We start from the raw sequence: 144,179 nt of genomic DNA, 5'->3' as shown, positions 1-144,179 counted from the left end.
ACAAGAGTTTTTAACATTTCCATTTGCGAGCGAAACCCCCCGCCCAGCAGGGTACATTGCATCCAGAGGCCTCCTCCCTCTCCCCAGCAAGCAGCCGGCCCGCCAGGCGATGGCAAACCTGTACCCGGACCCTCCGCGGCCACACGGAGCCAGGGTACCGCATCCCGGGGGCCGCTGCAAGCCGAGGGAGCCGCATCCCGGGGGCTGCAGCATGCCGGGGGCCGCTGCATGCCGCAGGGCCGCCTCCCGGCGGAGCAGCGCGCCGAGGAGCCCCGAGGAGCCCCGAGGAGCCCAGGCGGTCCCGCACGCACCTGCGGAGCTCGGCCGGGCCGCGGGCGGGGCGGCAGCGCCGGCTGTGACGTGCCCGCGCCACGGGAAGGAAGCGAGCGGCGCCGGCCCGGGAAGCGCTCCCGGGGCACGAAGGGAGCGGCCGAGGGAGGGTAAAAATGCGAGTAGGTAATAAGGATGGGAATAGCAGCGCGGAAAAGGGCAAATCGCTTGGGTTTGGAATTTGAAAGTTTAGTAGTGATAAAGCGGTTGTAAAAATAGTAATGTATTTAGAGTAATTAAAATTTGGATAATTAGGATTTAGGACAATAGGAGACAATGAAAACAAAGAGTTACGGATGGTCCGGGTACCTTTTTCTGGGTAGCATAAGCCCGGAAAAAGACACACATTAACAGAGAATTAACCATTGAAAACCATAATCTGCTGCATATTCATACAGCTCATACATGATGCACAAATTCCATTCAAACACAGGATTCTGTCTGGTCTGCGTCAACTTCTTCCTCTGAATCCTGACGGCGTCTTCAGGGCTGAGCGAGGCGAGAAGAGCTCGAAAAGAGAGCAATAAATTCTCTTTTTGTGAAAGATTTAGATGTCCTGTGGCTGCTATCTCAGTGCGAGTTCTCTCTTTAAAAAGGTATCTTACATAGCATAGTTTCTATTTCAACCTTATGTTATAACCTAAAACTATGTTTAACACACTACTTCAGAAAATTAACACAGCATAACTTTCTAACAAAACACATGTAATATTCATTTTAATATTTGCAAAAAAACAATCATAAAATATGCATTTTCCACAACAGTAATGCAATAGCAATAATAACAATGCAATAGAAGTAATGTTAATGTAATAGTAATAACAGAAATAGCAAGAGTAATAGTAGTAATGAAACAAATCAACCTTTGGCCATCACTTCACACCCACTTCCGTGCTGATGCTGCCTTTTATTTGTTGTGTCCTAGAACAAGGATTTTTGTCCCCAAAAATGCTGCCTTGCCTCCATGGCCCCTTTTCCATTCACATCTTGCTTCTTCTCAGTGTGTTGGCAACAACAAGCCTTGGTTGGCTCCACAGCCACCAGGCTGCCCGTGGCCAGCACTTGTTCCAGTCCTGCCCCCAGAGCACAATCCTGGCTGGTAGCTCCTGCATTCCCCTCACTCCAGTTTGTTATGTACCACAAGGTGGACAGCAGCCTCAAAATCTTCTCTTCCATCCCCCTGAAATTTGGGCACTCACTCAGGTAGGTATACTGTATAATGGGAAAAATCCACATTATTGGAGGGCATCACTGGAGCACAAAGGGTCACAACAACGAAAGCACTCAGGGAAAGAGCTGGGTCTGTTTAGTCTAGAGGTGACTGAGATGGGATCTCATTAGTGCATATAAATATCTCCAAGACAGGTGCTAGGAGGATGCCCTTGATGCTCCATTTGACTACTCTGAGGTGTTTCAGTCGTCAGGTGTGTTCGTTTTCCTTTCCCCAGAAAAGTTTTAAGTAAAAAATAGCAAATGTCCACTGCTGGGAAACTAAAGCTGCAGGTTCGTGTTTACATACTGTAAATGCATACTGTACTTCTGTCAGGATTTTGGTTTTGCCATAGTAGCTTGTTGGGAAGGATGAAAGTTTGACAAGAAAGTCTCACAGATGTGTGTGCTTGGCAGAAAGATTTTTAAATGTAGAGTCTGGTGAAGAAATAGCAATGGAAGCAAGTTTTGATATAGAAGAAAAGAATTGCTGAGCCAGTCTCACTGGATAACCAAGGAGGCAAAGGGTGTGTTAGTTAGAAGGGGTTTTATGGCTTAGAGCAAAGGATAAACCCACCCCAAACAAGAAGATGATTTCACCAAGCAGAAAGAGAGCACAGGCAAACAAGTCAACAAAGCTCAAGTAGAAAAAAGGTCCCAGAATTTCCCACTGCAAGAAAACTAAAAACACAGCTTTAGCTTAAACTGTAATGTACTAACTTTTAGTGATTGGAGAACAGTAACATGAATATGGTAATTATAGTAGTTATGATAGGCTATAGGTAATAGTTAAGGTATAGATTGGTTCTACTGTATTAAGATGCTCAGCAATGAAAAGTATATAATGCATTGTAACCAAAAGAAAAGTTTGGTTACAATATAATTGTCTGGTTACAAAATAATGCAGTGTATCCAAAAGAAAAGTATAGAATGCACTGTAACCAAACCCAAAGGGTGTCCAGGCTGCCTGCAGCTGGAGCTGACAGCTGTAGGCACAGCTCTGTCACCCATGGCCCTGGGCTGCTGTGACACCTTGGATGGAATAAACTGCATTTCGGAGAGCCCCTGGAGTCCTGCATCCCTCATTTAGACTCTTACAGTAGCTCGCAGTCCCTAGGCCTAGAGTAGGAGACAAATCTTTAGGGTAGAGGCTCAAGTCAGCTTCTCCTCTTCATCTGTGCTCTGAGAAGCACAACAGCACTCAGGGGAAAGGCCCTCCAGGGGTGTGATCCTACCCTGCTGGTGTGACACGTGTAATTAACCAGCATTTAAATTAACACAAGGGAGAGGGGAGAGTCAGCTTGGGATCTCAGTGACTCCTTTTCAGACACTCTCTTAATCCCTGCTGCTGAACAGAGATGTAATGCTGGCAAGCTCACACTGGCTGCTGGCTGCTCTTTCTTTTTTTTCTGTTTTTTTTTTTTTTTCGTTTTGTATTGGTTTTTTTTTTTGTTTTTTTTTTTTTTTTTTTTTTTGTTGTTGTTGTTGTTGTTGTTTTGGTTTGGTTTTTTGGGTTTTTTTGTGTGTTTTTTGTTTGTTTTCGTTTTGTATTTTGTTTTTGTTTGGTTTGGGTGTTTTTTTTTTTTTGTTGTTGTTGGTTTTTTTGTTTTGTTTTGTTTTGTTTCCCAGCATCAGAAAATCCAGTGTCGGGCTTTGGTGTTTGGCTGTGCTGCAGGACAGACCTGATGAGCCCCACACAAGGGAAATGCTGAGCTGGCTCTCACCTGGATCTTACTTTCTCAGAAAGAGTGGGAGGACATCCGGAGAGAAAGGGCAGAGGCAGGTTGGGAAGCAGGTTTAGATAAAGAGACCAGCATGCTCTTGACATCTCAGGTCTCAGTTTTATCCCTCTTGCTCCCAAAGCAACTCTGTCCTTCTCTGGGACATGTGTCTAAAATTCCAAGAGGAACTTGGAGGACGGAGCTCTCAAAACTGGTCAGTTTATTTAAATAAAATTGCTGCTGAAGGCAAGAAGTGATCTGGCTGTGTTCCTTTCCTGGTTTCAGCAGGATTGTCATTCTGTTGCCTAACAAAGTTCAATTAACCAAACCACTGACTGGTCCTGCCAAATCAGAATTTTCTTACACTGCCACATGTGTTTATTGTTGTGCACTCAGGTATAGACAGGTTTTACCCTCAAATCAGATTGTTTATAATACAGTATATAACTAAGGGGAAAAAAAAGGTTGAAAAAAGATGGAGAAAAGAATTGCTTTTTTAAAAAGTTTTCTTATGCTACAAACATCTCCTTTGCAATTAACCAGTTTTGCTTTGGCAGCTTTTTGATACACCACTGTAGATATCTCAGCACAAAATTAGCTTTGGTTTTAATCCAGTATTTATGAGATGAATCTTCTTAATCTTCATAGTGACAGATGCAGAAAGAATTATTACTTAGAGCATGTCTCACTATCACTTTGCTTAGGAATGAGATGGATTGCTGTAAAGTTTGGTATTTAAAAATGTGTTCTGACATCTGAAAGAAGTGCAACTCCATGCTATTTTTCATTATGGCACAAAGGACATCTTTAAATTTCAAGGGCAGTTAGGACTCAATGGTTAAATTTGCTGCATAGGTACCATGATATAATGTGCAAGTCTTCCTATTTTTTCTTTATAAATATATGTCTTAAATAAAGTGTGGACATGGTTTCACAATGTGAACTAGAAAGGACTCATGCTCTGATGGATTGCATTCAATTTGGTTCTACTCCAGATTTCTATTTTATTTCCCTATGTTATTTTGAGTTAGGATCACAGAAGGGAAGGGAACTTAAACCCCATCCAGTGCCACCTCTGCCATGGCAGGGACACCTCCCACTGTCCCAGTGTCCAGCCTGGCCTTGGGCACTGCCAGGGGTGCAGGGGCAGCCCCAGCTGCTCTGGGCACCCTGTGCCAGGGCCTGCCCACCCTGCCAGGGAAAGATTTGTTCTTAATAGCTGGGCTAAATCTACCTTTTTTCAGCTTAAAGCCATTCCACACCTCAAATCCTGGGGTCAGTTTCGAGCACCTCACTCCAAGTAGTCTCATGGCTGCTGCTTAGCTGCAATCACAGTCCCGCTGTCTCTGAGGCCTGCCTTTGCAGCTTTCCCCAAACCCTCTGGTTTTGTGGATTCCCACAGGAAAAGGCCCCGGGGGCGCTGTGCCAGCAGCCGGACACGGCCCAGGGGTGCCCGGGGGCCCAGAGGCCGATGGCCCCGGGGCTGTGCCGGCCTGGGGCGGCAGCGGGAGCGGGGCAGGGCCCGTCCCTGGGCCGGCCCTGCTGAGGCCGCCCCTCGAGGGCTGCGGCACCTCCGGGCCCTCACCCGGGCAATGGAGGGGCTGCGGCGTGGCCGGGGCGGGGAACGGAGCTGGGAAGGGAATGGAGCCCCAGGAGAGGCTGAGGGAGCCGGGAAGGGGCTCAGCCTGGAGCAAAGGAGGCTCAGGGGGCCCTTGTGGCTCTGCACAGCTCCTGCCAGGAGGGCACAGCCGGGGGTGTCACCGTGATATTCCCTGAAAAATCCCCTCACCAGGATCTTTTCTCCTGAGAAGCTGGGAAGCTTCAGCCTCTCTATGTTGTGCTTCTCTGGAATGTGATTTGGAGAGGTGTTTACCCAGCATGTGAATTGTTTTCAGTTAATGGCCAATCACAGCCAACTGTGTCGGACTCTGAATCTGTCACAGGTTTTTATTATTCATTCTTTTCTAGCTTTCTGATGTCTCCTTTCTCTTTCTTTAGTTTTAGCATACAATTTTCTTTTGACATAATATAACATCATTATATAATAAATCAGCCTTCTGAGAACGTGGAGTCAATTCTCATCCCTCACCTCGTCCTGGGGCCCTCACAACAGCACAAAAGGGGGGTCGGGCTGTGCTCCAGGGAACAGGGACAGCAGCAGAGTTTGGAACGGCATCAGGCTGGGGCAGGGCAGGTTTAGGATATTAAGTTTAAAAAAACTCTTCACTGAAAGGATTATCAAGCATTGGAACAGGCTGCCCAAGGGAAGGAATCTTTTTGTGAAAAGTGAAATTCTTAATGCTCAAATAACTTGAGTACGGAAAAGGTGACAAATCGAAAAAATAATCACAGCATCACATATTCAGTAACTTCAATAAGGAGCAGAGGAACACCAGAAAAAATGTATTAGAGAATTTGATTCTAATATAAGAGATTTTTTTTTTTTTTTTTTTTTTTTTTTTTTTTTTTTTTTTTTTGCTGTAAAAGAACAGCTTTTAGAGATCCTAGCCTAAGGAAAAGCAACTTGAGGAATACGCTTTAAAAAACCCCATAATGTGTTCCTTAAATCAGGAATGCCAGTGAAGGAACATTTTCATTTGCCTAAATGACCTGCAGAAGGGAGGCGACTGCCTGTCCATGAACTTTTCACTGTCTGCTAGGCCAAGGATCATCTGAGCACTGAACATGGTGACACATTAATTGACACACTGTGTAACAGCAATGTGAGCAGCATTTTGAATTTATTCTTGTATCTCATGTTTTCCATTGGACCATTGCCATGGTGACACACGGCATCCAAAAATTAATTTACTGAGCACCAAGACAGCACTGGGTTCCAGGCTATTAGAAATCAATGCTGTTCTTTTTCTTCCCTTTAAAAAGCCTTGGGTCAGGTCATTCTTCTGCATGCAGCACAGAAAATAATTTGTGGTATGTTTGCTCTGAGTGCTAAGACCAAGTTGTGTTTAGCAGCTTTTTTAATGGTGAAATTTACTTTACATAAATTCCACCTCAGTGGAGAGTATTTGAGGGAGAAGATGGAGGTTTTTATGGGATCTAGGATAAACACTTATTTTAAAATAAGTTAAGGCTGCTGTGGTGGATGGTATCAGCAATGCCCTACTCCCCTCATCTCTGAGATTATACAGTTGAAGAATAACAGGACAGTGAAATAATGTGTATAATTTTGGGCCATGTAAATTATGTGAGGGTTGCAGCAGCCCCTTTGCTGACCAAAATTCTCCCATCACATGCTCACTTTCCCTTTGACTGCTCCTAAGTGACACGTGAACAAACAGCATTTGTTTGGCATTACAAAGCCAACAGCAGAAATTTCATTTCACTCCTATATATTCATACCTTCCTCCTAGAAATATCTTCCTGTGCTTTATCTCTCAAGAGCTTCTCCTTGTAACATCCTGCAAGCTTCACCACTTGAAAAAACATTTACAAGCATTTCAAACATTTAGTTTGAAAGAAAATGAGGGAAAAAACTGAGTGTGAGGCTCTGCTATGGTCTTCAAATGAAGAACCTTTTCTTTTTCAGACTAACAATGCAATGAAGATTATGTAATGAAGTACTAACTTCATTAACTAACTAATATAAAATGTAGGGGTTTTTATTTTCCCTCACATAATATGAGTTTTCAAAGGAAATGGATCTTATTCTAATACCTTACACTCTTAACACTTCTTTCAAAATTAATGTGAAGTATGGTTACTACCATGCAAAAGTTGATTTTTGCTGTTATTCCTGATTACTCTACAGTGAAATATGAGTCATATTCTGCCCCTTTGCTAGAAAGCTAACAAAAGTGTTAGAGTGTTAAAACCCTGTATTTTGAAGTCCACCTGAATAAAAAAGCTGTGTCTTTACATTTGAAATTATAATTGTTTTAAACTTAGCTATCTGATTAAAGTCAGCACATGGCACAAAAATTCTATTCACATGAATTTTCTTTTTTTTTTCTTTTTTTTTTGGTGTGGGGGGGGGAATTTTGTTTCTTTCTGCTGTTTCCCCATTTGCTACCTAGTAAATAATTGACTGACTAACAGCGTAATCTGTTATAACCCATTCCCTTTAATGCCATGGACATTTTTTGCTAAGTGTTTTGTGTTTTGCTTTGATTTAAAATCAATTATAAAATTATTTCAAAGTCAAACCTGAGAGGTGCATTTGACTCTGATATTTAAAAAATGCTCACAGTGGTTCAGCTGCAGAGGATTTTCCAGGCCTAGGGATGTGGCAAGTGATTTGTATTTTAAATTTTTTTCTTTTATCAGTGAGATGGAAGATGAACAAAGGCAAATGGGTGCAGCTTCAAAATTCATACAGAGCCTGTTCCCTGAAGAGAACTTTTCCAAAGCATGGGAATGATCTCCTTGTGGATTTACTGTTCTTTTCTTAAACAAGAACCTAAAGTCATGAAAAAAGACCTTCATTTTCTGCCAGGCCTTTACCTGGGTTGTTTTTCTGCCCAGAATGAGATACAGCACAATGCGATGTTAACAGGATTTTTTTTTCCACAGATGAGCTCTGATTTTCCGTGTAAAACCTTTTATTCCAAAAAGAAAGTATTGAGTTTAGATTATCCTTGCCTAAACATCTCAAGAACTTAACTTGACAGCAGTAAAAATCAATTGTGGGCTGTTGTGTGGATCTCTGAGTGGGGCTGATCTCAAACCCTATTCAGAGCTAAGTTTCCAGCAATGTGGGGTTTTTTTACTGCAGAGGGACACATGATGGGCAAACTTCTGCCTGGGGTGCTGCTGTAATTACGGTCCCACAGCAGAAAAATTGTAACAGACAATGATATAAAGTGTCCCATCATACTTTATCGACTGCTCCGAGATCTACATGAAAAAAAACAGCCGGAAAGGATGGCAACTTTATTGCAGCACCATTTCCAATTAAAGCAATCCTGTTGTAACTTGTGCACAGGTGCTATAAAATAGGAACTCTTCATTTTATTCCTAATCGATGCAGCTACATCATCCTACTCACCCCCTCTGTTCCTTCTGTTTGATTTAATTTCAGGGTATTTCATCCAGTACTTCACTGGAGATTCAACACTTTCCTGGACAGGTTACACCGGAGTTCCCACAATTTAAATAAGCAACGTGCAGGCATTTTGTTCTTTCTACCCAAAAAGTCAATTTTTAATCCGGAAGTAACATTTAACAATACTGTGTAGCTTTCAGCAGGCATACATCAGAAAGAATTTATTGTTTTCTAATGACTCCTTTATTTCCTGATCAGCTCTCTGTTCGTGCAGGTGTGTGTGGGTTGAAAACAGCTAAAAGGAGGGAGGAGTCCAGAATATTCACCTCTTTTCTTTCTCAGCACTTCCTCTGTCAGTGAATGAATCCTCAAATGCAGGTTCAGCCGCTGGTATAACCTGAAAATTCCTGAATATTCTACACATTTCTTCTGCCCAAATGAAAATGTAGTTAAGCAAAATTTTCCTTCTTCTTTTCGTTTTCCCAACTGTTTGTTTAGTTTCCAGTTCTGCCTCCCTCTGGGTTCTCCATTGCCACCTTGTTTTATTCTGTCACCACAGAATAAATATAAGAATATCACCACAGTGTGTCTTGTCATGCTCACAACTGGGCAAACCCTTAAACTCATCCCCCTCTTTCACTGGTTTCTTCTTTGGTCCACTTAGATCTTGTCATACAACATTTTAAAACAATTTTAAATGGTTTTTTATCACTTAGTTATTTATAAATAAATTTATTACTATATACTTATGCACCTAAGATTCTTGTCTGAAATGCTTCAGCTCATTAGAAAGACTTTCTGTTACTTTCTGTTTGTGTTGGAGAGAGCTATTTTCATCATTTCAGAAACTCAAATGAGACACAAAAAGTAGACAGTTGGTACCTTTACTGTTTACTGTATATATTCACCTGATTTTCTGTGATTTTCTTCTATTCAAGAAAAGAAAAAAGGACCCTGCTGTCTGGCAGCCTTTAGCTTCAAGGAAAGCTCTCGTTCATGAAGCGTATGTGCAATGTGACTGCATGCTGCCCAGGCATTGAAATAATACAGTAGATACTCAACAAAATGGATTTTTGACAACACCTGCAGAGGCTTTTTTGCAGTTACATTTCAACATTTTGTGTCAGTGTTGTGTGATGGCACAAATTTATTTCTTTGATGTGATAAAGACACTGAGACAGCTGTTCTGAACTAGGCAAAAAGGTATCTAAGTGGGTAAGAATATTTACTGGACTCTGGGTTAGTATTGCTGTGCAAAGGATGAAGTAACTTTTATCTGAGAAGTACAAGAAGAAAGTTGTAGAAGAAAATGCAGAACTTGTATTTTGGGTTCTCTAGGGCTGTGCAGACAGGAGTTTGGTGAGTCAGCCTATGTGGAAAAGGAGCCCCATCATAGCTGCTTTGAAAAAATTATTTTCCTGATTTATCTGATTTATTAATACTTCAGTCATGCTGCAAAACTTATAACTTAGGGTGCAATCTTGGGCAAAAGCCGAAGAACAACAGTCCTATATTTTACTGCCTTTCTGTTTACTAGTAGAAAACTATTATTTTTGGGAAAACACTGTTGAGTTCATGCTGCTTTACAGATTTTTAATTCAGAGCTGGGTGCTAAGAAAAGTACATAAGCACTTCATCAATGCAGTATTACTGTGAACAAAATAACAGATAAGGTAATAAATCTGCATTGATGCTGCTGCTGATGATAAAGTGCAGTGTTAGCAGTAATTTATTTATTTTAACTGGAGAACAAAATTAAAGTGACATGACTGAGATACAGCATTTGGGGTCTCCTTTTACAAGTTTTTCCTTAGATTTCAGGGAAGTCCAGTTTTGATGCTGTGATGTCCCTTTGGTTTGAGCTAAGTGGGATCTTGTCAGGAGCCAAAATTGAGGCTCAAAAATTGTGTGTAATTATCTGTTCAAGGACTTAGGGTTTGTCAGAACAGAACAATAATCACAATTCAAAGTTTATATCCAGTACAGGTCTAATTCTTTAAAAATTGCCTAGCATTTTTAAGCCAAACAGTATAAATCCATCAAGGAATCACACTCTGTAGTTGTAATATGTAATTTTAATTGGCAGATCTTCAGTCTAATGAGCTTCCAAGTGTTCCTTGCATTTGCTGAGTTTTCATATAACTTTGTGAAGTTTTAAGCACCTTAAATCTTAGGTTTAATCCTAACCATGGTGCTCTAAGCAGGGGTACAGAATGACATCAGGCTTGCAGACATTTTCTTCGGTTGTAAATTAACATTGTCTGAAAAACTGGTCAATTAAATAATTGGAATAACATTTTCCTCGCTGTCTTTGTATCTCTGATTACTTTCAGTGGCTGAAATTGTGTGCGCAGAGAATCTACAATGGGTTGTTACCGCTACATTTGTTATTTTAAGTAGTGCTGCTCTAACATTTCCCTAATAGTTTTGGAGGGGTGGGGAATTTTGCAGAATATTATGGAATTATACTAGAAATACTGTATGTTACTGAATACAAACAAAATCTTTCTTAATGATATTTATGTTTAATTGTGCAGACAGGTGGGAAGATCATCAAGAAGATAATTATGTATTTAAAGAGGAATAAGTGCAAAATTAAAGTAACTTTATCTGTTTATACTTCAGTTCTTATTCTAGTGTTTGCCACCCCTCATGTTTTAACTCCCAAATACCACATAGGTGGTTCTGGTATATTTTCACCCAGCTAATCCCACTCTCTTGCACTCTATGACTTCTTCCTAGCAGCTGTTTTGGAAGTAAATGTGGCAGTGTTATACCCAGAGTAAAGTTACTTGAAATGTGATTTTTTTAAATTTAAAAATAAAAAAAATTGCCATGAGGAGGTGCTGAGGCCTGGTTTCCATTCCTATTTTAGAGCCTATTTAAATTTTAGATAAATTTACTTTTATCAGTAAAAGGTATGGGAGGCGGGTTCCAGTTCTTAGCTGAGAAGTGTAAACAACAGAAATTAATAAATCAAAAAAAATTTGGTGAACTGCAGTGACCTGAGGTAGGAGAATCTTCTATTTGTCATATTTTCTACAGCAGGTTATGGAGAAGTAATTAGACTCTCCTTGGCAAGGTAGCTATTAAAAAGCAGGAGAATCTGCTGTCCCTGAAAATTATCACTGCAAGGCATTACAGAATCAGTATAAAGATAAGGAACCACTTCATCCCTTCAGGGTTACTACAAGAAGCAACTGTAAGGCACCACAATTTCCCTAACAGGTACTTGCAACTTTGATTTTAAAGCAATAGAATAAATAATTTCTGTTGATCAAAGAGAGTCAATCTCTGCCAAGGCCATTTCAATACAGATTTACTCAGTCAGTGCAGACCAGTTTTTCTTGAAGCAACGCTGGGAAAAGCCATTTACTACTTAACTTCATCTCTGTCCCAGGTACAGAAGGACAAGGGTGCCAAAAAAGGCATTTGCAGCTCAGGAATTAGGCAGATTTTAAATTAGGAACTCTCTGCATAACACCACAACAGGAGGAGCTCCAAGATCTTGGGGGGAAATCAACTTGAAAATGTGAGGAGCCTGTCTAAATACAGCACACACTAATTAAACCTCAGAGTAAAGCATCTGATCAGAATTTTGTGTGGTGTTAAGAGTGGAAGGGAGGAGTCGTTTGGCGCTTGTCTGGCTCTGCCTCTGCGTTTGACTCCCTTCTGCCGTTCTGCTCGTGCCGAATTTCACTCCTCATTTTAATCGTGTCACTGATTGCAGCACTGAGGCAGCCGCACGACACCCTGTAATTACTCGAGGGGAGTCACGGGGATGCAAAAACCATTCCTCAGCTCTTCCGAGGTTATCGCCTTGACTTTTCCTGTTGTCCCAAATTCACCGGGCGAGTAAAATGCAGGAAATGTTCCTTATTTGGCAGAATAGCGGCACCCTGTGGCTCCTGCTCGACTTTACTTTGAAATACTTAAAATCCCTCCAACTTCTTCTCTTGCATGCTGGTTATGATTATAACACAAGCTAAGAGTTATTTTAGCCCACGAAAGGTACACAGATTTCTTTTTAGAGACCGTGATGCTCTGCATACGAAGTAAGAAAGAGTGCGCTGGGGGCAAGAATAGGATTCTATCTTCAAAATGCTATCAAAGCCAAATTTTGTGCATATTTATTTTCATTATTCACAGAACACCACAAAGCCATCTCTGAGGTATTTACAGGTAATTACACGTCCTACAGTATGGAGTAAAACTAGTCAAACTGACCTGGACCTCAAGCAGTGCCTTGGGTAGGGATTTGTGAGCTCGATATCTTAATGTTTAGAAACCTAATGTATTATTTCAATTTATTTCTCAAATAAGAAGCCTGCTGCTAATTTATGCTGAAATCTGTGTTCTGCTGGTGCAAAGGGCTCTCAAGAACGAGGCAGTGATCTGACCACCTTCGAGTATCACACCTCCTGTGCCCCCTGTGGCACCCCTGAGTGTCACTGCCACTCACAGCATCTTCAAAAAATCCTGCCACACCTGCCAAAAAAAGTGAGGCAGTCACACAAAATAAGCCACAAAAGAAGTCTGAACTCTCATTGCTCTATGGTATAATCAATTCTTTGTTAAGCAACCCTAATATCATTGCCATTTCTTCCACAGCCTCTGTGATGATATTATTTTAATAATAAATCTCTGCAGAGGTTAGTGCTCTGCTTGGAAAGAAGTGAAAATAATGTTGATGTGCTTCTGTTTTTTGCTGGCCACCTAATTTTCAGCACTCAGCAGGGCTCAGCAGAAGTCCCAGGTGATGGGTTTTGCTCCAGCAGCACAGACAGGTGCCTTGGCCATGCAATAAATGCAATAATCAGCATTTCTAGAAGAGTAAATTACAACTAAAACACACAGAGAAGTATAAAGCATTTCTACTCTTTTTGGGTGGAATTTCGTTTGTGTAGGTCAAAACAGGATTTTACTAAGGTCATGCTGCCCAGAACCAGACCAGCCTGTGAATCTCTTCTACCTGCAGGTTGTTACATAACTTATACATGCTTATTTCATGTGCCCCATCCTGATTTTGCACCCCAATTTCAGAGTTTTGTCTCAGACACTGAAGCAGCAGCTGAACAGCCCCTGCTAGCTGACATTTTTTATGAAATATATTGAAATGAGAATCACAATTACAGAACAGCAATTGCCCCTTCACTTGGTGGAGGCAACACTACTAAGGCAAGAAATCCCAGAGCAACCAGATAACAAATACAAGAAAACAAGGAGGAAGAGTGCAGGGAGAGTGGCTGGTGGGTGTACGACTGTGTAAGGGAGAAGACAGAAAATCCTTTTGTTTTGTTTTTGGGTTTTGACTGTTTTTTCTTTTTTTGAATCCGAAGTAATCAGATTATGCAGAAAAATGAGAGCAAACTGTGAAGATACCTGACTTGCTTTAAAATTACCGCACTGGATCTGTAGCAGGTGAGATACAACATTGCAGAGCTCAGGGGGTAATTTTCCCTAATGACAAGTTAATTGGCATGTTTAAATACTAACAGCTGCTGGTGTTGTTAGCAGTATTTACTCACGGGTTCATATTTTCAATAATCAATGATGCTTAATAAACACCTTTCAGGTTTGAGCTGTTGGATATTCCATCAGAGGCTTAGGAAACAACTCCATGGCAGGAAATCTACTGCAGAAATCCTGAGAAATTAATTTCATTCTCTTGAATTTTCAAGTGGGGTTGTGAAAGAAAGACGTCATTTTTAAATAAACATCACTTCCATACATCTGCAACCATTTATCCCCTTAAGGTTCTAATGCAGAACAGAAATAATGATTTTGACACATCAGAAGAAAGCACAGTGGAAGCTGAAAACTGAAATCTGTCAGTATGACATTTCAGTAACTGTACTCCATCCTGTCTGAAGATAATGTGGGATCATTAGCAGTTCAAAATTCTCTATATTTAGATCCTCTGAATGTATACCAAAAGTCTGAAAAGGGTGTAGAAGATTTTTTAGTCAAATCTGCTTGCATTTAATGTAAAATGTACAAAGGTCATAATGAAGTTGCAATCAAAAAGAACTCCAAATATTCAAAATACCGTACATAGTATATATATTTTTGGGGTTTTTTTCAAAATTAAAAGCTATATTTCATGTTAAAATACATTTTACCATTAGCAACCATGCAGAGTTTCCTGTGTTGTGCAACATGTAAGGGGTAACTGGAAGACAGGCTGGCTAGGTTATTACAAATTTGTTAGAAACCTAAATGTTACAAAATTTGTTAGAAACTTAAATGAAGATTCCTCCAGTGTCTAACACATAAACATTTTTTTTTGGGGGGGGGGGGGGGTGGAGAAAGAAAAAAAAAAAAAAAGAAAAAATTTAATTATAAACTGATTTATATATGTAGAGGAATTTGTACTGATCTCATAGACCTTATAACTTGATGCTTTGTAACCATCAAGTATTTAATAAAAGAAAAACCTAACTTTAAATTTACTCTGATTTACATGTTCTCTCTGAAAACTTCCTGATTAGTAAGACTGAAAAAGTGTTGCTTTTTCTTCCTTCATAATCTGTTTTATGGGGTTTTTTTTAACATGTTATTCCATGGAAAAATATTGAGCTGTGTAAAGTATCACAATTTCACCAGTTCAGTTGTAAAAATATGTACTGCTATTGGAGTTGTATGTATTATAATTGGAAGAAACCTAATTATAATCTGTGGGAAGTAGCTCACATTCAAGCCTGGACATTCAGTTTAATGAAAGCTAATAATGAGAGATTATCTTTCATCAGAAACTCAGGTCAGGTAAAGCACAAAAACATCTTAGGCAAAAGCACTTTTTATTTTTAGAAACTAAAAAATCCCCTTTTTTTCCCCCCCCTTTTCTGAAGAAGGGGAATAAAACTCCTTAAACTCTGGCAGCTTGGAAAATTCTTGTCCTAATTTGAAAAATGACTCCTCAAGAATTTCACTCAGTAGAAGTCTGCACTTCCTAAATAAATAAATGTAAATAGCTGCTTAACATAATTTTATCTACAGATATCTCTGCTTCACTGTAACAGTGGTTATTATATTTATGTAATAAAAAATTAGTATCTAATAATATCTAATTAATATATTTAACAATAGTAATATTCTGTTCATAGTCTTTTGCAGAGAACAAAGACTAAAGCTGTAAGAGAATCCTTTTGCTGTAGATGTAAAACCACTAAGAAATGTCTTTCAAAACAAGAACTCTTCCTCTTAAATATCTTTTTTTTTTTCCCTAGACTTCTCCATGAGACAGGAATGTCTGCTTTGGAGTGTATTTTGGAAGCCATCCTCTTGCTTTAATCCAGAGCCCTCTGAACTGTGCACTGCAAACACAGGGGAGAGCAGTTTCAGTCTAAATTCTGGCTGCCACTGCAGCACCTGGAGCTAAAAATCCACACAGAGGCATTCAGGTTGGTGTTATTTCCTCTGTTAGATTTGTTTACTGCAGCCGTGGGGAGGAACTGGTGTTTTCTAGATAACAGCCTCCACTCCCTTCACCTGGAGAAACCGCCCAAAGAGTCTCCCTTTCCTCTGAGTGGTTTCTATGGATTTTGGTTGTTGTGTGGACTTTGATGCATTACAGCACCTGGAGTGGCTGCAGTCCTTCCTGAGACAGCAGGGATACACAAAAAGGTACCATGCAGGCATTCCCATTCTGCTTTATCTTTTCTGGTTGTGGATCTGCAAGGCACCACACGAGCTTCTGCATTCTTCAAATGTTTAAGTGTAAAAATAATTAGTCATTTCTGCTTTATTATGTGGAAGAAAGCAAAGGTGATAGCCAAATTTCCAGAGTGATGTGAGCATAATACGTAACTGGAAAAAAAAAACAGGGTGAAATAAATAAACAAACAAACACACCCCTATGGGTAATTAGTAAAGGTATTAATTAATATTGACCTGTTGAGTCCAGACACACACTCTGTGCCTGATCTATTGCCCCCAAGAGCATGGTGATTTTGTTATCAAGAATGCATAGCCGTAAATATAATTGCCTTATTGATTTTTCTCCCCTTAGGTACCAATGTGAACAGCAGCAGAGGACAGCTGTGCTAAGCACAGGCACATCTGGCAAAACCTCAGAGTTCCAGCAGCATCTCCACGTTTTCCCTGCAATCCTATTTCCACAAGCTCTGAGATAAAGCAAAGCTGTGGCAGCCAATAACCTGTGGCACCTAACTGAACTTCAGGCTACTGAATTACGGTGGAAGCAGTGTGGCAGTATTTCCTACTTCTGCTTTTCCAGCATGGCAGGCATTTCTAGTCTTTCAGACTTTCAGCTCTGCCAGAAAACGTAGCTGCTAATACACACCAGTTGTGTTAAATTGGAAGAACATCCCCTTAAGTGCTTAAGCTGAATTCTGAATGCAAAAGAAGCAATCCCAAACCCCAATTATCTTTTGAAAAAGTAAATAAGAAAGCACTAAATCCTTGGGGGAGGGGGTGGTAGGGTGGTTGGTAAATCCTCCACTCTTTTAAATGCTTAAGGATGTTATATTTGAACTCTGAGCTAAACCCATGAGGGATCTCTGATGATTCCCAGCACAGCTGGCAGGGCAGCATTTGGTGCCAGGTCGGTGTAATAAGGAATGGAGTGCTTTTTTTGTCAAAGGCTGGAACACGCTTATATTTCTTGTAACTTGTTACAATTTTTAAGTTCCGTAAGGGTTCATGCATTTTTGCCACCGTGAGTTCGCCCTCCTCAGACATCTCTTCCAGGGAAGCTGATTGCTGAGGTCCAGATCTGGATTTTTAAGTCCAGAAGTTTAATTCCTGCTTTTGTGGCTTATTTATTTTCTAGATGCCTGAAATGACACAATTCAGGTTGAGGAAGAACCAGATATGGTGTGATACATGCAAACTGTCATAGAGTCATCAGAGGTAGAGACAGTTTCTGCCAGCACACAGAACACTGCCCAGGAGGCACAGGAGGGTTTTCCACATTAACTGAGGTGGTAGAGGTTGGTTTTAAGTCTTACCATGAGCCCTGTGTTTTATAACTTGGTAACAGTTTGATCTCTGGCACAAACTATTTGTCTCTCTTTAGTCTGTACAAAACTGCCAGTTATATGGGAACTGCAAAATTCCACAAATAGAGACCTTGGTTAGAAAATCAGACTGCAGTCTGCTCTCTTAGCTGCAGAGGTTTAGCAAAATTACGCTCCTAGGTAATAAGTGCAAGAACATTTCTCTCAATTCCAGAATTACTCTGCATTTTCTGCCAGCTGTGGAATTGAAGCTAGTGAAAAGCTGCTTTTCTGCAATGGTCAATACTCACTGTAATATTATACATGTAGTCTTTTAAGTAAGAACTGACATTACTTTTGTACTACTTTTGCATATTACAACTAAGTTTAACTTGATTTTAAAATAATGTTTTAGAAATGTGCTTTTAGCAGACTGGATGTTTTATGAATAAAAACACCCTGTACTGGGGTGTTTGTCATGAAGGAAGGAAGAAAGAAAGAAAAAGGAAAGAAAGAAAGAAGAAGAAGAAAAGGCTGTGGCTCCTGCTGCTGCTGCTCAGGACACTGGACTCTGTGCCAGGGAACAACTGCTGCTGCTGCTGCTGCTGTTCCTGCATAGAACCTGGGACTCCGTGCCAGAGCCTCTAAGCCAGAGAGCAGCTGTTGCAGCTGCAGCTTTTGCTCCATATCAGAAAATTTTTAGCATGGACTTGAATACTTAGAACTCTTTCCCTTCCAAACTGATGTATTCATGCAATAAACAACTTTATAGCAACCAACAACTGCTCTTGCCTCTTTGAAGACCCTAGACCCAATGACAGCCTTGACAGAAAAGTAATGAAGATGTAGCACTATAAAGACCTCTCATGCTTGTCCGTAGGAGTGGAGATCACTTTTAGTGTCAACTGCTAATATTTGAAAGTGCAGAGAAGCAAATCATATTCCATTCCCTTTTAGATGTCCACGCTAAGGCATCTATGGCTGCCTTGCTGTGCCCTTGAGGGCAGCTCTGTGCCAAGGGTGAGGCATAACTCCCTCTCACTGAGCTAAGGAGCTGCAGGCCTTTGCTGCACATGGTGGCCAGTGTGATTGTGGTGGGTGAGAGCCTGAACAGCTGTTAGGTGTGGGACAGCAAGCACACAATGCTGCAGGCAGCTAGGAAGGGTGGGAGGACGTTGCAAGAGCAGGAGTTCTGCTGCAGAATCGTGCTGCCACGACTCACACTACTGTTGCACACCACACTCACACTATGGCTGCACACTGGGACAGGGAGGATTGGGAGAACTGGGGAACAGGCTGTTGGAATATGGTTGTTTTCTCACTCCAAATTTGGATTTTAAGATTGTTCTAATTTGGAGACTCCAGAAAGTAAATTTAGAGAAGGAGGAGTGGCCTGGCATGCCCAATTCTGTTAATTTATTGCCAACTAAATCCCCAAAATGAATGTCATAAACTTGTTCAGAGGACACCTTGGGGAAGTGAGGAAACAACCATCGGACAAGCTGTTTCAATTCCCTTTTTGAATAATGAACTGTGTCCCGAAAGGATTCCCACAACTTGATTTAAAACTCCTTTTGGAGCTGCTGACAGCCTAGCACCCATGGCTGAGATAACAAATTGAGCAGCTCAAACCTACCCACCGCCCCTGAAAAACCAAAAATGAAGCAGAACACTACTGCCAGTTCCCCACAAGAAAGAGAAAAGTCTGCACAGCAAAAGGAGAGAGATCCTGGCTCCAAACCTAAAGGAGCGCAAGGACAGGGTCCCTTAGAAAAAGGGGACCTATACAAATGGCAGGGAGAGTAAGGAGGAAGGAACCTCACTCCACAAAAGGGGAGGAAAGAGGATTCCTTAACTGTCAGGCAAGTGGAAAAGAAAAATGTGGAAGTGATGGCTCCTACCAGGGAACGATTCCTGTGGTGCTTCAGGAGCTTCCATTCCTGTCCCCCAGGAGCGCCACCCATCAAAACAGTCTGCTCCCACTGGGGTAGCTTGCCAGCCGACAAACCTTTGGGGGCACTCCAAGGTACAAAGGCCAGGGAAGTGTCCGAGGTCTCATCTGCGGGGTCTGACACAGCTCTCAGGCCCCACGTTGGGCGCCATGCGGTCACCGTGTCCCTCTGAGCGAGCGCTCGGAGTCACCCACCTTGCTCTGGCACAGCGAGTGGTGGGGTGTAGGAGTGTTGGTGGGAAGGATGGCCAATGGTGTAGGAGCGTTGGGATGAAGGATGGTGAATAGTGTAGGAGCTTTGGGGGGAAGGATGGTCAGTGGTGTAGGAGCGTTGGGGGGTAGGATGGTCAATGGTGTAGGAGAGTTGGGGGGTAGGATGGTCAATGGTGTAGGAGCGTTGGGGGGTAGGATGGTCAATGGTGTAGGAGAGTTGGGGGGTAGGATGGTCAATGGTGTAGGAGTGTTGGGGGGTAGGACGGTCGGGATAGATGGAGATGAGAGATCTCTGCAGCCAGGTCAGGAACTTGTGGTTTATTGCAAATGGCCTGGGTGCAGGGCCCTGCTGGGAGCTGCCAGCCACAGCTCAGAGCAGAAAAGAGAGAAGAGAGGGGTAGAGAGGATGAGAGGGTAAGAGCACAAGAGAGTAAAAAGGGTGAGAGAGCGAGGTTCCCATTACAATACAATAAACCTTCTTCTGTGTTGAATATTCTGATTCTCACTAACCAATCTAGTACAAGATACAAATCCTATAGCATTTACATACAGCCTATAAGAATCACTACATTACCATACTGTGCTACATTTTTAACTCTAAAAACTCCTCTTTGGACCCCTTCTGCCAAACTGCTAGGGTCTGCTCTGACCCTTGGAGCTGTCTACAAGCAGAGGGATTGTCCCATCAATAGGGGATTACCTTCAGACCAGCCACACTGTTGTTTTCCAGTTGTTCAGTAACTAAAGGATCTCAAAGCTTGTTTTCATTTCAATCTCGCTTATAGTTTCTATATTCTCAAAATCTTTTGCCAGACAATCATATTTATAAGGCATTCCTGTTTCATCTTCCCCAGCAGTGGGGGACACTCTTCCATTCCTTGGGAGGCTGGGAGAGCGGCTAAGGCTTTCACCTTGCGGACGAGACACCAACGTGACGTAGGTAGGACAAGAGTGGGCTCCAGTTGCAGGCAAAGTCCAGGTTTATGAGGGAGCTCCAAGGAGATCTGCAACCCAAGGGGTCCAGCCTATTGAAGACCCAGAATGGGGGTGTGCAAGGTTCTATATAGGGGGGAGTGAACAGGGGAGGGGTTTGCCCACCTGCCAATGGGAATACAGAAGGGCATGGGGATCAGGGACATAGGCAGACAGGGGGACCACTAAGGGCAATTCAAAGGAGGGGTCCTGGCACCTGAACCTATCACTCGATGCCTTTGTAGAAGTTTCTAGAGGTGGGGGATGGGCCGCTGAGCGACAGAGAGGATAACGGGGAGGGGCTGAGGGAATGACACAGCAACTTTTAGGGAACAGGGGGAAGAGGCAGGGAAATTCACATCAAAAAGAAGGGAGGAGGCAACAGGGGCAGAACCATTGTAACAGGAGGAACTGGGATAAACCAAAGTACAGCTTAAGGCAAATAAAACATGTATGAACACAACACAAGAGCACACCACATTCACACTGTGGTTGCACCAAATCTTCACTCCTGTTCAGTCTCCCTTATGTACATCCTGTTTCCATCTCCAGCTGCATCTCCCTTGCTGCTACATCTGCACCTCAACTACCACTCTGCCCATCCAGGGCCTCAGCAAGGACACATCCCCTTCCACCTGCAGCTCACACATCACCTCTGCCACCAGCTGCTGCTCGTTCCTGGGGATACAGCACTCAACACTTCATCTCCAAATGGGGACTCACAGGCCAGGTCTCCATCTCAGGGCCATTGGGGTCACCAAGCTGTACTGTGTCCCACAGTCTCCACTGACCACCTGCCTTGAGAAGAGCTCTCAACCCTGTAAGAAATCTCGGGGACCCAGCCCCAGGGTAGCAGCAGCTGCTGCCCCACCTGCTCATCTTGCAGGTGAGGGCACCCCCATCATCTTGCAGCAAATGAAGCACCGCTGGAGACACCACAGCCGCCCCTCAGCAACACGCTCGCGGCTGCGTGGCCACCTCACTGCTCCGCACTGGGGCAGGGATGAGGCACTGCCACAGCACCACCCCAAACACGCCTGGCACCCCAAGGTTTGCCTGGGCCACAGCCTCTGTGCACCACAGTGTCGCTGTGCCTCTCCCAAGTGTCCATTTGGAGTGTCCAAGCTCGCTCCGGCACAGCAGATGGCAGGGAACACTCTTCTCCTGCTCCTCTGGAGGCCGGGAGGGCAGCTAAGGCTCTTGCCTTGCACGGATCAGACACTGAACAACGGTGGTAGAAGTAAAGGGGCAGATTCCTGCCGAGATTCATTCCAGGTTTATTGTAGGATGGTATGAGAGCTTGTCCATCCACCAATGAGGGTATATGGGAGTGAAAAATAGGGAAACAGACAGTTGGGAGAACCAATAAAGGTAACTCAGGAGAAGAACCCAGTGCCCAGACCTATCACTCAACGCCCCTGGTGGAAGTTTCTAGAGGGAAGGGATGGGGTGCCCAGTAACAGACAGGACACTGGGGACTGGCTGGGGGCACTTTCCAGGGTGCAGGGGTGGAGGCAAGGAGATTGACAGGGAGGAAGAAGAAGGAGGCAACAGGGACAGAACCATTCCAACAAGGGGAAACTGGAGTAAACCAGAATACAAAACGTTACAACAGGACATAAGTGAACAGAAAACAACATGCACTGGGGGCAGGGAAGGGGCACTGCCACAGCACAGTCAAAACCCACCTGGCACCCCAAGGTTTGTCTGTGCCACAGCCTCTGTGCACCGCAGTTTTTCACCCCATTTCCCTCTGGGTCCCACAGAACTCCTTTATTTTGGTAGGAGAAGAGCTCTCACTTAGGGTGCGCTCCCCTACGGTTGTAGGGAACTGGGGCGGCGAGAAGAAAGGCCACCTGGTTCCGGGATCCATGGCTTGTCACATCCAGTTCCGGTGACATAGGAACCGAAATGAGGGGCGTGGGAACTGGAAGTCAGAAGAGGATAGGCCAAACTGCAGGGCACAGGAAGGAGACATGGGTGGGATTACAACATGAAGAGACAGACAAAACACATTGGGGGAGGGGCTGAAGGAGAAGCCCACATGAAGGGGAGGCACCTGATGGCTGGGAGGAGTCAGCAGACAGGACGGGGTTGGATGAGTGGGAAAGGGTAGGGAGAAAGGGATTTTGGGAAGAAGAAGCACAAGTGGGGGGCCATGCCATGTAGCCACCACCATCTTTTGTCCTAAAGGGGCCATCTTTGGGATCAGAGAATAAACCACTTTGGGGAACAGTTTGGGAACGATTAACTGGGAAAAAGCAGGAAACAGACTGGAGGATCAGGCAAGGGTCCGCGACAGCTGGAGCCATGCTGCCAGGGCAAGGATGCTGAGGAGAGCCAGGGAATTGAAAGCTGCACTGTGCCTCTTTACAGTCTGCTCCCCACAGACCCCCCAGGGTAGAGGACAGGGTTCTAGGATCATGGGATGGGGAAAGAGGCACATGTGGATTAACTAGGGACAACTGTGCTGACCATTTCATCATTTTCCCTTGATCTTTCACTGCTGACCAAATTAATATGAACAACAGAAGAAACTCTGCGGGATTTGTCCTCCCCGTGAGGGAGTTCCTGGGCAGAGCAACCTCCTCGGAATTCAAGGGAGCAGCCCTCCCAGCCCACCTTGCACTCAGGCCCAGATGGATAGTCTTCTTTCCCATCAGATGAAGAAGGAGGCCTCAAGACACTGCTGAAGGTCCAGCTAGGTTTATTATAGGAGTCAGAGGGTCCAGGAAGGGAGAGGAGCAGGGACAGCACCCCAGCTGAAGGGGAGCTAGTGGCAGAGCCCAGAACAGGGGTGGGGCCGGGGTTTATAACAGGAAGAAGGTGGGCTGGGCCAGAATACAAAACAACCAACAGGGAGAGGGATCAGAGGAGGAGTCAAGGTGGGGTGATAAAGGATACACCATTGGGAGTGGGGGGAGAAGATGGTCTCACAGCACAACTCAATGAGGGAATGAGGGATAGAGAACCTTCTGGAAATGGGGGAGTGGGCCACAGCTGATTGACAATCAGACTGGAGAGTCCTCTGTGAGAGTCTGTCCGAAATATCCTTCATTTTTGCCTCACAATTGTGATGAAGAAAAGACCACCAAAAAGTTAGAAACTGTTGAGCCAGTGGGAAGGAAAAGTCATATGCTTCTTAGCTCACTGTTTTCACAGGTGTTGTTTGCAGAAAATGCCATGCTGAACTTGAAGGGGGCATTCTGCCCTTTCTGAGCAATGGATCTGGACTTTCTCCCTACCTCCCGGCCTGGCTGGTCTGAGCTCTGGGATGGTTCTCCCCTCCAAGAGAAGACCCCTCTTGCCTGCCTTCCACCACCGTGACAGACAAACAGAGATGTGAGCCTCTTCATCAAAGAACCAAGACAAGAAATCCCCATGCAAGAAAAGCCCCCTCGCACCTTCTTCCAGAGACTGGGACTGAACACCACCCCCAGGTCGGGGGAGGTGCACACGAAGGGGGGAAAGGCTGCCCAGAATAAATGCACCTGTGAGCACTGGGCCATGAAAAAAATGATTTTGCCTGTTGCTTAGCTAGGACTCTGTGTATCCCCCTTTTTCTGTTCTTTCCCCCTCCTTGGAGACCTTTGTTTCAGCTCCCCTTCCCCCCAACGAAAAAATCGTATAATTGGAGCCCTGGTTAGGTGTGCTTTTCGAGATCTCCCCGGACATGCCCCAGTGAGCTTCGACAGCTGGACCCCGAAGGACAAAAGCAGCACCACTTCTCGGTAGCTATACCCCACTGTCCTCCTTTCCTCTCTCTTTCCTTATCATCTCCTTTTTTTCCCCAGTCCCCCTCACCAATGCTTACCAGTTGTGGTTATTTTAATAAAACTGCATTTTGTTGATTTGTTACTGCAAATCCCCTGTGCCTTGTTGGTTATTTTTGCACCAAAAACTCATCCCGTCACCCGTTCACTGGGACAGACCGCGACATCCTCCCAGGGCATCTCCGCCCCATTCTTTCTGTGGTCCCCTGCCATATCTCCCCCTTTTTGGTTAACTAAAAAAGCCTCGCTTACCGTCTTTTGGACGACTTTCTTGAGGCAGGCAATGGTGACTACAACAATTGCAATGATAATAAAAATCCACAGAAGGCCTCTTAAAATGGAGGCGGCCCACTCAGGAATTCCCCAATGTCCAAAAAGTCTGTCCAGCCAGTCGGCCGCCTTTTTCTCAGATTCAATGTCCTTCACCTGATCTTGAAGTCTCTTGATCTTCACTTGTGTAGATTTGCTGTGAGAGAACAAGTTGAAACAGCAGAGTCCTTTGAAGTCCTCACACCCATGGCCATGGGTGAGCAACAAGAAGTCAACTGCAGCTCTGTTTTATAGCGTGGCATGTCTGGCGGTCTCTTCGTCTGCCAAGAGGTCCGACAGTGCAGCAGACGCTGTGTTGGCCTGCTTACTAAGCCAGCACCCCAGGTGAGAAAGCTCACCAAAGGCCTTCGCAGCGGCAACCCAAGGTAAGAAGATAAATATCACGACCCTTTTGGGAGTTCTCCAATTATAAATTTGGCTATTGCCATTTGGGTCTAATTCTTCAAAGGACCTCTTCTGGCAGGCTGATTTGGTGTTCTGTTTCCCATCTTGTAATAGAGTCTACTTGGGGTGAGGGTAGCCAGCTGGCCAAGGCTGCAGGGACCCCCTTTTATGTTGGAGGGCATTCCTGCCCACACCCTATCACCACAGGTAAGAAACATCCCCCATGGGAGCACTCTGGGGTATGGCACGGATTTGGATGGCGTGGTGTTGGTGTAGTTGCAGCATTTGGCCACACTGTACCGCCTTCATTCGGTGAGACATCTTTGGGGATGTTAGTTTGTGATTTTGTTGTATAGTGCCCATCAGATCTCGCCTTATACTCAAAATTGACACAGTATTTCACTCTAGTGGAACCCAGCAGGTCTAATTCTTGGGGTTCCTGTGAGGCATGTGGGAATGAGGCATGTCCATTCATCTGAGGGGTCCACAGGGTTGGGTTTCTTACCTAGGAAAGGGTAGTCGTTCTCTGATAGGGGGATTCTCACCAGACACGTAGAGAGTGGATCGTCCACGCTTCCCACGGCCATGCAAAAATTGTCTTGTTGCAGGGACTTTGCCAGGGTGACCCAGACATTCTGCTTTGGCTGGGAGATGTTCCAGCCTGAGGTCACCTGGACGGTCACGAGGGCACAGATGAAGGCAGTGGCACTGGCAGCATTGTTGGGGATTCTCGGGATTATTGCGAGGGGGGTGATGGTTCTCCATTCTCTCTCGCGGTGTACCTTGATTTTAGAAAAGACACACGTCAATCATACAGCTTGCCATCCTTTCCCCTATACATCTCTCTGACAGTTCTCCCTTCTTTTTCGAATGGGAAGGAGGACAGGCAGGGAAGAGGTAAAGCGGCTAGGGGAGGGAGGAACAGTGATGGGTGTTAATGACAACAATAACGTGGAAAAGGCAGAAGTACGTCTGTAACTGAGGTAGCTGTGCAGTCTGTGGAAGGGACGTATCTGCATGTTATGAACAGTCTTGTGATGATGTTTGGATATGTCCATTTCTTCCCCCTTCTTCTCCAAGGCAAGGCGGTCTCAGGGGTGTGGTGCATAATGAGATGGACTTGTTCATCAGCTGGTTGGTCCTCTGGTGTGCGGTCAAGGTGGGATTTGACAAACTTTCCTGGGATACATCTGGGTCCTGTGCCTGTGGAGACACAAGCAAATCCTCTCCCCCACGCAATGAGTGGGTAGGGCCCTTCAATTATTTTAGATTCTGGATCACAGACGAGCACTGGGGGTTTTTCTTTGAGATGTGCGTGCATGGTGTTGTGGAAATGCCTGAGAATAGGGGGGCTGAGCTCCTTTTGGGAGCAATTCATAAAATTCAGCACATATAATGCTTTGCACAATCTGTTGGAAGGGGAAAAGGTGATGGCTGCATCATGTTGCTGTTCCAGCAACCTTCTGATTTCACTGTGTGCTTGTTCTACGACAAATTGCCCCGTAGTATTGTGGGGAATGCCAGTAGTATGGGCAATTCCCTATTGCTGTGTGAAGTCTTTAAAACGTCTGGACGTGAAGGCAGGACCATTATCTGTTTTTACATTTTTGGGGACTCCTAGGGTTGCAAAGTTCATATAAAAATGTTTGATGACGTCTCTTGCCTTTTCTCGTGCGTGTACTGACGCAAACACCGCTCTCGAGAAAGTGTCTATTGACACGTGTACGTATTTTAATCTCCCGAATGCAGCATAATGTGTAATGTCTGTTTGCCAGGGGGGAGAGGCAAGTTTACATATAAGGGAGCAAAGGGAGGGGAAATTATATAACTAAGGGGATTGACATAACTTAGGGCAGAAAAAACCATGGTAACAACATGACAGACATAACAAAGGCAGGAAAACTCTCGGGGGCAGAACCATTACATAAAATAGGGGAGCAAATGAATAAACTAACCAAACACACAACAACATCTCCCCGTTTTTTGTTAAATAAAGTTAAAAAGAACGTAACTGTCCAAGCAGAAACTTAAAGTGCAGAGACCCGCGACTGGTCCGGCCATGTGCCTTCCTCTTCGTAGTCCTCCCAGTGGTAGTCCACTGGTGGTGTGGTGGGCCCCTCTTCATCCGTGGCTACTGCCTCCGAAGAGAGGTCATCCACTTCTACAGGTTCGTTGTAGTTGGCTACCACCTGGTTCATGCTGGGCGATGTGAATTTGGCTACGAGTCTCTGGACCAGCACGCGGATCAAAGACACAAAAACTAAAAGTAAAATCAAACCTATCCCAACCTTGCAAACAGATTCTAACACTGAACTGGCCCAGCCGCTCAGGCCCCAACCCTTGAAAATGTCCCCCAGCCAGTCTGATGTCTCCTGCTTGACCTGATGTAAAAGGTCTTGCAGGTGTTTGACGGAGTGTCTGGCATCCTCGGCTCGAGAGGAGAGGTTCATGCAGCAGAGGCCCTCAAACTCCTCACAATGATGGTGATGCAGCAGCAGCAAAAAGTCTGTCGCTGCTCTGTTTTGGAGTGTCACCTTCTTTGTTATTTCCTCGTCTGTTAGGAGGTCGTACAAGGCAGCTGATGTAAAGTTGGCTTGTTTAGCTACCCAACACTCTAGGCGGCCCAATTCGCCTAGAGATTTAGCCACCGATACCCAGGGCAAGAGTATGGTAAAGGCGACAGCTTTGGGTTCAGACCAATGAGTGATTTCGTCGTCACATTCCTCAGTGAGATCCTTAAGATCTCTTTTGGATCTGGCCAAATCAGAGGTGATGTTGGTTTTTCTCCAGTTTATAATTTGGGTCATTTTAGGTGTAAACAGCATCAGCCTCCTGAATGTGCATGGCCCTCCAATTAGGCGAGAGGGGATGCCTGCCCACGCTCGGTCGCCACAAATTAAAAACACTCCCCTAGGAAGGGTGAACAAGGTTTGACCGGTGGTGGTGGGTCTGCTGATCTTCAGCACAGCTGCACACCACCGGTGTGCTTGATACTCTTTCTTTAGCCGCTGAACCACCTCTACACCCTTCTTGATGGGAACAAATGAATAATCGAACTGAAAGCAAATGGTAGCATTCAGTGAACCGAGCAGCTGTAACTCTGCAGGCTCGGAGGCTAAGGGGTCCAGCCCCTTTACTCCCTCTCTCCAGGTGCCACTAGTGTCAAAACTGGAGGGAACGGTGAGGCTCCGGGCCAAAATCGGGGCAAGGGCTAACTGAAAGGCAGAGGGGAACTCGCCTGGAGAGAAAGGGATCCCCGCAAGACAAGATGACATAGGATCCTCTGCTGAGCTGGTATCTAGGCATACGTGATCCTGTCCAAGCGACTGAGCCAAGGCATGCCATACGTTGACCTTCGGCTGGGGGATGACCCACGCCTCCACAGGTGTTGCTAGGAGAATGCAGGTCAGCAGTAGCAAGACGGAGCTTGGGTTGGGGGCCATCAGTGCTGTTGGTAGCGGGCACTCAGAAAACGAGGAGATGTGCTAGAAAACAAAATTATAATTGTTAGCATATGAAATTTTTAAACAGAAGGTTCTGCCCCAAATAATAGGTTTAACTCCGAAGAAGACGAGGAGATGGGGGAGGAAGGTTGAGACTCGAGGATAACGTTGAGGTGCGAAAGGGATGGGGAGGAAAGAGGTCAGGACCCAGCTTCTGGAACAAGAGGGAGGCCAGAGAAGAAAGGAGATAACAAAGGAGATTTCCTCCTCCGCCGCCAACATGCCTCGTGCACCTGTGGTACAACCCTCTGTTTCGCCTGTTTAGGGAGGAAGGGCCTGACCCACTTAGATGGTATCCACTTTGGCCCTGAGGGAGTGGATACGCAAACATACCCCCTCCCCCAGGTAACTAGGTCAAAGGGCCCCTCCGTCGGCCAGGTCTCTGGATCCTTAATTAGGACCGGCAGCCTGGCTTTAGGCTGCAGCTGCTGGTGGCTGCCGAAATGCCGGACCACTGGAGGATTCAGGTTGTCGGATGAGTAGTTTAAGAAGTTGAGAGTGTACAAAGCTCTCAACAACCAAAGCGGGGGGTTTCCAGCTTCACTGCCGCTTGTTGACGTGCTAAAATTTTCTTTAGGCTCTGGTGGGCCCTCTCCACCAAGGCTTGGCCTGTCGGGGAATAGGGGATGCCTGTCTTGTGTTCTATTCCCCATTGCTGCAGGAAGCTCCGAAGCTCCTTGGAGGTGTACGCTGGGCCGTTAACGGTTTTGAGGGCCCTAGGGATGCCCAAGACAGAAAACGCCAGAAGCAGATGCTTCTGGACGTCTGCGGCCTTCTCACCTGTGTGGGCAGAGGCAAAGATTGTGCCTGAGAAAGTGTCCACTGAGACATGGACGTAACACAATCTACCAAAGGATGGGATATGTGTCACGTCCATCTGCCACACCTGACAGCTTGCCAAACCCCAGGGATTTGCCCCCACTGCTATGGTAGGCATCTGATGTTTTTGGCATTGGGGACATGTGGCCACAATCGCCTTAGCCTGGTCTTGGGTCAGGTGGAATTGCTGGACCAGGCCAGGCGCGTTCTGATGGAAAAGCTGGTGGCTGATCTTAGCCTGGCCGAACACATCTGGGAGCGGGCCCACCGTGACTGCAGCCGCAGCCAGAGAATCGGCTCTGCGGTTGCCTTCAGTGATGAACCCAGGCAAGTCAGTATGTGACCTTACATGCATAACATAAAAGGGATGCTCACGGTGGGAGACCAGATCTACGAGTCTTGTGAGCAAATTGAATAAATTTTGGTTAGAGACTTCCTGGAGGACTGCCGACTCTGCTCTGGAAACTACACCGGCAACGTACGCAGAATCTGTAACCAGATTGAAAGGTCCAGGGAACCTCTCGAATGCCCTAATGACTGCGTCCAACTCAGCGATTTGTGGAGAACCCTCCACAATAGCAACATCAGTCTCCCACTGCTGAGTGTGAGGATCCCTCCAAGTCATTACTGACTTGTGGGATGCTCCAGACACATCAGTAAAAATTGTCAGGGCATCCAGAGGGGCTCTGCTCTGAATATTTTTGATAGATAATTTGAATTCCGGATTAAATAATTTATGGGCCGGCCGATTAACTGCAATCTGGCCCGTGTAACTATCCAGAGCAAACTGAAGCATTTCGTTAGTTTGCAGCAGTTCATCCAGTGTCTTTTTGGTCAATTGGCCCGATTCTAATTCGATAGGGATATGTATGCATGCAAAGTCACACCCTGCCAGCTCCCTGATCCGAGATCTCGCTTTACAGATCAGTTCGGCTATCAGCTCTTGTGGCCTTGTCATTCTTTTGGATCTCTGATGGCTGAGAAACACCCACGCTATGATTAAGAGGGAGTCTCCTGAGCCCTGATCCTTTAAACTTTTGTCCCATTGGTGGATAATGCTGTGAAGGTGTGGCAGTTTTCCCAGTATGATGAATCTGAAGGGCAGGCCCGGATTGTAACGGTGGGCCTGCCTGACCAAAATGGCTTTCTGGATTTTCTCAAGCGTTACCTGAGCCTCTGGGGTGAGAGTCCTAGAACTGAGCTCCTCTCCCCCTTTCAGTAAATTGAAAAGGGGGGCCAGGTCTTCTGTTGGAATACCCAGCCAGGGTCTCACCCAATTTAAAGACCCACACAGCTGATGAACATCCGCTAGGGTCTGGACATTTGTCCAAATAGCCAATTTCTGCGGAACAATGGTCCACTTAGTGATTTCAAGGCCCAGGTATCTCCAAGGTGGCATCCTTTGAATTTCCTCTGCTTGGAGCTCGAAACCGGCAGCAACCAACGCATTGGTTGTCAGGTCAAGCGCATGGGCAAGCAGATCATTGTCGGCGGCGCACGCGAGGATGTAGTCTATATAATGATGGATGATGACGACATCCCCGAGGACTGTACACACTGGGGACAGCAGAGAAGCAACGTACCACTGACAGATCACTGGAGAGTTCTTCATTCCTTTCGGAAGGACCCGCCAGTGGTAGCGCTTGTCTGGGGACTCACGGTTGATGGAAGGAACTGTGAACGCAAAACACAGGGCATCATCCGGGTGTAAGGGAATTTGAAAGAAACAATCCTTGATATCAATCATAGCCAAATTCCAATTTTCTGGGAGCACTGCAGGGGATGGCATCCCTGGTTGGAGAGACCCCATATCAACAATATGTTCATTAATTTGGTGGAGGTCGGTCAGGAGCCGCCACTTATCTTTGTTAGGCTTCTTGATCACAAAGACAGGAGAATTCCATGGTGACATGGTCTCCCCTATATTGCCTTTAAGTAGTTGCTCCTGAACGAGCTCGTTGAGTGCCTTTAATTTTTGTTTATTGAGTGGCCACTGTAAGACCCGTACTGGTTTATCTGACCGCCATTCCAGCTTCCAGGTCCGGCCCTCCTCAGTGGCCACCGCCTGAAAAACCTGGGGAGCCTTGGAAAGGTCAATCTTGGCTCCCCATTGGGCTAAAAGGTCTCTCCCCCACAGGGGCTCGGTGTGGTCAAAAAGAATGGGTGCACAGACGCCAATTGCCCATCCAGCCCCGTAATTTGTACAATGCTCTTAGACTGTTTTGCCAATTTGAGATCCCCTACACCTTGGATGTGTCCAGCTGCGGTTTGCAAGTCCCAATGTGACGGCCATTCCCGAGAGGGAATGATCGTCACATCTGCCCCTGTGTCCAGTAGACCCCTCACTATTTTTCGATCATCTCCTAGGGTTAGCTGACATGTTAGCCTAGGTTTCTCCCTCCCCACAACTTGGGCCCAGGCTACCGTCGGAGGTGAGGATCCTTTAGATGACTTGGACTCCTTCACCTCCTCTGGCACCGGGATGGCCTGAGCAATGACCTGCCCTTTGGGGAGGAAGAGTGGGGGTCGGACACTGTACAGCCCTACCGCAAACCTGTCCCGGTCCGTGGTGACAAGGCCCGGGACAAAGTGTAGGTCTTGCGGTGTGTGCTTAGTATCCCCAACAATGGTCCACCTGCAACGTCCAAGTCTCCTCCAGCTGCCGGGATGTTGAAGGTCGGCAGACACCAGGTGGAAATTGCTGTTAGGAAGATGTATTGCCCTGGTCAGCTGCAGCCTGTAAGGAGAAACAGATGATAAGGTGGTTAAAACAGGCTGGGGCTGTAACCAACAGGTGCTGGGCGTCAAATCTGGTGTAAGAAAGTCAAGATTCGGTAAAGCATGTGGCGGTTTAATTCTCGTTCCTCCCTCCCCGCTGGAAGATGTTTTTCCCGCCTCATTTTTATCATTGCGCAGCGAGGGGCTGCGCTCACATCATCTTAGTTTTTTTGCTCAGAGTTACCCTGCTGAGCAGCAGGGCACTCCCCCTCCCTTTTCCTAAATTCCAAAAACCTTTGCCGCAGTGGGCACTGTGGCATCCAATGCCCCATCTTGCCACATAAGTGGCAAGGGTGCGATGTTGGCGTCCTTTGGGTCGATCCAGGCGTTAATGGACCGGCAGCAGCAGCGGCTTCGGCTTCCAGGTAGTCTGGAAAAGGCGTCTCAGCAAAAGCAACTGAAACTCTTCAGGGCTGAGCCTTCGGGTCTTGCTCCACCGATGTTACAGGAACCTTTCTTGCACAAACTTCTATCATTTCTTCTATAGTGGGCTTCGGGTACAGGGGAAGCGACTGGATGGCCTCCTTGCATGCATAATTTACATTTTGGAAAGCCATCTGCCACAATACCTCCTCCCTTGCCGCATCCCCCTGAACCTAAATGCCCACTAAACGATAAAGTCTTTCTACAAACAAAAGGAAAGGTTCGTGAGACCCTTGTTTTATTTTCCCAAAGTCAAGCTGAGAAGTGGTAGTGGGGAGTTTAAAAAACGCCCTTTCCGCTGCTTTACATGTTTCCATCAGATGGACTGGAAACAAAACCCTGGCCTGGGCTGCCCCACTTGCCCAAGTCCCTGTGCCCACCAGGTGGTCGGTGGACAACACCAAGCCATCCATGTCATGAGACGTGGACTGACTCCCCCACAGCGCTGCCCAAACCCTGAATTCCTTATGGTCCAAAAAGCTGGAGAAGAGGGCCTGCAGGTCTGCAGGGACCAGATCTCCCGGTGCAAGGACAGACTGAAGGAGCCCCCGGAAATACTCAGAGTCCCGGGAGAACTCCCTCTGCGCCTTGCACAGTTCCTTGATCTGTGCTTGTGATATCGGCACCCATTGGGCCTGCGAGCTCCCCTCCCGGCTGAGATGGTATGTGACTGGAGCGGCTTACAATATAGACACCTGCTCCGGCTTCCGGTCATCCACCCCGCAGAACACAAACCGTGGGAACCGGACGAAGGAGTTTGGGAACCAGAATGGGAGGAGTCTGAGGCGTGGCTTGGTGTCTGGGAGGGGCAAGGACATGGGCATGGCGGTTTAGTTTTCTCCACCTCCAAGGTGGAGTCAGGAGGCGGAGCAACATAGGGAGGCAGGCTTAGGGAAGAGTCAGTGGGGGGTGGAGCAGGGGGAGGAACAGAGGGTGAAGAAAGGGGGGAAGGGGATGGGTCAAGAGAGAGGAAGGGGTTGGCTTGGGAACGAAAGGGATTTCGGGAAAGAGAAAGGGCCGTGGCGGGAAAACCCACACGGTCACCACCATCTTGTGCTCCCTGAGAGCCATCTTGAGATTGTTCAGTAAATCTGACAAATTTGGGGGTCGCAACTGGGGACTTGGGGAGAGGGGCAGAGGAATAGGAAGAAGGGCTCTGAAGAGACTGGCCAGGACTCTTCGGAGAAGGAGGCCGAGCTGGTTGAGAGGAAGCAGGGGCAAGATTGACCCCCTGCTTGCTGCTGGCCTTAAGAATTCCTCTCGAGGGCTCTTGCCTAATGAAAGAGAGGGAGGAACGAGGGGTAGGAATATGAGAACAGGGACAACTGGGGTTCAAACTCGAATGAGATGAGCTCTTCCTCAGTGCCCCGGGCGGACGCAGAGAAACCAACACGTTGCCCGCCCAGTATGCCACGGATGACAACTCTGCCTCCCGAGAATTGACCGCAAGTTCTAATTTGGCCCCAATGGCTTCCCAAAACTGTGGCTCTCTTAACAGCTCTGGGGAAGCTTTGGGGAACTGAGAAAAAACCCATTTTACCAACCTTTTCAACTCTTTTTTGGGGATTTCGAACACTCCCCCAATCAAAAAACCTTTAACTTGATAGAAGACTCTTTTTTGAGCTGCGCTCAACCCTGCACCCATGGTTAAACTCTGAAGCGCACAAAACTGTGCAACCTCAGAGTGAGCAACAACTTGGATGTTAACTGCTACCCGCCCAGGGGAAAACTAAAACTAAAACAATTCGGCATGCGCCACCGGCCCCTGCTCTGCGAGCTGTCCCCAAGTCTGGGATCTTAGCCTCACAGAAAGATGAGGTTGGGGGGTAGGGACTGTCCCCAAATCTGAGGTTTCAGCCCCTACAGGAAGGGAAAACAAAAAACAGAGGGGTGAGGATTGTCCCCAAGTCTGGGGTTTCAATCCTCAAGGAAAAACGGTAGGGAATTGTCCCCAAAGCAGGGTATCAATCCCAAGGGGGAGGCTAAAAAGGCAGGGGGGCAAACCACCAAGTCTGGGGCTTACCTAAACCGGCGGCGGCACAAAAGAAATCCCAGGCGAGCAGGTCCCGTCAGCAGAGTCCTCCTCGGGTGCGAAGAGTTCTGACTCCGCGTCCCCCAGGAGTGCTACCCCTAAAACGGGGCCTGGTACCACTGGGTAGCAGGCTGCCAGGAGTGGCCCCTGTGTGACCAAGACTGCTCTGAGCAGCAGAAGAGCAAAGCTTGCCTTCTAGAGCACGCAAATATATTCAAGCGCCGAGGACAGAGACGATGATGAGAGAGGCATTTTTGGTGTGATTTTCTGCGCGAGGGCGTACTTGGCCCTAATGTCCGGCTAGCAATGCAGGAGGGAGGTGGCCAACACCCCCGGCGCATGTATTGCCAGGCCCCGTCGGCGTCTTGGCCTTGGGCTGGGCTGGATGCACGGTGTGGATGGAAAGCGCGGAAGGACGAAGAAAAGAGGCGTCCACTAGCTGGGGGCTAACTCCGATTTATTGAAGGGTCGGATGACACAGACCGGGAGGGAGAGTGCCAACCAGCAAATGGCCACGAACAAGGGGGAAAGCAAGTTTTTAAAGGGAAGGGGTGGAGAGAGGAGGGAAGCCCAACTAGCCAACCAGGGAGAGGTACAAGCATAACTGACATAAGGAACTAACCAATTAATACAACATAAAGGAGGGGCCCCGGGACCACAGCCAACCACAGCCCCCAGAGAGGCGAAGCTTCCAGAAAGCTGGGAGGAGTGGGGGGTGATTGACTGGGCCCAGGGAGGAGGAAAACCTTACATATAAGGTGTGCAGGGGTGGGGCAATTATATAACAAAGGGAGATTGGCAGTTGAGGGGGAAGGGGGTAACCAGGGAAACCAACTGTCAGGAGAGACAGTGGCGGGAGAATCAGGGAAGGGAGGAACCATTTGTACATAAGCAGGGGGGGAATATATAAAATGGGGGAATAACTGGGGAAATTAAATAACACACCACAACAATTTTCCAAGGGGTTTAGTCTCAGGAAAGGTCAGAGACGAAAGCTGAAGAACACAAGTGTGCAGGGGTTTATATACAAGGGAGGTCCCAGGGCTGGGTTCAATTCTTTAACCAATAGGGAAGAAATGGAGAAGGAACAATGCAGGGCTTTACACCACTTAAGCCACTGGGGAGACATAGGCAAGGGGAAAACTTTAGATGTACCACCAACATATACAAGCACGTGCCAGCATTGCCCCAGCCATGCCTACGATGTCCCAGTGCCCGGCCTCGGCCACTCTCCCACAATGGGGCTCTGCTGGACAATGAGGAAACACAGCCTCCAATGCCCCAGCAAGACCCAGAGCCGGGCACTGCCTGCTCCTCTGATCGTCCCTTTTCCACCTCCTCCACAGAACAGAGCACAAGAGCATCAACAAAGAAGGCACCAGGGCCTGGGCTGACACTGCCCTCGGCCCTGATGCCTGACCACTTGGAAGAAAAACAATCCAAGCTCTTGGAAAGTCGGATCCCCACGGTGAGCACTGCCCAAACCAACTGCTCATTCGGCTGCTGGCATGGCCAGGAGAAAATGCCACGCCAGCAGCGTGCCAGAATGCAGAGCTTGTCCCTGGCTGCAGCTCCAATGGAACCAGGCATCACATTGTGCTGGGCACACCATGGTTTACAAAGAGCCTGCACTGCTCACAAGCTCCAAGGAGATGACGCACATCCTCTCCTGCTCTGGCCAGGCCTGCACCCGCTGCTGAGAATGCAGAACCCGCCACAAGAACCTGCAGGCACACAGAAAGGAAGGACAAGTGCCAAGGTCTCTGGCACTTGCCCCTGCCACGCCCACCAGACCACAGATGCTGCCCAGGAGCCACAGCTTGGTCACAGGAGCTCATATTGCTTCTGATGGCATTGCTGATGTTTCCATGTTTTGTCTAGAAAAAATGATATTCTATTCCCCTTTAGACCTACATTCCCTCTATGGCTGCACCAAATCTACACTCCTGTCCAGTCTCCCTTACGTACATCCTGTCTCCATCTCCAGCTGCATCTCCCTTGCTGCTACATCTGCACCTCAACTACCACTCTGCCCATCCAGGGCCTCAGCAAGGACATATCCCTTCCACCTGCAGCTCACATATAACCTCTGCCACCAGCTGCTGCCCGTTCCTGGGGATACGGCACTCAACACTTCATCTCCAAATGGGGACTCACAGGCCAGGTCACCATCTCAGGGCCATTGGGGCCACCAAGCTGTACTGTGTCCCACAGTCCCCACTGACCATCTGCCTTGACATGAGCTCCCAACCCTGTAAGAAATCTCGGGGACCCCCAGCCCCCTGACACCAGCAGAGCACCCACAACCTGACAGCCCCAGGGCAGCAGCAGCTGCTGCCCCACCTGCTCATCTTGCAGGTGAGGGCACCCCCATCATCTTGCAACCAACGAAGCAGTGCTGGAGACACCACAGCAGCCCCTCAGCAGCACGCTCGCGGCTGCGTGGCCACCCCACTGCTCCGCACTGGGGCAGGGATGGGGCTGTGCCACAGCACAGCCCCAAACACGCCTGGTGCCCCTGGCCCCCTCTCCACCCAAAGCTTTAGGGAGTGCCATGACAATTCACCTGGCAGCAGGTGTGGCCACACAACTTGTTCCTCACAGCTCTGCAACCACAAATACCCACATCCTTCCCCTCAGCAATACATCACACAAATTGGAGACACACACAAAGTAACAGAGCCAAGGCCACTGGGCATACGCCCCTCTGTAGGGCCAGGAAATTTTCCATGCAGGATAACCCCAAGGCCCTCCTCTCTGCCTGCCAAGCTGGCTCAAGGGCACAACAAGGTAACCTTAGATGACCCAGTAGGTGCCCACAGCACAACCTGACCCCACTGCATCCACACAGGTGACTCACTGAGCCCAAGCCTGGCACCCAGAATGCCCACAGTGTCTGACGACAGCACTCCCACACTTCATGTGCATGGGGACAACTCACTTTTGGCATTTTATGGGGCCACATTTTGCTTGTCTGGAGAACTACAGAGGTCGTTCTTTCAGATGCTGCTACTGGAAGCTTCCACCACGTGCCCTACAGGTCCACAACACTTCTCAGCCAGGCCCCAAACTACAAACACACACAAGCCCAGAGACACATCTGCAACATCCAACAGGCAGGAGCATCCTCATTGGCTCCACTGGGCAGCTCAGCATCAGCACAGCAGCACTTCCCAGGACAAGCAAACCAGGGACTGGCTGTGAGCACTGAGTGACCCAAGCAAGATGTGCCTCAGCTGGGCCCTTCTGCTCAGACCTTCCTCCCCAAGCTAGCTGGAGCTGGCAAACAGCCCATGTTCACCCCAAAACTGCTCTTCTCTCAGCTCTCTCCCTCATATTCCTCCCTTCCTGCTTGGCCCAGGAACGTGCCAGCATTGCCTCGGCCATGCCTCTGACCTCCCAGTGCCTGGCCTCGGCCACTCTCCCACAATGGGGCTCTGCTGCATAATGAGGGGACACAGCCTCAAGTGCCCCAGCAAGACCCAGAGCCGGGCACTGCCTGCTCCTCTGACTGTCCCCTTTCCACCTCCTCCACAGAACAGAGCACAAGAGCCTCAACACAGAAGGCACCAGGGCCTGGGCTGACACTGCCTTCGGCCCTGATGCCTGACCACTTGGAAGAAAAACAATCCAAGCTCTTGGAGAGTCGGATCCCCACGGTGAGCACTGCCCAAACCAACTGCTCATTCTGCTGCTGGCATGGCCAGGAGAAAATGCCACGCCAGCAGCACGCCAGAATGCAGAGCTTGTCCCTGGCTGCAGCTCCAATGGAACCAGGCATCACATTGTGCTGGGCACACCATGGTTTACAAAGAGCCTGCACTGCTCACAAGCTCCAAGGAGATGATGCACATCCTCTCTTGCTCTGGCCAGGCCTGCACCCGCTGCTGAGAATGCAGCACCCGCCACAAGAACCTGCAGCCACACAGAAAGGAAGGACAAGTGCCAAGGTCTCTGGCACTTGCCCCTGCCATGCCCACCAGACCACAGATGCTGCCCAGGAGCCACAGCTTGGCCACAGGAGCTCATATTGCTTCTGGTGGCATTGCTGATGTTTCCATGTTTTGTCTAGAAAAAATGATACTCCATTCCCTTTTAGACTTACATTCCCACTATGGTTGCACCAAATCTTCACTCCTGTCCAGTCTCCATCTCCAGCTGCATCTCCCTTGCTGCTACATCTGCACCTCAACTACCACTCTGCCCATCCAGGGCCTCAGTAAAGACATATCCCCTTCCACCTGCAGCTCACACATCACCTCTGCCACCAGCTGCTGCCCGTTCCTGGGGATACAGCACTCAACACTTCATCTCCAAATGGGGACTCACAGGCCAGGTCTCCATCTCAGGGCCATTGGGGTCACCAAGCTGTACTGCGTCCCACAGTCCCCACTGACCATCTGCCTTGACATGAGCTCCCAACCCTGTAAGAAATCTCCAGTGCAGCGGTCTGCGGCCTTAGGATGGCGACGGTCCAGCTAGCGAAGCGGCCAGCGAGCTGCTGCAGCAGTGAGGAGTCGACCCCGGTGGCAGAGCCCCAGGGTCGCTCCTTCGAACACCCCTCAGCGTCAGGGGCTTTGGGCTGCGTTCGTGTGGACGAGATCGCTGCGCTGAAAGATGAGACACAAAGATGAACACTATCTGGGGACAGTCAGGTTTTTTGCCCAACAATGGTCTGCTAGACAGTGACCAAGACACACAGGTGAAAGTAACTTATATAGTGGGAGGAATCCAGGGGAGGGTATTACAATGGGACCAATCACAGTAGGAAAGGGAGTGGACTTTGGATGACTGACATACCAGGAGAGCCAAGAGTTACATATTTAGGGAGGGATCCCAGTACCACAGGCAGTCATATCTCCTGGAGTGTAGAACATTCCGGAAAGAAGGGTGGAACAGGGAGTGACTGACTGGGCCCAGGGAGGGAGGAGTATGCTCCCATATAGGGAAGCAAGGGGAGGAGAGCTTATACATAACCTGGGGACTGACACAACATAAGGCAGGAGCAACCATGGCAACAGAGTGACTGGCATAACTGAGGCGGGAAAACCAGTTGAGGGCAGAACCATTATGCAAAATGGGGGAGGAATCAAATAAACTAACAGAACACACTACAACACTCCGGGACCCCCAGCCCCTTGACACCAGCAACCTGACAGCCCCAGGGCAGCAGCAGCTGCTGCCCCACCTGCTCATCTTGCAGGTGAGGGCACCCCCATCATCTTGCAACCAACGAAGCAGTGCTGGAGACACCACAGCAGCCCCTCAGCAGCACGCTCGCGGCTGCGTGGCCACCCCACTGCTCCGCACTGGGGCAGGGACGGGGCACTGCCACAGCACAGCCCCAAACACGCCTGGTGCCCCTGGCTCCCTCTCCACCCAAAGCTTTAGGGAGGGCCATGACAATTCACCTGGCAGCAGGTGTGGCCACACAACTTGTTCCTCACAGCTCTGCAACCACAAATACCCACATCCTTCCCCTCAGCAATACATCACACAAACTAGAGACACACAGAAATTCACAGAGCCAAGGCCACTGGGCATACGCCCCTCTGTAGGGCCAGGAAATTTTCCATGCAGGATAACCCCAAGGCCCTCCTCTCTGCCTGCCAAGCTGGCTCAAGGGCACAACAAGGTAATCTTAGATGACCCAGTAGGTGCCCACAGCACAACCTGACCCCACTGCATCCACACAAGTGACTCACTGAGCCCAAGCCTGGCACCCAGAATGCCCACAGTGTCTGACAACAGCACTCCCACGCTTCATGTGCATGGGGACAACTCACTTTTGGCATTTTATGGGGCCACATTTTGCTTGTCTGGAGAACTACAGAGATTGTTCTTTCAGATGCTGCTGCTGGAAGCTTCCACCACGTGCCCTACAGGTCCACAACACCTCTCAGCCAGGCCCCAAACCACAAACACACACAAGCCCAGAGACACATCTGCAACATCCAACAGGCAGGAGCATCCTCAATGGCTCCCCTGGGCAGCTCAGCATCAGCACAGCAGCACTTCCCAGGACAAGCAAACCAGGGACCTGATATGAGCACTGAGTGCCCCAGCTGGGCCCTTCTGCTCAGACCTTCCTCCCCAAGCTAGCTGGAGCTGGCAAACAGCCCATGTTCATCCCAAAACTGCTCTTCTCTCAGCTCTCTCCCTCATATTCCTCCCTTCCTGCTTGGCACAGGCATGTGCCAGCATTGCCTCGGCCATGCCTCTGACCTCCCAGTGCCTGGCCTCGGCCACTCTCCCACAATGGGGCTCTGCTGGACAATGAGGGATCACAGCCTCAAGTGCCCCAGCAAGACCCAGAGCCGGGCACTGCCTGCTCCTCTGACTGTCCCCTTTCCACCTCCTCCACAGAACAGAGCACAAGAGCCTCAACACAGAAGGCACCAGGGCCTGGGCTGACACTGCCCTCGGCCCTGACGCCTGTCCACTTGGAAGAAAAACAATCCAAGCTCTTGGAGAGTTGGATCCCCACGCTGAGCACTGCCCAAACCAACCGCTCATTCTGCTGCTGGCATGGCCAGGAGAAAATGCCACGCCAGCAGCGTGCCAGAATGCAGAGCTTGTCCCTGGCTGCAGCTCCAATGGAACCAGGCATCACATTGTGCTGGGCACACCATGGTTTACAAAGAGCCTGCACTGCTCACAAGCTCCAGGGACATGATGCACATCCTCTCTTGCTCTGGCCAGGCCTGCACCCGCTGCTGAGAATGCAGCACCCGCCACAAGAACCTGCAGCCACACAGAAAGGAAGGACAAGTGCCAAGGTCTCTGGCACTTGCCCCTGCCATGCCCACCAGACCACAGATGCTGCCCAGGAGCCACAGCCTGGCCACAGGAGCTCATATTGCTTCTGGTGGCATTGCTGATGTTTCCATGTTTTGTCTAGAAAAAATGATACTCCATTCCCTTTTAGACCTACATTCCCTCTATGGCTGTACCAAATCTTCACTCCTGTCCAGTCTCCATCTCCAGCTGCATCTCCCTTGCTGCTACATCTGCACCTCAACTACCACTCTGCCCATCCAGGGCCTCAGCAAGGACATATCCCCTTCCACCTGCAGCTCACACATCACCTCTGCCACCAGCTGCTGCCCGTTCCTGGGGATACGGCACTCAACACTTCATCTCCAAATGGGGACTCACAGGCCAGGTCTCCATCTCAGGGCCATTGGGGTCACCAAGCTGTACTGCGTCCCACAGTCCCCACTGACCATCTGCCTTGAGAAGAGCTCCCAACCCTGTAAGAAATCTCCGGTGCAGCGGTCAGCGGCCTTAGGATGGCGACGGTCCAGCTAGCGAAGCGGCCAGTGAGCTGCTGCAGCAGTGAGGAGTTGACCCCAGTGGCAGGGCCCCAGGGTCACTCCTTCGAACACCCCTCAGCGTCAGTGGCTTTGGGCTGCGTTCGTGTGGACGAGATCGCTGCGCTGAAAGATGAGACACAAAGATGAACACTATCTGGGGACAGTCAGGTTTTTTGCCCAACAATGGTCTGCTAGACAGTGACCAAGACACACAGGTGAAAGTAACTTATATAGTGGGAGGAATCCAGGGGAGGGTATTACAATGGGACCAATCACAGTAGGAAAGGGAGTGGACTTTGGATGACTGACATACCAGGAGAGCCAAGAGTTACATATTTAGGGAGGGATCCCAGTACCACAGGCAGTCATATCTCCCGGAGTGTAGAACATTCCGGAAAGAAGGGTGGAACAGGGAGTGACTGACTGGGCCCAGGGAGGGAGGAGTATGCTCCCATATAGGGAAGCAAGGGGAGGAGAGCTTATACATAACCTGGGGACTGACACAACATAAGGCAGGAGTAACCATGGCAACAGAGTGACTGGCATAGCTAAGGCGGGAAAACCAGTTGAGGGCAGAACCATTATGCAAAATGGGGGAGGAATCAAATAAACTAACAGAACACACTACAACACTCCGGGACCCCCAGCCCCTTGACACCAGCAACCTGACAGCCCCAGGGCAGCAGCAGCTGCTGCCCCACCTGCTCATCTTGCAGGTGAGGGCACCCCCATCATCTTGCAGCAAACAAAGCAGCGCTGGAGACACCACAGCAGCCCCTCAGCAGCACGCTCGCGGCTGCGTGGCCACCCCACTGCTCCGCATTGGGGCAGGGACGGGGCACTGCCACAGCACAGCCCCAAACACGCCTGGTGCCCCTGGCTCCCTCTCCACCCAAAGCTTTAGGGAGGGCCATGACAATTCACCTGGCAGCAGGTGTGGCCACACAACTTGTTCCTCACAGCTCTGCAACCACAAATACCCACATCCTTCCCCTCAGCAATACATCACACAAACTAGAGACACACAGAAATTAACAGAGCCAAGGCCACTGGCACGAGTCCCTGTGCAGGGCTAGGCAAGTGTCCATGCAAGAACACCCCACAACCCTGCTCTGTCACTGCCATGCTGCCTCAGGGCACAGCAAGGCAGCCTCAAATGACCCAGCAAGTGCCCACAACCCAGCCTGTCCCCACTGATCCTACACAGGAGGCACACTCACAACACTTCCCTCACTTTAGATCTGAGACACGCAGAAACACCCAAAAACCCTGACATCTTTCCCAAATGTAGCAGCAGCAGCCTACAGACCTTTTAACTTCTCAGCCCCCAAACCCACAAAGACCCAGAAACACATCTCTGACATCCAACATTGCCCCATGGTCTGCAAGAACCACCACATAGATCCCCAAACCAGAAACAACAACCAAGCCAGCAAAAAAGGAGCAAAATGCTGCTTAGCGCTTTGCTCCAGGCTGGTCTGACACAGCACTCTGAAGCTGAACCCAAAATGGGTCTGGTGAGCACAAAGAAAACGTAACACCCAAACTTGCAAGAGCTGCCAGTTACAGTGGGGCCGTGAACACAGCAAATGGAGGTGGAGGCCCTCAAAGTGGAGAGAGGACCCTTCAAATGGGGGGGGGGGGGGGTGGGCCCTGTCGCCGTGTCCTCTTTGTGACCATCCTGTCACTCCCAATCAGCCCTGACACAATGGATGGCAGGGGACACTGTCCTGTGCCCCTAGCTACAGGAGGATGGCTACGGTTGTAAGCCACTAGTCAGAGGAGGCACTGGCAGATGATGGTGGAGGAGGAAGGAGTTGACTCTTCCCAGGGTTTTAGCCAAGGTTTATTGCCAAGGAACTCCGGGGCAGGGGGGAAGCCCTATGCCTCAGCATGACCAGGTACGGAAGCGCACCGACTGAGCTCTCGCAGCAAGTTTTAGACGGGGGTGGAAGCAAAGGACAGATTCATACAACAAATGGGAAGAACTGGGGGCGTGGAAAATGGGGAGATAGATAGGAGGAGGCACAAATTGGGAAGCACCCTGATCTCTGACCAATCACGCTATGCCCCTGATGGAAGGTTCTGGAAAGAGGAGATGGGGGTCCATGTGAGTGACAGAGGCCCAGGGAAGAGACTGGGAAATGAATTCAGCAGAAAATTAGGGGTGGTAGGTGGGGAGTGGAGAGCTTGACATAGGGGAGGAGGGAAGCAACTTGGGGGAGTACATAGATGAAACCATTACAAACTGAAATAAAATAACACAACACACACAAACAACTCTGACTGCCATACAAACTAATGCAATTTAATTAAAACCTTAAAGGCTGATCCAAAACCATGGTTATAGAAGGTGGAACAGTCATTTTCTGGACAAGCCTCCCAGCACTGCCCCTTATGCTTCGCTGACTTTTTGTGAGTTCTCAAGAAAACCTTTTTAGCTTATTCTCACTTGGGGTCCAAGTCATCTAAAACAGTAATGCTCTAGAAGTGTCAGAGCTTATCTCAGGATAAAAATCCATCAGAAATGGACACTGGGGATACAGCAGTGACCACTTGATCTGCAAACACAGACTTGGTGGTCAGGTCTCTATCTCACGGCCATTGGGCTTACCAGGCTGCACTAGGGAGTCACGGCCCCTAATGACACCTGGCCTCAAGAAAAGCTCCCCAACCTTTTAAGAAATCTGGAAAACCCATAACCCCTTTACACCCATATGGGACCTACAACCTACTTCAAAACACTCTGCTCAACATCCCTGTGGTCCCTGCAATCCCCCCAAAATGCAGGACACTTCAGTACCAACTGAACCCCACGGCCATCCCAAACCCATGCAGTCCCTCTGGCCACTTGGTGTCCCCACACCTCTATGGTGTAGCTGTCATCATCTCCCTCGACACCACACCAGCCCAGGTACCCACACAGCGGACACTCGCAGCCCCGAGGCAGCGCCCACAGCGCGGGCACTCTCGGCCTCCCCACAGCCCGGGCTGGGGCAAGCTCGGCTCCCAGGAACCCTTTCCACACCACCCTCAGCATCCCCACGCCTCATGGGCATGGGGAAAAGCTGTATGGGGCAGCATGGTCGGGTTTAACAGCGTGAGGTCTGGTTTAACTTCTCAGCTTCTCTGGGAAGGTGCTGGAATGTTCCTCCCTGTCCCGCAGAGCCAATGGCGCCGGCTCCAGGACGGGCCCGCCGCTGGCCAAGACTGAGCCAAGCAGCGTCCGTATTAACGCCTCTACAACACTACGCTCGAATACGGAAAAAATAAACCAAAAAAAGGAACAATGCTTCTTGCAGAGTAAAATACTTCAATATACTTGAATATACTTTAGTGCAAAAGTCATCATGCCCTTCCTCTGGAGGGCTCTGGAGAGGAGCACATGATGTTTCCTTTTCTGTAAAAATGCGTCTCCTGAGGGAGCCGAGGATCGGCCCCTCATTGCGGGGCTTAAGCTTTCAGCCGCTCGAAAAGACGATTTCCTTCCTCGATCATCTGCTGGGTAGGTACCTATCTTTCACTAGACCGAACAGAATGACCTGTGAGGTCCCTATGGAGCTCGCACTTGAGTGAAAGGCGGCGAGTCCGGTTCTGAGGGAACGCGCCACCCGCTCAGCCCCGCGCCCCGAGCGAGAGTGGCGCTGGTAACGCGGGTAAGTGGTTAAAAATGTCGGTGGGTCTGCCCGGGGGCGGTCCGGGGCAGGCGGAGGTGGGGCTGATCCCCGCCGGCCCCGCCGCTCACACCGCCCCTCGCTCAACTCCCGGCGGCGGCGGCGGCGGCTCCCGGCGGCGGCGGCTCCCGGCGGCCGGTCGGACGGGGAGGGCGCCCGCGGGACAGGTAGGCACTGATCGGTCCCGTCCCGTCCCGTTCCGTCCCGTGCAGCAGGTGCCGGGTGCGGCAGCCTCGGGGAGGCAGCGGGGCTGAGGCGGCGTCGCTCCCTCCCGGAGCGGGCTTTGCCCTCGGCAGAGGCATCCTCTGGGGAGCCGGTGGGGTGCGCGGCCGCCCGCGGTGCCTCCGCCTTTGCGGAGCATCCCGGCGTGTTTGTCTCCGCGTTCGTGCGGGGTGATCGGGGTGGTGGGGCGGGATGCGGGAGCGCTCCCGCGGTCCCGAGCCAGAGCGAGTCTGTTCAGCTTCTCCTCAGAGCACTTTTATTTATTTATTTATTTATTTATTTACTTTCCGCAAAGTGCCTGTTTTTAAAGGTTATCCTTTTTTCTTGGAAGGCTTTTGGCAGTCCTGGGCAGAGACAGGAGCAAATGTACGCCCTGGAATAGAGGGATGCTTGTGTATAGATGTAAATTAGCGTGACCTGCACGTCAAAATGCACATCTGTTTAATACCTTGATTTCGTTCCAGCATATGTCCCTCAGCAGAAGCTGCCTAGAGAAATTCTCAGTTGTGTGGTATCCTGCGCAGATTTTCTTTTGGCGACAGTAGTAGCAGCGTAAACATTTCCTACTTTGTCTTTCAGCCAAGGAGTAGGTTCAATCTGGAAATGTAGGCAGAGATCAATTAGGAAAAATACGCAGCTGCTTTTCCTAGAATGAGCTGAGAATGGACAATTTTCAGTAATCTTATTAATTACTTAAATGTTGCTGCCAGTCATTGAGTACTGAAGTGTAGTCAAATTGAGCATGCATCTCCTAGAATCATGCACTGCTCTGAAGTTTTTCCAAAGCACCAGCTTCTCGCTATAGAATGAGTTTAAAACCTCACTTGGAAAGTGTCTTTGGTATAGAAGATGCTTCATAGATTATTTTATCAAGTTGGTAACTGAGCTTTGGCAGCAGTGTTTTAGAAAGCTGATTAACATAATGACTCTGTATAGGAAAAATGTTTTTTTCCAGCATCTTGGAAGAACAAAGGAAAAAAATCTGAAAAGACAAGTCTGGAGAGTAACATTTGTTTCCCAGCAGATAAGCTGCAGACCTTTGCAGAAAAGTCTTAGATTCTTTGATTGAGCAGCATGTCTGATGTGAGACTGAAACTGAAAGCTGGCTTCAGTTGCCTTGTCAACCTCCCTAAATGGTATTTTTCCCCACAGCACAATACTTGGAGGAAAGCATATGTAATTAGGTATGTGTGTTCTTCTTGACATGGAGGGAGTGGGGGTGCAGCCATCTGAGCTGGAGACAGAATTTAGCCAAATAACTATTTAGGCCAAATAACTATTGCTTGCTGGTTACTGGCCTTGCAAATGAAGCAGTATTAGCATGTCTACTTTGATTTTCCATCTCAAATCAGAAAATCCAGCTGGGCAGGTGTGCTCCAGATTTTTAATAAGCTGGACAAACTCTAATTTAGGACCAGGTTTCTACTTGTTTGCCTATGTAACTCACGCACCTGTGCAGCATCAATATATGGCACCCTATGTAATAAACTTTATTTAAATTTTCTTACAGAGCCAACTATGTGGCCTTGTCATACAATCAAATTTAAGCATGTGTTGTTCCCACAGGGGGTGAATCAGTGGCATCGTATTAGTAGTGGTTGTTAATGTGCTGTGGAGATGCCCTGGCTTTGTGTGTGGTTCCTTAGCGTGTGGTTTGGAGTCTGGAGTGTTCAAGTCTCTAACAGAGCAGTTCACAGGACAGGCTATAAAATTTGCCTTCTTGCTCACTGATTACAGTCCATATCGGGCAAAAAAATGTTTCTGAACTGCAGGCAGCTCGGTGACCTGTGTGAAGTCAGGTGGCTGTGTCTCTCCCTGGAAACAGAGCTCCCCTTTTCTGGTGTATATCAGGTGGTAAAACGGTCCGGAGGTGGCACAGCTCTCCAAGGGCAGGGCTGTGCACGCCAGGTTTCAGTCCCCACAGATGGAAACGGTACTGCCCTTGCCTTAGGGGAAGATGCCTTAACCCTTGGTATCTGAATTTCAGCACTTAGATGTCTACTTGAAACTGGGGTAGCTAATGCCCTCATTTTGAATGTGCCTGGTTGGGTGGGAGTGGGCACCTGGAGGACCTGTCCAGGGGTTTCACTGTTAAATGAGCTGTTCTAGGGTGAGCAGAAGGGTTTAACCAAGTGAACAGTCCCCCGGTGACTTGCATAACCATGTTTTCCACAATCAGCTGTTCAGCTGTACGGGTACACTCACCCCCCCCAGGAAGCAAGTGCAGTTAACAAAAGCAATTAATTCATCTATGCAAAGAACACAGGAACTGTGCATTACCATACTTAAGTTTGATTAACATCTAGCACAGTTTGGAGTGGGCTTTTGACTGCAGCTGGTGAGGGTCCCTTGAATTTATATTCAGATTACTTGGCAGGAGTTTTGCATGGTTTCTGTATGCTGCTTTTTCTTGTCTAGGTATTTTCATTTCTTGTTAGGGAAAGCAAGTGGCTTTTGAGGGAGGTAAAAACCAGCTTCTTTGTCCACATGCCACAGTTTTAGTCTAACCAAAGATGTGTTGGTTTAAAAAACCCAAAGTTATGTAGACAGCACTGTAAAATGGATGTGATCCTATTTTTTATAAAAATTATTTTGATGGAGCACAGTGTAGATGAGTAGTGTTTCTTTAGGTACGGACAGGAATGGTGTAGTGAAATGACAAAGTTCTTACATCCTTACTCCTGTTAAGTGGTGTCTTCCTTGATGAATGATGCCAGTGGAATCAGATTTCAGTATGTAGTAGTTATGTTACTGACTCACTGCCAGGAATTTGATCCTGATTTTTAATACTAACAGATTAGTTTGTCAGTAATTAGTACTGACTTCATATGCTCCAGTCAGCATAGCATAAACGTAGATATAAGTGCAGTATTTTTTTCATCTGTGAGAAAAATCTGTGTCTTGATATTCCAAATGTTGGGGGTTTTTTGGTTTTTTTGGGGGTTTTTTTTTTGGGGTTTTTTTTTACTTGTGAAGAGAGTATGTGTCATCTAAAGCCATCTGTCAGAAAACTAGGAGAAATATTCTGGGGTGGGATTTGCTTTACTGGAATAGCTTTATTGATTGTGTCAGCATTCATGTTAATTAACCCATTCAAACTGTCTGGTCTATAATTGATGTTTTGCCTGTGTAAGGATTTGTGGTTCATGCCTTTGGTTGTACACATTAAGCTTACATTAAAATGTGGACAGCCATCTCTTCCAGTTTTATCAGTGTTTTGTATCTGATTGTCAGGGAAATTAGCCTATAGTCAGCAGTGAGATACCAATTCTGAGTTCTTTTGATATGCAAGACAATGAAAACATACAACAGAAAACATAGTTTTAACTTTGACATTGACTTGCTGTGTGATCTCAGGAAAGAAATGTAATAATTTTTCTGTTGCTGTAAAAGAACACCCTTCTCAGCGTACCAGATAATTTTGGTTGAACATGCAGAGGTGCAAGTGTGCGCAAAATTATTTTTTCAAAGAAACGTAAAGACTTCACATTGGTGTGTCATTTTAGACTTAGGATCACTGGCACAAAGAGCTGCAGCTTGTATGGCTCTAGTGTCCACCACTGCAGCCACAGGAGATGTACAATAGCAAAAAATTGTCTTTCCTTTTATAATCTACATCCAAGACAAAAGACAAGAGGAAGTAAGGAGAGACAACAAAATAATGAAGGCAGGTGTCAAGCTAAAGTCGTGTTATTTTTCATCAAAAGTCAACTGAAATTCATACAATTAAAGGAATTAATAATAGGTGTTTTTAGATGAGTCTTTAAATAGAAAAAAGTGAAGAACTATTTCTCTGTAATGCAAATATATTGCCAATGGTGGCTAGAACGAAGGCTTCACCAAAACAAAGGGCCAACATCTTGTGAAGTACCAGGAATGCTGGGCATGGGTGGAGACCGTGAAAGGCAAGGGGCATCTCAGAGAAGCCATGACCTTAAGGATGATGCAGAGGGTGAATTTGTCAGGCTGGACAAGAGGGGACCAGCAGGGGTTTGTGGTCTGGGTAGAATTGTCCAGGAACGAGCCAGGGTGGCCCTGACCCGTCGTGGTGTTGTCTCTGGGGCAGCGCTCATCTGGAAGGGTCTGCTCAAAGCGGCAGTGGAGGGTGTGGAGAAGGAAGAAGGCTGGCTCAGGCTGCCTAATAAAGAAAAAAATATCCAGAGGAGGGTAATATGTGTTTAGGGCCCGTTTATGAGCAGTACCAGGGTGGAACGCCACAGCGGGGCTCAGAAGTTGCGTTACTTTGATGGACTGCAAAGGAAAGAAAAATGAACCGGACAGGAGATGGTAGTTTGCTGTTCCGAGCACAACCCCATTTCTTTTGGGAAGAAGCCACTGCTTCCCAAAGTTTTCTGCACATCACAGGCGTTATGTCATGAATTCTTCCCACGCAGCGCCTGTTTCTTTGGGGGTAGGTCCTGTAAGTCCTCTTCAGAGTGAGTGGTGCTGTATTTCAAGAGCAGTACGAGACAAAAGTTTCCAGTGCAAAATTATTCAAGGGACAGTATGGGCAGGAGGATGTTTTTCTTAATATGGTTTGGTCTCAGCCCCGTGAGACTACTTTTCATTAATGAAAACAGAGACATCCGTACAGGGTTTCAATGAGTTCAGCATGTTTAAAGCAACTTTTGAAGTTTCTCCTGTACAGAAGTCTTCCCTATCTATTTTTCAGAATATTTTCTTGGCAGGGGAAGGGTTGGGTGTTCTTGGTGAATTTAGAAGATTTACAGAGCAAGTAGTAAAATAACATTGTCACCTGGCAAGTTACTTGTCTTTGTCCTGTGGAAATGTTTTGATTTTATCTTGCAGACGAATATTCAAGGTGGAGATAACTTGGACTTGTGATTTTCTTTTATCCCATCCCCCACTTTTATTTGGAGCACAATTCTCTGCTGTCAGAGGGTGTAGGAAAAGTGATTTAAAGTGACGTAAATAAATGATGACTATGTTACATTACTTGCCCCGCTCTTCATGTGGCCTATAGAGGAAGCTTCATAATCGTTTGATTTGGATGAGAGCTTTTGAATCCTGACTTTTAAAGTTTCAGCGTTGCCGGGCTGATGAACTAAAGAGCAGCACAAGAGTTTCGATCGCAGGGCTCTGCCAAAAGGAGCCCCCAAAGTGAGTGTTCTGTGTGAAAGCATGCCTTGCAGTTTGAGCCCAGAGTGACAATGATTGTAACACAATGCTGCTCATGTGACAGTGAGACAAAGAGGCCATTATGCACGGCTGACTGGCATCAGATCCTCCAAAAGCCAATAGTCAGACCAAGCTTGATCGCCCTGAGAATGTGAACACACTGGAAGCACTTGCATGTTAAAAAAAAAAGAAAAAAAGAGAAGGACATGTGTGTTTGTGTGTGTGCACGCCAAGGCCTGGTTGAGTTTTAAGTACAAAATGACATAATTGGTTTGTTTATGTTTATTTGGAAGCTGCTGTCAGGAATCAGCAAAAAACATGTAACATATATTTGAGAGCAGACATAGTGGGAATAAGATGGAGTATGCCAACAGGCCAAGTGGATCTTCCACTTCCTTTGCTTCTTTGCTCCATTGCTTCCTTCTGCGTGCTTTTGAGCATGTCTAGCTGAGTTTTCGTTTCCTCTGAAGTGTTTACAAAATTTTGGACCACACTGGTCTGTCAATACACACATCTCATGATCACTGGAACTTAAGCACAAATAATGACTATGTGTGTTTGTGGGAAGCATCTGTTTGGTGTCTTATAAACCCTCTTCAAAGGGTTCAAGAGCACTTGATACATGAAGAAATGACCCTGATGAGTTGTGAGCTGTGGCAGTCTTGGTCCCAAAGGCTGCAGGGCTGGAAATCTACTGAGTAAATAGGATACAGCAGCTGGAGTAGAGAGCTCTTCAATTAGAGAGGTATTTGTTTAAAAACCACTGGTTTGCCTCTGCAACCTTGAGGGATGGATTGACTTGTGCAGTACATCCATCACATGGGAGGTGGCACCTGATGATGGCCAGAGTTACTGGTGATCACACCCTGCAAAGAGGTTTGGCCGTATTCCCTGACTACTGCTGTATGTCACTTTTCCTTTTTACTGTTTTCCTACCGTAAGAAAAATTTCACAATCTGCACAGGCTGCCTGAATCCATCACTCTGTCACCACCAAAAATCCGAGGCTGCCTCTTTCATACCCTCTTCTTGCCTGTGAAAACCCCACGTAACTCTCTGGCCTCCTTCGCTCCCAGCTTCCTCCTGCTCAGACAGTGAAAGTGTGACGGCAGACCGATGATTTGGGGCCCTTTTTTGCAGAGCTGTGTGTGGGCCCCTCCGGATCGGGGGAGCCCCCTCGGGAGGGAGCCTGGGCAGGATATTCACCGGCAGCTCCCCCGTCCAGCTCGTGGCTCGGCCCGCCCTGTGGTGGAGCTTTCCTGCCTTTCTAATCCGCGCCACATGCGGCTGACCCGAGCAAACCCTGTGGGAAGACAGAAGCCCTGTTGTGTGTTCGTAGAGCAGTTGCTCGGAAGCTGATGTACAGCTGTGGCTGGGCTTGTTTGGAAGTCAAGAGTAACTTGATCTTTTAATCTTTTTTTTTTTTCCCTTCGTCTTCTTTTTTTTTTTTTTTTTCTCCCCCCCCTCCCCAGACTGATACTGCAGACAACAACTGTTTCTGAAGGATACCTGCCAGTGAGATTGAAATGTGTATTTTAAATTGAGGGGTGGAGTTCATGAAGATTCTATAAGTCTGCAAAGAATGTAATTTCTGTTTGTTTTTTTTTTTAATAAATTAATTTTAGCTAGTTTCATTTCTTTTAAAATAAAAGGTGTAACTGTAGAGAGGCTGAGAGTCCAGTTTTCTTACTTACATTGAGTAAACCAGGAGTGACTCAAGTGAGATCAGAGTAGCTGAAGTTCATGATGCCAGACCCATTGTTTGTGCACTTTAGGATCTGTGAAGACACACACATCTACTTGTTATCCAAGTATACCAAAGCTGCCTCTACGAAAGCCAGAACAACTGGCCTCTTTTAATAGATAATTAAATTAATAGATAATTAAATTTTCTTTTAGCAAAAAGCTGAGCTGCCAGCACTGTGATGGACTCTGCTGAGAGTGCATAGGATGCTCTCTGTGCTTTGGGGTTGGTTTGGATTAAAGGCACTACATATGGCAGGTTCTTTAAAAGAGAAGATAGTCCTGAAGAAAAAAATCACTACTTACAGGGAACTTGTTTACACTCTGAACCCACAAAAGACTGCATTTTTAATTATTGAGTAAGAAGATAGGGTGAGTAGTTGTTGAAAGAGTAAAACAAAAATGCAGCAAGAGAAAAGCTTCCTTGTTTTAAGTATCCCCACTGCTTGTCAGTAGATTTTTCAATCTCCATAAACCATTTCAGGGAGCTGTGAGACTTAATCTCATCTCTGGAACAATATTGTTGTTCTGCAACTTTAATGCACTTTTTAGAAATGCTCCATTCTTTCTTGCTGAACACTAGTTCATGCCAATTTGCATTATGTATGAATAATGACAGCCAGGATGTGCATTCATGGTAAGTGAACCTCAAAGGATGCAGTGGTTTGGGGTTCTGGTCTGCACCACTAATATGCAGGAGAAGGGGGTTATTTTTGTGCTTCTGCAGATTGCCAAACTTTCTGTGCGTATTTTGACAGTGTATCAACTTCAGAAAAGAGATTTTTGTTTGGCTTGTTTGCTGAAGTAGTGTGGGGATGCAGGGAGGAAATGCCCTCTCTCATCTAGCAATGAGACAAGTTGTGAAGAAACCCTGAGGTTGCTGCTGCTGCCTCTTGGTCTGCACAAGGGGTTTTTTTTTGGAATTAAGTAGAAATCCATTGCAGTCACTCCAAAAATGTCCAATGCCACTGAGTAATGTTTCTGGAGCCTGGCTTCTAGATACACTCTTTAAACTTTTATCTTCTCTTGTGGGAGTCTCTCCGTAGACTTTTGAAAATTACCCTGCTTTGTGTTTCATGGCCTATCTTCAGGGAAATAGCAAAGCTTTAGTACACTGATGTTTGTTTTCTCTTCATTGCTGCTTCCAACAAGAACACCAGTGGGAAAAACAAGCAAAAAACCAGACTGACGAGAGGGCATTATTGGCCTCTTCAGAGGTGACCCAAATCTGTAAAAAAAAAAATTCTCTCAGTCGTAACATTGGGTGTGGTGGTTCCTTTGTAAATGTTTAGGACCCAGAAGTGTGTATTTCATTATTTGCTATACCCAGTTAGTACCATAAGCACAATGCTCGTGTCATTGCCATCATGGCAGGATATCAAACTGGAGGCATGGGTCCTGGGCGTGGGCTGAAAATGGAGACTAAAAGATCTAAATTCTGTTTTCAGCCCTGCTGTGGACTTGTTTTGTGAAACAAGATTAAACACTTAGACAGACTGGAGCCGAATACTTTGCATGTACAGTGTGGTTAATAAGAGTAGCCTCAAGAATAAAATGCCTTGCAGTGTTAGACGAAGAGTTGTAGATCTTATAGGGAAGTATGTCAATTAAAATACTGTATGTGAGATTATTACATAATGTGTATCTTAAATGAATGTGCTTAAGTGAGTGCTATTTTTTGCTGTATTCACTAGGATTAGGGAAAACAGATATTTGCAAAAGAAAAGAGATCTCAGAGTAGAGTGCCATGTGGAAACTTTCTGGACCCCTGTGTGGCACGGAGCAGCCTTGAACTGCTGAGAGCACAACAAAAACCTTCAAACAGTGACAAAGAGCATGTGCCCTGGCTTGTCTCACCCATTGGGGCATACTCCTTCCAAAAAACAGTCACTTGCTGTCCTGGAGGGGGAGAATCAGTGTCGCAATCTGCCCTGCAGAGAGAAGACAGATACACACATGGGTTAGTGCAGTGGGCAGCTGACAGGTTGGGTCAGGCTGAGTGCCCATTGCTTGCCCAGCCCATGGAGGACAGCTTTGCTTCAGCTTCCAGCACAGAACCATCCTTCCACCTTTCAGAAGTGGGTATTGGTGTATTTTTTGTTGCTCTTCCACATATATTTTTACCTTTCTCTGCGCTCTCTGGAGCAGCAGAGAAAATTGGTAAGGAGGGTCAAATAATCCCTTGCTCCTTATTGGATGAAGTGGATGAAAAGTAGTTTTCAGAAATACTGCAGCTGGCCTGTCTGTCTTCATGCTCACAATAGCAACACACATTTCTGTGCTCTTGGTAGAAAGCCTGTGTGAAATTGGAAAAAAGAAGTTAGCTGAGGGAGAAAGTGTCATTTTGCTATGTCAGGACAGTAGATGCTAAGAGTTTGGGTTCTAGAGCCTAAAGAAAATCAGCTGGTCATAAAACCAGTTATTGGCAGCTCAAAGCAGGTGGGATTTTCACCAGGTGTCATGATCTGTGGATTTCAGAGAAAGGCAGTTCCTGAGCTCAGCTTTCATCCCAAATTTCCATGCAGATCAGAGGAGAGTGTCCATTCCATTTTTGCTCTTCCCTCACTGTGATTGTCCAGTCCCTTTGCAAATGCTGTGCTGTTTGTCACTGTCCCCTCAGCCCTTTGCTCATCTGCTGGCAAAGTGAGGCAGCAGATGCACCACTTAATGTGAAATTTCACGTGGTGCAATTTCCAAATTCTGGGTTGCTCTCAATCACTAATGAGAAATGACACATTCACACATTGAGGTAACCGCTGCTCTTCCTTCTGAATATAGGGACTGCTTTTAATTTATCTTCAAGAAAGGAGAAAAAAAAAAAAAGAAAAAAGGAGGAACAATTTGCAATACTTACTTTAGTTTTTAATGAATGACTGAACCAAGGCCAATGTTCCTGTAGTTTTAACTGAGAGGCAGCAGAAGCTGTAACAGAGATGCTGCTAGTGCCAGTTGGGCTATAAGTTATAAGTCTACTTTACAAAGTTTGCCTGTTTTCTGGCACAGTCTCTGACACATACACTCCAGTCAATCAAAGTAAAGTGCCTAATAACAGATGTGGCAATTAAGCTGAAGAATTCTGTCTCTCTCGTTTAATTTTTATTACAGAGAATAACAGAGTACCTCATTAAACCCAGCATCATAGAGTTGGGCTTTTTTTTTTTTAATTTGGCATACAAATGTCTGCAAAAATTAGATCTCTGAATAGGGTGCCTTGTTACGAAAGGTGCTTTGTCTGACAATGATATGGACAGACCATTTTTGTATGACAAATATGTGCTTGTGCTGCTGCTGTCCTTTTGCACACTGCAGAGGTGCAGGCTTAAAGAAGTCAACATGTGTCCTGAAGGATGGTATTTTTTGGGATTTAGGGCCTTGTGTTCAAGTTGATAAGAACATGGTCTTGATTTTTCTGGGTTCAAATTACACTGCCCTCAACTGAAATCAGCAGCAGGCATTTAAAAAGATTTCGGATAATCAGTAATGCAGGTAAATTAACATATTAAAGTAAGAGAAATTTTCTTGATGAACAGTATTAATTGCAACCTGAAACAGTTGTCTTCTGATTGTTGAAGCTTCTAAGGCATTTGCCATCATTAGCTTCTTCTACTGATGTATTGGGCACTCTTTTTGAAAAGGCCTCTGCTTCATCATTAGACAAAGTTAATTAAAGAATTTAATAATTTGAGGTTCTCTAAAATTTATGGTTAGAGAAGACTGATACTGATATAAATCAGAACAGGAAGCTTTGTTATGAAATTACTGTGTATGAAAGGCATAAAATTACAAAGTTGTTTACTTGGTCATTCTTAGAAAGAATCTGCTTTTTTACTGCCTGCCACAAGTGCTGGTAGCAGGTTTATTTCTTGGAGGTTTTATTTATCCACTGAAGCACAGCGTCTTGTCCTACAGCTGCAACTGATACTATAGCAGTGTATTGAACCAGTTTGTGCCTGTGTACATTCTTTGTCTTTTTTGCATTCTACATATAAAAAATGTTTATAGATTCTTAGTGTGCAGAAAACTTGCAGACACCACTGGCACCTGGCAAAGTTGAATTTCTCCCCAGGAATTATTTTTTCTTCTGCTGGCACATAGGGAGTACTAGTATTAGGTACTAGAATTACACAACTGCAAACATGGTTTTAAATTTGTATTAATGTTTACAGAGGATGTAATGTGTTTAAGCCAGTTTACCATGAAAACCACATATTTTGCATGTTGCTCACTCACCTGTTTAGGCTGTGTTGTAATCCCTGTGAAAGTCCTTCAAGGCAGAAGTTCATCAAGACTTAAAGACAGGATTTATCCCTTTAATTGTGGGTTTGTTAAAAAACTAGAATTAACCAGTCACTTTCAGTTTTGAATTATGTTCTTCCATTTTCCCCTTTGAGTGCAGGAGTACTACATCCATTCCAACCTCTGCAAATCCCCAAGATAAAAGATGGAACTGAGTGAATGAACTGTCAAAGGAAATGCTTTTGCCTTCCCTATTCTTCTGCTAAAATGTTTTGAATTTCCTTTGTAGGGTGGTGGTTGTGGTGGCATGTGAGGCTTTGTGCAGTGAATCACAGATGCTTTGATTGCTGGAGGTGGAAAAACTGATCCGTAATGCACTGAAAGGTTTCAGAAGCTGTTAAGGGGAAATGGCGTCAAAATGAATTAATTTTGGGGTTTTTTTGAACCGATCATTTGAAACATGAAGTTTTTAAGCTGTGATAAAGATTTACAGAAGTGTAATGCTTGGTGTAAATCATGAAAACAGGAGCTAGCTGGAAAGACAACTTTATTTTCATCTGGCTGTTACATGCAAAGTGGCATTTTACTGGATGATTTACAAGGACAAAGGTTCTGAAGCAGAGTTGCCAGCAAATTTTTTTTCACAAACTCTAGCATTTTGTTAGCAGATAGAAGTTATAAACAAATGCAGGAGTGCATATGTCTGATTCTCATAGCGAGAGGGTCTGTCACAAGTGCAGGGAACTGCAGATTGAAGAATTTTGCCAGTGATAACAGAGGCTGTGTCTAGGAAAGGGTAGAATGTAATGTATGGTGAAAATGTGTGTGGAAAAATAGAAAGTGCATGTCATGGGGGAGGGAAGGCAACAGAGGCTGTCTTTGAAGAGGGCTGGAAAGCAGAAGGCTTTCAAAGGAAGGTGGGAACATTTGAAATTGATCCTAAATTGCATAGGAAGCTCGAGTAATTATCTGAGTCCTTTGACTGTGCTCTTTTATATCCTGGCAATAAACTGGAAGTGACACGGTGTCTGGGAGGCTGGTAATAGGAAAAGAGGGGTCACAGAAACTTTGTTCAAGAGAGGGTAAAACCATGAATGATAATTTCCACAGCAGTGGAACCAGGGCATTGGTGTATTTAGGCAACCACAGGATTGTCCCAGGCAACTTGTCAGCAACCACAAAGTTTTCACAGTTACATCCACGAGTGCAATGTCCTTTTTTATTATTTGCATTAGGGAAAAAAACCCATCAGAAATGTACATGCTATATGGCTGAGGGACTATGACAGAAGTTTGATACAGATATCTTTGTTGGGTAACTCAGTAATAAAGCTTTCATGCATGGTAGTAATACCTTATTTCATAAATAATTCTCCTTTGAGACATGCATTTAGCCATTTTTACTTAATTCTATAGTCTTCTAGCCCTGTACTATTAAAATTGACTTGGGGTTAAAATAAAAAGATGTTTCAGTTAGGAATACATTTTTTGAAAAAACATTTTAAAATATATTAATTTAAAAAAAGAAGGAGGGGGAAGCAGAGGGGGATATGATTTTTGTCTCAAGCCTATAGACTCTATTAAATTATGTTATTTGCCTTTTCTGCTGAGAACTAACTATCAACTCCCAGCATCTTCCCTGGGAAAGATGCCTGGGGCTGAGAGGTGCCATCTGTGTATGGACCTGACACAGTTTTTCATGTTTCACCTGAAACGTCTTGTGTCAAACAGGCAAATCAGGATTTATGGTCAAGGTGCTGTTTCTTCTCCTCCAAGTGCGCTTTTCAGAAACTTTGGTTTGGATTCCTGACAGTTTTAAGTGTCTTTATTTGGTAAATTTTCATCTGGGTGGGGAAAAAAAAAAGCAGCATATTTAGTCAAAAGATTTTTGTTAACAGCTCATCCTGCTGGCTACCTGTGGAAATAATCTTTAAACATGCAATACTGTGGGCTGTAGGTAACCTTAATGATTCAACACCTGTACTTGTTATCTGCCTGAAAAAAAGGAAATACTTTGAAGTGAAAGGGCCCTAATTTATCAGACAATGACAGCTGCAGTGGAGTGACCCCATGTTTGTGATGTTTGGCAGCCTTCCTCTGAGGAACAATAATGTGTCCATCTGCAAAGTATCTGGCATGCTGGCATTTTTCTTTACTGTGCCTCCTTGCCTTGAGCAGACTTGACTTGCACTGAACTGTCTTTCCTGCCCTTTTAATGCTAATTTGAGGGAGAAGAGGACTGATAAGTGGATATATGGTCCCTGCCAGCTTAGCGGCTTCAGAAACTCGCTGAATGGCAGCGAGTGAAGTCAGCAGGCCAAAGACAATCTTGCTTTTCAAGAGGACAGTTCCTAGAGCAAACTCTCATGATCATTTGCAGAAAGAACAGGTCTTGTAAAAGATACTGCTGAGTGTTCTGCAGGGAAGGACAGGGTCCTTGAGGACCTTGTTGCAATATTCCTGTGCGTTTGGGTCTGTGCTGCAGCATGATCCATGCCATCCAGCCACCCATTGCATCTGGAACTGTGTGGCTTTACTAGTGCATATCTACATATTTGCTGGGTGGTAAAGTTTCCTGTTTCCTCCCATGTTTGCAGTTATCTTACTTCATTCTGTGCTTGTAATTACAACGCAAGAGGTTGGTTGATGCTTACAAAGCAATGTGCGGTGTGGCAGCTCCCAACCTCACCAGGTTTCCACCAGAAAATGTTTAAGGAAAAAAAAAAGTTTAACTCCAAAATTAACTCTAGTTTACATTTTTAATATAGTTTGAAGGCTGCTCTCTGTTATTTAAGATCAGGTCACATCTTGTTGCATTTATATTTAGTAGGAATGGTAGAGAGATTCATTCTGTGAAATTAGAGCACTACCATGAAATAAAGGACTGTGATGCTGTTGCTTTCAAAACTGGTAATTCCATCACTTAGGGGCAAATAAAGCCTGGTCTCCTCCAGACTTGTGCATTATCACTGGATTCTCTAGAATTCCACAATTCAAGACTTCTTCCCCACTCCTGCTTTGAGTGACTGATAAATTTACAGGTTATTGGGCACGAGGCCAGAACACACAGACAAACACTGTGATTACATAAACCTCATTTTCTTAGAAGCCTCTGATAATTAAAGAGAGACTGAAAAATAAAAATGACCTAATCTAATAAGCAAAGAAAAATGGTCATTGATTACTGATTTATTTTTCTTTGCAGTGTAACTTGAAAAAAGTAGCAGCATATCTGTCTCCATCAAGGAGACTTGTTCCAGCTCACTCAGCCTTTGATTTGTTTATTCTTCAGACATCAGTCTAAATGAATTGTTTTTCCCTCATCCGTGCTTAGCCCATCTTCAACACCTCTGCACTCTCCAGCTGTGTCAGTCTGCTTCACAGTGAGGTTTGAAAGCAGAGCAGCCCAGGTGAAGAGGGTCAGATCTGATTAGGCTGCATCAAGAAGGGCTCTTATCATCTCTGACCGTGGAGGGTGTGAATGTTTAGAGCCCTTCAGTGTAGGGCACTATTGGGTTATCCTTTAGCAAACTCTCATGCTGGCTGTGCAGATCCCATGCGTTTTCTGTCAGCCTTGCCAGCTTGGCCTGTCCTGAGCTCCCCGTGACAGTGACAATCAATGCTGCCTTTGGAGTGATATGTTCTGAGGATTTGGGAAAAAAAGAACAATCAGCTTGCATTTGCTGTGACTGTACATCTTCAGCCAGCCTAGGGTCTGTGTGATAATGCTCGTAATTCAGGTTATTTTGTATTTGCTTTATGAGTGAGATTTCATGTGACAAGGTGTCAAACTGATTTACTGATTTCCAAAGGGAAAACGCCTTCTGCTCTTCATCCATTAATTCCCTAACGTAATCGATAAAAGCAATCAGTTGTGGATTTATTTTTTTTCTCACGGAAGCTAACCCGGGATTAATCATCATTGACAAGATTAGGTCAGATTCAAATTTTGCTCTGCCTGACATCAGTTGTGAGAGAGATGTTTTTATTAGCAAATTGTGTCTCTGATAGAGGAGCTGAGCCTCCGGAGTGGAGAGTGTTAGGAAGAAGACTGTGGGAAGTGAAAGACCAAGCAATTCTTCACGCAGAAGTGCCTAGAAAAACTCTTTTATCTCACGCAAAGCTGTAATTTCCAGTTGCAGTCACCAAGTCTGTGTGGGGAGCTCTGGAGAGAGTGAGGGCACGGACACCTGCAAAGGCCTTTGCACAGATGACTGTGGGGTTCACAGTTCAGTCTGAAATTTGAAGAAATCTATGACAGACAGAGAGATGATTTTCTTTGAAGAAGCACTTGCTATACATGTAGGTTGATGCCATATCAGTGCAATTAAGAATAGGTTTGCAGCTCAGAAAACATTTTGATGCCCCTGTGCCCTACCACTGTGTGTAAAACCTTTGAGATGCTGCAACAGAGTACAGAAGGTTCTCACTGCTCTGGAGTTTGTCTTCTAACTGAATGGCCCATTCCTGCTGCATTTTTCATGTTTCAATGGTAAAAATGCTTCTGCAACAGTAATGGGAAAGCTGCATCAGCATTTCCCTTGGTCTTGGGTCCATTATGTCATGTTAGCAACTGTGTCGTACTATTCTCTGTTGCTCATGCAGGTCTAATCCTGGTTAATTCTCTGGAAGCACTTGATTTTGCTGACCAAAAAATATTTGTTTGCAGCCTTGAGCAACCTTTGCTTCTTTTACAGTGTCCATCATATCTTCTCCTGCTCCCCTCAGTTCCACCTGTATTTATTTGCCTTTTATTACAGGAAATCTGAGGGAGAGCTGTGCGCCCTCAGCTTTGCCTGTGGCTCTGCTCTGGGGGGGTGGAGAGATTAATTTGTAAGCATGTTGTAATTTTCACCTCATAAAGAAGAAGCATTTTTTTGCCTCTTTTTCTTCAGTTATCTGTTCTTTCTCTGGTTTTGATCCTGAACTCTCCATGGGGAAAAAAAACTCTCAAACCAAATAAAACTGTCAAGACAGTTACTAGTGGCAGAGAAAGTGCCTAATAATCTCATATATTGGGTATTAATGGTTAACTGTCTGTTTACACCTACATAGTGCACATACTCATACGATTTTGCATCAGCTTACTAGTGAGAAAAATGTAATTTATGTAGTTGCTCAAGTTTAAATGTATTTTAGGGGAGTAATTTATAGGAGTATATTTTGTACTCTTTTTATACCATTTTAAAATGAGCTTGTTAGTAGTTATAATAAACCTTGGGGTGATCAGGTTTATTTTTTAAAATGATGTTATTGATTATCTGGTTTTTTATAAAATAAATATTAAACTAGTTTAATTTCCTTAATTAGCTTACAGAGATTAAAAGAAGTACTCTACAGTTGTTTAATGCAGCTGCACTGCTTTCCTGTTAAAATTTTTACATCATGGGTATGGATTAAAGTTGAGAGAAACAGGGAAGTCTGACCTGAACAGACAGTGGCACTGCCTTAAAGTTCCTGCCTGAAATAGGAATAAAGATACAGCTTTGTCAACCAGAGCTTTTGCCTCAAGTGCTGCTGAAAAAACTAACAGGCAATATAGCCTGTTTAGTGTTCTGTTGTGGAAGGAAGTCCTGGTGGTGAAACACCAAGGAATGTCTTAAATTTGTTGGGGTTTTATTCCTATCTCATGTATGTACTAATTTGCACAGGGAAGGCATTCCTCAAAATGAGCATTTTCAGTACTTAAACTACAGGTTCTGTGTATGTGTAGATAATTAAAATACTCTTGTGTTATTGGATGAGATAATTTGAGCAATATATGGTATGAAAAGTGAATCTCTGAACAGTTGTTCTTGGTGCAAACCGTAGGCAGCAAGAGTTAAATGAGTCATCTACATCCTTTATTGCTAATATCAACACTTCAGCAATGCTAATCAGCTGTACTGATTTTCTGTTTTGATTTTCCTTAATAATTAAGCAAAAGATCTGGAATGCAATCAAGTTTTACTCTAGGGGGTTCATGCAATTTTTTTTTTTAATTTTAAATTTTGTTAAATGTATCCTGGAAAAGGAAAGTTGCTGAAGTTGAGAATAAAAGAAAGAAAAAAAAAGGGAAAATACCATTTACAGTGTGCTTAATCAGAGTGAATATTTTCAATGAAATCACAACTTCATTGCAATTATTAGGTGAAAATACAGCTGCCGTTGAAATAACTGCACGTTGACTGCTTTGCTGCATGCAGAGAAATAGTTACAGACCATGAAATACCTTTCAGCAGCCTGATTTTTCAAGAACAATTCAGCAAAATAGGATCATCTTTGTATCTTCAGATACCTTAAATATAATAGTTTCATGTTGTGAGCTTTTTTTCATGTTGAGTTCTGAAGTGAGAGTTAAGTAAAGTAAGACTACTTTGTCTCTTTTTTTTCCCATGGTCCCGTGGTCTTCTTTCTCATATAACAATGTGATTGATGTAACTTGCTTTATTCTGTTGCGTAATATTTAAAGTAAAAAATTACTATTTCTGGATTAATTTACTATGTTAAAAATATTTTTATTAAATCAAATGTATTTATTAGAAATTATTTTCTAATTATTTTCATTTATGACATTGCATTCTTTTAGAATTATTTTCGAATTATTTTCATTTATTACATTGAATTATTTTCATTTACTACAGATCAGACTCAAGAATCTCATTTTTTTGTTACCTCTGTAACCACATAGTGTTAGAATCAGTGTGAAAGTGAGGAAATAAGGTCAAATGTTCACTGAAACAGAAATGTAGCTTAAGTCATTACAAATAAATTACATGTTAATAGCATTCATTTTGGCATTTGTGGATTAATGACCACTTGGATTAAGAGTGTTTCAGCATGCAAATTAAAACAATTTGCTTAGTAAAAGTGTTAAGATAATCTTTTCAGACCTTGATGTTACTGCAGCAGCTTTCTTTAATGAATGTTTATTCTGTTCGGAAGCTGTACAGCCGGCTGAGGTGGGGGGATTAAGTTTTGGGGCATTCAGGTTCGAAGAGCAGTGGCAGTGCAGGGTGCTTTGTCCCAGCTGAGCCTCTTGGCTCCTGTGGTCCTGAGCAAGTGGCGGCCTTTACTGCAGAGCTCGGCTCTGGCTCTGGGAGTGGGCACAGCATGGCTGAGCACTCCCGGCCTTTACTGCAGCCTCGGCTCTGGCTCTGGGAGTGGGCACAGCATGGCTGAACACTCCCGGCCTTTACTGCAGCCTCGGCTCTGGCTCTGGGAGTGGGCACAGCATGGCTGAACACTCCCGGCCTTTACTGCAGCCTCGGCTCTGGCTCTGGGAGTGGGCACAGCATGGCTGAGCACTCCCGGCCTTTACTGCAGCCTCAGCTCTGGCTCTGGGAGTGGGCACAGCATGGCTAAACACTCCCGGCCTTTACTGCAGAGCTTGGCTCTGGCTCTGGGAGTGGGCACAGCATGGCTGAACACTCCCGGCCTTTACTGCAGCCTCGGCTCTGGCTCTGGGAGTGGGCACAGCATGGCTGAGCACTCCCGGCCTTCACTGCAGGCCTCGGCTCTGGCTCTGGGAGCGCTCCCAGCCTGGCTGAGCACTCCCAGCTTGGGTGTGGGATGAGGGACATGCAGGGTTCTGGTGCTGTGTCACAGCTGAGCCTGTCCGCTCCTGTGGTCCTGAGCACTCCCAGCCTTTACTGCAGGCCTCGACTCTGGCTCTGGGAGTGGGCACAGCATGGCTGATCACTCCCGGCCTTTACTGCAGCCTCGGCTCTGGCTCTGGGAGTGGGCACAGCATGGCTGAGCACTCCCGGCCTTTACTGCAGGCCTCGGCTCTGGCTCTGGGAGCGCTCCCAGCCTGGCTGAGCACTCCCAGCTTGGGTGTGGGATGAGGGACATGCAGGGCTCTGGTGCTGTGTCACAGCTGAGCCTGTCTGCTCCTGTGGCCCTGAGCGAGTGGCAGCCTTTACTGCAGAGCTCGGCTCTGGCTCTGGGAGTGGGCACAGCGCTCCCAGCCTGGCTGAGCACTCCCAGCTTTTACTGCAGAGCTCGGCTCTGGCTCTGGGAGTGGGCACAGTGCTCCCAGCCTGGGTGTGGGACACTGGAGGGGACAGCAGGGCCCCTGAGGTGCCATTTGCCACCAGCTCACCTCATGGGAAACGCCTCTGTTTGGGCTCTCCTTCCACAATGGGCATGGTGTTGCCGCTTCCTTGAAGTATCTATCCATTGCTTTACATTAATTATACGTGGGTCAACATTATTATCTTCTTTAAATTCTCTATGGTATTACTAATGTACTATTTCTTTTTCTCCTCACAGCCATCTCGTTGGAAAGATGGTTCTTCATTTCAACTCCCTTTTTGGCTTCCCTGTCATACTCCTGTACCACTGGATGGGTTCAGCTGTGTCTTTGAATCTGGAAGATCCCAATGTGTGTAGCCACTGGGAAAGGTAATGCTTTCCTTTTGGAAAAATAAGTGATGTAAATTCTGATTTTGCTTTGCTTTGCTTGGCATGCTTCAAATTATTGAAGGCTTTTAGCTGTGTTTAAAAACAAGGGAAAAGAATTCATTTTACTGCATGGGCAGGTGAGTTCTTGGATAAGTAAAAGACTGTTTGGCAGTGGGCTAAATGCATCTTTGCATTGGGGGTTAGGATGCAAAATACAGTGGTACTAGCAATGTTACACAACCATCTGGGTACTAGAAGTGAGTAAAAATAGCTCTTTCCAATTTAGGTGAAAAGAAGTTTTACATATGCAAAATATAATTAACCATACTGGAATTTGGCCAAATTTGATTATGCTGATTCCTTCCTATTCAGCACTCACAGGATCTGAATTAAGATTTGTTGTTTAATTATTTTGATGAGGTTCAGAAATTTATAACATGCAAAATGAAATTCATCATCAATGTAGTTGGTCTGTTTGTTCATCCAATTTCATGTGAATTGCAAAAAGCCACAGTGAGTTGGGAGAGGTTGAGCCTCAAGCATCTGCTGAACTTCTTTCCTTGTGTGAAGGTTATGATAGTGAAAACAAGACTTCTGGTCTCATTATAACTGTTGTGCCTGTAATTGATCAGATGGTCCATGAGAAAGTCTTAATTTTCACCGTTCACTTGAAGACATCAGTATTTCCTGCACTTAATGTAAACTCCGTTTTGTGCTTAGTCATGGGGAGTGCTGCTGAGCCACTGTACATTCATTTTTGATTATTGTGGCTGAATCTTTACAAAGAAAATTGAAACTTGTATTTACTTTTTTATAAAGTCTCTATATTAAAAGAAAAGAACAAACCCAACACGTAAGAACACTCTTTGGGAATTTACCTCAGCTTCATGTAAAGGATTTGGCGCCTCTGCCTCAGCTGCTGTGTACAGTTCATGCAAGAATGTGTATATGAAGTAGTCACCATATTAAATACCTGTTTGTAGTAGTCAGAAATTTGTCTACAGTGTTACTGTCCTGTATTGTGTGTGCTTTGTTTACAGTTTTTGTAGCTAGAAGTGGTTTTGGGGAAAGCTACAACATAGTGAAAACAAAATGGGAAAAATCCCCGAATATAATTATTTACACTACATAATGTAATTTAAAACTAGCCAATCAAAGTCTGCAGAAGGAAAAATATACCCAAAAATGCATTTAGCAAGCATGCCCACTTTGTTGCATGAACTTTTTTTTCCTTCTTGTGCTATCTCACAATCAGGGCAGAGCTCCAAATAAACTCAGTGCAACATTCATGCTGCTGCCCAAAGGAGGTGACAAAAGGACAGAAGTATGAAAGGGCAAAGCCCCAGACAGAAACTCCTAACTGCCTCTGTCACTGATGTGTGCTTTAAATAAAAACCAGACCTCAGTCAGTGGTAAAATGATCTTTACAAGTGGTGAGAAGGCGTAGAGAGTGCCCTGCTGCCTCAGGGTGAGAGCACGGAGCCTCAGGCAAGCGCCAGCATCCCGCTGGAATTTTGTTGGGCTGGGACAGCTGGGTGGATTAGGGCTGCTGATTCCTGCTTTGCCTTCTTGCAGGAAAACAGGGAGTAGGGTGTGTGCAGTTAGGGATGAGCGGCTCTGGAGGTGCTCCCCCTTGGCATGGATGATGACAGCAGGATGAGGAGACCTGGCTGTCACCCTGCACTGGGGGCTCAGGCTCAGAGAGGGGCTGAGTGGAGGAGAGGCAGAGCTGGGCGAGCTGTTCAGTGTTCTGGCTGCTCCTGGGAATCAGTCCTGCTGCAGGAGCTTGCCACGCATTCCTGAATTTTCAAGCTCCCTTGCGCAACCCAGGACTGGCTGCCAGCACAAACAGCTCTCAAAGAGTTTTCTAGGATGATTCAATATTTTCCCCTTTTGAGACAGGGTTCTGCTCCTCTTGTGTCCTACTGACAGCTTTGGAAGCTCTCAGCGTGGATTTGTTTCTAGGACGCTGTATAATTGTGTAATTTGGCAAAAAATAATAGTAGGTTTTTGTATAGTATTTCTGGGGGTGTGGTGTGGGTGGTTCTCTGTTAAAAATTATCCAGTAAGCAAAAGAAATTATGGTCTTCAGTATTCATTAATTTCTGACTGGTGGTGTGCCTGTAATGTAATTTTCCAGTACTTACTACTCAGGTGTATTTCTGTGTTAACATTCATTTAGTATTTAAGTGCACTGGATGTCTTCCTATAGGCCCAGTTTTTTTCTTGTAAAAACTTGATCCCTATAGGGGTCAAGTTTTTAAAAGAAATTTCTCAGAAAGTCCTTTTTTTCTATTTTGAGTGATAATAGAAGAAACCTCATTTTCTGTCTCTGTAACTAGTTGTTCAGTTATCTAGTTCATTAATAAAAGTTTCTACAGGAGAACACCTAAAATGCACTACTTCCATTTGCTGCCTGTTTGAGTTACAGCCATTCTCACTTTAAGAAAAGTTAGGCTGACATTACATTTCTTTAAATGTCGAGTAGTGGAATTTCATCAAATGTGTTACACAGTATGAACATGATGACTCTCTGCATGCTTATTTTTCTTTGCAAGCTTTCTGTGTCACTTTTTTAGGCATGAGTATTTTGTTATATTTTTTCCATTCTGTAACAGGATTCTGTAAAAGACCTAAGTAAATGAGACTGTACTAAAAGGACTTGCTTGATGATCTGCCTTTTTTCTCTCTGTCTCTCCCCAGTTACTCAGTTACAGTGCAAGAGTCATATCCACATCCTTTTGATCAGATTTACTACACCAGTTGTACTGACATCCTAAACTGGTTCAAGTGCACACGACACAGGTGATGTATAAATCCTAATATTGTCAATTTGCTTATATTGTTAAGAATCTTGACTCAAAATCAAGCATCATATGTAGGATTTTTTAGCAGTACTGTCCACCCTGTCTAACTGCTGTGATTTGTGTCAGCTGGAAAATGCCTGTCCTAGCAATGTCACCATGAATTTTAGTAGCAGGTTGGGGTGTACCATCCCATGGAGTGCCAACAGAAAGCAAACAGCTTGCGAAAAACTAAATTCTCCAGACCCTGCAAGGTGTATCTGTTCAGAAATATCACAGGGAACCCTTGTGTTCTGGGGGAAGTAAGTTTATGCTTCTTGAAAGAAAAGTGAAAGGATTTGTTAAAGGAAACTTCCTGTGCAAGCAGAAAGCAAGCAAGGGTTGAGTGATTAAAAACTGGTGACATCTGTAAAGAGCATTTTCCTCAGAGGAATATGCTGATAAGTATGAACCACCACAAGTGACAAATTCCCCATTCTTTTCCTGCTTTATGACCATCCCTGAACCTAAGGCATGTCAAGAAACCCCTTGGACCCTTAAAATTAGCAACAGATAAATCAAGGCAACTTGGAGCACTTTATTTCTTTTCTTGTGACGCCTGAATGTTTTTTTTAAGATGTGTAAGAGCACATCCTGTGGTGCTTCTGAGCCAAGGTATGTGACAAACACTCCTTCCTCTCTTTAGGATCAGTTACCGCACTGCCTACAGACATGGTGAGAAAACGATGTACAGGCGCAAATCCCAGTGCTGCCCTGGATTCTATGAGAGCAGGGAGATGTGTGTCCGTAAGTTCAGCTTCTTGTTACCATTGTTTTGGCTTTGAAACTGTGCTGGTATGACTCCCCTCCGATGGGCGGTTCTGTGGAGGCTGGCTTGCAGGAGCTCAGTTGCTCGCCAGCAATGTGTTTGCAGCTCTCGTTGGAGCCAGCTGAGGCTGAGCAGATGCAGGTGACAGGATGGTTGGATTTTAGGTGTCTGCATGGCCAGCCGGCTTTCATGTGGTTCTAGCTAATGACCGTGTGGAAAATGTGTTGTGCAAGCATCAGTGTTTTAAACACAAGGTTTAAAGCCATGAGGGGCGTGGAAGTCTTTTCTCCTTGGAGCAGACCCCAGCAGATCCTCGTGCTGAGCCACTCTTGGGGGTACAGAGGTCTGTAACAAATCTTTGGAGGTCTCAGCACCTTTTTTGGGTGGCACATACCTCTGTCTAACCCAAAATTGGGAAAATTTGTGTCTGGGGAGTCTGGAGGCACCCTTGGCTCCGTTCCTTGTCTCTCTCGTTTGGCCTTGTGCAGACCTAGGGAGGTCTTAAAATGGTGTTTGATAAGAACGTGTTTTATGTCCTGGAATTTGAAAAGAAGAAGCTTTGATTCAAAACATTTTCTGCTTGTGCAAAAGCAAGGTCAAAATATTTTTTAGAAAACTAATATATCTGATAATAATAAACTAATATATCAGACTGGCAATGCTTTTAGCTTTTTTTTGGTAATATGTATATATTAACTTACAAGAACCAATTTCGGACTACATTTGGTCATTATACAGCCTGTGTGAATAATGGTATTTAATTTTTTTATGAGGTAGAATACTTTTTGAAGTGTGTTACAGTTTGATTCGTGATGTGCTGACAGGTGTGATGGTGATTCTCTTATGTGACTGCAGCTTTTACACAGCTATAGCATATGTGGTAAATTCATTGTGTTAACACAATGACATTCAGAACCTGAAAAGTTCAAATACCATTGGACATACTAATTTTTCCTGTTATTACATGAAAATATGCCTGATTATGGTACTCAGGACATGCCTGCTCTGACTTCTGAAGTGATTGTGCAATGCCTTAGACTTTAAATCATGTGAAAATACAGATCCTTCAGTGTAGCTGAGTTTGCAGTTATTTGACCTTGGAAGAAACAGACCTTCAGTCTTCATCATCTCCAGCTGGAGCATTTTCATTGCTGCAATTTTATTTCCATGCTGTGTAGATTATTTTCTTTACCTAGTGGAAGGATGTAAGGTGCCTCTAAAAGGCTAAAATTCTTGTGTTGTTGTTGACATTTTGTTGTTTGTTTGTTCCTTTATTTGACTTCTCAATTTAGAAAGGTAAATTAGAAAAGTCTACTGTTTAGATAGTTTTTGTATGACTCGACATTGCATTAATTGAAATTTCATTGCTGCTTCTCAAAAATAATAGGAATCTGTGTCATTTTGTCTTTAGGTGGGTTGACATGAAAGTGTATTTTAATTTTAATTCCAACATTATATGCAGTCAGTACTTGGACTGTTCATAAGAGTGTAGTTATCTTGTTAGTGAGTACTAATTCACTTTCACTAAAAAAATGTGCTTTGTGCTGTCCTCATGAAACTCCTGTTCACAGAGGATATAAATAATGCACAAATTTCTCACCTGTGACTCCACTACTGCCAGCACCTCTGTGGAGCAGTAGGTGAAGTGGACCTCAAGCTGTTATTTTACTCTTACGTTTAGACCTGACGCACTTTCTGAGATAATCTAAATGCAGTTTATATGCGGATACAAAGGCAGAACAGTAATTCTGTGAAGTTGTGTTAAGGAGCTGAATCCTGGCAGAGTGTGGGTGACTGAATTTCTTAGTTACTCCAAAGAATTTCCTGCCACTTGTCTGCTACTATCAGTGGCAATCCCTAGGAGATTTGGCATATGAATACTAGGCTTAGCTACAGACTAGAAACTTCTTCAAAAAGTGCAATTTCTTTTTTTTTAGCGTGTTTCTGAAAAGGAAGATTTCAAAGTTTTTAAGACATTTTCTAGTGGCTTTCTTGAAGATGGACACACAAGCAAAGGCTGATTGTTCCTGGCAGCTTGAACATTTGCCTCACTTAGTTTCTAACATCGTAGTACATTTCTAAGCATCTTAATGGAGAAGTTTTTATCAATCTTAATACTGAATTTCCTCAAAACATGAAATAGGAAATGCACCATCCATCTTAAGGTATAACTGGATATCATTCACTTTACTAGCAGTTAGCCATCAAGCACAGGAAACAAGGATCAAACAAGGGATCAAACAAGAACACTGTATGTTCTAGCATACAGTGTAAAAGTGAAGGATATATTTGAAAAAAACATGCTTATAATGTTGTTTAATAGATAATTTATTTTTTCCCACGACAAATGCTTGTTTCAATTAATTTGGAGGAAGTTGGAGCTAACCCTTGCAGTCATTTAATTTATGTGCATAATTACATAGGAAGTGTTTCAATTTTATGTTAACTGGTTTATGGCTGGCTTTTCAAAGTGAAAAAGAAACAGATCCTAAAATGCATGCATAAACTTACATCAAAGATAAAAATACATTTTTTCAAGTTTTCTTTTTAACATCAGATAATGAAGGCAAGAGTGTAGAAAAGATCTTGAAAGAACAATAAGGCACAAAAAAAAGGGCAAATAAGATGTAAAAGCCAATGTGCAAGACTAAACCCAGATTGCTTTTCTTACAATAATTGAGGTTTTTCTTGCAAAAAAAGAAAACATGGCAATTGCTGCCAGGGAGTTTTTTCACACTCATCAGTAAAAAAAGAAGACCCTTCATGTTAAGTTTGTCACCTACACCTGCGTATAAGCATTTTTTTTAATACCATGCCAAACAATTCCATAGAAAACCAACAGAAAGTATTTCATCTGTTCCTGGTGTTATTCATATCTTTTCAGCTTCATCTGGGTCATTTTTCTGTTGTCCTCACCTCTTTGTAGCTCTGTGTAGTAAATTTGGACATGGTTCTCTCATCCCCATGTCCACTGCAATATTCTTTTTTAACATGTGCTGTCTCTTACAGATGTAGGATTCACTTGCCAAGAATCAGTTAGCCCAGAAGGTGTCTGGAGAATAATTTCTTTTGGTTAGAGAATAGGTTTTTGTGTTTATCCAGAGTGTGGATCCATGTTCTGAGCGTGGCATGAGGGGCAGCGCAAGGAGCTAGGTCTGGTTTCTTGCCACTTCTTTATTTTTCTGCTCTGCTCCAGCTGCCTCACAGAGGAGGTGGTGGAGCGTTGCCTCATTGCATGTAGGGCTCAGTGCTCAGAAATGCAGGCTGGGGATGTTTGCATTCCCTGGGTCGTTCCTACGAGTGCTCACACTGCATGTTTACAGTGACCTGCTCCTGCCTCACGGCTTGCTGGCACGGGTTTCACACATTTGGTTTGTGGAGAGCCTCAGGGCCCAAGGCAGCACTAACTAGGAAGCAATCTCCAAAGATGCAAGTGATTCAAGTCAAGTTACAAGACTAATGGAAAATTGTGATGTATTATTTAAACTCAGTCTTTCCATAACACATAAATAGGCAACAGCGCTCTGTGTTGATGCCTTGCTTCATCAAATGTTTAAAAATTATTATTGTCCCTGTTGATTTCTAATGAAGATCATTTTAATGCACGTCTGAAAAGCAGCTTGTTAGAAATAGTTGAGAATTAAAACTGAAGGCTGTAAAAATAAGCAGTTAGTGGCTGGGATCCCATATAATCAAAAATTTTTATTTTATTGATCTTTGTGTGGTTTTCCTTTTTCTTGGACACACTAAATGTAAAGATGACCAATGTGCTTCATCATCTTTAATTGAGAAAAGCCCAGAAGTTGCAAGTGTTTTACCTAAATACCTAATTACTCTAGAATGGTTTCAGTCATTCAGAACCCCAGTGATTCATACGTAGCCCCATGAAACTTCTTTTTAACATCCGCTTTGTCTTTTTCCCTTTAACTTTATATTCATTTATATAGCAGGCAGATTTCCAGTTTCTCTGGAAATGTTGGTACAAAGAAAAATCTCATCCTGCACACATTTTCTAAGTTTTATTGTTGTTTAAAGTGGAAGGAAATTATTACAGCACATGTATTTTGGAAAATTAGGGGTACTTTGTGATTAATATGATGACAGCAAATTGTTGCTGGTCAGAGGTTTTTCCTCTTGGGTATATTATGTTCTGGCATTGATAATGCTGGATATCAAAGTATATTCAGTTTTTTTCTTAGATGTTTCAAACAAAAGGTCTGTTTCAAAGGAGGACTTATCTTAGAAACGTGTTTGCAATTCATAAAAAAGAAAATAAATTTAAGTGCACCCTGTTTAGCACTTAGAATAAAGGCTGCAGTGATTCATAAGTTTTATATGTCATGCTTTACTTCAATCACTGTCACTGTTTGTTTTGTTCTTCAGTTGAACTGTGCAATCATTTGGAAAAGTTGATACTAAAATGTCGGTGTGTTGCAAATCTTATTTTATCCATGCTGTTGCAGAAGAGCATTTCTTTGGATGCCTGCTGAAGTTCCCCTCTTTTTTCTTGGCATGAGGGTCACAGGATGGCTGAGGTGGGAAGGGACCTGTGGAAGTCATCCCATCCAGGTTCAGGCAGGGCCAGTCAGAGTCTCTTGCCCAGGACCACAGTCAGATGGATTTCCAGCCCAGATCATACTTTGACTCTTTTTTCATTAAATTTGGACCACTTCCTCTGAACTATTTGCGTAATACTAACACATTTTTAGCTGGATTCTTCAAACTTAGGAGAAATGGAAGAGACTGAAGTGAAATATATTTTTAATAGACGCCACCAAATACACTGGTATTTATTATGCTTTTAAGAGGTACTTGAGACACGAAAGAATTGGGTTAGGACTATTTTAGAGTATTTTTAAAGAATATTTTTCCCAGTGGTAGGAGTTCTGTAATTGTTTTTTTTATTCCCTTCTCTGACAGCTCACTGTGCTGATAAATGTGTGCATGGCCGTTGCATTGCGCCCAACACCTGTCAGTGTGAGCCTGGCTGGGGAGGACCCAACTGCTCCAGTGGTGAGTTTTCACCTGCTTCTGCCTGTCTTGTACTCTCTCCGTGGTGTTGTCCTCTCTTTTGGGCAGATAATCATCAGTTCTGTTCTGGGCTTCTGCTCTCTGATCAGGGCTTTTTTCTGAGTTATCAGGTTACTCGGTGTAACCTGATTTTTCTTCATTTACTTGCAAACACTGTTCCCACGTAGCAGCACTAATGAGCTTTCTTTTTTTTGTTTTATGTACTCGGAGACATGCAGATTGCACAGTATCTGGAGTGAAGACATAGTTTTATTTTACATGTAAGAAAATCTCACAGTTTTTACTTCACTAATGTGTGAAGTTTGATGGTGCCAAGTCACATTTAAAAGCTATGAGGAAAGCCTTCCTAGCAACTCTGTCCTCCTTTTTCACTCTGACACTGACTCAACCATTTTTCCCTTCTCTCTTCACTCCCTGAACTCTCAATGTCTTTCCGTTGTACTCTGGTCAAATTTCTCCCACTTCCTTCCTTCTCCTTTCCCTTTGCATGTGCAGGAGATGAGGAGAGTAGAATTGCGTGGAACACAAATCATTATCTTTTCTTCTGAAATACAGTTTCTCAGAGTAATTTTCCAATTCATTATACTTCTTTATTTATTCCAGCCTTGTGGCTATCTTTTTAAGATCTTTAAAAATGTATTTTTGAGGCTAACATAAAACCACATATTTTGATACAATCAGGTTCAAGGTGGGTCTCTGCTAGTGATTGTGCAGTTGAAAGAAATGTATTTTAGCCAACAATAAAAACAATTGTATTTACAAGTTAAAGTCCATAGACCTTGTAAATCTCTAACAAAGAAATTGCAAAGATATTACACTGCTAATTTACTTAGTACATGATTCCTATAAAATTAATAACTCCCATTATCTTTCTTTTAAAAAAGGGGAAATGTTCTTCAGTTTTCAAACATGTTGCTATCATAATTCATCTGGAACTGATCTGTTGCTCCAGCATCATATTTGTTGGCATGAGGAAGAATTTAACTCTTTTAAAATTAACTACATTTGTTATGTAGTTTTTTTGCACGCTTACATGGGATTCATGTATAGCTCCAAAGAAACACCCAAGTTTTGCATAAGGCATAAAACTGAAAGAGCCATTGTTTCTTCACAACGGAGTGTTGCTGTAAGACTGGTCTTAATCTAATGTACTGAATTGTCAAAATAAATTGTCAAAACATGCTATCTTTCTTTCTGAAAACCTTATGCATTAAGCTCTTCTGTAACTAATCAAACATGCCGAAGAAATGTGAATCATTAGACAGCACAGATTGCAAAAATACTGTTATTTACTGAGATTTTCAAGCCTGAAAGTGTGCTTTAGATGAGACAGGAACCTCTAAATCTGCCTTTGGAAGTAACCCTTCCTCTCGCAGGATTTCTGTCTGGTATCATTCACTCTAGGTACACCTCCAGCTCTTTTCCTCTGCTTTTTTCTCAGCTGGTTGCCTTTTGTGTACCTTTGAATAGTGATCTCTGGAGAGGCTGGTGATCCTCTAAAGGCTCCTGAGTGACATCAGGGCTACCTGGAACTGCCAGAATTCGTTTGGGATTACTGCTGTAGCCCTAGGAGGAGGGGGTAGGCCGGGGAAGGGGATATTCCTGTGCATGTGCTACAGGAACATTTGTTCTGGGATTTATCCCCTTCTGCGTGCACAAACCTGAGAAAGTTGCTGATTTCCCCCGTTTGTCCTTCTGAGCTTGAGAGCTGACGTTTGCTGCTATCTGTCCATGATCTCCTTATCTGAAGAGCTACAGCACAGGTCAAACTGAATTGAGGAGTAGTGGATAGTGTTGGAAATAACAGAAAGTGAGAGGGGCTTGGCTTTCTGAGCTTTTCTTGTTGCTTGCCCTACACAGAAGATTTTGGTGCTCTGCCTTTAGTTGTATTTTCTGCATGATCCCCAACTTGGTTTTAGCTTTAGTCACAAAAAGGTGCAGTGATACAAAATAAAGATACGTGCTTTTTTTAAATAATGTTTTTTTATATAGCAAGTTATTAATTCAGTAGGAATATGTGCATGTTGCCCTACTGTAATAATGTCCATCAAATAATCATTTTCATTACTTACCTGAATGGTGGAACCATATTTGAAAGACAGGCCATTGTCTTTGCAAAGCAAAGGTTCAGGGATTTTATGGCTTGTGATGACCAGATAAAATGCCCTGTCTCAAAAAGAGATACTATCCTCAAAGTGTGAGGTATTAGGCCAACTTCCAGATGCAGTCATCTGTTCATTTTCATGGATTCACACATATGGGAAGGAACTGTTCTACCTAGGGACCAAACATTTTATAAAACTGCAAAAAGAAACATTTTCTTCCAAATTGCTGTCCCATCTCTATTGGAATTGTTTATTCTCCTTACAAAGGAATTTTATCTGCAAGTATCTGAGAACAGATTTAGTCCTGTTACAGCATCTGCCAACCCCCAAACTGATTTTTATCTGTTGTTTCTCAGGAGGGAATAAATTTTTTGGGTGACTCCCATTTCCTTTTGTAGCAAATATTGCCTCCTTATTGCTGTGACTCCTTGCCAATTCCTGAATGGTTTAGGTTCGTGGCTGCTCTCAGTTGAGGGAGAGGAGGCCTAAGGTTTGACCAGAGTGCTGAGCCTGTCTTTTTTCAGTGCTCACTTCTAACCCAGACTATAACTCTGCTCCTCACCGCATCCTCTGCCTTTCTGAAAAAATTACATCCCAGCTGAGTGGGAAGCAGGATTGGATCTATTCTTCAGCAAGGAAAACCTGAGTTGTGGCTTAGCAATTTTGTTAATTAAATAATGTTTCCTTGGGGAACATTTCTGCACAAGGTTTAATTTTTCTTCAGGTGTTTTCTTTTTATTTAAAGGAAATAGAGTGTATTAGACAGTGTTTGCTTGCAGTGAAAGTCAGTGTGAGGTGGGTCAAGAAAGTGATGATAATGTGGATATATCTGAGAGGAAACACCACTTGGATCAAGAGATCACTCCTTTGCAGAACATTGCATTCTGGTGGGAGAGATGACAGTCGTGCAAAACAATTTATTCCAATACAGATTTATTGACTGAACACAATAGTCAGGATAAAGGAGTGGACAGAAGATGTGTTGAGTGAGAGGAGCAAGTGAATCAGCACAATCCATAAGTTACCAGTTCCCCTTTGAAGAAATACTTGTGAATTCCAGGAATAGAAGTTGGTAATTTCTGGGCTAGGGACAAGTGCAGTATTAACAAAAGTGCATAGAGTGATAAATGTAGGTTAAACAAATAGATTTTATTGAAGAACAAACAAACTGACACAAACTTTTGCCTCCCAAATGAAACTGTTTTCTCCAATTTTTAACTGGCACATGTGTGATTGGGTTGTTTTTAAGAATGCTTTTGAGTACAGGTTGAGAATAGAATAGTCTTCTGTAGAACTTGTGCTAATAGTTGAATTATGTGCTAATGTCTGTGTAGATGTGGAGATGATCAAACCCTATTGTACATTTGTAATTTATGTTTTCTGCTCACACTCCTACAACACTACTTTATCTCTATTTATAAATGTTATTTATTTGTATTATTTATAGATATGTGGTATTATTTATATTTATACTATTATCTATATTATAATGGATTATACATGAACCTGATTGTCAGTTTTGGGTGAGTGTGAAGTTCAGATTAATTTCCTTTACATCTATTTATATATGTTATTTATTTATATTATTTATAGATATGTGATATTATTTATATTTGTATTATTGTCTATATTATAATGGATAATACCTGACCTGATTGTCAGTTTTGAGTGGGTGTGCAGTTCAGTGGATGTCCTGTCCACAACCAGGACACTCACTTTGTTTTTGTCTTCCCATGCCTAGCAGTCCGCAGATAATTCCTTCAAAATCAATAGGACACTTTCTGGATAAGCTGGAGCAGAGGCAGAAATCAATATTACACTGACTAGTCTGAAATGGTTATAGCCTTGTGATCCCCCCCAGCTGGCATGAGTGGTAAAGCAAAAAAGGGAAAGACATGTCCTTGATTTATGACCAAACAATGTTTGTGAATATGGGAGTGGGATTTTTCCATTTTTATTGTGCTGAAGTAATCTTGATACTTGTTTGAATCACTGGGTTCTAATTTGTAATTTGATTCTGTTGGTGATTAGCAGAGCTTTATTGGGACTATAGTCTGAAGTCATGGGAGTAGAAAAAGTGGCGTGAAGACATAATTTGTCTCTGGGGTTTTGTGAAGCATGAGAAGAAAATTGGATTTTTCCTTAATACATTAAGCTGCAGGTCTAAGGCTGGCACCTCAGAGAAACCTTTACCTTTAAATGGGCTTTATTAAGGTAACTTTTAAACCACAGCAGCTCTGCTACTATCAGATTTCCTTCACAGCCGTGGGTGTTTTGTAAAGTTTGCAAGTTCCATGAAAATCTCGCTGTTTTCTCCATGGGCCTTGGCAGATGCAGGCCGTGGCAGAAACTGGATCCCTTGGCACTGCTGTGTGTGGGACACTCACGTGAGCCACGGCAGTGCCAGTTTCCCAGTGCAGCCCTGGATTTCCTTTAACCCTGCAGAGGTGCATGTGTGAGTTTTCCAAGTGAGACAGCCTCCGTGGAGCCTGCCTGGAGCCACCTGCACACTGATGGCACAGAGTCCTCCTAAACTGAGCTGCTTTTTCTGGGACAGGGCATTGCTTTCCCTTTTTCTTTCTTTCTTCCTTTTTTTTTTTTTTTTTTTTTTTTTTTTGACCAATACAGCTTGCAAGATACGCTAAGGGAGTTAGCTCATCCCTGAGTCTTCCAGGCCATCCAGCAGGCTGCAGAAATAAGTTCTGGTTTTAACCACATCCTTGCATTAGGAAGGCTTGGTTCCCAGAACTGGGAGCTGGTAAACACACAGGCAAAACTGCAGAGTGTCCTGGCAGACAGCTATTTTACTTTTATGGAAAATGTAGAGAAATGACTTGTTCGAGTAACGCAGAAATGCCCCCAGCCCAGCTCCCAAACAAAAGTGCCAGCAGGTCATAGACAATCTTAACCTTGACCTGTTCGTATTTAATGTGTCCTCCCTGTGTTCACTGCCCATAATTCTTCTGTAATTATTGCTGCTGTAACTTCCCTGACTGACTTCTCCTCAGTTTTTCCAGCTGAACACTTCATTTTTCCCTTTAAGGAGGCTGAATATCTTTGAGTTGAGAAACTAACCCACCAGCAAGTCAGATGAGGTGCAAATAGGAAAAACAGATATTAATGGAAGTTGCCATCACCTTCAATTTTAACAGTCACTGCAGTGTCACTGTGGTAGGTAGCATCAGAATTTCCAGGGCTACATAGCACGTCTGCTTGTTTGGAGGTTCAGTACAACTATGCATTTGAAATAATAATGTTCTTATGTTTAGCGTATCTTTGGTGCTGTGAACCATTTTGCTTTGGAAGTCCTAGGGAAATTAATAGATTTTATGGCCACGTGTTAGAATTTTCCTTAATTACAGTATCACTCTTTAAGCAAAAGTAGAAACAAAAAAAAAATGCTTTCTACAACACAGAGTTACTAAATTTACTTACATTGAGATATACTTAAAGGAAGGCATTCCAGTAAATGGTGGTAGTTTTATTGCTTTGTAAATTTTTTCTGGACCAGAGAAACTTTTCATTTCTGCTTTTCACCGTTTTGGAAACCCAATAATTTGTACTGTTTGCCTAAGCTGATTTTTTGACTAAGCTCTGTGTTGGGTTTTTTTTTGTTCCCTACTAACAGTGCCTAAGTATTTTTAGTGCTGATTTCATTTCAATCTGCCTTATATATTGGTGAGCTTATATATTTTCAGTGGCTTGCTTAGTAGGTTTTCAAGGATGTGAGGGATAACATTTGTGGCCAATTTAAATAAAAACCAAACAATTAAGATGACCTTCACGTCATTGCAAAAAGAAAAAAAAAAAGGAAAAAAACCTAACTTATGGTTCTACAAGGATATCTGTGCAAAATCAGGTCAGGGGAAGGATGTAGTACAAGCAGGTTCTTAAAATTTTTCCTATAATAATAATTATTTTTAACAGGTTTTATCTCAGTAACATGATAAAATGAACACCAACAACCATCTGTGTGTGTTTTCCTTATCAATTATCCATCCTTGTGTTCTGCTGTCCAAAGCACTTTAAAGAGTCTTGGAAATTTATGGCATGTGAAAGGCATATAGTTCCAGTCTTTCATGAGATCTGAAAAACACATTTTCATTGTTCTTCCACTTCACGGATCAAAAGGCTTTTATAAAGTAAACAAGAAAAAACCCTGAATTAAGTTTAAGCTTAGCGTTTTGAATAAAAATCCTTTCTTATACACAAAACAAAAAGTAACAATGAAAAATACGCCACAGGCTAAAAGGCCTACAGTATAACAAATGCAATCAGAGAGAAACAAAGGACTGAAAGAAAATTCCAGATCCAATAGACATGGCATTCTGAAAAAAAAAAAAAATTCCGTGCATTTTTGTGTCTGGGATGTAGGTAAAGTAGATCTTTTACTGAAAGACATTGGTATTTTGTAATTATTATGAGTGGTTCTCTGAAGGAAAATTAGGAGTTTTTATTAATATGCATGTGTCATTTTCATAGCATTTTGAGATGACTAGAACAGAGCAAAATTGAAAAAAATTACATGGAGAATAATCCATGGTTTTATGAAATAACACGTTGAAGGTTTTCTACAGGATGTTTTTATTCTAGTTTTCAGAGTAGCTGGCTTTGTTTCCTGGCTTTTTTGACTCATCTCTGAAGTTTCTGTTTGCCATGTTCCACATTTGCCGTCCAGGCTGACAGACAGGCTGATGTCACTGGGGAATTTGTGCATCTTGTCAAATTTAAAACACATTTTGAGTATTTATAGCTTTCAAAATCAGCCGGAATTTACTTTTACTTGGATTAAATTCCAGTTGGGAGAATTATTATCTGTTTCCTACCCTGCAGAATTATCCTAAGGGAAACAAGTACAATCCATTTAGATCTGCAGATGGAAGTAGCAGAGAGTAGTTTCAAGAATACTCTCTAAACTTTCCAGTAGGTGTGATGTGACTATAGATCAGTGATAACATCCATATTTTTGTCATTTTTTTGCTTATAAAATCAACAGATTTCCCCTCTGTTGACTCTTGGAAGTCTCACCTTGGGGTATGTCCAGGGATTAGCAATCTTGTTTGTAGCAACAGGACTGTCAGTGGAGTACTCCTTTGGATAAATCACAGTTTTCTCAATATTGTTCTTTTTTTACTCACACTGTCTATGGTTGGTCATTGGGAAGGGAAGAGAAGGTTTGGGAAGGGAAGGGAAGGTTTGGGAAGGGAAGGTTTGGAAAGGGAAGGTTTGGAAAGGGAAGGTTTGGGAAGGGAAGGTTTGGGAAGGGAAGGTTTGGGAAGGTTTGGGAAGGGAAGGTTTGGGAAGGTTTGGGAAGGGAAGGGAATGTTTGGGAAGGGAAGGGAAGGGAAGGGAATGTTTGGGAAGGGAAGGGAATGTTTGGGAAGGGAAGGGAATGTTTGGGAAGGGAATGTTTGGGAAGGGAAGGGAAGGGAAGGGAAGGGAAGGGAAGGGAAGGGAAGGGAAGGGAAGGGAAGGGAAGGGAAGGGAAGGGAAGGGAAGGGAAGGGAAGGGAAGGGAAGGGAAGGGAAGGGAAGGGAAGGGAAGGGAAGGGAAGGGAAGGGAAGGGAAGGGAAGGGAAGGGAAGGGAAGGGAAGGATGTTGAAGCTGTGGGCAGCTTCACTTTGTTCTCCATGCTGAAGCAAGGAAAATCACCTTTCACTTACTAAAGGCTGTAATTGCTTGAAACTTTCTGCAGAAACTGTGTTGAGACTTTTTAGGGCAGAGAGACAGCAATATGTATATGTGCCAGTGTTGGGTTATTTTAAATTTATACTTCACAATATTGCATTCCAAGGGAGGGAGTATTTACTCCCTGCTGTCTGTGGTAGGGAGTTTTGTTTTCGTTTTTTTTAAAAGGCCATAAAAATACATAAGCCTAATGAAGTGATAAGCATCTCCTCTGTTTTCCAACAGTGGTATGTATTTCCAGGAACACACTGCAATGTGTCTTGCAGAAAGATGGGTAAGATAGACTAAAATCTCATTTAGTTGTCTTGGTACTGCATATGAGACACCTGCAAGAAACTGACAGCAAGGACTGTAAATCTTAGTTTTGCTGTAGTTCTTCTCCCTCCCCAATGGCACAAAAAGAAGTTATCTTTAAAAATAGCATTGCAATAAACATTGTCTGGCTTGAGTATGAAGTTATAAGGGAAATTGGGGCATAGTTAAAAGGTAGTTGCAAGTTAGAGTTTCTAAGGAGGTCTTTCTTCTAAACTGTTTTTTGGCTTGGTCTGATAGCATTATTTGTTTATTATAGGCCAGTCTTTAGAGGAGTGCAGAGTTTTAGATGATCAAGGTGGGTTTGTCAGGATGAACTGGGAATTGTTTGAAGTTCTTTTGTTGCTCTTTAATGAAATCAACATTTTTAAGAAGCAGGAAAAAAACTTACAAGCACATGACCGTATTTAGTTTAAAATGTTTTTTGCTTATAAAGAGCAATAAAGTAGTTGCCAAATTCTACCCTTGGTTTTCAGATTGCTTGAAAAAAAATAATTTAAAAAGATAAATTAAAATATCACAGCTCCTACCACCCCAGCTTGTAAATTACAAAAACCATTCTCACAAAACTACATTTAACCCAGCACAATAACAATGTGCATTACAGTTATTTTACAAGGAAATCATATGCTATACAGGAGAACTTTACATCTTCAAAGATGCTACAAAAGGCCCCAAACTCGTGGCATTTTCCATCACAGTTTTCAGTTTTTTCTCAAAGATTGTTCTTTTACCATTGACTCCTTAAGCTTCTCCCTGCTCCTCGAGTCACTTGGCCCTCAGAGTCACCAAGAATTTTTATGATGGTAGACCTTCATACTTAGATATTCTTACCATAGTGTTCATGTTAAATAGAATTTATGCAATGCAGCGCTTTTATTCCAATTCCTGCTTTTGCTCAACAAAGCAGAGAGCAAAGTTCTCCTTCAGGTGTCTGTGGCGTTGTGTGATGTGCTTAGTGCATACTGTGGTGAGAAAAAAAAGATATTCCCAGATGAGTAGTAAAAGAAAAAGATTATAAGAAGATGTGACATTAATACCACAGTGTTAAAAGTGGTGTTTATGTGTATTTTGTTTTTTTCCCCTACAGCATAAGATGAAGGCAGAAAGGACCCTGTGAATCTGATACAATAACTGACGGGGGGAGGCTAACTAAATCTTCTGTTTAAAACATAAAAAATACCTGAGGGTGAATATAATGTGTGAAAGGTAATGAAGGCCTTTTGTAAAGCAGGTGTTCTGTGTAAGACGGAGCAACAATGAGCCAGTTCTCTAGGATCAACACAGAAAATTAATACTGGTTTCCTGGCTGGGTTTGGCACCTCTGAGTTGTTCAGGCTTTGATTGGGGCTGAGATACACCATCCTTGCGCTGAAATAAATCTGAACCTTCCCTTGTCTCTGTGCATTGCTCCCCTTTCCCCTTGTGCTGAGAGAGATGGTGTGACAGCTCTGGATCTGTTAGAAAATCAGTGTATGAGGATTTTTCAGGTGCCTGCTTGTGGAGTGTGCCCTGTGGCCAGGTGCAGCCAGCACAGCTCTGCTTATTAAACTCCTGCTGACACTCTGCAATGTGGCAGTAGTCATTAGCTAACTCCAGGGATATCCCATTCCACCAAATTAGCAGATATGTGTGACTTCCAGCCCAGCTTTCTCAGTGTTTGAATCCTAGAAGTAGTCTGATGTAATAATTGTATAAAAGTAATCCAAATTTGCCACAGGAAATATTTCTGCCCTTTGCCTTCTTTTCTAGTAGTAAACTGAGCATCAGTTTCTGACAAATCACTCTGATTTCCTATGGAGAATTTTATTGATGATCAGTCAGGGGAAATAGAGTTAAAATACATGATTTATCCATCTTGTTCAGTATTATTATTTATTCCCCATAATCCTGCACATTTCTCCACAGTTCTGCCCATAAGTCACAGGTGGATGGAAGGCTGGTGACAGACCTTGTGTGAAGGGTTGTGGCAAAAGTGCACTGTGCTGGGGCCGCCACTGGAATGTAATCAAAGATTGCAAAATCAATATTTGTTATTCACCTGATCATTGCTGGGAGAGTGGTCCTGAGGCTGGGTGTTTGCCAGCCATAGGATGTGCTTTTATTTTAATGATTTCCTGCAAACATAATGAGAAGGTCATGCCAGGAAACTAATTAATGGTTATGTACTGGGCAGTGCATCCTGCCCAAGTGAGGCTGGGTGTTGGATGTGAGGACAGATGCTTGGTAGGAGCAATCACAGACTCATTGCAATGGGTCTTCAGGAAGCTGCAGGAATATTGCTGGCTGCACCAAACACCCCATTCCCAGCAGCTGATAAAAGAACAGCACCACCAAGAATAAATCTCTTGCCACCACCACCAAGAATAAATCTCTTGCCAGCCCCATCTTTGTAGCCAAGGGCATGTTCTGGCTGCCTGCATCCTTGCCTGAGCTCTGCACTGGAACAGTTGTGGTGTGGAAATCAGTCTCAATTCTCCTGTTTATCACACATGTCTGGACAGGGCTTGTTGGGTTTCGGTTGGTGGTTTTTTAATATTATTATTATTACTTGTTTGATTTTTTAATTAATATTTCCATGAGGAATTGCAAAAATTGAAATTTTGTCTGAAACAAAGAAGACTTTCATCTGAATGCAAACTAATATGTTAAAAAAAAAAATAAATTAGGGGTTTCTGCTCTGCCGTGATAGAACACATAACTGTCTCAGGCATCTTGACAGCCATACATGTGTTTTTTATACCCAAAACAGTTAGTTTCCTGCCCGGTTGAGCAGGAGGGTTACACGTTCTGCTCCATGCAGACATGCTGAAAATGTTTAAAGTTATCGTGGCAAAAGGCAATTTGGGAGATGCAGTGTGCATCTCTCAGTGTGTTACAGAGTGTTGTAGGCCTGTTGTTTGTCCACAGCAAAACCCACACATCTTTAAAGACAGAGGCCAGTAATAAGATGGGCAGTTGTCCTTACAGCCCAGCAGCACTGCTTGGTGTTTATAATACATAACACTACTTTCTGCTGCTCTCTGTTTTATTCTGTGTAAGTGCTCACAGTATCTCCATTTATGGATGCATGTTCTAGTGACCTATACTGGGGGGAAAAAGGAAAAAAACAAAACAACCTTAAGGAGTAGATTCTTGAAAAGACCCTAATTCCTTTTTATTAGTGTAGCCTGGGTGAACAGCTCTTACAGCTGAATAATTCCTACCCCGAGGAGCATTCTTGAATTACTTTGCATTAGTCTAGGAAAGTGTGGCTGTTCTCTGCCTGGCTTTCTTGCCCCAAGAGAAGACTGGGAGAACAATGGTTGTCAGTCTCCAAGAGGAGAGCCTGGGCTTACAGTCCCTGCAATTGAAGCTTTCCCATTGTGCTGCTGTTATCAACAGAACATAAAAATAAAATCAGATCATTTGACCATATGATTAACACATTCCTGTTGAACTCCAGGTGACCCTAATCTCCTGGCTCTTTACAAAACCTCCTGTGTTTCTTAGGATAAAATTTCTTCCTTAACATTGAGTTCTTCTTTTGATGCTGAAATACCCTCTAAATGGTTTGCTTATAGAGCTTTAATGGGATGCATTGGAGCAGACAAGAAAAGATGGATTTGAGTGATCGTAAAGACGCATTGGATAATCAAATTTGTAACATCCAGATGAAGTTTACCCATGTACTTGTTAATTTCCTATTGCTTGGTGAAGTGCTTCTTGTGGGTTTTTTTGCCCTGTCAGTATATTTGAGGATTGCAAAGGAAATATTTGCAATTACATGAACAAGTAGGAATTCTATGATTTGCCCAAAATCAGAAGTCTGCTCTGAGCAAGATTTGCAACTTCCTTGTGGGATTAAGAGAGTTGTTGGTGGATTTAGAATACATTTTTTAAGTTAGCTAGACTTCCCTCTGTAAAGGGAAGCTCATGGCTTGATGGTTGAGAGTTACAATGAAGTGTCCCAGACATCTTTTATGAAAAATCCTTTCCTTAGGATTTTTCCTCCTGAGAAGCTGAAAGACCTCAGGAACAAAATGTAAACAATGGTTATCTGCTGCTGTGGAATGCAACAGGTGAATTTTTGATTGGGCTCACATGGTTGTTTCTAATTAATGGCCAATCACAGCTGGCTCGGACTCTCTGTCCAAGCCACAACTCTTTGTTTTCCATTCTTTCTTCTTCTATTCTTAGCCAGCCTTCTGATGAAATCCTTTCTTCTGTTCTTTTAGTATAGTTTTAATGTAATATATATCATAAAATAATAAATCAAGCCTTCTGAAACATGGAGTCAGATCCTCGTCTCTTCCCTCATCCTTGGACCCCTGTGAACACTGTCACAAAGAAGAGTTTTGAGAATTAAGAGATTTGAACTTGTATTTAGTTTTCCACCTCGTGTTTATAATGTTGGCTTTTCTTGAGAAGAATGAATTGCATAAATCACATAAACCAAGTCTGATCTGCCTGCCACAGTCCTTAAGTCTCAGGTTTTGGTTGTTAATTGCTGCCCCAATATATGCAGGGTGTCTGTTTCGGCCCGCATGTTTGAAGAACGAGTCTGGACTCTTCACTTTTTGGTGTTGAGGTTGTTTATTAATTCTTATCTATAAAATTTTCTCTCTGCCCAGCTGAGATCTGCTTAGCAGGGCAGCCACAGGCACTCTGACCACCCCCGAGGCGGTGTTGTCCTTTTATACTACAAACTACGTATAACATATTTATACTTAATTCCCAATACCCATCACCTATGTTAGACAGTGCACTTCTACTCCAAACCAATCCCAAAGTGCCACCATCGCTGCAGAAAATGGAGAACAAGAAGAAGAAGGAGAAAGGCTGGACACTCCCAAGTCCCTCCATCTTGTCCCCATAACCCCCATACCAAAAATCCTAAAATCTGCATTTTCACCCTGTGATAATTTTATTATTACGCCATTCAAACCTGTGTAACTTTCAGGTCCTCATACAAAGCTGGCAACTTGCTCCAGGGGTCATAATCAAATCCCCAGGTGTTCTGGGCTATGTGCCAGGGTCTCCGAGCCCCCCGGCAGGGTCCTGGCGGCTCTGGACACCCAGAGGGATGCACTGAGTTCTGACCCGTAAGGACCAAGAAGGAGAAACCATTCCCCTTCCATAACTTCTTTCTTATTGCTGCACAGCCAGCTCACTGCGCTGTAACCACAAAAACTCCTTCTAAAACTTTTCTCCCTCTGCCCGTTTAGCGTGTGACAGCGACCACTGGGGACCCCACTGCAGCAGCCGCTGCCAGTGCAAGAACGGGGCCCTGTGCAACCCCATCACGGGGGCCTGCCACTGCTCTGCAGGCTTCAAGGGCTGGCGCTGCGAGGAGCGCTGCGACCCCGGCTCCTACGGCAACGACTGCCAGCAGAAGTGCCAGTGCCAGAACAGAGCCACCTGCGACCACGTCACCGGCGAGTGCCGCTGCCCCCCCGGATACACCGGCGCCTTGTAAGAAGCGCCCGGGTTGTGGGGTTTGTTTGGGCTGTTGGAGAGGTTAGATTCCATTTAGGGTCTTTATTCTGAGCTGGCGGGTTTGGGCAAAGCCATGCTGGAGGGTGCATTCAGATGTGTGGCCAAGAGGAAAAAGATCCTTGATGCGGATGGGAAAAAACGCACAAAAAGGAGCAGCAGCGGGTTCTTCCTGGCCGTCAGTCTGGCCACAGGTTTGGGAAATGGCATTGAAACATGGAGTTGTTTGGCCTTGGTCATGCCAGAGCTGTGTGAGCAGCAGGGAATGAATGCCAAACTGCATGTAAAATTACTTCTTGGGAAGGAGTAATTCCTGGAGTTCTGGGTCTGTTTCCTTAGATCCGTTGTGTGGGTACTGCACAGCGCTCAGGGCCCATCTCTCTGCTCTCAAGAGCATCTCTCGGGGCGCATCTCTCTGCTCTCAGAAGAGCTCCACGCTTTTTGGCTGGCAGAGCTGATGGTGATAGCACTGGAAACAAAGCTGGGGCCTGTGCTAACGGGTGTCTGTGCTGTCCCCACCCTGTGCCCAGCTGTGAGGACCTGTGTCCCCCCGGGAAGCACGGCCCGCAGTGCGAGGAGAGGTGCCCGTGCCAGAACGGAGGCGTGTGTCACCACATCACCGGGGAGTGCTCCTGCCCGCCGGGATGGATGGTAAACAATGCTCCCTGAAACCCCCACAGCCCCCCAAAACTCCCAGAGCTGTGCATCTCCACAGGGGGAAAAGGAACAGGGTAGCAAACGAGGATAGCAAATGTGGTCTGCTTGTAGCCAGGAGTAATGAGAAACATATTTTAGCGTAGGGGACTGAAATAAAATGCTTGCGAAACCATCTGTTACTGAAAATGCTCCAGTTCTGCACTGCCTTTTTAACTGTATCAGATTCTGGGAAGCAAAAGACCTGAGTTGTGCTGTGACAAGGCAATATCCTTTAGATCTTGCCTGGGAGTCTTCGGTTTTTGCATGTAGGTTGATATTATAGGGAGATGACACTATTGTGGTTATGGATAGTGGGGTTTGTGCCTGTGTTTGTATGTCTAGTATGCATGGAAAAAAGCCCAAAACCTTTGCCTAGTGTGTTCACTTCTGGGGAGGAGATGGCACATCGGATCTTTGACATTATCTTTAGGCTTCCTTCCTTTTTATCAGAGGATAGGGAATTAGGACCTGACCTTGCAGCTGCAAATTACCTTCCCTTGCTATCAGGCTGCCTGCTCTGAGTTGGAAAATGATGCAATTGGAAGGTGATCAAGGCCCAAATAAATTCTTTAAGTACATTTGCTGATAATATTGATGGTGAGCATTTGATAATATTTTTCATTTAAATGTTTCTTTTGTGTGAAAATTCATATTTACTGATCATTTAATTACATATTATATTATACTGAAAATAAGCTGTGGCAGAGGCCAGTTTTTCACCAACTAGAGAGCATGCTATAAAATACAATCTCTGGTAGTGAGATTCTGTAGCACACCTGACTACCCAGCTGGTACCATGGCCATTTTTACTTTCTATTGCATTTCATGCTAGAAGAGCATGAAAATATTGGTCAAAATTATTGGTCAAGGAATACAGATGTTTGCATAAATTCTTCACTCACCTTTATCCACTTAAACAGAGCTACTAAAAATGAGATATAGCACATGAAGCAGTCAGGAAAACTTTACACTACTAGTATGTATGTTAATTAATACATGACTATTTAGACCTTTGATTAATTTTCCACTCCAAGTAACTATTTAAGGGTAAGTTTTAATTGTAGAATTTTCAGTTTCGTGGAACACTGTTTTGTCAGTGTAACCTTTTTTTTTTTTTGCTCTTTTTCTTGTAAGGGAGGTTTAAGATAGCCAGGTGCAAATTCTGCAGTGACTTACATTAGATGAAATACCTGGATGTCTTTTGTCTGATGAATTGCCTGTAAATACCTTTTTCTTGAAGTGGCTTCTTAAAAGTCTTAGGTTCTGATGTTTCCCTCACCACCCAGGTGCAATTAATTCCAAGGATGTAAAAGGCAGTGCAGAAATTCAAAACCCATGAAAGGAGCAATCATGCTACTTAAGCTTTTAGGATGTGCTTTAAGTGAAATTGCAAACAGCTTTTTCATTCATCAAAAAAAAAAACCCAACTTACCATAAAGTAGAATAATTGGGGCATTAGAGCAGCTGCTGATTCTTACACCTCTATTCACTGGAGGACATTCCTGGGTATATTGATAGATAGCACTCCTGCTAAATAAATTGGGAAGAGATTGACATCAGTTAGCCTTTTATGTGTAAGTGTTTTCACAGGTGCTTAGAGGGAGTGTTTTTCATGAGTGTTTCACTTCCAACATGCAAATCCAGTGCTGGAACATGCCCCACATTTAAAGCTGGAGAAGGGTCCGGCCTTTCCAAGATCAGCACTGGGAGAGTAATACAGCATGTCCTTGATCTTCCTTCACGTCTTCCTTGTCTATTCAAGCTTCAGTCCCAACTCTAAGACTTCTCTTGTGCACTGCCAGGGCATGGTGTGTGGTCAGCCTTGTCCTGAGGGTCGTTTTGGGAAGAACTGCTCCCAGGAGTGCCAGTGCCACAACGGAGGCACCTGCGACTCGGCGACGGGCCAGTGCCACTGCAGCCCAGGCTACACGGGGGAACGGTAAGGAAACCCATTCCTGCCAGGCTGCTCAGCCTGCAGGGCTCTGCCACAGCAGGGCAGCTGCAGAGGCTGCTCGGAGGAGCAGTGGAAGCATCTGAGATGTGATTGAAAGTGCTGGTTTTGGTGATGAAGTGTTTGCCGCATCGCTCGGCTGAGGCCGGGTTGCAAGTTGAAGGTCCGTGTGAAAGAACACTGCGTGTGAAGGAACTGCTGGGTTTCACTGTTTCCCTGGCACTTGTGTGAGCCTTCCTCCCGTGGAGTGTCTGCAGAATGGTGCAGCCTGGGCTGTGCTGGCAGGCTGAGGAGGGAGGCCCGTGGGTTTGTGCAGATGTCTGGAACTCACAGCAGCGAGGGACGCTCGTTCAGTCCCTCTTCAAAGGCTGCAGGCTGCAGAGCTGTCTCCTAAAAATGCTCCGCTCAAATGATACATCGCATCTTTGGATGTCTGTTAAGTCAGCTTTGGCAGATTGGAAAGATAGTAGAGTGAGACATCCCTTTTGAAGGCGGTGGAAAGCGATGAAAGAACATTTTCCTGCGTGTATTTTAAGCAGCACACAGCTCATTTTCAGGAGTCAGCAGCAGCCTGATCTCTGGGGTCAGTGCAGGGGATCCCTGCCAGCAGCTGTGGGTTTGGTAACCATGTGCACTCCCCACACCAGCATTCACAGGACTTGGGAAGGGCTCTGCCAGACATAATGTGGAAAAAGACCTCAAGAAGAAGAGGAATAATTAGCCCTGAGCCATTTGCTTGCCAAAGTTATGTTTGTGTCTGTGAAGAAACAGTGCAGAAGGTGGCAGACACATTTAGGCAGACATAGACAGGGGCTCCACGGAAAATCAGAGGAGTAACCATACAAGTGTCTGTGCACTGCTCTGCGCTGGTGTTTCTAAAAGTAATTAAATTTTTCATATTGTAATAATTTTAATCTGACTTTCATCTGAAATGCCTTACAGTTTGCAGCATTTTGATCACTTTTGCAGATCTTAGCCTCCTTTTCTTGCAAAAGAGGCTGTATTTTCAATTCTTTCATTTTTCAAGAGGGTTCCAAGGGCAGGAAGGAGTCAGTGGCAAGGTTATTATTTAAATAAGGACCTGGTCCTTATTTCATGTCTGAGAGCTATGTGGCTACTCTCTGAGTAGCCCATACACACCTCCTCCAAAGAGATGAGTTTTGCAAATGAAATTTTAAAAAAAGAAAAATCTGGGTTAAATTTTGTCTACTTTGGCTGAGGTTCCTGGTTGCCATTTGAAGAAAATTCTTTCACATCTGTATTTGTATAACTTCGTCAGGACACATTGATACAAGGTAATTTGCTCTATTATTATGCTGTTAGCTCTACTTTTATGCTACACCTCCGGAGAAAAGAAGATTTTATTGCTAAAAAGTTAGGACAGAGTTACAAATACCTTGAAACTTCTGGGTATCAGCATCAGATTGAGAAAAGTAGTGTAGAAGCATGAAACAAACATGTTTACTCATTTTACTTCAGTCAGAGGGCTTTGCTAATTTCTGTTACATTTTGCAGTTCCTTGTATCATGTGTCTTTGAAATTCTCATGTAATGAGGGAAAAAACCAAAACAAAAAATGCCAAATCTATAAGAAAAACAGAAAAAGAAAATAAATAAATAAAACCATTAATAATGTGTTATATTATCTAGTATTTTTTTTTACAACATGTAACTTGACTGGCATTCAAATTTAACAATTCCTTTTTAGAACACATGAAAGACAAAGCTGTAAACACCAAACTCAAGACACAGAGAAATGAAACTCTTATCCAGAAGATCATTAGTTTATGAGTTGCAAATTTGAGAAGCAGGATACTGAAATTTTATTTTCTAGTAGTCAGATTGAAGATAGAGACTGATCTTTAGGTTAAACAATGTGTTCCATCTATGAAAAATTAAGGAAATTAATCTGTTGGCTAAACAGATTAATTTATGTCTGTTGTCTATCTTCTCAAAACTCTGTGAATAAGAAAGGAAATGTTTGGTGACGTTTCTTTCTTAACATATATTTTCCTTAAGCAGCAGCAAAAGTCATTGCTAAGTCATGTGGGTTAAACTCAAAATTTTACTGATTTTTATTTTCACCTGTCAAAAAAATGAGATGACAAAAACAGGTTTGATGTCCTGAAGGTTTCCCCAAGTTACGCAGATTTTTGCCCTTATTTAAGCGGCATTTTCAACCAGCAGAAGATATTCCTCATACCCCAAATTTCCTTTAGGCCTCCAGCAGCTGTCGTTTGTGGGAAGTCCACAATTGCATTGGTTGTCGCTGTTGTTTTTCCCCCTGCCAGGTGCCAGGATGAGTGCCCGGTGGGGCGCTACGGGCTGCTGTGCGCCGAGAGCTGCCGGTGCGTGAACGGCGGGAAGTGCTACCACGTCAGCGGCGCCTGCCTCTGCGAGCCGGGCTACACCGGGCAGCACTGCGAGACCAGGCTCTGCCCCGAGGGCATTTACGGCCTCAGGTGTGACAGAAACTGCCCCTGCCACATGCCCAACACATGGAGGTACGCTCTGCTCCCTCTGCCCTGCCGCGGTTTTTGCCTAAACAGAACACAGAAATCTAAATATATAACCTGAAAAGGGGTATTTCCTGATTTTTCTAACACTTCCGTGCAGACTGAAGCAGGTGAAGGCTTGTGAGTATTCGGTGTTCTCTGACTGCAATGAGAAAGAAAATCCCAACCCAAAAGATGCTTTGCGTTTTTGCTTGCAAGCGCGTCTGATCGTAATATTCACTGCTGTGTTTGGTCTCTGACCCATGAAATAAATATTAAGACAAAGCATGACCTTTATCTATGTTTGCCACCTGAATAAATCATTATGTTGTTCACCGTGACTGAATAAAGTCAGTGCACATGGGCTGCCTCTTACACACTGTGGTTTACTGTAGATGAGAAATAACTGGATTGAAATCAATGGATGTTTAAAGTCTTCTGATTGGACATTTCTCTCAGTCTCTTTATATAAGAATTTCTGTGGGTGACTTATTTTAGCACAAAATTCCAAAAGCCTTACCTATTCTAAATCTGGGAAAAGTACATTTTTTGTCATTTAAGAGCTTTTTTGAGTGAGCAGGTAAAATCCAATCCCTGGAAATCAAATGAAAATAGTTTTCTCATTAGCTTAGCTTTTACACATCTCTCCTCATTTAGGAGGTGATGAGCCCTGTTTTTTGAGTTTTTGTGAATTTTGACAGCATTGGAGCGTATTGTTATGAAAATATAAAAACTGCTTATTTGCAGACAGAGTTTCAGCTGTGAGGGAGGGATGTCAGATGTCAGTTGAGGCGAGCCAGCATATTTATAGAACAATTGTGGACAGCTTTCTCTTGTTACAAAACAGTTCTTCTGATTAGATACTGTGGTCATTGTGCATTCACTTCCACTTAATTGCATTACTAATAACAGTACCTTGGAGAAGGGTCGTGAGCACAATTTAAATTTTTGCTATTGAAAGTAGCTGTGAGGGTAATTTGCAGGAGCTACTGAGTGTCACATAGAATGCTGCTCTGCATTAATATAAGAGGCACTTTCTCTCATAGACAAAACAAAAGCCTTTAGTCAGAATTTAGCAGTGATGTTAAATCCATGCATGGAAATAGCTACTCTGTTAATTGTTTGTGAAAAATTATTTTGTGTTTTGTTGCAGTTGTCCAACATACCTTTTGTTGACAAACTGAATAATTTTCCCCTTCCAGTCCTATAATTTTACAGTTGTGTATTTGTGCTCTTGCTCATCCCATTAGCCTGAAATACCTTGAAAAAAATACAGAGTTATTTTGATGTAAAATCAAGCAATTTATTATTTGGGCAGTGTGTTCAGGAATAAGTGGCATTATATATAATGCAGGGCCCTCCAGCTCTCAGATTAGGCTAGCACAGCAAACACTATAGTGTTATGAATTATGGTTAGCTACTTCCCTACAGAAAATCTGTCTGCAGACTGTTGCAGCAGCCTGGTTTGACAGGAATGCATTGCACTGTATACCATTTCTAATATTACAGGGATTACTTCTGATTCATGTCCCACACAGCTGTTCCTTCATGTATACCACTGGAGGAGACAGCTCGTGGTCAAATCAGATCACAAATGTTCACAAGTAAACAGCATTTGGCTGGTCTTTTTTTTTTTTTTTTTTGGACATTTCCCCCTCTGAATGACAAATCCAAAGGCACTTAACAGCCCTGAAGGTGCTGGAGCATATTTGCCAGAACATCATGATGTGTGAGAAAAACAAATATTTTCACTGCTTCCCAAGAACATTTTACATATGTGTAAGTTCCTTCCCTTTGGGTCAGGATGTACCCAAGACCATAAATATCAGGAATAAAGGTAATGATGTAGAAGACAAAACTCCCTGTGGGCACTTGAAGCTTTTGAGTATCTTTTGAAAATGTTTTCAGAAGCCAGTTTTGCCTGGTTGTCCTCGCTTCTTGATGTCAGTCAGCCACGAGGCAGCTCTTTAATCATGTCAGGGAATACCCTCTGCCCTCTGCTTGCCTGCCACAGGCAGTGCACTAATTCATTTAGCAGAAAAGGAGTCTCAGGGCATGCAAAAAATAAAAAAGGGGTGGAATTCCTTCTGCAAATAAACTTTGTGTGTCTGTAGGTCTGGGGTTCTGTTTTGGGGGCCCTTGATACCATAACAGCTTTTGTCATCTGGGTGTGATCAATGATTTAGATATCCTCAAAGAGGAGCTGTTGGTAGGCTTAGAGCTCTAGGTTATTGGTATTAATCAATACAGAAACGAACAGAAACATTAATTTTTTAAAAATATGCTTAGCTCCAAAAAATACTGCTCTAAAGAAGGTGTACATAAGTTCCAGAATACAACTATGTTTTCTTCACATACATCTCCACATACACAGTTGGATAATGCACATTCTGTGTTTTTATTACTGTTTTGTGATTGGGAAAAAACCAGCTCTGACAGTAATTCATTATTTGCATTTAGGGTAGGCTGAGCTGTAGAGATTTTGCTGCTGCTGTTGGTTGATGGCAGCTCCTGCAGATGAAAGGCAAGCCCTTCCTTGCTCTTGGTCCTACCAGCAGCCTTTATTAAATGCTCTGTAGAGCATAGAAATAGCTATACTTGAGAGATTTTAATCTGTTTGAGGGGCCCAGAGGACAGCAACAGGTAAAGACCTTCTTGTACCAGCAGCACCCTTGGTTCAGTTCAGCCTGCAATTAAGATTTATTCATGACATGAGCACTAGTGGGGTTTCTTTTCTTGTCTCATGCCCTTTCTGAGATACCCATGTAGTTTTATTGGTGGAATTCATGTTTGGTTCATGTAGTTTGGCTCTATTTTTAAAGTAAAGATTATGGCTTTTTACATTTCCATTTTTATAACGGGCCTGTATGTACAGGTGCAAAAGCTTTTAATGGAAATTTTATGCTTATTCATATTTATGTTTATACTTATTTTTTAGAGTACTACATAATTTGGTTGGATACTTTGAAAGCAAAACACATAAATTAAGCATATAAAAATCATTATTTTCATCTAAATCCTTCAAATATATAATATGAAGTGCCCACAATAATTTATTTTTGTCTCTGTACAGAGTGGGGTTGTATTTCCAGAAAGTGTGAACAGACAACCAGGAATAAAATAGGCTATATTGCCAGTATCTCCCAGCATCTCTTTATATCCCTACCTTAACATTTAGACATTATTGCCAATTAAGGTAACTGCGTGAGAACCCATCCAAAGCCTCCAGAAGTGCTCTGGCCTCCTGCATCTAATTGCAAATCACGGAGTGCTAATTTCAGCGCCGGTCAATACGTGGGCAAGGGCGCCTGGGTGACACTCACTGGGGGCACAGAACATCAATGCCTCTGCCTCATACCCAGGGCTCCCTCATGTCCTGCGAGGGGGAAAAAAGGAAAAAAGCCCAACAACAAACCCCACTTCCAACAGGGAATTCACAGGATTCCGTGAGCGCCGGGATTTTTGTTGTAAGGTGCCCGTGCTGCTGAATTTATGTCATGAATATATTCTGGTTCCTACCCTAACAATTATCTAGTTGTGAATTGATTTTTTATTTTTTTTTAATCTTCCCTGCACTGTATTCTTCCACTAGTGAGAGCTCTGGGGTCCTGCAGGAATTTAGGACAGGAGACAAACTTGATTATCTTGCTGCATCATGTGACTTCTTAGTTTTGCCCGTGTTTTATATGAGAATATCTCCATTTCATCTTGTTTCATGGCTGGTATGCACATTACTAACAAATAACCAGGTCTGTTCAGTCTGAGCACCATGAGTTTTGAACCATTTCTGTAGGAAAAGGCCTTTCCTCCTACTTTATGTCAACACTGTCAAAGGTATTTTAATATTCTGGAGACCCACGACTTTTTATGGTGCCATAGTGTGTGCATTAAATATGCAGAAAGCAGAATACATGGTGATGTTCCAACTTTCACAATCCTTTTGCCTTCCCTGATTAGCAATGGTTGTTTTCAGCAATTTTAAACTCTTCCTTGGACAAGAGCAGCCCTCAAGTCCAAAAGCAGTTGTAACTAATGTTGTGTTCCCACGTTACACTGCATCTCTTTCAGAGATTGTTGTTGTAATGTTATAAACGTGCAGCAGGTATTTTTTCAGACTTTCAAAAGGTCAGAAAAATACTCAGTTTCCAATACACCCCCACACACAAAATCAGCAAGTCTTGCAAAACCAGGCTCTTGTCATGGGTCATTTAATTTGTCTGGAGGAAGGCTTTTCTTTTTTTTTTTTTTTTTTTTGGTCCTTCCAGCACTCTTAAAGGAGCTTCACTTCAATCAGTGGGAGGCAAATATCTCCAAACAGTCTTCCCATTGTAAATACATTGGATTTGGATACTGAGGCTTTCCTTTGGTGAGAATTAAGCAAATGCTTTGTCTGCCAGAGTGCTACAGAGCAGCCCATTGTGTCCCCTCTCCCAGCCCGTATATCCTTGCACAGCTGATGATGTCCATGTGTTCCCAGGCAGCAGCTGCCTGCGTGGCCCTTCAATGGAACTGCTGTTCCAGGTATGGGGCAGCTGCTCTGCCACCAGGTATGGCCAGCACAGAGGGGAGATGCTGCCCAAAGGTCACTGCCCTCATGCTATAGCTGGCTTCTGCCCAGGGCTGGGGGGCTTTTTTGCCGTTCTCAGTCCTCTTCCAAAGTGGCTTAATGAAGAGAACGTTCTTGCTTGGCTGGTGGGGTGCTGTGGTTTTATTTCCTGTTGGATGCTGCCATGCTATTTTTCTGCTTGATCATGTTTCTCGGGCAATATGCTGCTGAGCTTCTGCAGGGTTAGGAAAATGGTCCTGTCAGAGTGGGAATCTAACAATAAATGTTGAGTAATTTAATGGTTTGATCCTCTTTGTATCTGTGGACATCTGTCTTATGGTAAAAACTGTGTTTTAGTGAGGTTTCTGCTCAAACAGAGAAAAATTACACCCTTTATTTCTTTCCATGTCATCCCAAAATGTCTGTATGTTGCATAATGTTGCATTTCCCATCTTAATTGGAACATATTTTTATATAAATACACCAAATCGTGTTGTGGGAAGTAAAATCATCTCACGCAAGGCCCTTCACACAACTCATCTCCAACGAGGCGGGGGGTTTGGGTGTTTTGTTTTGGTTTTTTTTTGTTTTTTGTTTCGTTTTTTTGTTTGTTTGTTTGGGTTGGTTTGGTTTTGGGGGGGTTTGGGGGGGGGTTGGGGGTTTTGTTTGGGGTTTTTTTTTGTCTTATGTAGAGAAAACAATACTTATGCCACATGTAGTCCTGAATTACCGAGTCAACCTTCACTTCAGCTGTCACCCCATGTCTGGGGAGTGCTCCTGCAAGCCAGGCTGGGCTGGGCTGTACTGCAACGAGACATGCTCGCTGGGCTTTTTCTTGTTTTGGTTTTTTTTTTTGTTTTTTGCTTTGTTTTTTGTTTGTTTGTTTGGGTTTTGGGGGGTTGTTTTGGTTTTTGGGGTTTTTTTGGGGGGAGGGTTTGAGGGTTTTTTGGGGGTTTTTTGGGGTTTTTTTTGGTCTTATGTAGAGAAAACAATACTTATGCCACACGTAGTCCCAAATTACTGAGTTAGCCTTCACTTCAGCTGTCACCCCATGTCTGGGGAGTGCTCCTGCAAGCCAGGCTGGGCTGGGCTGTACTGCAACAAGTCATGCTCCCCGGGCTTCTTCTTGTTTTGTTTTTTTTTTGGTTTTTTGCTTTGTTATTTGTTTGTTTGTTTGGGTTTTGGGGGGTTGTTTTGGTTTTTGGGGTTTTTTTTGTGGGAGGGTTTGAGGGTTTTTTGGGGTTTTTTTTGGTCTTATGTAGAGAAAGCAATACTTATGCCACACGTAGTCCCGAATTACTGAGTCAGCCTTCACTTCAGCTGTCACCCCATGTCTGGGGAGTGCTCCTGCAAGCCAGGCTGGGCTGGGCTGTACTGCAACGAGACGTGCTCGCCGGGCTTCTACGGGGAGGCGTGCCAGCAGATCTGCAGCTGCCACAACGGGGCCGACTGCGACAGCGTCACCGGCACCTGCACCTGCGCCCCTGGCTTCGAGGTAAAAGGGTCTCACTTGCACATCCCACAGCTTGTGCAGCAGATTCTGCAGGGCGCCACCCCGGCCCTTCCTCCTCCGCTGCGGTACAAGGGAAGTGAGGGTGTTTGGGTGGCACAGCTTGTGCTGTGGGATCCTGAAAAATCAGCATTTCTGGTCGGGTCTCACTGCTAAAATAAAGGTATTTATCAGAAAGGGAAGTTACTTGCTTTATAAGATGTTGGTAAGAACAGTTTTTAGAAGGAGAAGTTACTTGCTTTGTAAGATGTTGAGGGCATGCTGTTGAGGTGTAAGTAAAGGCAGGAACGATGGGTTTCAGTCATCAACTCCTCACGCTCCATCCACAGAAACTCCAGCCAAAAGCACTTCTTTTTATACTTCAGGACAGATTATTCTGCAACTTTTACACACATTTGCTGTTACATGTGCTTTGGATGCTAATCTAACATTTTACAGTATGACTGTTCTTGTGAAAGTAATAACTGAAAACGTCAGCCAAATTAGCTCTTAAAAATATTTTACATACTCACATAATTTACCATTAGACTTCTTTCTTACTGTGTTTTGACTTCATAAAGAGCTTTTCTATTATTGTCCCCTGATCCACCTTATCTAACCAGGTGCTATGTGACTTGAGCTCTCAGAGCAAACAACAGAAAGCTAACACCTACTGAAAATAACTTTAAAATACTTCAAAAGCATGAAAAGTGTCCCTCTCCCCTAAATTAAAGAAAATTTAGTGACAGTCTGGGACGTGCATGGGCTGTATTTTTGCTGGCTTTTGTATCACTTGAGTCAGTTGTATTTTCTGAGCCTCCTCAGTTGGTTTTTAGGCTCTTTTTAGACTCTTCTTTTATAATTCAGGGTGCATCTTGTGGTACCCCTTGTCTCCCTGGGACATATGGAGTGAACTGCTCCTCCGTGTGCAGCTGCAAGAATGGGGCCACCTGCTCACCTGTGGATGGCTCTTGTGCCTGCAAAGCAGGTAAGTGTCTCCTCAGATGGGTTTCATTTCCCTGTCACTGTAAAAATCAAATTGGGTTTTTGAAGCAGAGAAGAGGAAACTTAATGAGAAGCAGACACTTGATGCTTCTGCTGCTCTGGGAGGTGAAAACAAGGAAAATGGGAAGAAAACTTGTTCTCTGCTCTGTCAGGAGGTCTGTGGGGTGTACCCTTTATCTGATGTCAGCATTCCTAATCAAAATCAAACGGAATCCCAGAACGGTTTTGGAATTGGAATTACATAACTTTCATATTTTTTTTAATTAATGGTTTTCATTAAGTTTTAATAACTTGTTTTTAATTAATCATAACCCGTATGTTGACTATAAGCAGTGTGTTAGTTTTGAATCCCTTTTAGCCACAATTCAGCAAAGTTTGTCATAAGCAGCTGTTGTGGGAATACTTGGGAGGAGTTACTGAAACTTGATGTTTTCCTTGGCTAATTTTGACATGCTTCAATGAACAAAGCCTGGGGGAGGGAGAGAGTGAGAGAGAGAGAGATGTGTTGTTTAAAATGAATACGAGAAGTGCAGAATTTATGGGCTACAAATACATTTTGCAGAAACCAGATGATGAGGAAGACAGCAAGATAACTAAGACTCCATATATGTGTATTGGAAGCTCCCTACCTGTGCAAAAGATAATAAAAAGAGTAAAAAATACAGATTAATTAGCCTGAGAAGTGAGGAATCTATTACCAATAGAGAACAGAATGCTATGTAATGAAAGAGAATTACGTAATTTAGAACCAATGAATAATAATTTCTTTGTTTGCTAAAAATGGATAAATAAGTGAAAAAGTTTTGTGTCTGCATCTGTGTGGAGGCCAGAATTTTGTCAGCCACACACACACAGAGACCCTGACCAGGTAAAAACCAATGCCTAATTTGCTGACACAGAACAGTGCTAGAGGGGTTTAATTGTAACAAGGATTTTGGAGGATTTGGTAACAGTTTGGGTCGGAAGGGACCTGAAAGATCATTTTGTTCCACCCCCAGCCATGGCAGGGACACCTCCCACTGTCCCAATGTCCAACCTGGCCTTGGGCACTGCCAGGGATGCAGGGGCAGCCACAGGGCCAGGGCCTGCCCACCCTGCCAGGGAACAATTTCTAATCCCCAATATCCCATCTAAACAGAATTTGCTAGACAAGTATCCACTAAACTTTTCAGAGACTGACACTGTTAGATCAGTTATGCAGCAACGTAGAACTTCTGCTCTTTCCAGAGACACTGTGGCTGCTTTAACCCTGTTCAGGTTGATACTGCAAAGCAGCTAGCTGATGAAGATAAAAATATTCCTTGCAATGCAGAATCCTATGTTCCTGGTCCCCATGCAGTTTTAATCACACTACAGTGAAAGAGGACAGCAAAAAGTAAAATTAAACCGAACCTAGGTACTTGTCATGTAAACAAAGGAAGGTAATAAATCCTAGGAAGACAGCTGAGGGAGAGTGACTCAATTTCCTAGTCAAATTACAAAAAATACATTTTTTCCTGAAATGACCCCTGAATTTGAAGTTATCAATGAAGCACGAGGCAGCCTGATTGCTGTGCATGTGTTTTGCATAGCCTATTGATCAGTCTCAGTGCAGAATTATTTTTCCCTCCACTTACTGTAAACAAGGTACAAAATTAGAAACTTGGCCTGTGTCACTGGTGATGGTAATATGTGACTGACTGCCTCACACTGTTCCTCTTGAATCTGATGGATGATCACATTTTAAAAAATCTATTCACATCCCAGTCTATCCAGTCTGCAAACCATTGGTATTGGGCATGATCAGTGGTGAATGCTGCATTTTACAGCTATTTTCCATTACATTTCTTTTTGTATTTGGGGAGAAGTATACAGAAATCCTCTGAAAGGTCTTCTGTGTTTCCTCAAAGGATCCAATTTATGCAATACTTTTATTTTTTTGTCTTTTTTTTTTTTTTTTTGTTAGATACATGTTAAAACCATATTACAGGACTGTCTGAGTTGAATGTTGGTGGAACAATTATGAAAGCAGCAGCTTGAGCCTGGGGAAAATATTCCTAATTGTTTCCAGGCTACACCTTAACACTCTCACTGTAGTTTAGAGCTTCTCAGTGAAGTGTCAAGGTGTCTCTATTTCCATTTCAGATCTTCCATCAGTCTCTTTTGCTTGTTGGCACGCATCTGCAGATGTGTGCTGTGCACAGATGTTACAAGGTGCCCTTGAACACCTTTGTTCCAACCTGGACAGGCCCTCAGCTGATAAATCCTGCAGTGAATTTTACCCCAGTACTGCCCATCTCAGAGACATGAAACATCCTCTGAGAGGAATGGGGGAAAACCTGGTTAATTTCTGACTTTAATCCCTTTTATTTTTGTCAGGTTGGCATGGTGTGGATTGCTCCATAAATTGCCCCAGTGGCACGTGGGGACTGGGCTGTAACCTGACCTGCCAGTGTCTCAATGGAGGGGCTTGCAATGCTCTGGATGGAACCTGTACCTGTGCCCCAGGATGGAGGGGAGAGAAATGTGAGCTCCCGTGCCAGGTAGTTTAATAATTCCTCTGAATTTTGAGTTTTTTGTGGGAGAGTATTGGGCAGGGAGGGGCATCTGCCATTCTTTGTCTCCATGGGGATGAGTCTCTTTGGACCACACAGGATGGGGTGCTGGGTCAAGGACAGGCACTAAAAATTCTTCTAGCATTTCTTCGTCAAATGCTATCAAACTGCTACTTTTAAGTGTAAATAATTAGAGAAAAATGCAAAAAAATACACCCCAAATCAAATAATCTCATTTTAATTACTTTTTTCTTTATATCTGTATTTACAATATGAACAAAGAATTTTTATTCCTTCTCAGTCAAAAGTGAGAAGCTACTCTTACCACCAGTTCCATCACAGGTCTTCATTTTTCTACTGGAGCTTTGGCTTTTGCTCTCTCCCAGACTTTGGAAAATCAGAAATCATTGTGAGGACAATGGAATGCTCCTTATCAGTTCTCTTCCACCTTGTAATCCGCAGTTTTGGGGAAATAAAATACATTAATTCAAATACATAATATCAGAAGTTTTTAAATCTTAAATTTCCAAGTGGATTTGTTTTATTGTGTAAATGTTTGGTTTCACTTATATTTTATACACTGAAAAGAAGTATTTTATAAAAAGTGGGTTTTTCCAGGGTCCACTGTTTTCAGTGATGGACATCAATTTTCTGGGAAACTTTTAACAAAACTAATTATTAAAATAAATTGCTCTCTGCCCTTCTTTTCCCTTCCCCTGTCAGTAGTTAACTTTTGCAATATATCTGCAGAGCAGGTTGTTGGTTTGCTATAACTACAAAGGAATCACCTGAAGGGAGCACACACCCTGTAAATATCACATTTAAGCTTCTTTCAGTTTGGACAAGCTCTACTGAGCAATGACATGATGAGAGTAGCTGAACTACAGCAGAAAACTGGAAATCACCTCATTTTCAATGAAATTTTTTTCTGCTGAACTGCACTAGGAACGCTCAGGAGTGATTTTTTGGGTCTCTGCTTTTGGTTTTAAGATGAAGCACTCATGCAGTGAGTAAAGTGGCAAAGAAAATGGAATATATTTTGGAAAGCTGCTGGCAGTACCACCTGTGTGCAGTGTTTCCAGCAATGTATCTCCATCAGAAGACTGATCTTTCTGTTTCCTCAAGCAGCTTTGTTTGTCACTTAGTGCCTGATTCTGATGAGACCTCCCAAGCTGCATTAGCTCTTCCAAAACTGACATTTAAAAAATATATGTATCATTTCAGAGCAATTGCATCACTATCCCAAACTTTTTCTGTATCAGACAACTCAGCATGCCCAAGCTCACTGTCTTCCTCTCCCTCTCTGCATCTGTATCAAACAATGTCCATAAGCAGTTACCTATTTCAAATGCAAATTCTGCTTCAAAATTCCAGAGCAGGGGAATAAACAGAAATTGTTTATTCAAATAATAATAAATATAATAATTTATTAAAAAATAGTTCAAGTACTTCCAGTTGTCTAAAATGTTTTTCATGTCTGAGCAGAGACTTTATTTAAATCGGTGTATTTCAATTTGTTTCGGTAACTTCAGAACATTATTATCACTGCTCAGATTGTTGTTCCAGATTTGAACTACAGTTTGGACTTCAGTCCAAGTACATAGCAGGCTAAAAATACTGCTTTTCGACAGCATATTTGAGGATTTCCTTTCATTCCAAATCTGATTATATGCAAAGGAAACGCTTAATCTTTTCTTTTTCTGTATGTAAAAATGTATTGTTGAGATGAGTGAAAGGCTCCTTACACTGAAGTAATGTAAGATTTTGTTATACTTTAGACTTGAAAGACTGGCAGTTGAATAGCTAAATCCTGTGGCACTCGGTTTAAATGTATGCATGAACATCAAAGAACAGCAGATTAATTTTCATATAGATTTTATTCGTATTTTTAATGTGACTGACACCAATTTTTAGCTTTGAATGTAAATTATTGGGGTTTAAACCTGACATGATTTTTTTTCCTTTTTTGCCTTTGCTGTGGGTAACCCTGAAGTATTACTGTAAATTATACTGGCTTTTTTCCCATGCTCTTCTTTTAAATTTTGTTCTGCCACTTTTTATTCAAGATCAATTGACTTCTATACTTTTCCTTGTTTGGAGATTGTAAAGAATCTGCTCTTCTTAGTTTCTTGGGTTGATTTAGTGTGAAATTATCCACAAATCTGTATGCCAGCTTCCATGGAAGCAGCAAGAAAAGCAAATTCAAATGTTTAGATGTTTCCCATGAAAAAAGAAACACACCAACAGAGTGATTCAACTTGTGACTTTCATCTCTTGTTGGTTCAAAAAATGTTGCATAGGTAAAAATAAAGTTTCATTTTGTGCCCTGTTCCACAGCCAAAGATTATCTCTTTTTGATGGAGTATTCGTTGTAGTGCAGAGAGAAATGTTTTTAATCAAGAGAAATGTTTCTAATTAAAAGAAAGTGATAGTTTGCTTTATTTATGCAGTGAACCTCACACTGAAGGTATCTTGTAATTTAATGTGTTTCACTCATTTTCTTTAAAATTAAACCTCTGTGTGGTACCCATTTTGACCCTTAAGCAGAGATCTCAGAGTCTGATGCAGAAGGGAGACTTAATTCCTTTAGTCTGGTATTTTTCAAGAGAGCATAATTCATTCTTTATCTTCCTCCCTTTAATGAAAGAACGAAAGCGAAGGATGCTGACACGATCCAAACGCCGCAAACATTTTTCATTATTAACAGCCCGGGGATTCAGGAGAGGTCTGTGGCTGACCCTGCCTTGTCTGTGCCCTGGCTGCCAGCTGCCCTCACCTGCGGGCTGTTGTGTTCTCTGTTGCCACAGGACGGTACCTACGGCCTGGGCTGCGCCGAGCGCTGCGACTGCAGCCACGCCGACGGCTGCCACCCCACCACGGGCTACTGCCGCTGCCTCCCGGGATGGTCAGGTACACACACACACCTGGGGAGCACACCTGGTCACATGGTCGGGTACACACACACACACCTGGGGAGCACACCTGGTCACATGGTCGGGTACACACACACACACCTGGGGAGCACACCTGGTCAGATGGTCAGGTACACACACACACACCTGGGGAACACACCTGGTCAGATGGTCGGGTACACACACACCTGGGGAGCACACCTGGTCAGATGGTCAGGAACACACACACACCTGGGGAGCACACCTGGTCAGATGGTCGGGTACACACACACACACCTGGGGAACACACCTGGTCAGATGGTCGGGTACACACACACACACCTGGGGAGCACAGAAACAGAGCTCCCCCCCCAGGGGCACCTGGCTTTGGGGGAAAAGGAGGAGTTGGTGAGGCTGCAAGGGCAAAGAGCCCCCCGCTCTGTAGCCACTGTGCTGCTCTTGTGACTCAGAGGAGGGGAAGTTTTCCAGTGTGATCTGCACAAAACTGGGAATGGAAAGGGAGAACTTTAAAGCTTGGGCACCTCTGCTACACAATTCCTTACAAAGGCGGTGATGAGCTGTAAATATCCATGGTTGTTGTGGCAGCTTGGGGTAAAGCATCATGTACAGGAGCTCAGGAGGCTTTGTTCAGGCAGCCAAGAAGAGAACAAACCATTGTCCCGACTTGTCAGCCTCCTAACTTGTCTCAAACCAAGACAGCTGTGCTGCCATTTCAGTGTCTCAACCCCTTTTAAGTTTCTCTGCAGATATTTTGTCCTCTACAAAAATTTTCTCACAATTTTTTTTTTTTTTACAATAAGATTTTAAGGACTATTGTCAGTGGAATCATTCACCAAATTTTTATTGGGCACTGTTGTTGCACCCTCTTGCTAGTGGAGAACAAGATTAGTTTTTTTTTTTTGAAAACCTGGGACTGTGCAGAAAGGCAGCTACCACGAAATGTTCCCTGTATCTCTAGGAGGGAGTTTTAGGTCTCACAAGGATTTCTAAACTTTAAATTTGGAAGAGCCCTTTGATCTTCTGTAAAGTTTAATTAACACTGTAAGTTTGCCCCTCTTGGAGTGTTCCAGCTGCCTCTCTGTGATGCTGCAATGTTGCAAGGATCACACAGGTCTCACATCACCTGTCTGTGTGGGCTTCTTCCATTTAATAATGAGAAGTCAGCATGAAAAACAAACCTTAAATGAGCAAAGCATGTTTGTGCTCTGAAAATCAGTGATTTGTGTTTTATTTGTGATTTTAGGCATTTTCCACTCTTCTGTAAACTAATGTTTAGCCTAACTGATTATGTAGGTTCATAATAGAATTGTTTTCTTTTTATTTATGATGCTTTTAGACTAAGTAGGTAGAGGTGAGTTTATAATCTCCTCAGGTAGATAGGTACAGTCTTACTATTGTTTTTTTCCCAAACCTTTATTTTTCTATGCTCTTTCTTCCTAGCTCTGTGGATGGATAGCCAGCATCTTGTTTGAAGTACATAATACTTGGTGTCTGCTATTCAGGTTGATTAACTGTAGCTGATTACAGCTTACCTGCTGTTTTTTCTACTTTCTGTTCAGATGAACATGACTTTTATGATTACTGGGGGTAGGAAGTGGAAATCTCTAGGGGATGCAGATACACAGGCACATGAAAAGCTCCTGCTTTGCTCTGGAAAACCAAACCTCTCTGTTGTTTACTCATTTTTTCTGTTTATTTTCTCTTTGAGAAGGCTGTCTCAGCATTTCTTGTGAGTGTGAGTGAGAGGAGCTTTAAGAGCCAGCACTCACCTAACTGAGGCAGGAATTCTTTGAGTTCAGTTCTCTTCCCACAGTCTGCAGTGTGATTTGCATCAGCCACTCAGATGCCTGAGGAGTGCAGAAAATAGTAGAAGCTACCTGAGTGAATTATCAAAAAATACTATTAGCCTTATACCAGCTACTGCTGTTTTTCCTGACACTACTTTGTGTTTATTTTGTTATGTCAATGTCCTTGACTTTCAGGTAGTTTTCAGGTAATTGTATGTGTGTTTGGACACATTTCCACAAAGTTACATTTGAATCTGCTGAAAATGTGACCTCATAAATTACTAAATGTATTAATCAAAGAATACCCACCATAAAAACATGTGAAGAGTTGCTGATCCTTAATGGTGCACGTAGGTTCACAAGTCCTAAGGGCACAGCTTGAAGTACATCCTGTAAGTCTGCTAAAATTGAGACGGACAATCAAGGTCAAAATGTGTTAATGAATGGATCCAGGTTAAAACAGGCAGTTTTGAAAGGCTAGATTAAAAATCTAGTAGCATTTTTTATAACATGTTATAAGAATTACCTGGCCAGTGTGATATAACTAACCCCGGGTGTGACAGAGGCTTCAGGTGCACCTTGACCATGCTTGGATTCAGGTATGGGAAAGCATAATGTATCAATAATGTAGATTAGATAATATATAATAAGATAAGGACATAATATAGTAATTTTTTGTAGTGAAATCTTACTTCGCCTTTGTTCTTAGAAGGAAAAATACTTCACAAGAAAGAGACTCGAGGCCTTATTATTGATAAAATGGAGCCCCCCATCCCTGGATGATGTCACCAGAACAGCATGTGTGTGACAGACTAGTTTTGACATGTTGGTGATGTCTAGACACACTTTACAACATCCACAGCATAGCTCACTTTATACTCAGTGTCTGGAAAAAAAAATCCTCCTCCCACACTTCACATGTCAGAGCAATACCCAGAGAGGAATCCAGGCTTTGTGCAGATGCTTATATTTGGAACGATTAAAAAAAAAAGGAGGGAATGCTTCAGGAAAGAGCTCTCAAATAGCTGTGCTGTAACAGTGCATTGCAGGAATAGCAGAAGATTGTAGGATTAAGGAGGGAGGTTGTGCATAGGGTTGTGTGGAGAAGCAGGTGGAGGTTGTGTGGAAAATACAGGAGCTTCTAAAATGACAGAATTATGTGGCTTGGCCTTTTTTTTTTGTTTGTTTTTGGTGCTGGATTTGTGAAAGGAACCATCAGACATACAGATATACTAGTTTTGGGTGGGTAGTGTTACCTACCTAGTTGAAAAACAAAGAGAGGGAAAACCAGATTTTGGGTTGGTTTAATGCTTTTCTAACCCAAATGAGGGATTTAGTTGCTTAAAACCATTGATCTTGAACCAGTTTTAAAAATAAATACATACTAAAGAAGCTTAAAAATGTGAACCTGTGAGTATCTTTTGGTTTTAAGCACAAATAAATCCATGACGCCCAGGTGAACTTCCCAAAACGTTCTGATGCCATCAAAATAACACAGACTTTCCAAGAGGGTTCTTTAAACGCAGCATTTTCCTCAGCCCTGTGGGCAGAACAGCTATCTGCACTTCCCCCAGGGAATCCCATCAGAGGGAACAGTTTATGTAACTCTTTAGGAGCAGATGAAGGAGTGACTGCACAGCTGTCCCGAAAGGCTGGGGAGCAGGAAGCGCTGCATGGGAGGGAGGGTTGGTGACCCTGGGGTGTGAGGGAGCTCTGGGCTGCTGGCGTGGGCACGAGGGCTTGGCCTCAGCTGCCCACTGCTCAGCACTGAGATGCTCTAAGGTCTGGTTTTGTTAAGGAGTTTTTTAGTTACTTTTTGAGCATGCTCAGGGTGTTCTCCTTATTAGGTTCTGCATAGGAGTAAAAGTTCAGTTTTCAACGCAGCTATTTTTTGTTAAAATAGTTTTAACACTATTATTGTGTTAAAAGAGTCAAGAAACAGTTAAAATTGACTTTCATTAGATCTCTGTTTTTATTCGGGGTTGCTGGTTTTCATTTGGGTTCTGTTTCATGCTAAACAAAAGCGACTTAGGTTTACAGGACCCCTGTTAGAAATCCTGTGCTCTTTTGCAGTTTGCAGAGTGTTTTCCCTCTGCAGCAGCTCAATTCTGCTTAGGGAAGGAAGAGTTAAGGGTGATGTTTTTTTCCTGGCAGCCTGACCATTCCGTCACGTTCCAGGAGCCACATGACAGGATGGCACAAATGAGAAACATCCGCCCACACAGAGCATGATGTCTGCCCCAAACTCCCTCATCCCTTGACATTTTCACTGTATCTTATAAATAACTTCTTTTTCATTTGGAGGGAAAGTTCTTTTTCATTTCTCAGTAACCAGAGAGTGGAAAAGAGTAAGAACTATTAAAATGGAAAACAGAAGAAACACACAGAAAATATACTCTCCTGATAGTTAATGATACTTCTCCTATTAAATTATACCAAAACTTTTGGGTAACTTCCACTATAAAGGTATATCCAACACTTCTCTCAACAAGCAAACCAGCAAGCACCATGATAGTTTCACCCCTTAATCTTATCTGTTCTGCAAACAGCTGTCAAAATAAATTTCTCCCAAATTTCCTGAAAGATTAGGGAACTCATATTCTTGCAAACAGAGGTTCCACATTAAAGCATTAATCAATTAAGTAAAGCAATATGATTAATTAGTTAAAATGGCAAAAGCTTTTTCCCTCCAGACAGTTTATTGGTGTAATTGCAGGGATGTGGGTGTTCCTGATCAGACACCACTGCTCTGCTGCCCCTGCTGCAGCACCTTTGCATTTGCGAGGAGACGTCACGTCAGGGTGGCGCCACACTTGTTACTCTCAAAATCGATTTAAAGGCTATGTGATGCCAGGGATTATGAAATACCACCAGTCTGCTATCTGGTACCAAAACAATGGCAGTGGTTTGTGGAAAAGACAGATGCAGTAATACCAGCCCACATTTCACCAGCGGGCAGAGCGTTCACCCACAGGCTGCAGCAGGAGGGGTGTCGGTGACTTTTTCTGTGCTGGACACCTGCTGGCATTACTCAGCTCACCCATCACCAGATGTGTTGTTTCTGTGTCCTTCCATGTGCCCCTGACAGTATTTCTGAGAGGCACATTTGTTGCTGGATTATGAAGGGGAGGTCTGCCATCTGACACCCACCCTGCTGGTGGAAACGCCCAGGTCTGCAGCTCTGCCTTCACCCTCAGCTTTCCATGAGTATGCATTTTTCCCTGTCCTACAAAGCAAAAAAAAAACAGAATTGGAAGGGTTCTGTCTCACCTTTGCAGCAAAAATGAGCTGCTGCTGTAGCACTAGTGCACCCAAGCCAAGATTCTCTTGTAAAACATAACTTTCCCTCCATTGCCACCAGTTCCACCTGGCCTGCTGAAGGATGAGGCCCCATTGGGAGGAATACTCAGTGAGCTGAAAAATGAAATTACTTCTGAGCACTCTCCCATGATAAATTACAAATTTGCTTTTCAAACTTGGGGAGAGGAATTCTCCAGCAAGAGTTTTGGTTCCACCCTACATCTGGGTTTCACTGTGTCCATGTGTCTGTTCTCTGAGCGCTGTCGTGGATTTTTATGTGGAAGAAATCCCACCCTTTTAGAAAAAAAAGTAGCTTTAAATCACTGATTAGATGTACCTGTTTTCTGCCTAGAAGAAGTTGAAAAAGGGAGAAGTCTCATTTGCTGGTGGCTACATAGGGATTGATAGATGAAAAGAAGAGCACCTCTGGAGTGGGTAACAGTATGCAGCAAGAGTGTGGCCTTCAGAAGGATACTGCCAATACCTCAAAAGGGATTCTGCTACTAAAATTTGCAGATAAGGATTTCTGCCTTTAAACTCAGATGTCCTTGTTGACAGCCTTTTCTAGCTGGCTTCTGACCAAAATTTCCAGCCATGGCTCTCCTGCTGCTGCAGGGAAGCAGCTGAAGTCTGAACTTCTGCAGAAAAAACTCTGATCCTCTCATTACCTCCTCAATTTGAGACACTTAAATTAATTCCTCTGGCTACCTGCAGCAGTGGAGTAAGGTACCACCCTCCCTCAAAGACAGTGAGGGTACTTTGAAATAGTGCCTGTGACATTTTTCACCACCTCTCTTTCTTTGGGCTGCCCATTATTTGACAGAGAAATTAGGAAAGTAATTCCCACCATCAGAAGTTGCAGCTGCCTTTAACAGAAATGTTAGGTTTTTTTTCAAAAATGAAGGGCAAGCACTTGGACCATAATGAGAAAGCATCATGAGCTTTAATGACACCAGGCTTCCTCCAGCTTTTCAAAGTCTTGTTCCTTCCTTACTTTGGGCTGCTACATACCCAGTTTTGCACTGGCACATGGGAAGTACACCAGTATATAAATAGTTTTTAATGCTGAGGGGTTATACTGGAAAGTTCCACGTGTGTTAACATAAATTGCACAGCAAATAAAAGTTCTTCACAAAAAAAAATATTCTTCATAAAGTTTGGGTAACCTTTTCTCAGACTAATGGAAACGTAGTAAGGTGTAAAACAGCACATACTCCAATAGTAAATTTGCCTGGGAAGATAATAAGAAATAATTGGTAATTTCCCTCCCCCCCCACTTCAAGTGCTAAAACAAACCAGCTCTTTGTTGATGTGACTCGGGTGGATCACGGAGTCTCAGCTTAAAAATACAGCATGGGGAGTGTGCAAATGCTCTGCTAGCATGGGCAGAAGGAGTGGTATCCCTGAAGAATTCTTCACTTCATTCATGCAATTACGAATGCTGGGGGAATGCTGATTGGGATGTGAGGCCCCCAGCATAAAGCACTGGGCATTAAATGCACGAGCATTTCTTCAGAGCAGCTTAGCTGAAGTTTATCATGACCATTCAGCTATTGCCTAGCAACTTGTGAAGGCCATCAAAGAGCTCTTTGTCCATAGCTCTGGCAAAAACATTTTCTCAGATATCCTTATCAGTATCAGAACCAACATGAAAACTTAATAAAAACAATTTTATTGTGTCAGAGATTAATACTTGCACGAAACTGTGGCAGTCATCAACCAGTTGGTAACACTGTTGTGAAAAGTGAGTCTAATCCTGCTTTGCAAGTTCTGGTAAAAATGCTTTTTTTTTCCTGAATAATTTCTGGCTTTTCTATCAAAGCATAGCTTTCTTTGCTGAAATTTCATTAAAAGCATCACTCTGGAAATTAATTTTTAATTTTTTTAAATCCCTTTAATATTTCTCACCTGTTCTTTCTCAAAAATACACAGTTGGTTTTTACAACCATAAGATATGAAGCTCAACTTGTTATTTTTAAGTGCCTTGTGAATAATAAAAAAATAGTGAAACTGAAAACTATTTTAATAAGTAGAGATGCAGCAAATAACTAAATGATTTTGGCCTTTCTGCATTGGTTCTTTACACTCAAGAGGAGTAAAACTGATTTTCCTAATGATCAAGAGTGAATATAATAAAATTACAGTGAAACAGAGTAGTTGCCAGCAGTCTTTCAGTGTGTTACGTTGTCATCACTGTTACCCGGTGACATTTAGTGCACACTGTTTATTTGCTAAGTAGAACGATGCCATTCTTCACCTCCTCGTAAGGGATGAGAGTGGGAGATAAAAAGCAGGTTTTTTCAGTTTCCCTAAGGGGTGGTTTTCCTTGACACGTACTGAAGGAGCCTTTTTCCCCCTTTTTTTAGTTTTTAGTGGTATTTTTTGTCTGTTTTAAGCCCCGTGGCTCTGTGCAGCATGGGACCCATTGTCTTCCCCATCCCAGCGTGCCCGCATCACCCTCGGACACTCCGCTGTCATAAAGCATCCTCTGTGCACAGATCAAGGCAGTATAATTGAGCCTGGTGTTATTGTATGTCACTGGTCTACATAATCTCAGATAATGCACTTTGGTAGCTCTTGGCAACCACGGGCTTGTTAATAGTGACCATTATACACTGGGCGCCGCTGACACCCATTGAGGCTGTGAAAAATGGCTTTTCTGCAGCAGGGTGCACCCAGTGCAGCTATGTGGGATAGGGCAGATAACCCTCTGAGGGGCTCTGCCTGTGCTTGCACAGACTTGGAGACCCACATTCTCGAATTTGGGAGCACCAGGAAAAGCAGCAGCTGGAAGAAGTGGTCTTGTTTTTGTGGGGGGAAAAAAGGAATTAAATGCAGTGATGTCAAAACTGCCCTTGTGCATCAGCATCTATCAAAGTCAAACCTCTCACTTTAATTTGCTTAATTGAGTTGATGAAAAGTTTGAAATAGACTGCTGAGAACCAAGTCAGCACTGCCTCTCAAATGTAGATGGAGACAGGAGAACGGCAGACACTGTCTAGGCAGGCAGAAAGTGAAAAAGGAGTGATGCAAGCAGCCTTTCATTTTCTGATAATAGGTTTGTTTTAGGTCAGTGCTGATGACCATGGTGCAGTTAGGGCTTCGAGGTGGCCTGGGTACCGTCTGTCAGTATCTGGAATTTTAAAGGCAGGTGTTGTTCTGTTGTGCTGGCACAGGTTGGTGCAATCTGTTGAAACACATATTTGACTCTTCAGTCTGTTGATTGTCCTGCAGAGAAAAACAGTTCAAGAGTCTGGAGTTGTACCTTTCCTCTAATTAGAGGGTTGGGTTTTAGATATGGGCAGCTTTGCGAGGCACATGCTGGGGGTGATGAGGAATCACCTCTTAGTCTGATCTATCAGCAAACCATGTAATTATTTCTCAGTATTTTTACAAGCAGTGGGTTCAAAGTTAAAAGATTTTTTTTTCCTTGTCACATGTAAAACTGTTTTGCTTTTTTTAGGACCCTGGCAGCCATTGAACCTGTGGCATATTTTGCTGGAAATACTTACAAAGCAAGACATGGTTGTGGTTGGATCCAGTCCACTTTTCCCTTAGTGGAGGGTTCATTCAGTGGAGGCATTACAATAAAACTTGATTGTTAATGCAAAGTGCTGCAGACACAATAGGGTCTGAGTTCCACGGTGGTGCCTGCTGGCATTTAACATGCACAGTGCTTCTTAAAAAGCAGGGAAATTATATTTAATGCTGCTGCGTTGTGAAGAAAAATGACAAGCAAACAAACAAAAGAACCCAGCAAACAAATTGTGATTGGATGATTGTGATGGGTGGTGTGTGTTAGGATCTATGCATAGAGATTCAGGTTGTGGCCATTTTACAATCAGTTTTATACTGAAACAGGTTAAACAAAGCACTGGCTGACCAGCATCCTCAACACTGTGGCAGCTCAGCATTTTGGAATGCTCACGTGGTGTGTTTGGAAACCCTTTGTGTGCACTGCATTTTTCCGTTCAGTACGAGGCTGAGCAGTAATCAGCTCACCACTAATTAGAAATCATTCCGTGCCCTGCACCCCATTATTATACACAAGTTATATGAGACACAAAGAATGCTCAGAGGGAAAAGTTCCTGCAGTACCTTCTGCCGTGCATTTCCCAAACATAAAATCTGAAACAAAAAAAACCTTCTGCTGTTTTGAAACAGCCGTTATGGAGGAAGCAAAAGCCATTTATGTGCCTCTCACCAAAGCTGGAATATGGGGGAAATTCACTGTTCTGGAGAAGGCAGGAACAGAGAGGCAGGTTTATCTTGTGGTGCTTTCCTGATGTTAGTGATGTTTTGATAAACAGGTTTAAAGTTCAGCAAAGGTTTAACCTAACTGTGCACAAGAGCTCTTCACAGATGTTTTGTTTGTTTGTGGTTGCAGGTATTCACTGTGACAGTGTGTGTGCTGAGGGACAGTGGGGTCCAAACTGCTCCTTGCCTTGTTACTGCAAAAATGGAGCATCCTGCTCTCCAGATGATGGCATCTGTGAGTGTGCACCAGGATACCGAGGCACCACTTGCCAGAGAAGTAAGGACATCATAAATGCTCTAAAAATCTCTGTTTCTTCCTCAGTTGCTTGGTAAACATATCCCACAACATCCTAATGCTTTGCTAATTGCAGTCTGAAAGGGTAGGAAACACTCCTTGATTGGACATTTTGTCAAAATACATGAATATTCAGAAAAAAAAAGGATTACCTGAAATGAACAACTGTTTCATCTAGTAGTGCTCTTCTTGTTATGGCACAGCTTTCCTTTTATTCACTGTGTGTCCTGTGGCACTGTTATGAACATGACTTTCCAAGACATTCATAGGGGATTCCATTCTAAAGCATTTCCAAACATGCTTGATGAGTGTTAAGTTTGTAATACAGGTAAATAAAACATACTTGAGTTTCAGAAACTAAAAGCCTTCCCATTGTCTGCTAGGGACCAATAGCTTAGTTAATATTTGGGGCTTCAACACTTGTTTTGTAAGAACAGTCAGTGAGATCAGGCCCCACAGTAAGCAGAGAATGTCACATGTACCCATGGCTCCTTTTGAAAAACTTGTCTGGGTAAAGTACAAATTTCACAAAGAGAGATACAGATGAACTAAGGAAACTCATGCCAGAATTAGGGAGGTAGATAATAACTCTGCCCTCCCAAGATTTGTCACATTTTTCCAGCTGTCTTCAGTTTGAATCACTGAAGCTATGAGGGAAAGGTGTTCAGGGAAGAGAAATGTGATTTGCCTGGAACTGGAGGGGAGCCCAGTTTCCAGAGCAGGTCTCCCAGAAACAGGATCCAGAAGCAGGTGGGTTAAGGGCAAGCAAAGATGCTGCTGGCTCTTCCAAAAGAGGCTAAAAAGGCAGGAGATGACCTGCAGTGGTCACTGCTAGGAGAAGGAGAACCAGAGGAAGGTGAAGTTCTGTCAGTCCAGGAATGGCAGCATTTCCAGCTGAAGGCTGTGTCATGGCTCTGCTAAATCCCATGTCAGTGTGGCATTAGTATTCCTTGAGCATTCCTGACTGTGAGCACTAATTACTCTCACTATCTAATCTCTGTGGGCCCTGCAGTCAATCAGTGCATCCAAAGTGCAACGCTGCCATGTAAAAATGTTCCCTGGTGTTTTGAAACTCTGCCTATAACCTGGACAAGGGGCTCCCAGTCCAGTGCCCCTCTGAAGCACAGTCTGCAGGCTGGGAAGACAAAGGTCATAGGAATAATTTGGATCCTGGTCAGAAACTGCCTTTTCAGTAAACAGGAAGACCTTTTGGCACAGTTTCACTTGGAGAAGTTAATCTCCCTGGAGAGATCCTGGCCATATAAGTTGTATCAAGTGTGTAATTAAAAGACTGAATCTTGAATGAAATTGAAATATTGAAAAGATTCCAAGGTAGTTCAGTCAGTGCTAATTGCAGCCGTTCAGGTATTTCTCTTGGTCTCTTACCTAATATTCTAATTTATCAGGAAATAAATGCCAAAAGGGATTAGATCAACAAAGAAGGAGAAGCAGCCTTTTTTCCTCCCATTTTTTTCTTTTTCTTCTTGAGAAACTTGTGCTTTTAGCATCACAATTAACTGCACAACTCTGTATTTCTGGTCTCAGGTTCCCTGAAAGTTAGAGTGACTCTGTAAAAGAAAGGCTGATTGGAAAACATCTGTGCTTTTTTATCCAGTGAAGCTGTGGCTATTTGAATTCCAAGTTAGAAAACACATCAGGAATCAAGGTCTAAGATGACCTTACTCATCTGGAGATAAAACTGTTCTCTCTCTGTTACTTCAGATGGGCTTCAAAAGATGTCCTTGTTTGGCAAAAAAAAAAAAAAACAAAAAAAAAAAAAAAATTTGCATTCCAAACATTATCCAAGTTCAGGGTGGCTTGACATCCAATGGAACGTCAACAAAGCGGCGATGAGCCAGAGTTACACCAAACCCTTGAGGAGAGGGAGCAGGTCTTGTTTGGGGAGTGTAAATCACCGAGCTGCTCAGATAACAGCAGCCACCTCTGTGGCTGGCCCCCGGCCAGGCCTGCGGGGAGGCCGCAGAGCCAGGCAGTGACAGCCCGTCTGTCCCCTCTGTTCGCAGTCTGCTCGCCCGGGTTCTACGGCCACCGCTGCAGCCAGACGTGCCCCCAGTGCGTGCACAGCAGCGGGCCCTGCCACCACGTCACCGGCCTGTGTGACTGCCTGCCCGGATTCACAGGAGCCCTCTGCAACGAAGGTACCACGGGGAGCCCCCCATCCCATCACCCGGGGGCTGCCACGCCCAAGATACTTGCTGTTGTGGAACGCTCAGTGCGTCGATCAGAACTGTTCATCCTTCCAGTGGTTTCGTCCTCTGTACTCTTAGTTGCATTGTTTGAGTGGTGAATATGGATGTTGTGCCCGCTGTGATTTATAATACCTCGCTTTTACCCTTATACCTCTCTCAATCCAAATATTAGTCGTTTTCTCCTGAAATGAAGAAAATGAAATCTTGTTCTGATCACTAAGGAGTTCTCATTCTGACAATTTCTCCTCAGTATGTCCCAGTGGCAGATTTGGGAAGAACTGTGCTGGAATATGCACCTGCACCAATAATGGGACTTGTAATCCTATTGATAGATCCTGTCAGTGCTACCCTGGATGGATTGGTAGTGACTGTTCTCAGCGTAAGTACCAGGAGTTTTTTCTCCTTTAATTTCAGAACAAATAATCAGGGTGCAGCCACCTAAAATACCTTTTTTTTTTTTTTTGGTAAAGAAACACTCTCTTAAGTCAGAAATTAGGACTTCATGGTAAATAATGGAGAGATAAATAATCCCAAACTTCTCTGGCCTAGGCCAAGAACAAAGCTGAAATTTTCTCAGGCATAGGTTAGTGCTCTAGCTGCACAACCATCCTTGTCCTCACTAAGCATTTAAACATTTTATTAAGAAATTTTTCACTGTGCCTTTTTTTTTAAGTGCTTGTAATTCTGTGATGCATTTTCCTCCTTCTTCCTTTTATAACAAGAAACAGATAGACGTGTTCCCACAGATAGACATTTTTAGTGTCATTCTGCCTCACTCAATGATTTTTTTCCTGTGCTGAACTCACTGGACTCTTCATTACTGCTTTAAAAAGGAGAAGGGAAGGTCCTAATTTTACTGTTTTTTGTAAAGTTACTTTATTAAGTAGTCACTCCCCATATGCCTGGATGGGTCTATGAGATTTACTAATTAGAGGAAAGAATTGTTTTAAGGAAGACTCTCACAAGAAGCATACCCAATCCCATAAGGTGCTAAAATCCACACAGTCTGAAACACACACTTGCCAAAATTTCGCTCAACCCGCTTTTGTGACTAAAAGAAGCTGCACCATACCCTGAAATGTCAGGCACTGTGCTGGGGTTTCCAGGGAAGTGCATTTTTTAATAACATGGCTCATTGGTTCATATCATTTACGGTTTGACTGGCCCAGGTTACCAGGCTCTGCACAAGTCCAGGGTAACATCTGGTCAGTTTGGGAAAAGAACCCGAAAAACAACTTTCCTGGCTAACTTCTGTGAAGTGATTAGCATGCACAGCCCAGTACGATACCAAAATAAATCCTGGGCCCATTCCTGTGGAAGCCAGTGGCTACAAAGGTCCCTGTTTTTATGGTAAAATAAGTAGGTAGTTGGGAGAGTAGCAGAATAGGGGTATTTAGGAAGAGGAGGGACTTACTCACTGCATCAATATCAAGAAAATGGTGCCAGCAATATGAATGGAAGTGTTTATTGAGGCTGTGCTCAGAGACCATAACAGAGGAAGTTTATTTGCTTTGTATAAAGGCCTTTCGTTCACATGGAAAATAATGATTCCATTAATTTCTTTCAGAACCAGCGACCTTTTTTAAACTTCTAACCTTTTGCCTGTATGTGATTTACATTCCTTCCTAGCTGACCACTAATTTCAAACACAAAACAATAACAAAAAAAGCAATTACAAGGCACAGCTGAGGTGAAAGTAATAAAAAACCAAACTTAGTGGGGTTTTTAAATTCATCATAATATAATTTTTGATGAACTGAAATTTGGGGAAAAAAGGTGATACTTTGGAAAAGTACAGCCCACGTACACATGACTCATTATGCAAATGTTAAAGGATTCAAGAGTTTTATTGGTCTCAGGCAATCAGACCAGTACAAAACAATAAGGAGTTACTCTTTTAAATTTACACAGGAATAAAACCAAGGCTTCAGTGTCTGACCTCTTGCTTCTCTCCTATGAAATACTGACACTGTACTTCCATAAAACCATTTTTAAAGTACTAAATAATTATTTATTTTACTATTTATTTTTAAAATATTAACAACTACTTAAAGTACTTTGCTTTCTTTACTAAAGGAAAAAACTCCTCAAGATGAGAATCTACTCAACAGAAAGGGTCTATTCTTGAGTACCCTCTTCACTTAGTGATATTCTACCATGAAGAAAATTATCTTTTGCTGTCTCTGAGTAGTAATTAGTATTTTGGAACCACTTCACAGTTCTAGTGGCAGCACATAGCATCAGATTCATCCATCATGACATTTCCAAAGCAGCCAGTAAATTCTGTCTCATAATGAGTCTACATGATTGTGCAAAAAATAATCTCCATTCTGTGGATAATTACTTGGTGTTTAGAAATTTTATATTGATTATTGGATAATTACTTGGTGTTTAAAAATATTTTATTGATTATTGGACCCACGGAAGCAACTGAATTAACCAGATTAAGGTACAGACCTGATTATCTTCACCACATTTAGGCAAATACATGAAATTTAACAGCGGAAGTACAAGAAGCAGGCTCAGTGTAGGATCTAAATCTCTAGGCTATATATGAGTTTCCACCTTCTCTGTTTTCCTTCAGTTATTGAGGTTTAAAAGCTGTGTCACCTTGACTGTTTGCAGAGTAAAAAATGAGTGAAGAAAGTAAACCTAATGGCTTTCTCTGTGAGAAAGCTCCTGTGAATGCCCTATTTACTGAGTATAGAGTATGCATTTTTCACCTATTTAATATTTTTAAGCACTTTTTACCTGGAGTAAAACGATGCCTTAGCTGAAATAAATGAATAAATCTATGGCTGTTTGCTCAGAGCAGAGCGGCCCAAAGCATGAACTCGGGAGAAGAGCAGCGAACAAAGCAGTGCTCGTGTGTGAATGGAAGCAGCTCTATTCATGTGCATCAAGGAACCTTTGTCATCTGAGGTTAATTAATTGCTCTGGGTTGTTGCAGCCTGCCCACCTTCCCACTGGGGACCAAACTGCATCCACACGTGCAACTGCCACAATGGAGCTTTCTGCAGTGCCTACGATGGGGAGTGCAAGTGCACCCCGGGCTGGACTGGCCTCTACTGCACACAGAGTAAGTGAATTTTGTGCTCGTCCTTAGTCTGAACATCAGTGACACAGTTACCCTCCAGAGCAGCTTGAACCTGGAATCCAAGTTCTGATACAGAAGCTGTTTCTATTTAGAATCTTGAAAGATTATTTCACATCATAATTTCTTCTGGAATTTTCTTCATGTAATAATACATTAGTTCTGATTATTTTTTTTTTCCCTAAGAGCTTTTTAAAGTAAAATAGTATGCAGTGACTGGGGGTAGGTATGTGTCATTCATTAAGTGCAAACTAAGAGTTCATACAAAGTTTAAGAAATAAACATTTGTTAGAAATAAATATGAGTAAAGCTGACTTCTTATCTTTTTTGCTTTACAAACTTTCAGTTTGGTTTACCTTCAGTTCAGGTTGCCATCACTGACTGTGATCCTGGCTACAGCCCCTGCATTTAACCTCTAGAAAAATTGGACTGCTGACTGTATTTTGCATTCAGTGTTCAAATACATGTTTTTCATAAAATCAGAACTTTGCTGTTTCAAATGAGTAATGTCATAGTGGCAGGAAATAACAGATACATTACAGGACCATATGGATGCAGTTCTGGGAGACATTCACTATGCTGGTTCAGCTGTCAGCTCTCAGGGGTTTTTTGCTTCCTGCTGGTGAATAATGATCTCTTTGCAGTGGTGTGTCTTCCTCATACTGAAATGGTTTCTTTGTAAGTAGCTCAGGTGCAATGTGTTGTTGTTTTGGCTTTTTTAATGCTTCAGTACAAACCACGAAGGAAATCTGGCCAGAGTCACTGACTGATGGGCAGACTCCCAAGGTGTCCTCAAATCTCTTTGGAAGCCCATTTCTTCAAGGAGCTGTCTTTTCAGAACCTCTGCTGCCAGCACCATTTCCCAAATTCATTTTTGCCTGATGTGTGTTTTACACCACTCCACACCAGGAAGGTTTTGGTCCCTTGGGCTTGCAGAACTCTCCATTTCAGGAGCTGCAGGAGCAACCCTCGGCAGCACACCAAACCAGAATATTTGCCTTCACTCCCAGAACAGCTGTTTCACCCCTCTCCCCCTTCCCTCTGCTTGTGTTCCAGGGTGTCCCCTGGGCTTTTTTGGGAAGGACTGTGCCTTGATCTGCCAGTGCCAGAACGGAGCCGACTGCGACCACATCAGCGGGCAGTGCACGTGCCGCACGGGCTTCATGGGCCGGCACTGCGAGCACAGTGAGCACACCCTTCCCTCCTTCCCTCCTTCCCTCTGCCTTGGGACACAGCCTCTGGCCTCCAGGGCCACGTCCCATGGACACACAGCTGGCCACAGGCTTTTCCAAACAGTTTAAGACCCCACAGAATTAAGCTGTCTGTCACAATTGTGGTTTCTGTTCCTCTGCGCTGTGTTTTAGTCGCTTTGGGCGTGACGCTAAAGGAACACCCAGTTACTCCATCGTGTAAAAGCAGCAAAATTAATCCAAGGGATTGTCACTAGAATCCTGTGAAAGTAATGAAATGTATCCATTAGTACAAACCACAGTAACAGCTCATAGTTGGAAAACTGGAGATAAGAACTAACACATCAGTGCTGGCGGATGAAATGAACCTTTGCAGTGTGGGTTTACAGCACAGCTGGTTTGTTTTGTTTTCATGTTTTCACACACACGTGTGCTGCTCTCCTCAGGAAGATTAGGGATAACACCACTGACATCACTGGTGGTGTAATGTTGTGCAACATTAAAAGAATAATCAGGCTCGTGAGCACAGCACTGTTTGTCCAACCTTTGCTGACTTTACGGGACTCTGCTTCCAAATTTGTTCATTCAAATGACATCTGTGTTTCTCCTCAAAACATCACTAATGTTCAGGAGAAGGTAACTTTTTAAGATAGTCTCTTGATGTCAAAACATCTCTTTGAATAATTTGGCAAATCTGTTACAGATTTTGTATTTTATCCTTCAAGTTGATAATAATGATTTAGCAGGGTTTAGCATGTTTTGGTGTTCATACTAATTCAGATCTTGAAATGCAAAAATATATTGTGACATGATGGGTTTTGGCCACCCATTTACCTCAGTATTTATAATCTTGTTTTATTGAGTGTAATCAAGAGAAGGAGGAGGTACATAAACATGAATTTTTTCACTTGAGCTGGGATTTGTCAAGGCTGCAAGACTCTTCTTTGGCACGCTTTGTGTTATTTTTTAAATTATTCCAAATTAGGAATGCACAAAAGATGAGTTAGATTCTTTTAAAAATACAAAAGGAAATAAATATAAGTGCAGAACTCTCAAGAAATTTCAGAAAAAGTGAAGAAAGACTACATTTGCTAAAACCATCAGAACTGCTGTAATGTGCCAGGCCACACAGTACCAAGTGGTGGCAGTATAAAAGAAATTATTTTTTTCAGTATAGGGTAATTCTCTACCAGGATACCTACATGAGGTAGGAGACACTTTGATCAGTAATTAAGTATTACATTCAAGTAATTCAAATAATTAAGTACAACTTCCCCAGTTACCTTATTCTCCATAATTTAGCATTTTTCTCCTGTTGGTAGTTTCTCAGTGTATACATTGCAGTATCAGAGCATGCAATGGGCAGTAGCTGTATTTCTCTGTAAACGTGTGGTGCATTTTGGACTCACTGTTAGGGTCCTTTCCTTTTGCTGTTTTACACCAGCACACCTGTCACACCACAGAACACCATCCAGGTGTCTGGCTCCACCTGTATGACAATGAGATTTTTCAGGCACTGGGATCTGAGTCTTCTGGCTCTTTATTCACACCTTGCCCATTTCTTCACTGCCTTCTAATTTCTAAGAATTTATCTTTTTTTGCCTTTTTTTTTTCCCCCCTTGTTTCCTTGCTGCACTGCCTCGGTGGCATTGCAGGTGAAGCATGAACACCCATCCGAGCACAGCTTCTCTCCCTCCTGCCCCCCGAGGAGGATGCTCCTCGTGGGAGCATCTCCAGGAGAGATCTGATGCTGGTGACACATTGCCACCTGCTGCCCAGGGACAGGAGCGTGTGGGGCTGGGCTCCTGTGCTGCTGCAGACCTGGAACTCCGAACTTTAATGAGGTTTTTGTTGCTTTTTGTCGTGTGCAGAGTGTCCCCAGGGCACCTACGGGTACGGATGCCGCCAGATCTGCGACTGCCTCAACAACTCCACCTGTGACCACATCACAGGCACCTGCTACTGCAGCCCAGGCTGGAAAGGGGCCAGGTGTGATCAAGGTAAGCCCAGACATAATCACATTTATTGGCATCTTTTCACACGGAAACTGGCCTCAGCTAGTGAACGCCATCTCTGTGTCGTTCATTAAATAAATCTGACAGGTGGAGTTTTTTGTGTAGCCCATTCTGCAGTGTTAATTCATGTAACTTTTTGAAGCTTCAAATTAGATGAGAGATAATTAAAACTGTAGCAAATTAAGTGGAGTGTGGATTTGCATGAAATTGCAAGGCAGTGCTTCTCAAAGGTGCTGATGGAGCATGGGCTTTACCTGCCCTGTTCTTTTGCCCAAAGAACGTTGTTACTTTTTCAAATTCATGAAAACATCTCTTTTCTGAGTGAAAATTCTGAGTGTTTTTCTTTTCTGTGAAGATTCTAAGTTTGAAGATTCTAAGATTCCTTAAATTTAGGATTGGTTCCTGACAGAGTTCTACTCTGGCCTTACTGAATACAGTTATATTTAGAAGTGAAATTTCGTCTCCCGCTCCCGACACGTGGCCCCTCTGGGTTCATGGCATTTACTTTCATTGCTTCCTCTGTTCCAGCTGGTGTAATTATAGTGGGGAACCTGAACAGCCTGAGCCGTACCAGCACTGCCCTCCCTGCTGACTCCTACCAGATAGGAGCCATAGCTGGCATCATCATCCTTGTCCTGGTGGTGCTCTTCCTGCTGGTGCTGTTCATCATTTACAGGCAGAAGCAGAAAGGGAAGGAGACACACATGCCCACTGTCACCTACACCCCTGCCATGAGGGTCATCAATGCAGACTACACCATTTCAGGTATGGCGTGTTTAGAATGCTTTTCTCTTTTCCCCCCTCCACCTCTTGTCTTTGTGCTCAGATCTGCCCCTAACAGGGCTTGAATTCACATATTTCTGCTTTTTGAGACCATGAAGGTGGCACGCCCTGGAAAAATGTCTTAACTCTAAAGAAAAGTGACCGTTTACTTCGCCTTCCTGTGCAACATTTTACACCCTCAAAATTTTTTTCTGCATTAAACATGGACATTTCTATCCTCTGAGCCTGCTTTTATACATATATATACAGTTGGAATGTGGCAAAATCTGGTTTCTACAAGGGACTTTAAATTCAATGCCAAGAGCTTGAATAGAGGAAGAGCGTAGAAAATCAGGATTTCATGCTATCTGTAGCAAGATTCTGCAGAGAAACAGACAGCAAAAGGTTTGAAACTGACTAAGGGAAGGAGCAGTGGAACAAACAAGAGTTTTTGACCTACTGTAGTGCCTGTGAGTTGGGATTCAGTGGGTGCATGAAACCTGAGGCCATTGTGCCTTCTCAACACCGCTGTCAAGGAAAGCTGAAGAAGGCAGCAGGAAGACTAATCTGAGTTAAGGAAAAGCAAATAGCAAAGGTCCTGGTGTTCTTGGAGCACCAGAAAATATTGATGCAGACTTGATGGTACAAGTGACTACAATGATGGCTAGAAAAGAAAAACAGAGCAAGGATCCACAGCAGAGAGAGGGGTTGAGTTAGCAGGCTACACTAGAGTGCTCCTTGCTAAAAGTGAGGACATGACTTGTCACTCACTGCCCTGCTTCTCTCATTTCTTGGAATGAATAAAAAATACTTAGGTTTGTGTTTGTTGGGGTTTTTTTAGGAATCTCTAGGTCAGATTAGAAAATCAGTGCAGCACTCTCTCTCAAAAATTTAACTTAAGGAAGAAATTCTGTGTTTTTGTTCATTTTCCTTTCTTTTTATTTCCAGAAACCATCCCCCATACCAATGGTGGAAATGTCAACAGCCACTACTTCTCCAACCCCAGTTACCACACTCTGACCCAGTGCTCCAGCCCACCTCATGTCACCAACATGGAGAGACTGACCTTGGCAAAGGTAAAGCAGGAAAACGTGGAAACTTCTGGCAGTCTTTGGTTTATTTTACATCGTTCCCTAATCTCTCCTATTTGGCTTGTTTTTGCTCTTCCTGATCACCACCTGGAAATTCAGCATCTCCCCTTCAGTTTCAGTTTTATTGCCTCTCTTTCTTTGGAACAGGCAAAAACCAGCCAGCTGTTTGTGAACCTGAAAAACATGGAGCCTGGAAAACGAAGTGCTGTCATGGACTACACGGGAACCCTGCCAGCAGACTGGAAACACGGCGGCTACCTCAATGAGCTTGGTAAAAATAAAAATTAAAAAAAAAAGAAAGGAGGAGAATGGGAATGTTATTCACTGGATGTGGGATGCATCCCTTAAGGCAGGAAGAGATTAACAAGTGACCCCTTGTGAAGAATGGTGGAACAGTTTTTGATGCCCAGTGCAGACATGGCATGTACAATATCTCATTTTTATTAAAAGATTTGCTTATTCACTAGTTTCATGGAACAATGGGAGTCTGCTTGGACAAAATTACAAATTCCTATCAAATAAATGAAAGGTTGCATATATTATTTTTTTAAAATCACCACAAGATGCAATCAATGGTTTAAAAAGTATTTTTGCATAACCTGAGCCACTACAGATGTAAATAGTAGATCTTCCCAGCCATGCCTCCTGTTTGCTAAAAGAGCATTGTCTTTAAGGAGAGAAATTCCCAAGAAATGGTGAGAGTTGCTGTATCCTGCTTGTCACCCTTTTCCACTCTCATGCATTCCAAAAAGGCTGGACTGCACTGCCCAGTGAAAGCCTTAAAGAGGACTTTCAATGGCAATATAATTCAGAAAATTTAATTACTTTCATTTCTGGTACTTATATATATCAGACCCTGGGATTCAGAACAACAGTATGCAGCACTGGTTTTGGTTTGTTTTTCCCTGCTCTTCCCCAACCTTGGTCAAACCACAGTTCAGGAGTTCAGGCTCAGATCTGTTGTGTTTGGTTTGGGATTTGGTTTTGGTTTTTTGTTGGTTTTTTTTTTTTTTTCAGGAAAGGATTTCAGCCATAATGCTCAACATTCAGCTTTATATTTTCTTAGAGCATTTGAACTTGCACTAAATGCTCCTGAGAGACACTTGCTGTGGTTAACCCAAGGCAGGGGCCCATCTTGAGCAAGAGGGAGGTTCCAGAGGACTGGATGAATGCTGATATTGTGTCTGTTTGCTAGAAAATAAAATAGAATTACTTGGGTAACTCGAGGCTGGTGACCTGAGCAGTAAATTTGTGAAAACAACAGCACAGCTGACATGAGATCTAGTAAATAAAGATGGGGTAGGAATAAAATTAATTATGTGCAGGTCTCCTTAAAATAATACCACTTAACTCTTGAAAACTACTAATTTTGTTTAGATAGTGCATGGATAAAACCATTTTAGGTTTTTATAATGCTTCTAGCATAGTACCACAATACAGCCTAATTAAAAATGAGCTCTCCACAATATCAGTGAAAGCTATTTGAATAGATCAGTAACCAGGAAAGTGCCAGGTCTCTGCAGACAGCAGTTGTGCTCTGCTGTTTACTTTTATTGAGGGAAATCAGTGAGTAACAGGCAATTGCAGAGCTGTAGGTTCAGGTGCAAGGTGTTCAGGCCACTGGGGCTGGGACAGGCTGACCCGGATTTGGGAGTGATTGCATTTGGAAGCAGAGAAATAAGAACTGGAGCAAGCTCTGCGTGCCCTGAGATTTTCAGGTCAAGGTGGGATGCCTTTCTGGTAGGTAGGGTTTATCCAGATCAAAAAAAAAAAAAACAAAAAAAAGAAAAAACAAACAAACAAAAAAAAAAACATCAAGCAAAAAAAGCTTTAGTCCAACAGCATTTAATGGGATTGTTCAAGAGTGAGTAACTGGTGTTATGTGAGTTCAAACTTGAGATAATGTAATGGTTCCTCATGACCCACCTCCCCTGTTCCTGTTGGAAAATGTGGAAGCAAATGGTACAAGTGTTTCTGTGCCCCCATCCTGGGCAGTTCCACAGCCCTTGTGAGAGAATTATTCAGCTAGGGCAGAAATGAGTCCCAAGGCAATTCCTAAACATTTACAAGCTGATGTCTAATCACTTATGTTTTCTTTGGTTTTAAAACTACCCTTTTTTTTTTTGTATCATTTTCTCCTCAGGTGCTTTTGGACTTGATAGGGGATATGTGGGGAAGTCCCTGAAAGGTGAGGTTGTTTTCTGATGTATTTAGATGAAACTACATAGACATGCCTTTTATTCTTCCAAATTCCCTTTGGTTTATAGGTGAAGAAAATATAAAAAATCATTCTGGAACTAAATTTTTCCTAGGCACTGAATCAATGCATGATTGGTTTCTTTGCTGGTGTGGGTTATCTTTTTTTGAAGGGAGGTTGTTGGATTTTTATTTTTCTTTAAACCAGCAAAACCACAAACCCAAGCCATTTTAAGTCCCCTGTGTGTCGCATAGACCAAATGGTTTCTGTCATTCTTGGGTCACAACAGAGCTCAATTCTAGACTGCAAAACACATGCTGCCTCTGGTGAAAGGATTTAAAAGGCAATTCCAACTGCAGCTTGCCTTGGTCTGCATGACCACAAACCCTCACCACATCTACTGCAGGCCCCTGGAAAGGATATCAGCATTAAAAGCTTCCAAAATTCAGGGTAGTAGTGATCTGGTATTTTGATGTTCTGAATTATCCAGTTTTCTCACAAGACTTTCCATTGTACCACCCTAGTCTGGCACTTAGGAATGTGGTTAAGTGATGGATTTGGCAGTGTTACATAAACGGTTGGACTCAATGATCTGAAAGGTCTTTTACAACCTAAACAATTCTACACTTCTGTGATTACAGAAAGCCCAGTTCAAATGAGTCACAAAATCATGAGCAGCCATCCATTGACAGGTCCACCAGCTCAGTGTCATGTCGGATATGGAGTCAGCAATGAGCTAAGAAGTGTCATGTTAAATAACATATCACAAACCAACACAGAGAACAAAGTAACACAAACACCACAAAATCACTTCCCACCACCAGCAAATACATCTCTGAAATTATTCAGTTATTCATCCTTCAGTCTAATCCTGACGTCACAAGCCACCTGTTGTTTCCTTGCCAGTTTTCCTGTATGTGCCTTACAGAAACTTAGAAGAAGCTGGTTATTCTTTTTGTGTACTCAGATACTCAACCTTTGCATCACCCAAGCCATCCCTAGATATCAATCATGCCATTTGCTGTTCACCCAGAGACTGCTCTTGGGAACAGTCTCAGATTTTAAGTGTCCTGACTTCAGCACCTAGAGGGGCAGGAAGTGTTCTGAAGTGCTTGTTAAAAATTGATTCTTCAGCCTATCCCCTATAATTGTCCCTGTATAATGCTAGGCACTATTTAAACCAGAACTGAAGATGCTTGGATTTTGCAACAGTAATTTACTGGTGGCAAGATGAAGTCCATTGAAGAGCATAGCAGCTGAGATGCTTTCATGGATTGTTGCAAATAATTTTGAGGTGTTACAACTGGTTTGCATTTAAATATTCACTTCTGAGTGACTTTTTAGAACTCAACATGAAACAAAACCCTTATTTTTTTTTTTGGTAGCCACGTCCATAGCACGCAGCACGCTCGAGACAGTAACATGCTTCTCTTTTTGCAGACCTGGTGAAGAACTCGGAGTACAACCTAAGTAACTGCTCACTGAGCAGCTCTGAGAACCCCTATGCTACCATCAAAGACCCACCAGCTCTGGTGCCAAAGAGTTCAGAATGTGGCTACGTGGAAATGAAGTCCCCGGCGCGCCGCGACTCCCCCTACGCCGAGATCGCCGGCTCTGCCACGGCCAGCAAGAACGTGTACGAAGTTGGTAGGTACAACATCCACCTCTGGGAGCTGGGGGGCAGCAAAAAAGAGCACAGGGCTTTTTAATCTTTGCTTCAGTTTCATCAAAACATATGGAAACCACCGGGAAAACAAAATTACGCGTTCCGATTCCATGTTCTGCCCAAAAGCTGTAATGAAAGTGTTTTTACTGATTTAGTATAATTCACACAAACAGGGTTTGAAGTACCTTCAGATCTGTTCTGTCACCTACAGGTACCTCTGAATTGCCCTGGTGTGAAAGCTTTCCTTTAACCAACAGCATAAGAAAAGTTTAGCATTTGATTGCAATGTAATTCAGGTCTAGGTTAGACTGAAGTTATCCATGGGAGGGTAGAAGTTCTGTTTCCTTCTCTTGATGAGAATAAAATGGCATCTTCGCCCTCAAACGTAGTATTCCACTAATAGGCCGTACCCAGTTGCCATATTTCTTTAGTTACAGAGATCTTTGGGGTCCTGTGGAGTGGTACTATCCTGATCATCCCTGGGCTGTAATAAATTGTGTCCAGGGTCACGGGATGTGTTTTCCTTTTCTGCATGCAATTAGAGAGCACTGAAATCCATCAACAGACCCATTCTGCTTTTAAGGACTGTTACAAAGTCTTGACTGAAACCCTCAAATTCAAGTTGTTCTTTTGTTTGGTTTTTTTAAATTTGTTGAAATTGGAGACACATAAAAAGAGATGCTGTCTTGTCTGTCAGTAAAGACACTCATGGCAGGGCCTTGCTGCAAGTGTGAAGCAAAAACACCAACCTGTGTTTCTACAGCTGCATTTCAGGACTCAGCAGGATCAGGAATCTTCCTGCTGAAGCAGAAACTGAAATAAAGCATGACTGTTTTCCCTGGATTTGAGTGCATGCTGTCTCTCCTCACAGAGCCCACGGTGAGCATTGTCCAAGGCGCGTTCGGCAGCGGCGGCGGTCGCCTTGGCCAGGATCCCTACGACCTCCCAAAAAACAGCCACATTCCCTGCCACTACGACCTGCTCCCCGTGAGAGAGAGCCCCACGCCCTCCACAGAGGGGCTCAGCAGCAAATGACCCCGCAGGGAGCTGATGCTGCAGCCCTGGGACTCGCGAGGGGCAGAGCGGCGCGGCCGCGCTCCCTCCGCTCTCGTTTACCATCGCTCTGAGCTCCTGACCTGTCCTGCAGATAATTGCTGTACCTTGAGCAGAATCTCAGCACGAGGTCTGTATTGTGTATACAAGTGACAGATGGACAAATGCCACATTCTGGGGATCCTGATTCTTCTTCTTGTTTTGTTTTTTTTTTTTTTCATGGCAGTAAATTTTATAGAAACAGGTATGCAACACATTTATACTGTAATATACTGGCTTAAAAAAAATAGTAGTTTGCAGATTAGTATTGATAACATCACATTTTAGCAACTTCAAATATAGGCTTCATGTCTGTCATGTTCCTGAGTAGTAATACTCCCAGGACAGTGCAATTTACCAAATACCACTTTGTACAGGTGATCTGATTCACCAGTTACTCACTCGTAGAAGGAAAACTGCCTTGCCAAATTTTACCTTCCATTCTTATCTTTAGTCAAGACATATTACAAGAAACAAGATCTGATGGGGATAAGGAAGCACAGTGTTGCAGTTGTTTGGGAAATCCACCATCAGGCTTTGCTGTCTCCATTGCAGGTGGTGGATGTACTTGGCTTGAATAGTTCTGGAGATAAATGATTGCATACATCAATATTTACATGATGCTTCAAGATCTCTTAGTACTGTAGACCCAGCACCAGTCTTCAACAAGTATTTTGCTCCAGTTCAGCTTCATACGTTGCAGTTCTGACCACTGTTTCTGCCACACACAAACTAATAATCCAAAACATATCAGTTATTACTTCAAAAAAGATGTAAATTGAATCAGTTTATTTTTGTCACCACGGACTGATTACGTAAGGAGTGGACAAAGGTGATGACTTCTGTAAATCTTAACTGCAAGGAAGGGTTTACATTTTATAAAAAGGTAGTAATAATTACTGTAATATAGGATAAAGATAGTCAAGTGTTCTGACTTTTTTTTTTCTTCAAAATAACTAAGCAAACTCTGTGCATACTTGCTAAAAAGGCACCTTTTCTTTTTTTATAGTTGACGTAGGGAAACACATGCTTAAGCTGGTCTTTTGCATTGCTAATAATGTGACACATGTACCCCCCCTCACCTTCATTAACTTCTCTCTCCATTTTTACGCTGTGTGTCTGTGTTTTTAGTGAGCTAGCTTGTAACTGAAAAAATATTCTAGTGTGTGTGTGTGTGTCCATTTCTTTTGCATTTTTGCCAACTGGCCTTTTGTTTGTCCGGTTCAAGGGACCTCTGGGCAGAGCGAGAGTATCCAAGTAAGAATTCACAGTGATGTCAATCAGGGTGATTAAAAAACACCTAACAGTTCAGACTGATTCATTAATTCGGGGGAAGAAAATGAAGGTGTTTTGTTGAGAATGACAACAAAAACACAGAAATAAAGTAAAAACCAATTCCTCCTTAAAATTTAGCTTATTCTGTTGATCATGTGGCTGGAGATCATCTTCCCAAAACAGCCCCTTTTTCCCAAAAGAGGCTTTCAATCCTTCCAAAATAATCTCTTACGAGCTGCACGATTTGGTGGAAATCAAATTCACCAAGGGATCCATCCATTGGACAGAATTTTCCCCCAACGCATCAACCTGAAGATTACATGGTTGTTATAGATGAGATATCCTCTCTCAGTGAAAAGTTATTTTTAGGAAGCTAAGAGCGAGGTGCCAGCATTTAACGTGACCTGGCAGTGCCTCTGCAGCACCTGGTCCTGAGGGTTGCTGTGTCACTGATGGATGGGGAGAAGGATCCTGGCTATTCTGCAGTTCCCTGGGCATTTCTGGTACATCCTTGGAATAAAGAATTCCATTACCTTTGGATTTGGAAAGTACAGGTATTAGCTAGGAGATTTCTAAGGCTCCTTGCCATTTAATCCCTGTCTAAGATGAAGTATTGATTGGGTTTGTATGCATCTAGATAAAATGTAGAGCTACTGATATATACATTTTTTTTTTTTTGTATTGTGTGAAACAGACTTTAAAATAAAACCTTTCTTCTCTAAAGCCATGAATAGAAAATGCTGCATTTAACAATTGGGAGTTCACAAAAACTTCTTGCTCTTTTCGAAGACCACTAGGTAAATTATCTTCATCACATAAACAATTCTTTTAACATGGAAAAGAGAAGAGCTGAATAAATGTCGGGATGTTTTTTAAATTTAGCCAGCACTCAGAGAATGGGCTTCACTTCACCACAGACAGGAATGGGATGGGATGCCTTGCCTCTATGTGTTCACACTGCAATAGGGACAAAATGTGGCATTGAAAATGGAGGTGGCTCTCCCCTAGCAACATGTCACCATTTCAATAAAAAGCTGCACCAAGTTAATAAATAGCTGATTTAAGTAGTGAATATAAACTTTAGGCTTTAAATACTGTAGGCATTATTAATTCAGGCCACTTAGAAGCATAACAAACCCCACAGCTTTCTGCTACGTCCAAGATTTTAATCACAACACACTGTTACACATAAAATCTGTCCTTATCTTGATCTACCCAGAGAACTTCCATTAACTTTAAATGGAGATGCACATGCAGATTACAGGAAGAAAGATTTCATTGTGCTCACACTCTCTGCTGAGACAATCTGCAAGTTCATACTGAAGTGCAGTTAGGATAAAATCAAAAGCAAGGAATGTGTTACTCTAAATATATTGGATTTTCAAGTACACTAACAACAATTTTTTATCCAATATGTGTCCAAATCGTAATTCTTACACCGAAGCTCCAAAGTCCAGACTGAAGATCACAGAGCTAGTTTTGACAAAAAATGCTTCATATTAAAGATTGTATATACGGTATCTGAAATCACTGAAAGCAAATGAGTGTATGTAGAGAAAACCTTGTCATTTGATACTCTCATCGTAGTGCTAGAGCACTGAACATAACTTTGCAGTTTTTTAGCCCACAAGACTTCACTTTGATATGATTGAACTGTATTATATTTTTAAAGAAAACCTATCAAGTATGCCTGGCTTTTTTTTTTCTTAGTTGTAACAAAAAAAAAGTGTTTTGTTGTGAAAACATATATATATTTTCCAAAGATGACTGATGTTCATCATTCTCCCTTTCACTACCATATATTTCACTTCACATCCCTGTAGGTTAATACAATAAAGTTTCTAATGAAAGATAAGAAGTGCTTTGTTTTTTGGTTTTTTTTTTTACTTTGTTTTTCATTTGCCTACAGGAGACCTTGAAATAGCACAGGCAATGTACGAAATGTCATTTTTGCTCTCACGGTTGCTCTCAGCTGGCAGCTGGGTACCATGTGGGTACCAGGGAGGAACAGAGGAAATGAAACTCCGTGGATTGAAATAAGAACAGTTTAATAACTGGAAGAAAATAAAGTAAATTAGTAGTACTGATTGTAGTACAAACCCAGAAAAATTCATCATAGATGTCTAATGTTTCAGATTTAAAAAGCTACAATCCAATATTGTAAAAGTACAGTTCTACTTTCCAGGCCTTTCTGTGCAAATCTCAGAAATGTCCTTCACTGCTGTTGAAATGGGGCTCAGTCTTAATCCTAAGTAATTAACTTGTTTTACATTCAAATGGCCACCTTATTAATGAAAAAGTTACAAAGACTGATCCTGTTTAACTACATAGGGCAAATGATCATTGGTCATAAAGTAGTACTCTCCATAAAGAGTCTGCATGATTCCACATAAGGAAAAAAAGGGTTGGGACATTCACGGAATCAATCAGGTTGGGAAAGACCTTGGAGATCATCAAGTCCCAAGCTGCGACCTAACACCACCTTATCAACTAAATTATCCTAAATTGAGGGCCCCAGAGCTGACACAGCACTCGAGGTGTGCCCTCCCCAGGGCCAGTACAGGGGCAGAATCCTCTGGACATGCTCCAGCATCCCAAGGTTCTTCCCAAGCCGAGGGCCCAGAGCTGGGCCCAGCACTCGAGGTGTGCCCTCCCCAGGGCCAGTACAGGGGCACAGTGCCCTCCCTGCTCCTGCTGGCCACACCATTCCTGGTCCAGGCCAGGAGCCCTTGGCCTCCTTGGCCACCAGGGCACACTGCTGGCTCATGTCCAGCCTGCTGTCCCTCAGTGCCCCCAGGTCCCTTTGTGCCTGGGCACTGTCCAGCCACACCATCCCCAGCCCGGAGCACTGCAGGGGTTATTGGGCCCAAAATGCAGGACTGGGCCCTTGGAGTTACTAAACTTCATCTCATGGACTGTGCCCATCCCTCCAACTGTTCCAGGCCTCCCTGCAGAGCCCTGCTACCCTCCAGCAGATGGACACAGCTCCCAGCTCAGAGTCTCTGCAGATTTACTGATGAAAGCCTCAATGCCCTCACCCGCGGGGTCAGTGCAAACACTGACCAGAGCTGGCCCAGCCCAGAGCCCTGAGGGACAGCCCTGGTGCCTGGCCCCAGCTGGGTGCAGCACCATCCCCACCACCCTCTGGGCCATCCAGCACAGAGTGCTCCTGTCCCGGCCCTGGCTGCAGCTTTTCCAGGAGGGAGCTGTGGGACACAGTGCCAAAGGCCTTGCTGGAGCCTGGACAGACACATCCACAGCCTTTCCTGCACCCACCAGCAGGGTCACCTGCTCATGGAAGGAGACCAGCTTGGTCAGACATGACCCAACCCTCCTGAACCCCTGCTGGCTGGGCTTCATCCCTCAGCAATCCTGTGGGTGCCCTGTGATGGCCAACACGCCACAGAAAAAACACACTACAACACTGTTCCTCAAAACCCATGGGAATGCAGCTTAGAGGAACTGCTCCACGGCACTGATCACGAGGCATCGAGGGGAGAGGCGAAGATGAGGGCGGGATATTTTGTGTATGTTCCAAAAAAATTATTCTCTGAAGGCTCTAGGGACAAAAGACACTGAGCAAAGGGGTACATGAACTTACATATGGGGCACATCTCAGAGGGAGGGTACAATTCTTAACCAATAGGGGAAGGGATGGGGAGGAGAAACAGGCAGGGTTTACAATCCTTAAGCCAATGGGGAGTCACAGGAGAAGGGAATGAGGTCAAATAAACAAATGGAGCCTCAAGGATTAGGGGGTTTCCAAAGGGGTGGTCCCAAGCAGGGGGTTGGCACAAGGAGGGACTGACAGGGAACATTTGGGAGCAGAGGGCAGGGTCTGGACAAGATTGACAGTTGAGGAGGAGGATGCAACTTAGGAATGAACTAACAATATAGGATGAAAGGAACAAGCCATTTAAGAAAAAATACACTGCAACAGGGAGCGTGCAGGGCGCCACAGAGGTTCTTTTAGTAGTTAGATTGTAAAGGTTTACCCCCACCAAGTCCCAGAAATCTGTTGTAAAGATGTTAGTTCCTGTGGTGTTGGGGAAATTACGAAAAATCTGGAGAGGGAAAGGAGAATGCAGGCCTAGTGGACCCCATTCCCTTGCCACACCACTAAGGAGTTGTGTAAAGCCCAAAAAGATGTTTTCTCAGGAGAGTGAATACTTCGGGGGCTCCTGAGGGCGACGTTACCAGCATCAGAGATCACCCCAGCCAACTTAATTATTTTCACACCTGCTCTCCCCTACAGAGTTCCTAATGTGGGAAGCAGCATGGAAAAAAGAACTGAGGGGAATTCTCCCATGATTATGGGACAACCCTTGCACAGCCTCTGATGTCAATGGTGATGACATCTCCATAGATCATCTTTGTGGGGAGGAGGAACGGGAAGATGGTGCCAAGCAGGCACTGGCAATTCCTATGGAGGTACTGAGGGAAAATGCCAAACAGAGAAAGTTTTAATCACCTTGTGACCCAAGGCACCAGTTTGTAGCCACACCAAAATTACATAAACACCAACCGAATCTTTTCTAACCTTTGTTGAGAAACTCTGCAGAGCAATTGAGTTGCAGGTGCAGAGTGAGGATGCATGGCTGAACACCCTCAAGAAATTGGCACTAGCCAATGATAATGCAAAATGCAAAGCTGCAATCTCCTGAGTCTGCCCCTGGATCCTGCTCTGACTCTGCAGCACGTGTCAGAAGTGTGTGCTTGTGAAGCCACTGCCCTGGAGGAACATGACAAGAAGATTCGGCCGCCTTGGAGGATCACTGCTGTCAACTCTGCTGCTGGTTCAGCTCCAACACCAGCCGCACATCAGCCTTGCATCCCAAAACCTTCCAGGAAACCCACAGACCCAGACAAGCCGTGCCACCTGTGTGGGAACAAGGGACGCTGGATGCCTGACTGCCCACTGAGGCAACAATTTTTAGACCTTAAAAGGGGGCAGAAGGTTTCAGTGGAGGCCCAACAAAAAAACTAACTGAAGAGCACAGTCCCTCCCTGCACCATGACAAAAATGAGGTGGGCTTGTTCACTTCACAGGGGGAGAGTAGTGGAGAAAATGTTAAGAAGTAGAGCCTACCTGTGACCACAACTTCACCTGACTTTGTGGAGGGACAGAATGTAAGAAAATAAAGATAGTGCAGAAGGTAGTCTCACACCTGAGGAGTTGCAGCTGTACTAAACACCAAAGATTAGGAACAGGCCTGCTCTTAATAGGTCACAGCTGTGTCCAATAAGAAGACGAGTGCTACAAAAGAGTGGGTTAGCTGGGTGAGGAGAGAGTTGGAGTTTGTCAGCTGTGCTGTGCAGGAGTCAGTGCTGTGAGGAGCTGTCCATGAGAAATCACCGTGAAGGTATGGGACTTTTGCAATAAGATGACAACAGGACTTGTCTCGCCTTACACCTACTAAACAAAGACCCATTTTGTGCACTCTAATTTTGAACCTTTCCAGTTGCAACTGACAGAGCCGCTTCATTTGCAGAATTCCGACTTCCACTTCGTGTCAGTGTGCCCAGAGTCTCAAGGTACTTGGAACAGGATCTGATATAGGTACATTGTCATCGGAGATGCAAAATACACACCTCTAGAAATCAACATTGTTCGGGGTCTCCTGACATCAGACCCAGAATAATTCTCTCTTGGGCTGTACTGGATCCACCCCCGCACCTACCTCCCAAAAAGCCAGATAATAGCACAGGCCATACCAGTGCCTGAGCTGATGTGGGATCCAGAGCAAACCCATCTGCTCCAATGAAACATTCATCACACTGTCTCATGGGCTCAGGTGCTGGGAAGGGAGAAGCCCTGTATTATGTGCAGAATGCAGAAGGGTGGGGGACATACATACCTAGATGGACTTTCACGCTCAGGTGCAGATGTGATGATCGTTTGCTCTCGGGAGTGGCCGTCACACTGGGAGCAGCAAAACGTGGCTGGTCACGTGCAAGGTACAGGGGGCATTCAACTGGCTAGGCAATCAAAAAGCACCGTACAAATTGAGGGACTGGATGGGCAATTGGCATCAATATGTCCATTTGTTTCAGATTATGCAGAATCCTTGTGGGGGAAAGACCTCATGGCCCAGTGAGGGGCCAGAATTGACCTAAGACCAGCCCCCCAGGTTTGTGTGGCAGCGGCCACTGAAGAGCGCTCTACCCAAAAACTGAATTGGAAGATTGATATACCAGTATGGGTAGAATAGTGGCCGCTCCATAAACAAAAATTAAAGGCACCTGAGGAGTTCACAGAGGAGCAGCTGCGCAAAGGAAACATCATGGAGACCATGAGTCCATGGAACTCCCCTGTCTTTGTGATCAAAAAACCAAAGAAAGACAAGTGGTGGCTCCTCCATGACCTCTACCAAATTAACAACATAATAAAAGATATGGGCTCTCTCCAACCAGGGATGCTGTTGCCCATGATGCTCCCCCAAAATTATCTGTTATCGATATCAAAGACTGTTTCTTCCAAATTCCCCTACACTCTGACGACGTCTCACGATTCGCCTTCTCAGTTCCTGCCATCAACCGAGAAGCCCCAAGGAAGAGGTACCACTGGAAAGTCCTCCCATGAGGGATGAAGAACAGTCCAGTGATTTGCCAGTGGTACGTCTCCTCATTGCTGTCCCCTGTCCATGCAATCACAGAAGATGTCATCATTTTACACTACATGGATGACATCTTGGAGCGTGCTCCGAATGACGACCTACTTAATCATGTGCCTGACCTCACAATCAATGTGTTGGTTGTTGCAGGGTACGAGCTTCAAGAAGAGAAGATACAATGGATGCCACCCTGGAAGTACCTAGGCTTTGAAATCCGAAAGCAGACCACTGTTCAAACCAAAAATAACATCAAGACCCTGGTGGACATCCATGAACAGTGTGGGTCTTTGAACTGGGTAAGGCCTTGGCTATGCAGTCCCGCTGGCGACCTAGCCCCCCCTTTCAATTTATTGGAAGGGAGAGAGGAGTTCTCCCTCCCAGGACACTTACCCAGGAAGCAAGGAGCCGGGAAGCACTGGAGAATGTCCAGGAACCCATCTCTGCCCAGCAGGCCTTCCGGCATCAGCCAGGCCTGCCCTTCAAACTCACTGTACTGGGGAAACTGCCACTCCTCCATGGGGCAATTTTTCAATGGGACATAACATCCAAGGCCAAGGGCCAGAGGGATCCACTCTTAATCACAGAGTGGGTTTTCCTCAGCCACCATCGGTCCGAAAGGCTGACACAGCCACAAGAGCTGGTGGCAGAATTGATCCACAAAGCAAGATCACAGAACAGGGAACTAGCAGGGTGTGCCCTTGACTGCATCCATATGCCTCTTCAATTAGAGTTGAGCCAACTAACCAAGGCAATGGTGGAATATTTGCTTCAGGAGAACGAAGCCCTACAGTTTGCGTTGGACAGCTACACCGGTCAAATTTCCCTTCATTGGCCGGCCCACAAATTCTTTGATTTGGATGTTCGGTTTTCGCTATCTCTAAAAGGCATTCAAAGTACAACATCTCTAATGACATTGCCAATTTTTACAGACGTGTCCAGAGCATCCCACAAGTCAGTAATGACTTGGAAGGATCCTCAAACTCAGCGGTGGGAGGCAGACATTGCCAAGGTGGAAGGAGCACCTCAAGTAGCTGAGTTGGCTGCTGTCATCAGGGCCTTTGAGAGGTTCTCTGAACCATTCAATTTGGTAATAGATTTGGCTTATGCAGCCACTGTAGTATCCCGAGCAGAAAATGCAGTACTGCAGCAGGTTTCCAACACGCCTGTTTTCCAGTTGCTCTCAAAACTAGTAACCCTAGTCTCCCACTGAGAGCAACCATTTCTATGTGCTACATGTCAGGTCACACACAGACCTGGTGGGACTCATTGCGGAGGGCAATTGCTGAGCCAATGCCCTTGCTGCCCCTGTCGAGATGGCCTCGCTCTCCAATGTGTTCCGGCAAGCAAAGATCAGCCACCAGCTCTTTCATCAGAATGCACCTGGCCTGGTTCGGCAGTTCCACCTAACCCGAGAGCAGGCCAAGGTGATTGTAGCCACACACCCCTTGTGCCAGTCCCACCAGTTGCCATCTCCAATCTCAGGCACGAATCCCTGTTGGATGCAAAGCTGCAACGTGTGGCAAACAGACATCATCCACATCCCCTCTTTCGGCAGAGTCAACTATGCCCATGTCTCAGTGGACGCTTTCTCTGGCACTGGCTATGCCTCAGCTCATGCAGAGGAGAAAGCGGCTAACACGAAAAGACATCTCATGCAGGCTTTCTCTGTGTTGGGTGTCCCCAAGGTGATCAAAATGGACAACAAGCCTTTGTACAAGTCATGGGAGTTCCAGAGCTTCCTTCAACAGTGGGGAATTGAACTAAGACCGGCATCCCCTATTCCTCAACACACCAAGCCATGGTTGAGAAGGCCCACCAGAGTCTCAGAAGAACCCTCCAACAGCAACAACAGACAATGAAGGTGGAATCCCCTCAGGTCCAGCTCTCCAAAGCACTTTTCACTTCAAACCGCACTTTCGACAACCTAAATCTACCCACTATCCAGCACTTTAAACAAAATTCTCAGTTGCACCTCAAGGCCAGGCCTCCGGTCCCGGTGAAAGATCCAGGGTCTTGGAAGACAGAGGGGCTCTAGGATCTGGTTACCTGGGGGAGGGGCTATGCCTGTGTGTCCAACCCCTCAGGACTGAAGTGGGTCCCCTCCAAATGGGTCAAACCGTACCTCTCTAAGAAGCAGCCCGAAATCAGACTTGGGGTGTAGACAGAAGTGGCCTGCTGGAGAAGGAGGTGCAAACCCTAACCCCTTGATGCAGTGGCAGAACCAAGTCCTTTTAGGTTACCCTTCTAACTTCCTATGCTTTCTTTTAGTGACCCAAGCCCAATGGCCCTGATCTGAATGGTGGAATTCGCCTTTGTGGTTATCCTGTGTTCCATCATCCACCCTATGGACCAGTGGATTGTTCCTCAGCCAAAGGCCAATGTCTGGACAACCCTCGCACACGTCCTCAGCCAGGATCACATTTGCCCCGCCACCACCTCTGCAGAAGACCCAATGTCGACCTGCCTTGTGGGGATCCGGATCCCTTTTAAAGTGAATGAGTTTCACCCTTTTTTAGCTGACTCCCTGACTCCCCAGTGCCCCCAAAGAGCCATATGTTCCTTCGTGATGCAAGAAATAGAAATTCCTGTAGCTAACCCAATGGTTGGCTGAAGGAGCATGGTCTGAAAATTAACCCCACTTAATAATGAGCCACTAGAATTTAAATTACTCAGTTTCTCCAAAGCTTCCTATTGTGTTCTGCTCATATTTAATCCCAACCCTCCAAATAAGTTTTTTTATGCTGTCCAGCAGTACAGGAGAAAATACACCGCAAATTCCTGGTGTACTAGAGTGGCCCACATGAAGATTGCTTCAACCTTTAATTACGAGCCTCTAATTCTCCCCAGAGAAATATTTTTAATTTGTGAGAACTGAGCATGGGCAAGCATCCCCTCTTGCCTCATTGGAAGTCCATGCACTTTCTCACGCTCACCCTGTTCACACCCAACCAGACCCAAATCACAGACTGGTGGACCAAAAATAGCACCCATCATTCAGCACATCCTAAAAGTGACCCGAAAAATTTGGACCTAGATTGTGATTCTGAGATTATTCATTGGTCAAAACCAAAAGTTGTTGCAGTCACTGTGTTTTTGCCTTGGGTGGCTGCAGCCAAGGCTCTAGGTGAATTGGCCCACGTAGAGTGCTGGGTGGCGAAACAATCGAACCTTACATCAGCTGCTCTTTCAGATCTCCTATGAGATGAGAAAATAACAAGGAAGGCAACTTTGCAAAATATGGCTGCTATTGACTTTCTTCTCCTACTGCACAACCATCGGTGAGAGGAGTTTGAAGGTCTTTGTTGTCTAAACCTGACCACCAAGGCCGAGAACATGCGAAAGATGATTGACAAAATGCAAGATGTGGTCCGAGACTTGAAACAAGAGACTGCAGACTGGCTGGGGAACATCTCCTCCGCATGGGGTTTGTCAGGATGGGCTGCAGGAGAACATTGCAACTGAGAGCCAATGGACCTCTCACCAGGTCCCAAACAAGACCAAGCCACCACAATGCCAACACTTCCCAAGACAAGCAAAGCTCCCTCCCCATCCCAATTCCAAGACTCAATGCTATAATACCTCTTCTCCCAATTCAGTATTCCTCTGTGGAGCCTTCCTGTTTCTGAGTAGGCTGTAATCTGATATTAAGACTCCTCCCATGAGACAGAGTAAAAATCCCCCAGAGTAGAAATCCCCCAAAGTAGCAATACATTTGGGTGAAATGTACACCTTAAGTCTTTAAGGCCCAGGCTAAAGGGAAAACTGCACCAATGAAAGACATAAAGGGGAGACAGGGGGAGACAGACAAAGAGAACCAGAAACTGCTACAGGAGCAGGTCAACCTGACCTAGAAATTCTTTCTGATAAAAAGAACTAGCGGCAAATGTCACGTGAAATCCATAAAAATTAATATATATGAATCTATTGCAAAACTGTATGCATATGTATTTAGGAGGAGAGATAAAAAGAGATCTGAACTTCTCAAGACACACGCGTGCCTTTTTGAGGAGAGCAATCTCCGCATGCGTCCAGCACTGTAAAAACATACCAGCTTTACAACTTTCACAAAGTCGTGGAGTTATTTTTCTTTCTCTCTGCAAAACACCCATGGGACACCTGATAAAACCCCTGCCACGGGTCTGCTTTGCTCCCTTTTCCCTCTGCTCTCGGCTCTCTGGGGCTCTGCTCGGACTCCCATGCCTCCTCCTCCTGCCCCGTCCTCCCCCAGCAGAGGGTGGGGAAGGGAAATAAAATTGACTCCTGTGCTAAACAATGAGGAAACTTGTCTCATCTGTTTCTCCTGCTGTTGGCTGTGGCCTCCCTGGACATGATCTCATCTTTCTAGCCACACACTGCTACATTCCTCATTCACATGGCCACACTTATTACCCTCCCTCCCTTATCCTCTTTGTCCTCTTTCTCCTCCACTCCCTCATCACTTCATCCACCAACAGATGACGCCAATGCACCTTAATGCAAGCCATTTTCAACCTACAACAGCCGACGTTTGACTATATGCCCCCACCGCACAAAATGGTCCCACCGGCCATCATCTACCTCATTCATTGTTATCCTGTTATTAACATTGGGTTTTACTCAGTTATAAATTTATAGAAGAAAGGAGGAGCATGGGAGAGTTGAACGCAGGAGGCCACCCCCCCCCAAGACTAACTTTTCTTTTGTTAACAACTGTTGTAGTGTATTTTTATACTTGGTGATATTCTGAAGAAGTTTTATTTTTGTATCCCTGTATTTTTCCCATGGTTTATCCCAGATTGTACCCCCCTCCCTTTACCTGTGTAATCCCTCTCCCCTGCTGAGATCATTCCCAAATCCCCACCCTGGCTCTCTGTCAATCACTCAGCATCCCATTCCTCCATCTAGAAGCTCTGGTCCAGGACATCAAGTGATTGGCCACAGACTAGCTCCCCAAGCCTTGCCCCATATGCTGTCCTAAATGTCTATCCCCCAGTACCCATCCCTTAGGGTCACTTATTGGTCAATAAAATGTTATCTACTCTCAGTTTCCACCTCCCTTTAAATGTAACCTTGGCACATCTCCCGGGGTTCTCTGCAGAAGCCCCCTGATGTGTGGGGGCTCCTTCAGGACTCCTAGAATAAAACCTTGGATTAACCCCTGCTAAGAGTCGGCCCTTTATCTCCTACCGATGTCTCTGGTGTCTCTTGTGCTGCAGAGGAGACCAGCCCAAGTGCCCTCCGTATCCTTGGGGCACAGAGATAGTCTCCCCACTTTCGGCCCTATCGGGGCTGCCCCCTGGTGTCTGCTGACTCGGGACTGGCAGGGGGATCCTGAGAGGCTCCCTGAGGGACAGACACAAACAATACTCCCTCCCACAGATTACCCAGCTACTCGGTACCACGGAAAATAGAGCCCATTTGCAGTTCCTGACCCACTGGATGCTTCTCATAATTGCAACGTGGATGCCCGGCTTGCAGCACAGCCCAAGGAGAACGTATGGATCATCCTCGCAAAGTCTCTCCAACGGAACAACACGTGCTTGTCCATGGGTAGTGCCACCAATCCCCTCACATCATGCCTGATAGGTGTTGTAGTGTGTTTCTTATTTGACATGTTTATTATTTGATTTGGGGTTTTGTAGTCCATTTGTATTTTTCTCCCTATTTTTACTGACATTTAGCGACACAGACCTGCCTTTGTTATTTAATTGAGCCAGGTGTTGGTTAATCTGTTTGTTACTTAGCTACTTCCCTGCGAAGTTTCAAACCCCCTTTCCCCCCATCCAGTTGTTAACCCCTCCTATCCCAAGCTGTTCCCCTCCCTTGAAATCCTTCATTGATTTACACGTTGCATTCCCTGTTTTGCGTTTCACCCTCAGGTCTCCTGATTAGCTAGAGATTGTATCCTCCCCTGAGACCTCCCCCAGTTTATAAGCTGGTTTTTGCCCCCAGTTTGGCACCTCGGGGAGTTTTGCCATCAAATAAAGTAAGTTATATAATTTCCCCTCCCATGACTTTCCTTATAAGTAAACTTTTCCTCCTCCCTGGGCCCAGTCAATCACCCCCCACTCCTCCTAGTCTTTGAGAACCTTCTTCTCTTTGGGGGTTGTGGTTGGCTGTGCTCCCAGCGCCCCTCCTTTACTTAGTATTGGTTGCTTTTTTTATGTCAGTTAGGTTATGTACCTCCCCATACCTTTCCCTATTGGCTAGCTGGGCATCCCTCCCTTCTGCACCCTTTGCCTTTAAAACCTCGCCTCTCCCTTTGTTCTTGGCCATTGGTGCCCACCTGCCATCAATAAACCGACTTCCACCCCCAGCAAGTGGTCCCTCCTTTCCTCGTCTCCTCTGCGTTGCGAATCCGGTCCACCATCCAGCCCAGCCCAAGGCCAAGA

The 144,179-nt window shown here is 44.0% G+C and overlaps 2 protein-coding genes across 3 annotated transcripts in view; one reads left to right on the top strand and one right to left on the bottom strand.

Moving 5' to 3' along the window:
* CZH5orf63 (chromosome Z C5orf63 homolog) overlaps positions 1–379 on the bottom strand; it is a 10,109-nt gene extending 9,730 nt beyond the window's left edge. Inside the window, exon 1 of one of the 2 annotated variants that reach the window (XM_058044425.1) lies at positions 312–379. The gene's annotated coding sequence lies outside the window, so the exon portion shown is untranslated. Of the gene's footprint in view, positions 1–118; positions 156–311 lie in introns of those variants that run through there. The other variant, XM_058044427.1, reaches the window with a different exon arrangement.
* A 45,120-nt stretch (positions 380–45,499) lies between these two features.
* MEGF10 (multiple EGF like domains 10) lies at positions 45,500–133,046 on the top strand. Its single transcript, XM_058044335.1, has 25 exons — positions 45,500–45,557; positions 64,982–65,113; positions 67,817–67,918; positions 68,603–68,703; positions 73,646–73,738; positions 87,069–87,315; positions 87,867–87,987; positions 89,835–89,971; positions 92,274–92,486; positions 98,344–98,518; positions 99,380–99,500; positions 101,876–102,039; positions 104,859–104,961; positions 114,438–114,584; positions 116,627–116,761; positions 117,063–117,191; positions 119,763–119,891; positions 120,963–121,091; positions 122,968–123,096; positions 123,640–123,876; positions 124,822–124,949; positions 125,112–125,235; positions 127,108–127,152; positions 128,602–128,808; positions 129,699–133,046. Exons 2-25 carry the CDS (start codon positions 64,998–65,000, stop codon positions 129,860–129,862), a joined length of 3,396 nt encoding a protein of 1,131 aa, XP_057900318.1. The 5' UTR covers positions 45,500–45,557; positions 64,982–64,997; the 3' UTR covers positions 129,863–133,046.
* Positions 133,047–144,179: the final 11,133 nt, after the last annotated feature.

The sequence above is a fragment of the Melospiza georgiana genome, chromosome Z (genome assembly GCF_028018845.1).
Source record: "Melospiza georgiana isolate bMelGeo1 chromosome Z, bMelGeo1.pri, whole genome shotgun sequence".
NCBI classification, from domain to species: domain Eukaryota; kingdom Metazoa; phylum Chordata; class Aves; order Passeriformes; family Passerellidae; genus Melospiza; species Melospiza georgiana.
The sequence above is the reverse complement of the archived record's forward strand: the minus strand, read 5'-3'. Positions and strand labels throughout refer to the sequence as shown.

Excerpts from the sequence above, each read along its gene's own strand:
- MEGF10 (XM_058044335.1), top strand. The coding sequence starts at position 64,998 with ATGGTTCTTCATTTCAACTCCCTTTTTGGCTTCCCTGTCATACTCCTG. Across the intron at positions 65,114-67,816 it reads GTGTGTAGCCACTGGGAAAG|TTACTCAGTTACAGTGCAAG; the intron begins GTAATGCTTTCC and ends GTCTCTCCCCAG. Across the intron at positions 123,097-123,639 it reads AGGGGCCAGGTGTGATCAAG|CTGGTGTAATTATAGTGGGG; the intron begins GTAAGCCCAGAC and ends CCTCTGTTCCAG.